At 37.3% G+C, this 104,963-nt stretch overlaps 2 protein-coding genes and 1 long non-coding RNA gene across 8 annotated transcripts; 1 reads left to right on the forward strand and 2 right to left on the reverse strand.

The window, feature by feature from the left end:
- Window positions 1-24,657: 24,657 nt before the first annotated feature.
- On the reverse strand, window positions 24,658-26,609 carry LOC128821381 (uncharacterized). Its single transcript, XR_008441089.1, has 3 exons — window positions 26,431-26,609; window positions 25,730-25,796; window positions 24,658-24,790 (listed from the first exon to the last, which is right to left on the reverse strand). It is a non-coding gene; the product is annotated as an uncharacterized LOC128821381 (long non-coding RNA).
- Window positions 26,610-31,679: 5,070 nt separating this feature from the next.
- ANGPTL5 (angiopoietin like 5) lies at window positions 31,680-46,835 on the reverse strand. 5 transcript variants are annotated; one of them, XM_053970339.1, is made up of 12 exons: window positions 46,726-46,835; window positions 46,574-46,605; window positions 44,733-44,783; window positions 44,548-44,640; window positions 43,922-43,962; window positions 42,065-42,212; window positions 40,977-41,080; window positions 40,541-40,634; window positions 39,658-39,758; window positions 35,246-35,366; window positions 34,041-34,226; window positions 31,697-32,978 (listed from the first exon to the last, which is right to left on the reverse strand). In XM_053970339.1, the coding sequence occupies exons 4-12, from the start codon at window positions 44,591-44,593 to the stop codon at window positions 32,659-32,661; spliced, it is 1,161 nt and encodes a 386-aa protein (XP_053826314.1). In that variant the 5' UTR covers window positions 44,594-44,640; window positions 44,733-44,783; window positions 46,574-46,605; window positions 46,726-46,835; the 3' UTR covers window positions 31,697-32,658. The 5 variants fall into 5 exon arrangements, with proteins under 5 accessions (XP_053826316.1, XP_053826314.1, XP_053826313.1 ...); XM_053970338.1 differs by having other exon boundaries at window positions 46,574-46,835; XM_053970340.1 differs by lacking the exons at window positions 46,574-46,605; window positions 46,726-46,835 and adding an exon at window positions 45,297-45,670.
- Window positions 46,836-47,029: 194 nt separating this feature from the next.
- On the forward strand, window positions 47,030-83,239 carry CEP126 (centrosomal protein 126). Of its 2 annotated transcripts, XM_053971848.1 has the most exons (11): window positions 47,030-47,649; window positions 48,500-48,625; window positions 57,213-57,358; window positions 58,738-58,858; window positions 62,335-62,533; window positions 72,408-72,792; window positions 78,423-78,547; window positions 78,874-78,961; window positions 79,491-79,700; window positions 81,720-81,783; window positions 82,887-83,239. In XM_053971848.1, coding segments are annotated over exons 1-11 (1,911 nt in total). In that variant the 5' UTR covers window positions 47,030-47,203; the 3' UTR covers window positions 82,888-83,239. The 2 variants fall into 2 exon arrangements, with proteins under 2 accessions (XP_053827823.1, XP_053827822.1); XM_053971847.1 differs by lacking the exon at window positions 82,887-83,239 and having other exon boundaries at window positions 72,408-74,538; window positions 81,720-81,784.
- The last annotated feature ends 21,724 nt before the right edge of the window (window positions 83,240-104,963 follow it).

Consider the following 104,963-nt stretch of genomic DNA (forward strand, 5'->3'; position numbering starts at 1 on the left):
AACAGCTTCTCAAATTTCATTTTGACCATTCCCTTTCCTGTTTTTTCTAATAAACAAGAGGAACAGAGGTAAGCAGAGCAAGTCACAGAAAAGTACACAAGAGTTTCTTCAAGACTTAAAAAAGTTTCTGTCTCAGTTTGATGTGAAAGTTCATGAGACTTACCAAAACATTTCAACCCTATTAATAGCCTTGGTTTAATATAGGCACAGAGCAAAACCACTGTGAAAACTTCCTGATATAAATCTATTAATGCACTTCAGGTTTAAGCTACAGAATTGCTTTTCCACTTCTAGAACCTCTTCCGAAGCCAAACCATATTAAGCAAAATTTAAAGTTTTCTATGTATGGTTCAGGGCAGTGCTGGATAAGATAAGCAAGCAATGAGAAGGTCTAAGATAGCAGCTAGTTCTCCATCAGGTTAGTGCCGTGGTGTTCACCAACTCACATGGGTGTAATACTAGTGAGTTTTTCCCCAACTTTGGGGGAAAGTGTCCATAGAGGGGTGTTTTCTCAAGCCCTGCCTTAGCTTTGGGAGCTGCAGATGGTGCTACTGAGCTATGAACTCTTCTGAAAATCAGGTTCTGAATGGAAGAATCAAATTACTTGAAAAAATTATCGGTCATCACCCATTGTACAGCTGTTTCAGGACTGATGTCACTCTTAATCTCAGTTTACCAGACACAGTCTCTTAAAGGTCATTTCACTGTCATACTTTATAGTGAAAGATGCTAGGCTTGGCAGCAGCAAAGAAGATGCTCGGTGTCTTTTAGCACTGGAGTATTCCTGTGAGTTATCTTGAGGTTTTGGCGTCTTCTTCTGAATGGTGATGAAATGTTTTAAAGTCTGCCAGAGATTTTAACTCCTGTATTTCCAAATTAGTAATGCTTTACTCTGGAATTTTGTGTATTCCAAGTGCTTAATTTTGTGAAAAGATAAATACATGCATTAGTTTTCCGATTCTATTAAAATACAGTGAGATTCTCATTTATTTCAATGATAAGTGCAAATTTAGCTCCCCAGTCTTTTGTTTCAGCACCATCCTACCAACTAAAATAGGATGTGAGTTTGCATTCACAAATGCAGACAGAGTGGTTACAGGAGTGATGGGGGGAAGCTCCAATAGCCGGCAGCCTGGAGTGAACCACCACGGAGAGGGGGAAACACAGGGGGTGCACGGGGGTACACAGAACTCAGCTAGCTAACATAGATCAGAACCCCTAATCTGAACCCAAACCCAGGATGCAACAGGGCATGAACTGAATCATAGGATGACCTGGTAATGACTTTTCCAGTGATTAACTTTCTGGCTTAACTTTCTGACTACTGTTGGAAATGATAATGGAATACTTTTTTTGCAGTGGTTACAGAGGAACAAATGATAATTCCCAAAATGAGGGATGCATAATAAACTTAACATCTGTGAGGCTCTCAGTGACAGATGCTCCAAATGTGTCTCCTGGGGAGATATGATTCCAGTGACCTTGACCCACAGTAGTTATCTCTTAGAGATGTGCCTTAAAAAATTGTTGTTATTCACAGAAAAAAGGCATGTGTGAAACAGAATGTCATGACATACAAATAAAACTGTGTTACAAAGAGACTTAGACTGGGGGGAGGAACACAGAGTTTGTTTTTATTCAGGGTAGGATCACATTTCAATTATCTCAATTGGAAAATAACTGAGTATGCAGCTAAGATGAAACAAGCCCCTCATTCCAGCACATGACGGATTCATTAATCCTGAGCTCAATCCTATGGGATAAATCATTCCCAGTTAATATTAAATCATACTGCATTTGAATTTTATGAGAAAGGCTCAGGTATGCTTTATTTTTTATTGTTCTAAGTAATTTTTTTTACAAACAAAAATAAATTCTTTTCATTTCATTTTTCCTAATAACAGGATTGATTTTCTGTAACAACTTATTTATTCCCCATAGAGAACGTCTTTAGGGAAAACATAGAAAGAAAATTCCCAATACTAAAAGTTAGCTCCTTCTTACCTTCACAGCAATTTTTTCCTGCAGGATAGGAGGATGCATTTGAAATGCCAGCTTTTTGAGGATGGGGCTCTTTATCTAAAGGTTGCACTTAAAAGCAATCATATGAGATGCTTGATAGAGGAAGAACCAAGGAGATGGAGCAACCTTCATGTCCACACCTATCTATTGAAATGAGACTTTCAAGAGGCAGTAGTTAGGAGAAGATGAACATATTTCTGAGAAAGTTTTGTGTTTATTTGTCTAGTCCTTTACCTCAGGATTTAGATCCAGATAATAATTGTTATATTCATCAAGAATAGTTTTACTTTCATGGGCCTGTCACACTAAAGCAGGAATAAATGCTACTCACAGTATGTTCTGGGGGGTTGTAATCCTATAATCTTCAAATAGGAAAATATCTTCAAATGAAAATTATATACTTTCCAAAAAATAACCTTTTAAAGAAGATAGCTACTGCAAAAAAAAGATCAAAAATTATTTTGTGAGAAACAGAGTACCAAACTGGGCCCTCTGCCTGACTAATGAGTTCTGTCCATATCCTCTGGCTACCATCAATTTGTAGAATGTAATGCCACACGTCTTTGGAACACAGTCCTGTTTGCTCCAAGTTTTTGATGGTTTCCTTGTCAAGGCCAACAGAAAATAGGTTCACTATGATACACTATTCTCCAGAAAGGAGAAAGAAGAAAACACTGTGTTACACATAAAAGCATTTAAACTACTAGTTTCTCAATTACAGCACTCATCCTCAAGCAATTCCATCTTTGTAAGAGACTGCAGGGAAAATCTGGACCTTTATAAAGTGCTTCTCAAACTCAGCAAGCATGAAAGATGCCACCAGATATGTTAGATCTATGCAAGCAACTCTGCAAACAGAGGCTTTGTTCCCACATGAAACTCATTAGGGCACACACTGAAATCTACTTGCCCAGTACAGATTTTACTGACAAAATGTAACTTGATAAGAGATATTAAATTAATAGGATAGGCAGAAGAGGAAAGAAACACCACAACCTTTATCTCAAAGAATGTTACAGTGCCCAAATTCTGGAATTTCTGTTCTGCATGACTATTTAGTTCTTCAACATTTCCTTTTGACAGAAACTGAAATAAAATGTCCAAACTTCCCATAAAGTGAAACTTCTAGAAAAAATCACTTCAGAATTATTATCTGGATTTTCATTTCAATAAATCAAAAAGACTCTTCTCACTAAAGCTTTCTGTGATAAATTTTACTATAAAAATCAACATGATAAAGGAGAATAAAGCACTTCAGCTTTATCATAACACTCCATTAAGAATTTACTTGCAGCAACTATGAGAACTGACAGTTCCTGGAACCACAGGACTTAATGTAATCTCTCCTTTCCAAAGAGAAAAGCGTTCAGAGTCCTTTAACACAATAATACTCATATATCAATATTCCCAAACATTCTCAGAAATTTCAAGGACTGATAAGACCTCTGAAAGTATTTTTAGAAGTGTATATTATTATCCACAGAAGAATAATTTGTCTTCCTCTGTTTGTGTTTAGCTTTCCTTGATGCACTTTTTTTTTCTTTTTTTTCCTAAAAAACATTGCACAAGAGCAGCTGCTTCCCTCCAGTCCCACAGATCCCCACAGCACAGCACAGCTGGCAGACACCACAGTCCAGGCAGCAGCTCCTGGCTGTGCTTGGAGATCCCGTCTGTCTTCTGGGAACTTCTCCTGAGACTGTCAGAGGACTCCTGGGAACCCCTTGAGGAACACCAGGGTGCCTGCTGCTGCTGGGAAAGAGGATGTGGCCACCCAGGAACTCTCACAGCAGGAGGAGGCCAGGAGCCTGCAGAGCCTCAGGGTGAAGAGGAACAGGGTGGCTGGGTCCTCTCTGAGACCTTCAGCCTCAGCTGCACTGGGGGAGGGATCAGCAGCATCTCTGCTCATGGGGTTGAGAAAAGGAGACTCACACAGTGGGAGCCTCCAGCCAGGGGCCAGCTTGGTGGAAAGCAGCTTTGCACTGCAGGCTTTGTGGGTCCTGGCAGGGAACAAGAGCCCATGAGCTGGAAAAGCATCCCTGAGGTAAAGAGGGGCTCCGGCCCCCTGGGCTGCATCAGGCACAGCATAGCCAGCGGCTGGAGGGAGGTGATCCTTGCCCTCCATTCAGAGCTGGTGAGACACAGCTGGAATGCTGTGTCCGGGGCTGGGCTCCCCCGTACAAGAGAGACCTGAACGTACTGGAGTGAGTGCAGTGAAGGGCCATGAAGGCCATGAAGGGTTTGAAGCATCTGTCATGCAAGGACAGACAGAGATGGGTTTGTTCAGCCTGGATAGGCAAAGATTCTGGGGGAGCTTAGCAAAGGGTATAAATACCTCATGCTGGGAGTAAAGAAAGCAGAGCCAGAGTCTTCCCTGTGGTGATCAGTGACAGGATAAGAAGTAATGGACACAAATTAAAATTAAACACAAAATACCATTAAAGATAGGAAAAAAGAAATTCACTGTGAGGGTGATCAGATACTGATATTGATTACCTAGAGATTCTCTAAAGACTCCTGTCTTGGAGGTATTCAAAACCCAGTTTCAGGCACATGGCCCTGAGCAACCTTCTCTAGCAGACCTTGCTCTGAGAGAGCTCTGATTGAACTAGGCAATCTCCTGATGTGCCTCCCAGCTTCAGCCTTTCTGCTTGACTGATAAAACTACTTTCAGGTTATAATCATGGCTTTGTCACAGCAATGTTATTGCTTTATAAGCAAGAAACCACATATATAGTGTCAAATCCATTCTCAGCAAACTTTGTTTACTTAGTTTTCTATCCCTCATCTCCATATGAGTGCTGTCTCATTCTCTTTGTTATCTTCACCCTATTCACTGACAGACAAAATATGTTTGATTTTTCTGAATTGTTGAATTTTAAATGAGCTCAAAATAGGATGCAATTTGAATAAAATAGATCATGGCTTCATAAGAAGATTTAAAGTGGTTTTGTAAATTTAGGATAACTACATATTTCCTTCCTTTCTTAAAATTCATCTGATATCAACCTCTCTGTTTGGCCTGATTTTTATTCAATTGGTGTGTTCATGATTTTAAAGGGAAGAAATTACTAATATTTGCTTGATTTTGGTATGTTTTTTTCTCATTATTTTTATTTTCTTGTACATTATATACATTATGGGTAATTTATGTAAAAAAATTCTACATTTTAAGTATGGTATTAACACCTGTATTTTTATTCGAGAGACTATTGGACATCCTGCTCTATGCTGGAGGTGAGGAAGTAACACCAAGCTGCAACACAGCTGCCATAGAAGAAAGAAAGTCTTTACAACAAGGTAGGAAATGACAGAAGAGAAAAAGAATCTTCACTGTCAAGGAAGAGGGATGAAGTAGAGCGCTTGTGTGACTTTATTCTTCCCCAGCAGTGTACTCTGACTGCAAATTGCAGCTCATACTTAGATTTTTCAGTTTAGACCTCTCCTGCCACTTTTGCAAATATATATACCTGAAAAGTCATTTTAGGCATAAAAGTTGGGCTTACATCAGAACATGGGAATAGCTTCACTGAGTCAAAAAAATGCCCATCTAGGCAAGGATCCTCATTCTGTTTGCTAGTAGTCTTTCACTGCGAGAAAAAGAACTGGATGCATCACTCTAATACCCTCCTGATTCAGTTCTTATCTAAATTTAGAGATATACAGCAAAGATGTCAACACCTGAGAAAATCACTTTGGGAACCCCATCATATGGAACATGCATTTGGTGAAATTTGCCTGACCCACTTTAAGCATCATTATCAGAATAAGATGAATCTTGCTCTTAGAGTAGTTACTTCTGCTTTAACTGTAGAGAGAATCAAGCAAGTTTAGTTCAGACATAAGTGGCTTTGTAAACAGAGACAGGGATTAGTTTCATACAAAATACCTTTAGTCAAGCTTGGATTTGGGGTTTTAAAGTCATGAGATTTGGGGTAGTGTCCTGTGACCCACAGCTGATACAGCTGTACCTCAAGGGAGAAGAAATCTTGCAGTGCTGAGATGTGTTTGAATAACTGGGAATAGCAACAGCAAAACAGTGACAAGAAACAAAAATAGAAACAGTGTTCAGAAGCAGTAAAAGGAGCAGCCATGGGATAGCAGGCATAACAAGGGGTTTTTAGTACCAGAGAGGGAGCTGAGCAGGAGCCAGGCTCTGAGCGCCAAGTGCAACATCAGCAGGAAAGGAGGGTTGTGACTTTAGTCACATCAGTATATCTCAGCTGGAGAAGTACACATTTGAGGAACATTGCCACAATTTCTTCCAGAATGCCAGTCTGTCCCACTTGTAACTCCATCAGCTGTTTTTCAAAGAGGATATCATAACTCTGCTTTCCTTCCCTCAGATAAAGGAGGACCTTTATCCTCCTTAAGGGAAAATGCAAATATTATCTGTATGTAAGTATTGTTTTTCCTGAGGCATCCAGAAAGGCAGTTTAGTATCTAGAATAGAGCACGAGCTGCAGTTGCTTTAACTATTTAAAGTAAAAATCCTTAGAAATTGAACTTAAATTTTTTTTATTATTTAGACACATTTGACAGATGCATTGGGTCAGACTCAGACAGACTGGTTCTTCCAGCAAGGAAATCATACAGAAGAGCAGCTTCATTCTGTACAGCATCTTTTATACAAATCAAAGCAGTAATACCTTCAAAAGCAAGAGAAAATGATAGAATTATTTTTCTTAGGAAATCTCAACAAAACAAAAATAAAAAGCAAAATGAAACAATGATAAAAAACTAAGAAAATAATTCTAAGGCTCAAATTAAGAACAAGAAGAAACAAGACAACTTTGTTGATTAGTTCAAAACAAGCAGAAAGCAAAAGATTCTTCCAGACACTCATAGCACCAATGTTTCACTTGAATTTACTTAGGAAAATGGGACCATAGCCTCCAGAACTTTTATCTCAGTTAATATTTGAAATTTGAGTGGTTTTATGGCAAAATAGATTGGATAAGAGTAAACTACTAAGGATTAAACACATCTAGGTTATCTCAAGAAAATGTCGTGTTGTCAACCTCCTGTGACACAAAAAGCCCGTTCTTATTTAAGCATCATGAGCATAAACTTCTGAATGAGAACATGTAGAAATATATGCAACTTTAAAGCCTTTCTCACAAGTAAAGTCCTGTCTTTTCAATGTTCAGTATCTGAGACTGGAAATATTGGTAGTCACAAGTCATGAAGAGGCTGTAGATCAAGTTTTCATCTGTTATCTGGGTCTTTGCCAATCACTCTTCCCACTGTTCAACTTTCCAGACCTAGACCTTTCTTCCTGCTGGACTTAGGGGAAAAAGCACTTCTACATGTTAAATGCTTTGCTATTTGCACAAACAATAACTTTATTTTTTCTTCCAGCAATCAGCCCATCTGGTGTCAAACTACTTTACTCTTCAATGACTCTTGAGGTTACTTTTCAGTCCAGAAGGAAGAAAATTCAGAAAATTTGTTTCCCAACTCTTATCGTTCTGCAACCCGTTACTATCTTGTCTCTACTGATTCTCTGAGCAGTGGTCTATCGGTGGTCCTGCCACCACCAGGACCACCTGGTGCTTAGCTATGATATTGCTTCTACTAAGCCTGTCTGTAATGTTTTTGGGGTTTAATTAGGCAGATTCAAGCTCCTGATCTTGTTTGCCTTTTGGAATTTAGTTCCTGTGAAAAGTCACACTGAAAGTGCTAGGAAAGTGCATCCTACTGCAGTACTTCTGGAGCAATGAATCTCAGGTGGGAAAAAAAAAAAAAGGATTTGTACATATTTTTTGTGCCATAAGTGTCCAAGAGTCTTGATTTTGGAAAACAAAATATTGCACATAGGCTCTATTACCATTTTTAGAATCAAAGCAACTTCAAAGACCATCAAGTTCGACTGCAATGATAATATTTATTGTGAGTTTTCCAGAGAGGCCATGAACAAGTGCTCTGAACTTTAAAAGCAACCATGACAAATTATTTAAAGCAGAGATGTCAAGTGCTTTGACATCCAGACCACATGGCGTTTACAAATAAAGACTGTGAGCCAGAGTGGAATTGCTCCCTTGGGTTGTGTGGTCTTTGTTTCCACGACCTCCCGTGATCTGCTTGTTCAAGTGCACTGTACATTTCCTTTCCGTGTGAAACACTACTATTTCCAGTTCATAGAATGATTTAAAAGGTCACTATCAAAGCACGTTCTAAAATTCACAGGCTTAGTCAGCTCCCCTTGGAATTTTCTGTGCCCTGTGGCATAAGGTTAATGATCCTGAAAAGGAGGCATTTGAAGAATATCTTTCAAAGAACATGCTCTCCACCTGTTCGTAAAGCAGGCCAGTTTAAGTTGAACAAGTTCTCCTGACTTTTTTGCCTCTACATGGAGTTTGAAAAATGGCTCCTATCAAAAGTACTCTGTTTTTCAGGGAACAAAATGTAGGAAAACTGTTAACCAGAATCCAACAATTTCTTAACAGATGCCACACTTTAATTTGGAAGAATTGTACCAAACAGGCCAGATACTTGTCTAGTTTCAAACGCAGAATTCCCTCCAGGGGCATACTTGTACATTTTGCAGTCTCTTCACCTCCCATGTATATTTTAACTCATGCACTTAAGAGGCTACTTCACTGAAGAGCACTCTGCTCTAAAGCCATCTATCTACATTATCATTTTAGCATGTTAAATAAAAGTCAGTACTCAAATAAAGCAAATCCCCTACCCCAGGCTGCACATAGATTTCTACCCTTTTACCCTAAATATGCAAGGAGGGGAAGGAGCACTGGCAAAATACCTCATCTTGAAGGACTCTCACCAGCAGCTATCTCTTATCTAAAATCTGGGGCACAGACATGATTTCAGTTTCATAAACTGCTGTTCATCCATTGAGTCAGTCATGGATCATGTTTGTATTCTCAGGTTTTGGAAAACAAAATGGTACATAGTGATGGAGGAGGTTGTAGCTATTCCACCTCATCTCACATTTGCAAGAAGGTTAAGAGCATACATGCAGTCAGACATTGCTACTGCATGATGCACAGTGATGTGTTAAATCACAAAACCCATGCAGCACAGCTAAGGAAAACTTCTCTCCCTATTTTCTACAGCCACCTAGGAAATTTCAATGCAGCCACAGTACACACAGATTACTCCTAATGACCCCACAACTCAAGTGCTTTGGCAAGTATCTGAACTCTCTACTATCAAAACCATAAAGGTGATTAATAAAGGTTCATGGTTTACCTTTTGTCTACTTTCAGATAACTTGTAAATATTTAACTCTCAAAAAATTACCTAAGAGGCTTCTGAAAGGGGAAATCTCTACTTATCCACATTATAAGGATCAGAGGACCAATTTTCTGCCAAAATTTAGTTTTTCTGTGTGACTTTTTATTTCTGTTTTTACTCCAGTTATTTTATGTATGAAACATTAAATGATCGTTCTGTGATCAAATGAGAGGTAGTTCTTCAGCTAAAATGTTACAAAGCAGCAGAACTGAGTTTAATTACAGGGATGTGATAAGGCCTTTCAATAGTGCCTAAATTCCACTCACACTGAAATACCTCCTAAAAAAATTTTAGGAATTCCATGAGGCCAATATTTTACCTTTTGAATTGTCCCTCTCTATTTGCTATTTATGGAGCATTCAAGATTAATAGCTAAGACAGTACACTGCCTAATTGGAAATGGTAGCCTAAAAGTAGAATGTATGTCCCAAATTAATAATGAAATTTTCAAAGACTGCTTTTCGACAAAAAACTACAATTTAATTTTAGTCGTGAGTTAAAAAAAAATACATATATAATTATGTTTTGCTTCTGTCACCTAGTATTTTAAAAATGTTTAGAGCAACCTGTTTTCCATATCATGAATTCTGCTTTTAAGTCACATAATTTTCATTGCAAAAGCTAATATATTCTAAGCTAAAAAAGTAAATGTTTCAGAAGAAGTGTTATATTCAAAGCAAAAGTTTCAACTGTCCAAAAGAGAGTACATTTTCAAACCTCAGTCATGAAAACATTGAGAGTTCTAAGGATCATTTCAGACAGATTACAATTTTTTTCAAAATTTGCTGTGAGAAAAGTGATTTCACCATTTTTAGTATGTAATCTGAATTACATTATTCATGCTGCATTTCTGCAATTACTCTACTAACAGCAGGACCTTGATTTTCTTTTCATACTATTTTGTGTAACAGATAATTTGCAAGTGCACACTTAATGGATCTGATTTGCTTTCATTTCCATTTCTGTAAATGTGACCATCAGTTTCTGGAGAGATATTTAATTCACTACTACAAGCAAGGTCAAACTCTGACCTTCTTCCAAGTCATGTTGCAACAAGTTACGTCAAATGGTTTTATCAAACATTTTCTAAATCACAGTAAATAGTTTAAAGGTGCTTTAACAATATTATGGCATTTGAAATTATAACAGATGGCTGCAGTCAACACCAGCTCAGTGAAAAACTCTGTATTTTAGGTCTGTTAAGGTTCTTATTAACAAGCATCTTGTTTTAGTTTATATTATCTGAAGTTTCACATTTGAATTTAAGTTCAAGTTAATTTAAGGCTTTACCAGTGTTGGACTGACTGGTAGGGAATGAGTTGACACTCAATAGTTTAAAACAAATTTGGTCCAAAACCTTAAAATGAGTCTATTTAAACTTTGTATAAATCACATTGGAATAAATCACATTTTTGGTTTGGACAACCTTTACTTCTGCTTCTACATATGAACTGTAAAAGGCATTGAATTCAGTTGTCATGTCACTGATTTGGGATTTTTTTTTCCATATAATGAAATTGCTGATTAAATTTATATGAGAAACTCAACTCTGTCTTTTGAATTCTGTTATAGAACCTATTGGGAGATGGAGTTTTGCTATTTTTCAGACAAAAAGAGGAGACAATTATGTTCTATCCACTTTCCAGCTAGAGAAATACAAGATATTTGTAAATCTGTTGTCTTCAATTGTCTGATTTACATGTTCAGTGTCTGAGAAGAAAAGTGGATCAGAAAAATATTGAGGAGGTCGTAGCACACAGGCTTGTTGGTGTTTTTAAGATTTTATAACTTGCACAATGGTTTCTTTTTGCCTTGAAAATGTAAACAGCCCATCTAGTCAAATCCTTCAGAAATTTCAAAAAACCCTGTAAATTGGTTACTGTAGAATAATTAGCTCTCAGGAACAATTTATATTGTTATAATGATCACACTTCTATTCAAACTATATTCTTAGGCTTTTACCAAAATAAACATGTCCCTAAGTACATATTCAAGCAAAGACATTGCAAAGTCCTAAGTTAGTAATAAGTGTATAGAATGATTTTGCGTAATAATTGAACATGTAGCAATACTAATTATAATATGTTTAATATTGTCCGATGTTTCTACTGCATGATTCAGCAGAGAAAAAAAAAAAAAAAGAACGTGTGATGCAGGCACACAGGAAAGTGAGTGGTCTGTCCATAGAGTTTGAACAGAAATACACACCACAAGACACCTGACTTTGAAATACAAAGCAGAAAACTTCCCATTCTCACCTTAAAAACATTCTGAAAGACCAGCATATTTTCTAACCTTCTAGCTGCTGAAGAAAAAGAGCATCAGCAAAGTTCACACAGTTTTTGTTTTGCTTTCTCTTATAAAGACTGACCCTTTCTCTAGTTTTTAAAGAAAAATATGTGGGCACTTATTTCCAGAGGAGGTCTTGTTCTGCTGTTCTCAAGCATCAGAGGCTCTCGGGCTGAGCACAGCTGAATGCTGCTCCTGCCCTCCCTGCCCTCCCTGCTGTTCTGCTTGGAGTCCTCTCCCTGGAGGTCATGGGGACTGGGGTTGCTGCAGGCACTGGAACCTGAAAGGCAGTGCAATGGAAGTGGGTTGGATCCAAGGACTCAATGTGCACAGTAGATGCACAGTGGGAGGTTTAACTTTAGACTGGAGCTAGTTTGTCCCTGGGAATTTAACACCCCTTGGAAGGCAGAGGGCATTGGAGGGGATCTTGAAGCATATCTACCAGATTCAGTTTCTTCAGAAAGTATTCAGTCTGTGTGCTGTGAGACAATATGACCCAACACACAGTTAAGTGTGCTAAGACTGGGATTCACTTCTGAAGCATACTCCTAACCTAAATTAAGGTGCTAGCATGGGTGCAGTCAAAGGTCCCTCACTCTCCTGCACTGGAGAGAGCCTTGGTACTGAGTATAAAATTAATGCAAAGACAGAGTCCAGCAGCACAGAATTAGCTGCATGTGGGGATCAGAAGGCAGGTAACAATCAGCTCACAGTTTACCAAAACCAAGTTGCTTTTGTCTTTTAGATTTGTACTTGCCAAAGTGATCCAGTGTATTTTATCAGTTTGCCACACCAGTGAGCCACTAATTGCTTGACTTCATATGCTGAGAAACAGGGATGGAGCCCATATAGGCCAGGTACAGTCCATTTGGCAGAAGCATGATGATATCAACAAAAAAAAAATCAGCTCAGTGGGTCTCAAAATCTTTTAGTGTTCAACATCACCATGCAGTTAATGAGCACTTGAAACAATATGCTGTGTCCTATTTTTTCTCTTTCTTGTTTCACCTTTGCTTTGAAAGCCAGTTTCCAAGCAGTAATCACCAGTAAAGTACATCACCTGTTATTAGCATTTAGAAATTAAATCCTTCTCTGATGACTCAGTCTGCTGGAAAATCAGCTTTTACTTTCCTACTGCACCATCAAATGAACGAAATTAACTTCCAGAAAGGATACAGGACTCACTCTTCTGCATTTTTCAGCTTTTGGCTGTCAACTGGGACTAGCAAGTGCTCAGTTCATTAGATAATTTTGGTTTCTTAGGAACCTTAAAATAAAAATCTTTTTTAAAATTGTACAGTAGCTCCTCTCTAAAAAGAAACACAGATAGCAGAACACTCCAGCTACAAAGTCAAAACATAGAGGGTGAAGAAGAAGGACAGAAGGACTGATCAGCCAAGATCCAGCTACAGGCTTGCTGTTCTCACAGAGCACTTACTATATAGCAGAGGTAAGGTGAAGTTCACTTTTGCTACAGACCCTTTTCAATGAATACTTGACACTGAGCAATAATGGCAGAAGTAGTTTGGTTGATGTCTTGAGAGGACATGACAGCTCTTCAGACTTGTCTAACCTTGAAGCGTTTAAGATTATCATAAGGAATTTTTAGCACTTCCAACAAAAAGTACAGAGACAACATTTTACCAAAATGCATCTTCATTATTTTCCTATTTTTATACTGAGTAAATGTATATACCTACAAATTAGAGATTGCTGGGATGGGAGACTGATAAATCAAACTTTGAAACAAAATACAAATTGAAACTCAAGCCACATAGCCTGTGCTGGTGGCTATGGCCCCAAATTGTCTTTTTTTTACCCAGTGTGGGCAATCAATGAGAGCTCTTTGACAAGAGACGTTGGACCTGACACAGGTCTTTTCTTTCTCCCTTGCCATCATCTGCAAATGTGAGATCTCCATATGTATTTTCAGTCTCTGGATGGTTCTGAGCTCTTTACCTGGGTTCCTGAATTACAGGTGGGTGATGCTTAGGTGGGGTTATTTTCCAGGCTGCAGCAGGTATCTTACTACCTCACGTGTCCATTTTTCCTTTCTTGCCTGACTGCATCTTCTTGTTTCAGAGCAGCACCAGCTCCTGGTGAATAGGTGACCATCAGCAAGTTGGTCACAGTTCTCAGATCTCAATTTTCCACCTGCACCCATACATTCAAAGTTTTCACTGCTATCTCATGCTTCAGCTTCGTGTCCTAACAGGGAATAACTGGTACTAAGCTCCAGCTCACACAGTAAGTTGGTACAAGCCCTGACTGGAGCTTGTGCTGCTTGCATAGGGCACTTTTAGCATAAGGTACATTGTGAGGCACATGTCCTGCTACTGGCAACAACAATGTTATTTGTACTGGAGCACTGTACAAAAATCTTCATAGATTTGTTCCAGTTATGCTATATTAGTGTGTTTACTTCTGAGTTCAAAGTAAGCTAATACTAATTAAATCCTTCTTAGACTGTTGCTACCTTACATGTACCAAAGATCTGTGCTTGGGCTTCTTCACTGTCAAGGTTGAAACATGGATTACCAGCAGGTCCTATCCTGCAGCTTTCTGAGGTCTCAGTGGGTGTTTCTGCAGAGAAAAACCTCGTTATAAGTTCAAAATTAAACACTTGTGCCCATTAGCTGGAAAAGAAAGGGAGATGTTTGTGAAGTACAATCTCTCAGCAGCCTTGCTGACAGTATCCAAAGTAATAAGAAAATGGGCTTCAGGCAGCAGATGACTCCAGCAGACCCATGGTCCAGGAAGGGGGGGTCACGTTAGATACAATGTGAAACAGTCGCTGTTTGTGCCGCCATGATTTTCTTTTTTGCACAAATCCAATTTTGTTTTAAACACACTTACCTCTTGTTGTTATCAAATAACAACAAATTGCCCCAAAGCACTAGGATTTCCTGGAGAAGAAACAATTAAAGCAATTTTATAGTCTTCACAGATCTTTAAATCCCTGATTAGTGATGACAGTGGATGCTACTGTGCTTGCTCATTTGTTTGCTAGCTTAAGGACTGTGCAACCATAAGTTTAAAATTTTTCCACTAGGACTTAATCCCTGCTCCAGGGTAATGGAACTGGTGGTACATATCTCACGGATTAAAGATGGAGTAATAAATTATTCTTACCCTTTCTCACCCCAGTGAGCCAGGCAAGTTACAAGAGCCATTCTGGTGCTTTTTCTTGCTGTAATGTATTGGGGAGAGCAGGCTGAAGGATGCAGGATGAAGCTTTTCCATATACTTCACTTGTAGGAAGGTGCACAATAAATTAAACACTGTGTTTGCACTCTTGGACTGCCTCTTTGGATCTGAAAGGGTATTTAAGGCTTTCTGTGTAATGCTGAAAATGTACAGAACTAATTAAAGTGACAAAAAGCAACACTAAATTAAGTTACTGAATCACTTCTTAGGCAAGCAATCCCACCAGTGATGTGAAGTGTGTAAAGCATCACTTATGTAGTTAGGAGTTACTCTTTTAAAATAAAGATACTGGACTAATGAGGCACAATGTAGCACTTTAATATCTTTTTTGTTCACTTCCATATCTTTGGTCATTCTTTCCCTCAAAGTATGTTCTCAAGTCTGGATTCACAATGTCAGAGTGATAAGATTAGGCAGATACCTAATCAACAAACCAAACAGTCAAACTCTAACTTGAATTTGTATGTTAGGAACAGGAACAAAAAAAAATATTGAAGACTTAAGAATCAAAAAGATAGTAAGTGGAAATGGAAAGTGTATATATATATTTTTAATGGCTGTTTTTGAAAGGAGCTTATGGTTAAAGAAGCTAAGGAGTACAGGGATTAAGACAGAGAGAAAAGGGAAAAAGGGTTTCCTGAAGAATGATAATAAATAATCTCAGCTTGTTCCCACAATAACTGTTTTACCTGAATGTAGAGTTACAAAGTTGAGCTCAGAGACAAAGCCAGGTTACTTAGGGGGAATGAGAAAAACATCAAAATTTCTGCACCTGAGGTTGAAACAAATTTCAGCATTTGCTTGATGGATTTTTAACTGTATAAACAGGGTCATCTTTATCCCAGCATGCTGAAGAAGCATGAAACTACAAGCCTGACAGCAAGAACTGAGCAGAGGTAGTAACACATTTACTTCTTATCCTCGAGAAAAGTAGTGGGAGGATGTTCAAGCAACAGGGCAACTACAGGTCTCATCAGAGATGTGCAACCTGCACCACTGTGCTGAGTGCTGTGGAAAAGGGTTGCAGAGGAGCAGTGCTGGCCACAAAACATGATCTAACACCCATAAGCACCTTTGTACTGGGACTTGGTGTAGTTTGGGTCATCCCAACAGGGTGCATAAAGTTCTGGATCTTTGATCTTGAAGGTGATGCTGAAGTCTTTCTCCCTACCTCTTAACCAGCTGTGTCAGCAGCATAGTGGCTCTCTGCACTTATGTGAATCCTGTTAGCAAGTGCAATATCCTCAGCTTGAGCTGGAACCTGGCAACGACTCCACCACAGATAAAGTAGCCTTTCTGCACCAAAAGGAAGAGTAATGCAGAATTGAATCTACCCAAGGAAAAACGATAAGGAACAGAATCTGTTGGGCTCTGATCACTTGCTCAGAGGGTCTGCTGATTGTGACTCATCTGAAGATATTTGCTTCCCAGATCTTCCCTCCCCCAGCCCCATTAGCTGAGCTGAAACAGCTGTTTGGCAGAGCAGTTCTGCAAAAAGGATCACTGAAACAAGCAGATTCACTGTGCTACTGAGAGCCATGCAAAAATCCTGGACACTGAAAACAGCCACAGAGTAGGCACCAAATGCAGAACTCTATGGGGATGAAAACTCCTTAGGAGCCATCCCTTCTCCTAAATCTATTGAGACATTTCCCTTGGAGTGTCAGCACTAAGAGAAAAGATGAAAACCAGGATCCCACCTGTCTCCGGGGAGTTCCTATCTGCCAGACCTGGGAGCTAAGCTTCCTCTTCTTTTTCATATCAGACTCTGATCCCTTGATTCTTTCCTTCCTCTCTGAACAGCAGTCCAGCCATTTCAGACCCCAGCATTTTGTCAAAGGATTGAAGGGTAAGCAACAAGGCCAGATGCTCCTTGGGGTAACTAAGGACTTCATCAGAATATTGTCTGACACAACGACCTTATGAGAAATGTGAATAAATCATAGCAGGAGTTAGCAGAGATCCTCATGAGCTTCAGTGTGATCTTTGTTATCTTAACAGAACTAGATTTGTATCATTGGTGCACATGTGCACTGAGGGTTTATTTCTAGTTCTAATTGCCTGCACTGGACTTTTACATTATGTCAGTATTGTTCAGACATTTACACAAGAATCTTTTCCCACAACATGCAACATTTCCTGTTTAAATTCCAGTGGCCTTAAATGCTGAGAAACTCCTTAAATAGCTTGTAGTGGGTGACACAAGCTCATAGTTTTATTTCAATGAGAAAAGATGCATATCTAGTGAGGACCATCTACTCATGCACTATGAAATTCTGGGGAAAAAAGTTCCAACTTAGCATTAATACAAAATGTAATGTTAAGAAATTGCAATATTTTTTTTTTTGTTGTGATGCAAAATGTGTAGTTTCATACTGTTATTCCAATATGCCAAAATCTAAGATCAGATTTATATAGCCACGTTCTGTTAGTTATTAGAGATCAAGATCTGTGCGTAGTATACAACAAAGTTTTCTTCCTTTTTCTTTTTTATTCCAACTGAAAAGCTATTTCTATTTTTAAAGATTTCTTTCCTTTATGCATAAAATTAGTAATTGCTTCTGTGTTAGTGTCTGCCTATAGCATTACCAAACAAATGGAAAGCAGGATCCCAACGTGCCAATCAATCGCACCAACCCTACATTAATGTCTTCTTTGAAATCAGTTATGTGACACCACTGTAAAATCAGGGTCAGCTTCTCTCAGTTTATATGCTGAAAGTAATGACAAAACAAGAGAATCACAGAAGTGATCAACCATATTCCTATCTCTAGGTCTGTGCTATGGAGACAAATGGTGCCACCAGCACCTGTCAAAAGGGATTAACTTCTATGAAATTGTCTTCTCAGTAATGAATTCAGCACTGTGGTCTCTGCCCTGATTTGCTATTGCTCAGACTATGTTGAAATCGCAAAAGTAGAGGTTGTTTTAATAAAGATAGTATTGGCCAGGCAAATCAGCCCCCCCCAGGCACCCACTGGTATCAGACACTGGGCAAAAGTTTGAGTAGAGCTGAAGAGTGATGGGAAAATGTGACAGGCGTGGGTTCAGCAATGCTGCAGTTTGCCTGAAGGGGACCATTGTCCCTGCAAGAGCAAGAGGAAGTAGAAAGTGAGTCCTTCAGTCAAACATGAAATGATTAAATGATTGTCCTAAGTTAAGGTACACTGATGTGCCAGCAAGGGACAGGTGCTGTGACCAGAAAAAAAAGGAAAAATGTGTTATGTGTAGTGAAAACATACAAAAACCTGCAAGGCATTCAGATGTTACCTTTGTGAGGAGGGGCATATAAGACAAAATTCATATTCCCAGCGTCAAAACTAACTTATATTCACGGTTTTGTTCTTCTGCATTAAAATGTCCCACCCTTCCCTATGAAAGGAAAAAAACCCAATTCTTTAAAAATAGTGTTAGAAACCAAGTGCTAATATGTTTGTTGTCATAACATCAGTATTTTTCTGGTTTTGATGGAAACCTTGCTATCAGCTTATAGAATCACAGTATCACTAAGGTTGGAAGAGACCTCCAAGATCATCAAGTCTAACCTTCAACTGAATACCACTCTGTTCACTAAACTATATTGCGAAGTTCTATGTCTATCAGTTTTGAAAATTACCAGAGATGGTGACTCCATCACTTCCCTTGTCAGCTGGTAACAATGCTTAATCAGTCTTTCAGTGAAGAAATTTTTTATAATATCCAACCTGAACCTCCCCTAGTAAAACTCGAAGCCATTTTCCCCTTGTTATACCATATCTGTATAGTATAGCTCTCTGTATTTACATATATATACACATATATAAAAATAATATTTCTGTTTTCAAGAGCTGAAAAGTGTTACAGAACAGTTTACTCAGTTTGTACTCACTGGTAATACAGTGTCAGGGAATAAAATATGTGGATATAAATAAAATAAAGACTTCCTTCTGGAGCAATTTTTTCCTAAAAACTGAACAACCATCCAACAACTACTCAGGAGGAATCAAAGACATCTGTTAAGAACAACTATTTTTGTTTTTCTTCCAGCCTTATGTGTGCTAGTGTTCTGAAGAGGAAACAAGAGAAATCATAAATAAACCATAAAGTAATTAATTGCAAATAAGAATAGACATTATTTTACAGAGTTGGAAATTACCCAGTTTACTGATAACCAGTCTTCATAAAATTGCATTACTGCTGCTCTTGTAAGGAAGGGAAAGTAAAGAATAATGCTCTGTAATACTAATTCAGTATATTCAGGAACTACTTAGCAAGAAATAGAGCCTCGTTAAGGCAATGACCAAATTTGTAAGTGCAGCTTTTTTCATCATTATGATGAAATAGGATAGTGGTCAATCCAACATTGTTGATAGGTTAAGCAAAATTTATAGAAGTGTGAGATCACCAGAATTACTTAAGAGAAGTACTTAGCACATGAATCTGGTGAAGATGAGCTTGTAAAAGTAAAAAGCAAGAAAACATTTGAGCAAACACAATGGATATTGATGGAGAAAAAAATCAATTTTATTAGAGCACAAAAAAGTTCTGAAGACATTACTAGTAATCAAACCCTACAACTTCAGGAGGTCCAATAAATCTTTTGTAGATCTTTGGCAACTTAGCCAGTAGCATTAATAGAATACCAGGACTTGTTCCTTCCTCTCAATTTTCTTAAGATTTAAAAGCACCATTTTTTAACCTCCTTTCACAGTAAGATTAAGTAAGCAAAGGCTAGGATCCCATAAATATTATTGATTCTCTCTTATTATTCACAGTATAGGAAAACTGTGACAATAAAACTAATAACTATGGACTTAAATGGCTGTAATGCAGTAAAGTTCAGAATCATGCCCTGTGGATTTTCCCATGCTACATGTTACCAAACCATTACAGTAGGAGATCTACCCAGTGTAGTATGTCCTCAGATGTTACCTCCACATGGTTCACAGTACAATTTTAGGTAGGGAAAAAGCCGGATATGTAACATTTATTTCACTTAAAGCCATCTCATTGAACATCTTATTGGTCTAAGTATGCTACTGCTATATTTCCTGGGGAGCTGGTACTCTGTATAAACACCAGCTTAGATTCTCACATAAGGAATTGGTATTTCATTTTCAGTTGGGCCAATTCAGCTGACCAAGCAGCAAATTCAGGTCCACATGTATGTTTATCAGTCTTCCTATAAGAAAAGTTGCAAGGCTGAGTGAAATAAATCATAAGGGATGCAACCAGGAGTTAAATATTGTTTGTCCTCATGGAGTATCACTTAGATTGCCCTATTCTACTACAATAGAAAAGTAATCAAATCACATAGCAACTTGCTCACAAAACTATCAGAATGTTAAGGTCCCCACAGAGTTAATCATCATGGATCTGATAACTGTCTGTGCTCCTGTTGTAGATAGTAATGATGTGAGGCCCTAAGTAACTTGCAACCATAAGAACCTGAATATCTACTGTCTCTGGATGTGTCCCACAGTGTTCAGAGTGATCTCATAGATGTTTAGTGATGCTTATTAGTGACTACAGAAATTTGAGTTGATCTGATGATAGAATAAAGGGCCTACATTGAGATTAGAAGGGGTAAACTTTTGCATCCCTGCATCAATTTACAACTATGAGCAACCTGCACAGGTGGATCCTTTTGCAGGTTCCAGACACAATGTTCTTGAACATTATTAAAGCCACCAGTCATTAGCATCATTCCTTGACTGAATACATGTGTATTTGCAGTCCATCTGTGTTACATATTGTTATCATGAGGCTGGAGCAGATTACATAATCTATTTAGATTGAGTTAAAGAGCCACCTTCTGCATTCCTTACCTACATCCCTGTTGACAGCTGTATGTTTTGCTGAGATTCTGTCTCTCCTTACAAAGAACAGCTTATATTGGTGAAATATTAAAGGAAGCCTCTTTCTACTACAGCTACCATGAGCTACCAGCTCATTTTATGACTGTACTCATCACTGGTGTTTGCTTGGGAGCTGTAACGCTGCCCAAGCCGCATTGCAAAACCTGGCTTGGAGGACTTTGTGCTCCTCTCATCTTCTGCAGAAAACCCCTTGACATTGAACATTTTTGTGGCAAATACTGTCTTCAATGAAGCAGGGTCCGGTATGAATAAATAAATAATCTGTTAGAAAATTGTTTGGGATATTTACTACAATCTTTCTTATTCTTCTTCATTTTACTTTGTTCATTTCTTCTACTTTGAACTTTGTTTATTTCACCCTACTAATCTCTTCTTACTTGTCTAGTCTAGTCTCTATTGTCTGATGCACCATACTTCTGGATTTTCTGTGTGGGCATAGTGATCACCTGCTTTTCCAGGCACAGAAACCCACAGCAGCCTCATGTGGAAAATCACAATCATTACCATTATACCTGCCACACATAGCAGATATTCAAAACAGGGCAATCTCTTGGGTGACCAAGTTCAAGCTTAAACAGAAACTCTAATGAAATATGAAATGTTGCCTTTGGGTACATCAACACATTTAATCATGCACTTAGTGGAAATTGTGCATTTGGTCTATCTCAGGCTGGAGCAGCCTTTATGGAGCTCTCCAATCGCTTGTTTCACCCCCTAAAAAGCAGTTCTATTCAGAACACAAAGCATGAGCTAGTTATGTACAGTTCAAAGCACAATTAAAGTACCCAAATCAGGGGTGGGTTTCCAAGCTGTGACTGTCAGTCAGTCTCATACAAGAGAATGTGACATACTCAAGCCCTCACTCTTTTCCCCTCGAGGTTCAACAACCCTTCCTCTTGGCTGGTCTAGATATACTCTAGAGAGGAGACTCCCTCTCTAAAAGCACAAGAGGGAGCAGGTCCCAAGACTGGGCCAGGAATGCACAGAAAGAACCCCTCCCATTTCTAAGAGCTTGACTCAGGCAGTGTAGATGCTGAGTGAGGAAAAGATCACAGATCAGCTCAGTGATTGCCCTTGATTTATTCCTGTACTTGCCTCTGAATGACAATCTGATTATGCATAACTAATATTAAGATTTTATTGAGTTGTAACTAAACATCATGTTTTTTTATTTTTGGGATACCTGATAAGCTGCCCCTTTTAGGCTCTTTTTTTTCTGAAGCACCAAGCATTTCCATCTGTGTTATATCAAAAAAACTATTTTGAAAAGGCTTAGTCTTTAGTAGACTTATCTGTGTGTCTCAGTCCCCAAGATGTGAAATGAGGATAAAAACAGTGCTTCTAACAATATTTTTGTGAAACTAAATTAGTATGTTAGAAAGCCTTATATTTCACACAATTATTGCGATGGAAAGCTCAAGGGAGTTTTTAGATTTATTTTCAGAGAGATGTATAGTAAATAAATGACAAAGCCATAGCTTGATCAATTAATATAAGACAAAACAGTGATCAGTGCAACACAGTCAGAACATCTGGTCCACTGTATGAGGCAGTGTATGTCTGCAAAGAGAATATGCTGTCATAAAATATTTACTCATGCCCACATATTTTCAAGTGACTTGCTCTACATCTTTCCCACTCTGATCATTTGATAAAAATATCCATGTAGACACTTATGCAAAACCATATAGAGAATTGTATAGCTATATACATCCATAGTCATATATGCAGATATGGGAAAACTTCACATAATCTTTGCATTTTTATTTTTAGCATTAAAAGTGACCACTGCTTTTCCTGTCCTATAACACTGGCACTAGTATATCAAAGGCTTCCTCTGCTGGAGATCCTGAATATGAAGTTGCATTTCTTTTTTGTCTTTTTCTTTTTTTTTTTTTTATCAAACCTGCTTCTTTTCAGGGCAATTCTACAAGCATTTCTTTTTATTTTCCTGTAACATTATAATACTCAAACTATTGTGAGGTGAAAAATGAACCTCACAATTTTCTTGTTTAATGACACAAACTGTATTGAGATATTTTATTATATATAAACAAAAATTAATTACATGTATTTTTGTATTAATTGTATTTTAAATGCAATAAAAATTAAATTTCATTTTTTAACTTCTTTTCTTCAGGGATCTGCTGTCTTAAGTTTCATTAATTATTCCATTGAGGGTGCTTTATTTGTTTGCATTAGGTATGACTCACAGAAGGAGCAAGTATCTTCAAACTATCACTGGTATTTTGACAAATCAGTGTTAGTTGGGAAGCCTTTCCAATATTAACAGGATTCTCTGTTCACATGGTCCTTCTGTCTGGAGGTTCTGGGGTTTGATGACAGATTTTGTTCAACTAAATGAATGAAAATACAAAACTGCTATTCACGGTAGGTATAAAACTGGTGGACAGGGGAGGATAATCCCTCAGGAGAAAATGACAGCAGTGGGATACTCTCCCATTTATGCAAAGACAAATGAGAGCTCATGAGGAATATTTTCCCAGACTCAATAATTTTCAAAGTGGTAACCTGTTTGTATAAGAAAAGCATACAGGATATCATTTAACTCCGAGTGTCATGCATGTATGTAAGTAACTGACACTACCATATGGCTTAGCCAAACTGATTCTCTCTTTTCTGAAGATCTGTGAAAATTTTGGTTTAGAAGTCAAAACACCCTGCATCTCTCTAACCAGAGCTACAAAAAAAAAAATGACATCCCCTGCCTTTTTCCATGCATCCACTGGCATCCTTTCCATTTATGCAACAGATTCAGACTTCTTTATCTCACCTTTATAATTCTTCAAAAATAGTGCTGCCTGTAGTCTAGTCTTCAGTTCTGCTTCATCCTCCACCTCTCTCCACCCCTATCTTTGGCTCAGTCCTCTCCTTGATACCTCTGCACCTTCTTTTGTCCTTTTTACCTGTCCTCAGTGAACCCATGGAACGGATTCCTAGCCCCTCTCCATTAGGTAATTTTCTGCATCTCCATACCAGCGCCTTAAAATTTCACTGTCTTGCCTCCATGACTCACCTTGGACTCCCAGGTTAATAATAAGCCCCTTATGCTGTTATGGCTTCTATTTGCTCAAATGAGCTCATTATCAGCTCAGAGCAGGGATTTCTCCATGATTATGTTAATCCTAAAGTGGACATTATACAGAATTAGCCAATTCCTGTACTAGTAACTCTGAGAGGATACAGCAGAGTACCTGAGTACTGAGTACAGAGCAGGACAATAACCTTGAAAGGAAAATCTCACTGGCATAAAAGTACATGTTTCATCTGTGACTTGATTCTCCAGACAGCATTTCCATCCTCTCCCTTTCACAGGAACCAGCTTTGATGGACAGGCTGAGACTAGAAACAAACTAGAAAGACTTAACAAAATAGCAAAGGCAAGAAGCAGAGCTAAATAAAAGCAGCAGATTATTTTCTTGATGTGGATCAGAGGGTTTCAACATGTGTCAGAGCACTGAGGAGGCAGAGAGATGAAGAGAGCTCAGCCAGGGACAGGCATGTGCTAGGTGTCTAGTGAACTTGTTAATTTCATGCCAATGTAAACATTTTAAGGGTGTATGAGAAAGCAGGGTCCCCTGACCCTGTCTAAATCAACAAATGGCCATCAGCTTTCCTTCCTTATCCCCCTACAGATATCTCTGTGTCAAGCTCCAGCAAATCTAATTCTGCCCAGTCATCCTTTCCTCCCCAAATCCCTGTCCACAGGAAATGGTGGGTGTGGGAGGCATGTGGAATCAAATTAATTTGGAAAGCAAGTGCAAAGTCATTTGAGACCGTTCTGTTGGGGGAAGCTATGACTGCAGCGGGGGCTGGAAGGCAGGGAGGAGTGCTGGCTCCCTTACCCCCACACCCAGGACTGCCAGGGCACAGGAATACACAGAGAAGCTGTTTGGCACCAAGCAGAGAGGATCTATGAAGAGCAGGGCTTTTATTTGGTCTCAGCTCTCAGCTGATTGCTCCTGGACCACAGCTGATTTCTTGGAGTATAATAGCTGCTGCAGGGCTTGGTCACTACTGCTGTGCTTCTGCCACTTCTCAAACACCTGTGGGGTTCCACTCCTCATGTCTAAGGGGATCTTTAGATCCCATCTGCGGTCCCAGACCTCAGGTTACACTGAGCTTCTGAAGAGCAACTGAAGAACGTAGACGAAAAATCAGCAAGTTATAAGAAAACAATATAGTAAATAAGCTTCCAGAAACTTCTAAGCCCAGTACTTTTCAACAGAAAAACACTTGGCGAGAAAAATTTCTAAAACTTTGTCACCTTCACTAAAGTTATTTATTTATGCTTCACCGGCAATAAAACAATTTTTTTGAAGATTATAAGAACTATGTACAGAGGGACGTTTAAGAAGCAAACACCTTAAAATGCCTTCAGTATTCCTGAAGAAAATCCTTGCACAGGTATGCAAATTCAGAAACAAGGATTCCTTAAGGATTTAATCAACTCACTATACTCACACCTGTAAAGGATTAAAATGATCACTATTTCATAGAGGTGCCATCAAAAACTTCTGTAATATTTTTGGTGTTTACTTTATAGCTAAGGAACTTTCTAAAGATCAGCCTCTTCAAAAAAGCCTTATACAATTTACAAATGGACCAAATGATCAGCTGAGATCTGCCTATCCAGCAACAAGAATAATCACATATTTATGTGACCAGCAAACCTGATTCCATAATAAACATAAACTACAGAAGAACTTACTTTACTCGCATTTAAAATGGGTTTTGAAAGTATGCTCTCAAAAAAAAAACCCACCAGTTTCTTAATCAGATTAAGATTACATGCTTCAGTGCATTGCAAGGCTCTCTACCATGAACCAGGCCTAAAGCAGACTCATATGTCCTTCCTTCATATCCTTGACTTAGAAAATTCCATGCAGGCAGAGTCCCTATTCCAAAGAGTCTTTCCCTTAACTATAATCAGGGAAGGCACATTTGCCTCAATGATGCATACATGTAAGTTTTCCTTTCTCCTGGGTGGCTTCTAAAAATGTTGAATCTGGAGCTTGAACACTTCCTTTCTGATGTAATTTGAGAAAGCAAGTTTTTAAATAATTGGACTATACCTGCTGTTGATGATATTAACTGCATCTGTTAGTGAATCCATACATACGATTACTGTCTTCAGTAACTCTGTAAGTAGCGATGTAGAAAAAGACAAGAGGTTTTTTAATTAACAGTGTCAACTATTCAATGAAATTATGTTTGATTTTGTCCAAACCAACTGTGGAATTTTCCTATAGTTTTAAATCTTGTTTCATTACAGCCCAGAAAATAAATTAAGTCACCCTTCATAAAATTATCAACCAACTCGCCAAACAAAAGTTTGTCATGTACATTTTTCAAAGTGAATAGAAACATACAGCCTTTTAGGTTAAAATTATTTTACAGCTACTTCTGTGAAGCAGATTAATCACAGTTGATTCAATTCAATAGAGCACTTTATAACATAGCTGGAGCACACTCACAAGTCAAAGGAACACCTTGCCCCAGTATGTTCAATACTAAATTGAAATAAATATTTCAGCTAAAAGTTTTTTGCTTTGATTTACTAATTTTGGGTCCTAAACTGAGACTTCAGCTTCCAGAAAAATACCTCCTTTGGGTATCCACCTACTCCAGTGTGGGGTCTCCCACAGACTACATGTCTCATGCACCTCCAAGCACTGCAGGGGCACAGCTGCCTCACAATGGGCTGCACCAAGGGCTGCAGGGGAATTTCTGCTCTTGTGCCTGGAGCACCTCCTGCCCCTCCTTCTGCACTGACCTTGGTGTCTGCAGGGTGGTTCTTCTCACACATTCTCACTTCTCTCTCTGGCTACAGGTTGTCTGACAGAATTTGATGACACTTTGCCTGATGTTAATCCCAAGGAAAAAAAATAAAAGTGCAAGGTCTACAAGGGATCTGATTAATATACAACAAGAATTGCAGGGGCTTTTGCCCATCTCAAATACATTATCCCAGAGATGCTACCACTGCCTTTGATGGGCTGGGCTGTGGCCAGCAGTGGGTCCATCTTGGAGCCAGCTGCCATTGCTTTCATTGGACATGGGGGAAGCTTCCAGCAGCTTCTCACAGAGGCCCCTCCCATAGTGCCCATGCAGACCTCCCACTACTAAAACCTGGACACACAAACAGAACACAGTGTTTCAGAATGATAAGCACTAATCAGTCATTCACTTTCATTAGAATGCAGGAGATACTTCTGCTTATGTCTTGTAATTTTTAATTTAAAAGGACAGGAAGAAAGTGAAGAAAAATAGTTGGAGCATCTAAAAAGGTATTAGGAAAAGAATATAAAGAAAAATCTGAAAAGTTACATAGCTGAATTCCTTCAAATATTTCACTAGAAAACAGAATGTGCTTTTTCTTCTGATTACAATTTCTGGATAAGAAAGATGCTATTAAAATTGTAATAGCTAAAAGGCTTTGTAAAAAATATTCTTTTATATTGTGAGGACCTTCTCAACTTTTGAACTCTGGCCTGCTGAATTCTGTTTATTACTCGGCATTTTAAAGGACTGCCAATGTGATATGATCAGAATTAAATCAGAATGTTAGAAAAGTTTGAAAAATATTTAACCTTGCAACAATACAGGACCTTATTGAATATTATGAGGCAGAAACAGCTGCAAATACAAAAATGAATCTGTTGTCATAGGCAGGAGATACAAAATATGAAACCTTATTTTTTAAATACTCAGTTTTGTACTTGTGTGCCTGTGTTGAGTTTTATTTCATAACTTGTGTACTTAGTTTTGCAATCCAAAAAAAAAAAAAAAGAAGACAAAATAATTTCTATTTTACATCTGTTCATTGTAGAAAATTAATTGGATTTTGACATTTTTTTGTCTGCAGCTAAATACCGCAAAATAGCTGAGACTGGAAGAATTGACTTCATTTTCCTGTATATCTCATAGTTTCCCCAACTCTGTTTCTGCTGAGAGACACAAACCTATGTTTTTGTACATGGTCCAGGAATAGAGGCACAAGGAGAGAGAGGGTGACATCTTCTCCCTCTGCGCTTACTGTGGGTACATGGTGAACTCAGAAGTCCTGATCTGAGGAGTGTTCTGACCAGCATCCGGTCAAAGTGTCCTCTAATGCCCACATTAGGCAGAGGAAATGCCATGCATTACTTCTTCATGAAAAGTCAGGTGCATCAGAGTAATGAGGGTCTGGCAGGCACCCAGGCACAAGAGGAGTTAAGCATAGTGACATTAAACCACAGCCAAAGCTTATCCATCCAACCTTAACTAGGAAGTGCTTCCTACATTCATCTCTATAAATTCAGCTTCTGAGCACTTACAGAAGATTACCCACCCCACATATTCCCATTACACAATCTTCATCCAGAGGTCCATACAAGCAAGCCTCCTGATGGGAGCCTACAGCAGGTGCCTGTGGAAACTATCAAGGTAAAACAAGACTTAATCTCCAGAAACCTTTGGTGCAGGGGCTCCCTGACCTAATGACAATGTCTGTGAACATAATAGCACCAGGTGAGGTTTAGATTGGATATTAGGAAAATTTTCTTCACTGTCACGCATAGTCACGCATTGGAACAGATGGTGGAATCACCATCCCTGAAGGAGTTAAAAAAATATGTAGATGTGGTGCTTAGGGACATGGTTTAGTGGAGGACCTGACAGTATCAGGTTAAGGGGGGAGACTCGATGATCTTAGCGGTTCATCTTCCATGAATCCATTCAAGTCCTTTTTGAAAGCATGCAAGCTTTTGCTATCTTTACCAAACTCTTCTGTGTAAAGATTCATTGCCATGAGCCCCTCTTCCCTAGAGCTAAATATAAAATCCCCCCTAAACCACTGCACAGCACTGTACAGTGAATAATGAAAACCAGAGTACATGGAAACCCTGATGGGCATTGCTCTGAGGGTTTTCTCATGGAAAGGAAACAGCATTGACTGCAATTCTGGGCTGCAAAGAGAGCACAGAACAGGCTGTGCCTCCTGCCACCCTGCTGGAGCAGTTCAGAGAGATAACATTTGACATCACTGCTGGAGGAGACTGTAGACAAAATACACTGAGAAAAAGAGAAAAAAAGAGAGGGAAGGGAAGTTCTGGGAAGGGAGGTTCCAGGAGGGAAAGGGAAAAAGGGAGAGGGAAGGGAAGGGAAGGGAAGGGAAGGGAAGGGAAGGGAAGGGAAGGGAAGGGAAGGGAAGGGAAGGGAAGGGAAGGGAAGGGAAGGGAAGGGAAGGGAAGGGAAGGGAAGGGAAGGGAAGGGAAGGGAAGGGAAGGGAAGGGAAGGGAAGGGAAGGGAAGGGAAGGGAAGGGAAGGGAAGGGAAGGGAAGACCCTAGAGCGCGGCACGCTCGGCGCTTTGGCGCCCTCTAGCGGCTACCCAGAGCAGACGTGTTGCCCCGCGAGCCCCGCCGGGTTTGGAGCCTCGTGGGATTCAGGCCCTTGGCAGTGGACGAGAGACCTGGAAAAACGCTCTCCGTTTTGAATGGTTTTTAGAACAAAGCTTTACTGCACTCAAAGCTGAGCCTGGTTTTTGCTTCTGAAGCCTTGTTTTTGTTAGACAGCTTCGCCTGTGAGCCTCCTGCCAAGGAAAGCCTGCCGCAAGCACAGAACCTAAAACGGTCAGATCAGATGAGGCTGGAGAAAAGCTGAAGCAATGAAGGCTAACACATGGAAAACATATGATTGTGAGCCCCTTTGATACGAGTATTAGCAGCCTTCTGTCTCACTGAGAATTGCACTGGAAATACATACCTGGATTTACCTGCTCATGTGTGATTTCTACACACACAGACACACACACAGCTAAAAATTGAAATGATGGAGCAAAAAAAGATTTCTGGACCATTGACTTCTATATTTGTATTATATCTTTGTACAATCCTGAATAGTACAGTATAATTTGGTCTTTTCTGTATAAGAAATATTCATTAGAGCATGTTGTAAAGTAACAACTTAGCTTCTGGTTGATGAATATAGAACGTGTCAGCAAAATCTGTGTCCACTGAAAGCCATAGATGCCATTCTTTCCTCACTTTTAACTCATTTTACAATGAACTGCTACATGAAGTGCATCCTCTGTTTATAGATCAGAACACCTGGCAGATCAATACCCAGCCTGGAAATGGCTGTGCAGGTCTCCAGTACCCCTTCTGTAAATAACTTAAATTCTCAATACAGCCATACCAACAGAATTCCCACAAAGCACTTCTCCCGTGCTGAGGGATTGTCTCTGCAGGCTTCTGGTTTGACAATGGGACAATACAGGGCATACTTCAGAGGGAGACATGCAAAACAAAATTAAAATCACCAGAAAGGTTTCTCGTGACCAGAATGGTCAAATAACTAAACAATTTGACTTCACCAAACTGAGCTTTACAAATTGAAGACATACTATTGGAAAAAGAAAACAAAAGAAGTGCAGTTTTGTAGCATCAGAGATTACATGTGTTTTAATGGCAACTTCTCATAGTTTGAAGTAGATATTAAGTGTAGTTAAATCAAGGTACTCTTTATTTGAAATGCTCAGTTGGTTTCTCTTAATATGTTACACCTTACATGTTCCCTTATAGTTGAAACAAGACTGTGTGTGAAATAACCAATTACCAGTCCTAAAAATGGCCACACAAATCTTATGCTATCTTATGACAGTTGGGAACCATCAGCTGCAAATATGAAACATGGGCCCCTGGAAACAGTTTAATGTCCTTGTCTGTGTTTAACTAAAAAAATTCTTTGTTTTCCCAGTTTTTTTGTTACTAGGGAGGAAATTGAATGAATCTTCAAAGACAATAGCCATCAATCACATGGAAAATGATATCTTTTCATTGCTGCATTTAAGATATGCAGGAAGCTGCTAACTAATCTCTAGCACTCTGGTTTTCTAGGCATACTCTACATTTTAGAAAAATGTCTATTTGCAAGAATGAGTCTTTAATTATCTATTCAGGTCCATCTCCTTTAAGATTTGTTGCTGCCAGCTAATCTACCCAATGCTGACAACAGGGAGATTAAACCTCATAATTAAATGTGGTCATATCTGCCAGCACAAGTCTGCAATCCTCATTTGCTACCTTAATTTTTAAGCAGGAATTCTAATTAAGCCAAAAGCAGCCTCAGGGTGTCAGTAGAATATAGCTATATACATCCAAAGTACCTACTTAGACTCCTGCTCACAGGCTCAGATCTGGTTGTCAGAACAGAGGCCTCACCATCAAAGTTTGAGGCTTTCATTAAAGCCATTACATTTCCATGAAATTTACCCACTGGCATTCTCCAGTAGGATTCTTGTGCCACAGGCTGAAGACTCTTTCTGACATAAGAGCCCTAATACAGTGACAACATCCAGACTTGCAGCCAGAATTAATACCCTTTTTAAGCTCCAGTGCTTGTTAATCTTAGTGCAGAAGCTCTTTCATTTTAAGCATCTACCTTTGTAAGTCTGCTGGGTCCAGGCTGCTGTTCAAAGCAGTTGCATTCCTAATAAGGCTGGTGTGAGGGCAGGCTGAAGAAGGTGTACTAGACAATCTCTTCACCTTTAATTTCAAAGACTCCAGTGTCTGACAAAAACAAACCCCCACTGTGCTCAGAGAATTCAGTCTCCCCCAAGAGCAGGACCTATACCCTTTCTCACCATGCCTCTACAGGGTCTGTGGCATTTTTCCTCAAGCTACTTCCTACCATGCACCTCCTGTAAGCCTCCCCATAAGGACAATCTTCAATTTCTCTCTAACAGAGAGGAAACCTTCTGCTTTTAGCAACTTTTACCTCCAACTGTTAAAGGCTAGTCAAACAGGCAAGAAAAGAAGAATCTTTTCTCCCTCTTAACCTTTTAACATACCCCACTAAAAGCTTTGTTTCTTCCTATGGCTACATAAATCTTTGGGAAGAAGTCCTAAAATGTGGTGGTTCTGAATTGATGATGGTTTTTGCTCACTGTATTTATGCTTGGTTAAAATGAAAAACAGCAAAGAGGAAATTAATGGAGCTTTTAACTATTTTCATTCCACATGATATTACAAAGCTGGTCTGCTGAAACTGAAGCAAAGATGAGAAATACCATTCTTAGCTGCTACAGATTTGATGCTAGGTTCAAGAAACACTGTACTGACACTATTCACATTTTTATTGATATTTTTCTATTTTTGCTGTCAGAAATTCAAAGAATTCACAATCCTTAGTTTTAAAACTTAGTTTTAAGTTGATTTTATTCATTACCACATCATCATTCACAAAGTGACAGCCACTAAGAATGAAAAACATAAGATCAGGCCCATATATCCAAAAATTAAAACTGCACAGGTTATATGAAAAGCTCTAAGTTTTCTTTGAAAAAAAGTTTTAATTTGTAGTCAATTGTGAAATAGGCAATGGTAGAGTCAAAATTGGATTATGAAATACATTGACTATGAAAATTAAATACAAAATTGGTCATAGTTCTTGAATGTCACTATCAACCTTACTTGTATAAAAATTGGGCCATTATGGTATACAAAACCTTATTTATACATTGAAACAATTGTTATCTTGCCTGATAAGGAATATAGAAAGAAAAGTTGATGCTGGAAATTTAACTTAAGACAAAGTAGTTTTCCAAAATATTACAATGAAAATGGCAGGTACATGTTTTTTTAAAATAAAATTTGCTAAAACTTCTTGTCAATTTAAATATGTGGAGAGCATAGAAAGAGCACATTCAAAAGTCAGCATTACACTTCTTTTTACAATTTTTTCTGCTGGTTATGAGATTTTTTAAGAGGCAGTTGTATAAAAACTGACAAACACTCAGCTTAATCCTTTTCCTGAAAACCCAGTTCTTTTTAGGATCTTCTTTCTCAAGCTGGAACACTATAAATGCTGACATTTCATAGTAAAAATTAGTAACTGTATTATAGACATGTCTAATAAAGTTTTAAGACTGAACTGTTCAAGTGAAGATGAAAGCTACTTATGATTGTAGTGATACATCATTTCACATAACTGCAAAGAGAGATATATTTCTATTTTCATATGTTAATGGAAATATGGATAATTTGTTCTCCGAATTTTCATTGAAACTGATTTAATTTTGACTGGTTTTTTGTTCATTGTCCATGTATCCCAGTGAATGCCAGTTGCAAGGAATCGACCTGTGTAGCGATGAACACCATTAAGATTTGCAAGGCCACACTTGTTGAACCACCATCCAGTGTTATCACTGAAGTTACTACAGCTGTTTACTGGCTTTCCTTTAATAGTGCACATTGGCCTGCATCCATCATTATCAACATCAAAAGTGCTGAAAGGCATGGAATTTTGGTTATCTTCTCTTCTATATCCTCTAAATGCATCACCTAAGTACAAGAGATAAAACAGAACAATAAAAAAGTTATTTATGGAGAAATGTTTCTTACTTGATGCACACTGTGCAAACTTTTCCTCTGAATTAGAAAAGTAGAATTCTTCAGAAGTGGTTCAAGAGCACCAGCTAATGAGCTGTAAAAGTGCTGGAGATGCAGGAAAGAAAAGAATAAAAAACTGAGAAATATGGAAGAAGTTGAAATTCAGTAAAATGTTTGTATTTTCGTTGCTTTTAGTGATGCATTCTGGTTATGAAGGTAAAGGCTTCTGTTCTCAAAGGCAGACGAAGAAAAGATAAAAGTAAACAAAAAGGGTTGAAACTTCAGATTTTCCAGTAACATGTCCAAAGCCCCAGAGTGAGTCATGAAACATGATGGAATTGTTAAAACACAAAGGTCAGTTATTACTGTCTCTGTTGCCTTACTAAAGAACTTACTGAAGAAATAGTATTTTTCACGAATACAGAGTAGAGCACCAACACCTTTAGACAGTAACTATTTCATTGATAATAAGGACTATTCTTGTATAACATGGAAAAAAGCAGTAAGACATGATGCAATGCTTAATGCAAATCTTTGCACGTTTGGTATATTTATTCTATTAAGGGAGGTCTGGAATTAATTTGTATCTATGTATCACCCAGCAACTATTATACACTGCAGGCCAGCTTTGTTCCACACAGTTTCTTCCTCTATCCTTTGTACCTGACTATCTGGGCACTTCTGAATTATCCAAAGCATCATCAGGAAGACTGCCAATAACATCTGTTGTGAGATAATGGGCATCTAAATAATTGTACATTAGGGTAATAAACACTAACACCCAAAAAATCCCTTGTTTATTTTATATATAACCCATTCAATTTTTTTTTATTACAGGCATAACTGATCACCATATAATTAAAAAATTATCTGCATAAATGTTCACTTTATACCAGAGAAAAACACATTAGAAATAAAATTTTTGAAGTTAATTATTATTATTTTGGATGCATTTTTTTCATATTAAGAAAGGGAACAACTACCTTTAAACACTTCAAAGAAGGAAGTTCTTACCAGCATTTCCTGAATAATGCCCCAAATGGATCTTAAAATAACATGCTTCATCCTCTGTCCAAAATCCATCATATGATGCATAGGCATGTTTGTCATTTTCTGATTCCAAATCCACATAAAGACTGAAATGAGTGGCCTTTTGATTTACGATGTCAAAAATCTTCCTCAGTCCAAGCCAAAATTCTCCTTGAAGAGAAATATAATATATAGTCTAGAAATGGAAACTGTAAAAGAAAAAAGTGATTGTTCCTGGTTTTTTACTTTCTTTACTTTGAACCAAATGTAAAGAAGTTGCATGATACGCTTATATTCCTTTGAAAGACTAATGAGGGAACAGAGTAATCTTCCTATTTCCTTAGGAAATCCCTAAGAAAACCCATGTGTGCATCATTTTTTTTATTCAGTGATATTTTTTAGAAAATTGTCCAGATGATAGATTTCAAATATTCGTCTGCAATATATCTTAGAAGACCACAAAAATTGGATTTGCTAAAGATCCACTTGCATGAACAGAACTCAGCAGCATCCTAAGGGCAATACTGAGAAATGATAAATGTTAGCATTCTATGAAATGCAAAAAAAATGCAAACCCTATTCTCAAAATTTAAGCCCTGTTCTCAAGATTTGCTGCCTCCATAAATCACACTTGTAGCCTCACATGAGGTGCACTTCTTTGTACAGAAAAGCTGCGTGCTTTCATTGCAATTCCAGATAAACTTCTGAAAAAGCAAATGTGTTTAGATTTACGGGATTAAAGGTGGCAATAAAAAAATTAGTATCACAGTTGTGTTGGTATAAGCTACTGGAATATTTCCATTGTTTATAACTTTGCATGCCCTATGGTGAAATATTATTGATTTTTCTCTTCTTTAAGGAAATATTTTGCAAAAGTGATTCAAACCAACAAAGGCACTTTTTCTTTTAATCTGAAAAGAGAGGAAATACAACCTATTATTTCAAGCAGAAAATATATTTAAAACACTCTTGTGAGACTGCAATAGTTAAAGACTCTAGTGGGGTAATAGTCATTATTGGGAAGATCATACAACAGATTTGATGAAAAAAATCCTTAAGTAAAAATAAGACTTTTAAGAAACAAGAACTTCATACTGCTAAAACTACCATGCAATTTAGTGGAATGTAGCTCACATAAAAACAGAAGAAATGTGGGACCCAAAGCACTTTAGAGTATTTAAAATTAATACCAGTAAGGTCACCAAATCCATCCAGATATTCAGACCATGTTCTCTGAAACTGAACAATTCCATCAGTTCTTTTCTGAACCACAGTCCATCCACCTCCTCGAAAATCCATGTCACATAAAACCTAAAATAGATATAGACATGATTAAGCATTCTTGATGCAGCTTTTATGAAAAACACATTCTCATTAAATAAAGGTGGACTATTCGGAGTTTTGCTAAGTAACATACTTTTCAAATATCTTTTAAAAAAGCGATAAGAAAAAAAAATGAAGCTGCAGTACTTTCTTATATGTTCTCATTGAACTGTTTGATTTGGATATTTCTTCAACCAGTAGAAACTGCTATAATAGTCTGCTCATAACAGATATAATAAATAAGCTTTGATAAATGTCACTGTAACATTTATAGCATGAAAGGGAAGCAACTTGGAATGTCATGTATTAATCGGGCAACATATCATTGATACAGGTAGCAACACTGAATAAACTTTTATTTCAGCAAAGCAAAATAGACACAACTTCTTATATGTTCTCTGTCACCACCATGCCTTCTTCCAGTGAATACTGTGTTTGTGGTGCCTGGGAAATTTAGAGCCTTTAATAAGGGTGAGGAAATGGAAAACAGTGATAGCAATAACCCAGCATATAACAATAATTTGCAGCAGCAAAAACCTCTACATAAGAAGTGGCCCCAATCCAGGGAAGTCCCAATGTGAACATATAACTGCCTGAAACCACTGAATACATGAGATCAACTCTCAAATTTATGAGTCTTTATGAGTCTTTGCTAAAATTTGTGCCCAGCACTGTGTCAAATGGCAGTGGTCCAGCTGCCATCTGCTCTGCTTTGGAATATCACATTGTGTGGCATGTTTTCTCCTCAGCCCATCTAACCTAAGATTTGTAATTGACTTTCCTAAGTATGTCCACAGTGCCAAATCTTGATCAGTTCTAACTGGGATTATAAAGTCCGGGAATCGAATTTAGAAAGATCATATTGCACAGTTATACGCTGTAGTACCTAAGATAGTCAATGTAGTTCTAAGGGATAGTATCCATAATTAGTGTTTGAAAATGGACTCATTTTTGTCTCCAAAGGTGACTAATATCAGGAGAATTAACCTGGAAAATGCTTATAAGTAGTGAGCCAGTAAGCTTCTTGTGGTATCAAAAGTAAGTTCAGAACATAATGTTGGCTGTGATAACACTAAGCCAATGCACAAGTGATGGAGTAAAGTAAGAAATTGTTTTGACATTACAGGAAATGTACAAAATGAAACATGTTTCAGAAAAGAGAGATTTGCAGTCTTAGCCAGCTGATAAAAGTGGAAACTAGATGTAAGTTTAACCCTCAAAAAAAATTTTGGCAGACTGAGCATTATATGTTGCACCTCCATTGCCTGTAGTAGCCAGATATTTTTCAGGAAACCAGACTTTCTCCTTAGCAGGAAAACATCAACATCATAGTCAGAGCCTCTGTGATTTAACAAGGTCTTCTCAATCAATGACAAGAAAGCAACAGGACAGAGCTGCAATTTGATCTAATACAGCCTGAGGGATCTTGGACCTTCAAGTAAGATACTTCAGGCAATTCTTGCAAAACAAATACGAAATGAATCATACTAAGGTTTTTATGCATGAAAAAAAACCTGTGACCTTTATTCCCTGGAGAATCACATGCTTATTTCAGTCATCCAAGGAGGATAGAAATGGAATAAAAAGAAATACAGAAGATTCCAAAATGAATATTTAGATGAAAATACCTAAACCTCATTCAAAATAATCCCAGTGCCTCATCCACTGTCTTGAGAAGATGTTTGGCTACTCCTCTGACTATGACTCAGAAATACTATGAGGAGCCCACTTGGTCACAACATCAATCTTCAGTCCAATATAAATCAGTGTGAGTGTTGATAATTCACAGAAGGAGCAGATATGGTTCTACATGAGAGGTTATCAGCCAGTTAGATACAGCACCAATACAAACACCAGCTAAATAAAAATATTAGATAGATACAGAAAAATACAGTTATAGCTATGTAGTTTTCTTAATCCATTATGAAAATGTTGCAATTTTAAAGCCTTAAAATAGTTAATCTTCTATCTCATATCATGAAAGGTATGAAGGGCATGATTGTGCCAGGTACAACCTAAATTAAATGAGAAGGAGGACACTTCTACTGAATATTTCTTGCCTTTCCACCTGTAGTGTGTATAAGAGGTATATTCTAAACAACTGTTTAGTTTGTCTGATCCAACTGAGAAATATCATTTATCTAAATTTATTGATTGAAAAATGTATCAGAAATTGGTCATGGTTCATATTTCCAAAAGTAAAATTGGTTTTAATCACCTCATGAATAAATGCTCAGGAGAAAGCCTATTTGAGAGTGTCTTCCTGAGGTGACAGAATCCTGCCACTATCACTAAAGCTAGGTATTATTGCTCCTGGCATCTGGAGTTCAAATAGCCTAAGCATCAAAATCTATACTCACTTTTATAAACATGATGTACTAAACATGACAAATAAGAATGGGATCACATTTTCTAAATAGTTTTCATTTCACTGATATCTTTATGCATATTATTCTGAACATATTTTCATTTAGGTTCCATTGCATAAAAAGGCATCTTATTGCTGCAAAGGTCCTCATTGAAATAAATTGTTTCATGTTGGGTTTGTTTCTACTTTCTTACTATGGTTTTCTGCTTCTGTATTTTTTCTTATTTTGCTGGTCTGCAGAACATCTAGAACTCTTAGCTATTAGCCTCTAAAAGATGCTTGATATAAAATTCTTGTTTATGTCTAATGTCTTGATATTTTTGTCTATCTATCATTTCTCTTGTACTTCTTTTATGCTTCAGCACATGAAAGAATTCACATTAAATAGTTTTCCTTAAAATAACATTCTTTATGGAACACATATTTTAGAAATTTTTTCTCTGAGAGCTTTTTGGCACTGTCTTTCAAGTTTTGTGCAACATTTACCAGACAAGAAATGAGACACTCATGATTGCAAACATTCTTCTCATTATTTATTGTTACCTTGTTCTTTTAATCAAATTGCTATGATTTTTCTTTTGTATTTCTGGAATCACCTTAAATCCAGAAGAAATTCTGAAATAGATGCATTTTTTGCTATGGTAGCATTTTGTTCATACTAAAGATATGGTTGTTCTGTGAACACTGCAACGTCTTTGCCTTTCTTTTACATGGAAGGGACTTACTGATGAGTTACAGATCATTTTCCTGAGCTCACTGCATTGTATGGAGAGAATGACACGTTTTTATATCAAAGGTTGCAGAATTGAGTTTATTTTTTTTCTTTTGAGATGCCAGCATAATTCTGAAACATTTTCTTAAGCAGTTTAAGCTCCTTTTTCTAGCATTTTGAAGGGCTCCACTTGGCTAGAGATAAAGAGATTCCTCCTTGCTTTGTTACACATAAAGGAACACTATAAAATTAGATATTAAACTTTGCTAGTTATTATTTGGCTTAAATTCCTTGTTTTTTCTTCAAAAAATAATGACCTCAACCTCTATGGCAAAGTTGAAGGTTTGAAAATGCCATATCTGCATTTCCACTATGCATAAGGCCTTCTCTAAATAGAACAACATGAAATGGAAATGAACACATTAAAAAAATATTCCTTGTGTTTGTAAGGATCTTAATATTCTGAGTCTGAGGAAATTAACCCAAAATTCCCTTCTTCTATATGAGCATTATTAATCTGAGCAATTACATAAAGGGTAGGCAGTGATAGGAAGCATGATTGCTGCAATTTGTTTTAGGGATATATATCCTTGTCTTAGGAATATAAATCCTGCAAACTGGATAGGAAAACCACAATTTTAGATGCCTCTGTGCCTCAAGACTGGATCATAATGATATTCAGAGAAGGTTTCTAGTCCTCAAACCAAGGCACATCTGCACCTACACTTGGATGACTCTGCATCAGCAGAGTCCTATCACAAGACAAGGCAATGTTATACAGCAGAATCACTCAAAATCTAAAAGTCCCATCTTAAAAGCCAAAGGGATCAGTCAATTGCTCTTCAGTTTTCCATCTCTAAAACAGAAAAGAACAGCTTGTCTCCATCCAAAAAAGGTGCTGGAAAACACCTTGGGTTTTCCTCTTTGGTATTTTTCACTACATATGAAAACAATATTGCACTGCAATATTACACCGCATGTGAAAACAATGACGATGGGCTCTTGTGACAGAGATTAAATTTCTTTGTAGAAAATAAGAAACTTGTCAAAATTACAGTAAAAGCAGACATGTGCATATGATTTAATACATTTTTCATTCATCTGTTGAGGAATTGTCATGGAAAAAACTTTAAGCCCACTAAAAATATTCTAAATGTATATTCTCAAGCAAATTATGGCTATAATAATAAATGAGTTACCTCAAAAGGATAATTTGATCCTTCTGGATGGATAATGTACAGACCACTTGGAGTTTTTGAAACTGAACCAACAGTATCTTTAATATGAGTGCAGTCCAAACCTACAGGAAAAAAGTACTCAAGGAAGTTCATGAGCAAAATATGCTTTAAAAAATACAGATTAATACAGGAAAAATACTTTTATTGATGGCATTAATTATTTAAAATGTAATTTTCTTCTCATGGAAACATTAAAATCATGCTTTGTCATGAATTTATTTGTAAATTAAAATTCTCTAAACACCATTCTACTTCTAAGTACAAATGACATTGTATTGACACAGTTCTTTCTAATCTTAATAGCTATGATACATACCTATATGAAATTAAAGATTATGTATCTGGGTCACTTTACAGATTTTTTTTCATTTTATTTATGACACCTGTACTGTGAAAAAGACATATTATCTGAGAAAATAAGTCTTTTTCCTACAGATATTTATACGTGTAAAGGCCTTTCCATCTTAAACTAAACATGAAAAATATTCCATTTGAAGACAGATACTGCAGATGCAGAGCACACCTTATTTCATTGCAAAAGAATGTACTATTCAGCAGCCTCAGATCACTCACTAGTTAATAATCATACTTGGTGTTTTACATAAAAATCAGCATGCTAAATGGAATGCCCAGAGTTGTCATTTGCAAATGATTTAAAGCAGTATTTATGATAACTTTTAAACAGTTTATTAAGTTTCCAGAATTTATATGTTACTAATACAGGATAAATGTCAATATATAATTGCTTACCTTTGCTTTAATTAGCTCCTTTTCAAGATACAAAGATAAAAAGGGAAGGTGTAAAAGGGATAAAAAGGGAAGACTACATCTGAAAAATACTTACCATGTGATTGAACTGCTTTATAAGGAAGTGGATCCAGATGTTTTCTCAAAATTACTGTGTTCAAAAGAACAAGTTTGTTCATGAGTTCATTTACCTGCAAATTCAAACAAAAGATCCTTAATTAGATCGCAATGAGAAATTTTACATTTTAAAGATTTTTTTCTGACTCCTAGTAAACATAATCTGAAGTTAATTTTTGTGATGTGTAGTAATTTGTACCAATGTGAAGGAATGGTCCTCAACTTTCCCTACTGCAATGTAAGACACTAAGCTGTGAAATGGGCTGCTTACCACTCCTCATAGAAATGGAAGACACTCTAATCCTACTGGTTTAATGACAATTTAATGGTTTAATGAGCCCTATTTTTCCTCAGAAAGATAATACCTGCTGTGAGAAATAACAAATACAAATCTTTGTAATAAAGGTAAAAGGTACCTGATTAGAAAGGTAATCTAGCGAAGACTGTTGATCATCCATCATGTCTCTTACCAGTTTTTTTGTACTTCTGGCATATTCAGCAAGTGAGTTCTGCAAATTTCCTTCAAAAGAAATATGTTCATCCACTTTGTTTTCTTAACTCTAGAAGTATTCTTGACTAAATGACAACATATTTATTTATTATATCTAAATGAATACTTGAAGGTGTTTTACCTTACAGCACCTGAAAGTGAAATGAAAGTAATACAGAGACCACAGATTAAAGCCAGAGGTGCTAAAAACTTCAGACTTTCTGATTGCAGTACAGACATCTTAAGAAGTGATGGTTCTTCTCATGTTTTGAAGAAGAAATTAATTTTCTCCTTGGGTAAACTGGACAACTCGTTAATGGATATCACAGAAATATAAATGCATATGATAAAAGGCAGATATATATAAGGTTTCTTGTCACCTTACATTTGCTCATTCATTGTACTACTCCTGTTTTTTTGCCCTGATGCTAAAAATCATGATCATCATCATAATGGCATAAAATTAATAATGTATATTTTTAAATCATATGTGAAAACCAAGAATTTGCACAATTATTTTCAGAGGCTGATTGTGTAATTTGCTGTATAGTTTATCAAGCTAGTGCATAGAGGATATGCTGTGTAAGCCTCCATAAAAGTAAGGTGAAGTACACACTTACTCCCGTGTAACTGACTAACTAATTAATTAACCTCCCATTTACACCCCCACATCCAGCTATGACATTAAAATGAGGAACAGACATCCTCCTCTTCCTCTCTACTTAAAAGAGATACTGACATTCAGAGGGCAACAGATATAGGTGGGTTGTGTGGCTGCTTGGATTTGCCTGTCTTCACCAATGTTTATATTTTGTCACACCAGCTGCATCCGTAAAACAGGGTACCCCAGATTTTCTGGACAACACACAGTTTGGGCAGCAGGATCACAAGGCTGTCACGTGTGCTCAAGAAGATTAAAAAATAAATTTGCACAGCATAGCATAGCAGAGGAGAGGATTGCATAGCACAGCACTGCACAGCTCATCACTAAAAGTATTCTTTATGAATACATACTGCACATGTAATGTTTGTCCCCTCGTAAAATTTTAGCTTGAGCATCACATGGTACAAGGCATTGTTCTTTTTGTTTTGCAATATCTGCAGATTTATTTTTCTCTTCTGCCTGGAGTGGTTCCTCCACAGCTCCAGCATTCCTTGTGTCCTGTTACACCAAACAATGGAGGGGGAAATAAATTGAACATAAAGCACACATAATATAGCTCAGTCTGTCAAAATGAAGTATATTGCTTCACAGAACTTCCTTCAAAACCTGTTTTTTAAAAGCTTTATCAAGCAATAATTGACAGAGCTGAGACCAAAACCAATTAGATGTTCTCTGCTTAGCCATACCTCATAAGAAAAAAGTAGTGTCAGAGGTAAAGAATAACCTCTATAAATTAAAAAAATACCACCACCATTTCTGGTGAGGTATTCCACTTGTAAGCACTGTAAGTGGGAGGCAAGAACTTGCAAATCCTGCATTACCACACCCAATGGACAACTCGAATGCTAATGAACTTATTTTCACTGGAAGGAAGCAGGCTTTTGGATTTACCACATATTAGCAAAGTACTTTTACTCTTGAAAATCTCTGAATTCATTATTTAGACACTCATCAAGGAAGTACTTGTGTACGTTTTTAACTTACGCACACAAGCAGTCATGTTAAGATTTGTAGACCAATTCAGCAGTAAAAAAATATTTTAAATGTTCTTACAGGGGAAATAATAAAGGGACAGTATACATGGGCACACAATTATCTGAAGCAGTAACAATAATAGCATTAGTAAAAGTAGTTCCACCTATTACTGTTATTTTAAAATTATATTTTCATATTTAATAGTTTTTCTTCCATGGTGCCATATGACATAAAATAAGGGAATGTTCTGAATCATCACTTTAACAAATTACTAAAAGTAATTCCCAAAATATGTGTCATTGTCAAAAGACTAAGAAACATATTTTCGTATGAATCTTTGTTTGATGATTTCATCATCTCAGCAAATAATTTGTAGTATGTTCATATATTGTGTTTTCAAACGTAAATAGGATCCTTTAGAAACGTCAAGATTTTAATGAAAAACAAAAGTTATTTAGACTTGAATACATCATCATAGTTGTTCTTTCCTGCTCCAGTTTTCTCTTTCTGCAATTGGTACTATACCAGCAAGCACTGAACATGTTTTTTTTTTTCCCCTGATTTTTGCTCTTAAAAAGTGAAAGTAAAAAATACAGAAAACTGTTAACAAAGGAATTTTACAAAAAAAGGTTTCTGAATTACTAGTATAATTGCATTTTGTGCCAGGAGAATGACAAAAAAGTAAAAGAATAGGTTTCTTTAATTTTGAAATATGCACAAAATAAAGAAAGAAAAATTATGCAAGAGTTATAAACAGATCTCTAGAAACTTATAAATAGAACACTTGAAAGTATGGCTTGTTCCAGGGCTATCGCAGCTACTCACCAGATGTTCAATTAAACACTGTTAAGCAAATATTTTTAATCAATATTTATCTATAACAAAAGCCAACATGAAACAAGCAATTAAATCTGATCTCAGCAATTCAAGCAAAAACTGACTCTGCCAAAACCAATAGCTACTCTGCATTTAAAGTCATGCAGATGAGATTAAAAATATGACATAACAAGTGAACTGTGATACAGGACATTAACTCAAAAATGTTCTAATATACTGAATTCCTGCAATTTCAATGTAGTTTCTTTTCTCTATCTGAAAATACTTGATTCTTCTGTATTTCCATATCAATCTTGAATAAGGCAATCCATATTTTTAAAACATCTGTCACTTTTCTGAGAAATTATTCAGTTACATTAATTATCTTATCTGAACAAAGTAATAGAAAATCTTACCTTAGGTGAACAAGGTTCGCCATTATTTATAACAGTCTCTCCTAAACCAAACAAAAAAATATTAAGACAAATAAATGAAGTTACCCTAAAGTGGTGGTTCATCTTTTACTTGAAGAAATGCAAATGTTTTGATAGGTTTCAAATTTCTGTGGAAAGAATTGTACACTATGAAGGCCTGATCTAACTATTTGGGAATGTCTACAGCACAAAGGGCAGCCAACACATCACTCCTTTACTGCCTGGATTTAATAAACCACATTTCAACTGCACAGTAGATTTTATATATTACTACTGCTTATCACCTCTACATGACACATCAAACATAAATATTTTCATCATGATAAACTCTAACAGATTTTTTTATATGCTATTCTTGAGCATTTTTGTATATTTGGTGTGAGTGTTCTGGGCTACTTGAAAGAAAAACTAGTATTACTTGATGTTTTCAAATTTTTACCAAGTTTTTTTATCATTAAAATTAAGGAGTCTGTACTGCTGTGGTGGTAGTGCACTAGAACAGGATGTGGAGGCAATTTTGGAATATGTCATCAAAGTAATTTCAAAATAGAGAACTGAATAAACATTATTTTAAATTAGTATTTTGTATTACATAGAAAATCTTTTACCAGGAGTATAATAGCAGTATGTTGGTGTCAACGGTAGCCCACCCATTGTAACACAGGTACTGAGACTGTCATTCAGTACAATGATTTTTATCCCTGAAAAAAGTCAAAGTATAAGAGAATGGCATGAAAAAGAAGAAAATTAAATGTAGTCCACAGAAGCTTAATTAAAACTATGAGGCACTTACAGATTTCACTCAATTCCACTACTTTTGTATCCTAAAACTGGATCTGACAGTCTAAGCAAAAAAAAAAAAAAAAAGTTCAGAAAGGTCAAACATATTTAAATTTAGACACATTAGAGAATTTAAGTTGTTTGTGATCTGGCTAAATAAATGAGACCTCAGCTTCCAATGTACCACTGGGAAATACACTGTCTAAAGGATCTTTAGAATACAGTGTTAACCTGCACGTTACACGAGTACAAGTAGACAACGTTCCAAATTTGGCTTGATAATGTGATTAATCTCTACCTCTATCTAAAGCTGAAATACACTGCAAATAGCTTTTGCTACGAAGATTTGTTGGGAGCAACCAATATTTGTTGGGAGTGGGGATTAATTCACTTTTTAATCCAATGTTTTCTTTAAAAATTAATAGTTTAATGGTACTAAGAACCTGTAACTCAGAGGAGTATATTGAATTGCCTGTGAAATTCTGAACAACTTTGGCTCTTCTGTATTTCTCAAAAACATTTTTTTTTTTTCTAAAGTACCACATGGTACATAATAGTTTTCCAATATGAGACTTACTAGGGTTTAATTAGTGCATCAGTTGATGCTCTCTCAAGAAGATGCAGATCGTGATCATTAGTTCAGTCTCAGGAAAAAGGTGACAAGATTTCCATGGCTCTCTATATATCACATTAAGGGCAAACGAACAGTTTTTCTTCCTCTTTCTATGTACATCAATAGGCAGAGTGACAAATTTCAGACAGGAATGGCTGAAATAGTCAGAACATTATCTTCTCCCATGCAGTTACCTACACAGCTTGGAGAAAAACTATAGGGCATCAGCAGATTAATCCTCTACTGGAACATGAAGGAAAGAAAAATGTGTTTCTGCAGCAGCACAGCTATGCTTCAAACTTCAAATAAGACTTATAATAAATTCAGAATCCATCCCACAAAGTTTTAAAAGCTGATCTTTATCCTTCACTGGAATATCATCAGTGTCCAGCCCAAAGTAAAATTTATGAAACTTCTTTCAAAGCAGCTGCCAGAGCAGGACCTTCCATTCTGTAACTACTTAAGATCAGGTTTCTTGCTGCCCCAGAATAATCATACACTTCTGAATTACATGGCCCTCAGCTTGTCACCTTCTTGTCCTACAGTCTGAAAGATGTGAGGTTATTTATGAGGAGAAATTATACAATAACCATAAAGGAGGACTATGAAGACTTAACAAAAAAGTAAACAAGAGAAAGATAGAAATATATAAACACTGAATAAGTTCTGAATCTCAGTAGGTATCTTAAGGTGAAGCTGCAAGTTGTGCTGTATTAGATGAAAATTTTCCATAAATCCAAGGAAGCTCAAAATCTGTCAGTGGCATGAGTTGACCATGACCTTCAATCTTCCTAGATGTGACATGGGCCGAAATTCTGCCATTTCCCAGCTCTGACTCAGTTTTCCATCCTGATAAAGCCTTCTACTGCATCCTAAATGAAACAGTGCATTTTATCAGGCAAACTGGGATTTTAAATGTGTGTGTGGGTTGAAAAGCCCACAGTGGTAAATTGACAACCACTTTTCCCCCTTCTGCAACACAACAGAGCAGATGGGGCAAATACATGGTGAATTTGGGGTTCATTTTCTGAACTAGAGTTGAAAGACTTCCATTTTAGGGTAATCTTCTCAGTGGCAGTAACTGGGATACTATATATATTAAACACATTTGGCAACCTGACCACCACTGGTCTTGCTGGTAAAATGCTAACAGCAACACCCACTTCCCAAACTGTGCTACAAATATGAGGGAGGGGTCTGTGGAGAAAAGTGTTTTACAAATGCAGAGTACTATTTTTTACCTTCCTAGTCAAAGCCATAGAACAGCTGCACACTGAAAAAAAGGGAAAAAAAAAAAAAAAAAAGGAAGAATTGGTTTAAGTTCAAATATATCAGCCAAGAAATGTCTCGCCAGGAAATCACCAAGGCATTTAGCTTGTTGCTGACAGCTCACCGAAGGCAGGGCAATATCCCAAGACAACACACCCTGCTTTGCTTAAAAAAAATAATAATAAAAGGAGAAAAAAAGAAAAAGATTTGTAGTCTTAAGAACAAACGGGGGGGGGGGGGTTAGTTTCTTTTTTTTTTCTTTGTGTAACTCTTTTAAATATTTTTCTGTAATAGTCATAATTTTGTGCATCAACTGACGCATAAAACATCTTTCAGTGGTTGTTGTTGTTACTGTTGTTATTTCTGCATCCTGCGGTTTAAAAAAAAAAAAAAAAAAAAAAAAAAAAAAAAAAAAAAAAAAAAAAAAAAAAAAAAGTTTATGGTGTTAACTCCGGCCTAAGAGGCACCCGCAGAGCTCTGCAAACCCGAACGCAGGGCCGGGCCTGGCCGGGCCGGGTGTTTGCCCACGAGGACGCGTTCGCTCGGATCCCGTGTGTTTGGGGCTTTTAAAGGTCATCCCGCGGTTTACAGCGCTGCAGAGAATGGAAAGCCCAGCGAGAGCCAAGCACCGTCCCTGGCAGGGTGTTCGGCACCGCTCTCCCGGACGGGACGGGACAGGCCCGCGGGGAGAGTGCGGAACGATTTCCACGCGTGGCTCCCACCCTGGCACGGGCACAGATAAGGGCCTGCCAGCCCGCCCTGCCCGCTGTGCCCGCCTCGAAGACAGCAAATGCTGCGGCAGCCGAGCCCTCTCCCGCAGCGCCGCGCCCTCCGCGCCGCGGCCCCGCCCCGTTGCGAAGGAAGCGGCGTCGCCGGTTGCTACGAGGCCCGGCAGGACGCGCAGAGCAGCGCGGCGGGGCCCGGCGCTGGCGGCGGTGTGGGCCCGGCGCTGGATGGAGCTCGGCGAGAAGGCCGGCGGGGCGGCGCGGGGGCAGCTCCTCGCCGGGGCCCCGCAGGACCGCGCGGGAGAGCGGCAGAGCGTCCCTGTGTATCCTTCCTGAGGCGGTCCCCGACCGCCGGGCGGGCGTTTCTCGGGGCCGGCCGAGCCCTGCGAAGGGGGGCCGGGGCTGCGCGGCTGCGTGGGGCCCGTGTGGGGCGGTGGCGGGGCCGGGGCGGCGATGTCCCAGCCTCCGCCCTGCTCCGCGGTCAGGGAGGGACTGCCTCAGGGGTGTCTTCAAACTAGAACTTGCACATTGCAGGTTTTAAACTGCCATGGGAAAGTTGACTTCTCAAGCAACTTCGGAGTTTTCTTGTTTTCCCTTTTCTAGGAGATTATACCATTAGGAATAGTGTTTTCCATCCTAATTTGTGGGTTCTTGTTTTTTGAATTTTAGTAGTAAGAACTACTGACACAAACTCTTAAGATCCGCCTGCACAGTGCTACTTAAATAATTACTGGCATGATGCAGGACTGATCTGGCTCTGTGGAGAGCTTTTATTTAGTGATGTTAATCAATTTCAGTGTAAACAACTAATCCTTTAGGGTGTGGGAGTGAGTGTGTGTGTGTGAGGGGGTGTTCACTATTTAACATTTTCCCTCTCAGATCTGCATCCTTTTGTTACAGGTTTAGATAACTACACAAAATGTCCCTTCAAATGAACATAATAAAGGTGGGATTTTTCAGCTGGTGGTATCATGAAAGATGAGTGCAAAGCCTCTCCTAAAATGCTTTTTAAAAGTAAAGTGCAATTACATTTTTTTCTAGATGAGCATAAAGTTAGTTATGACTGTAACATACAGTTATGGGACCTACTCTATATAAGGTCAATCACACAGGCTATTGTATCATTTAATGAGCTGTTCCATCCAGTTTCCATTGTCCTTAACACAGTCTTAGGGGTAGAGATTTAATATTTCATTTTGAACAGGATTTACAAGAAGAACGTCGGGCATTGAAAGAGGATCAAAAAATGCATCGGAACAAGGCAATGAAATATTTGATGGAGACAAACAGAAGAAGAAGGCAAGTAGGGTTCCTTTAATGGAGGATTGTAAAAAAAAAAAGAGAAAACCAAAGCAAAAAGAGTCATAACCTTGAGACAGATCAATATATCTCTACTATTTTCATGTTCAGTTTGATAAATAGCTCACTGCTTTCGCCTAGAGGAATCTAAGCTGAAAAGTTTCACCAATCCAGTTTCTTGCTATAAGACAAATATAATAAAAAAGAGCAATATTCTGATTTACTCACTAATTTTTGGAAACTCACTGTAGTCACATTTTATATAAACCAAATGTAAGTAGTACTTTCATCTTGTGGCTCTGATCTACATTTCTAGTGTTCTGGGTTTTATTAGCTTCAACGGATGTATCAAAAATGCACTCAGCTGTACAGCGTGGGCCAGCAGAAGGCAGTTGTTGCCTTCTGAAGTGTGTGCTTTTCTGTCTGCATGGCGTAACAGCTGCTCAGCCTTCCCTTCATGCCGAGGCTTTGTGCTCCAACTTCCCAATAAACACAAAGCAACATTTTTCTTGTACAGGTTTATACTTATAATAAACTTATTTTGTACTTACATTTTAAACAGAGCTTTGCATAATCTGTCTTCTGCATACATGAGAATGCAAAGCCATGAAATATTCTGTGGCAAATGGATTGAGTAAATTATGCCCTGAAATGTCTCAGTGAAGTGCTGTGAGTAGTTTAATGGGCATAGAGGTTTTTTCCATAGGAGTGAGATGGTGTTCACACATACAGGGGGCTCAGCTGTGTGTACTGGAGGGGCAGGTGGGTTCCTCCTTGCAAGCCCCCAGCCTCAGACCATCTTCCTCTGCCTCTTGTTAAATCATTAATGCTCGTGCCCCACAGTTCCCTTATCTGATGACTTCTATTATAAAATGTTCACTCATTGCATATGTTCATAGCTTGCAAGAGAGGTGGTATTTATTGTTTCTATTGCCATTTTAGCCTGACAGTATGTGCTATCAACGTATCCTTTGAAATAAAAAGAAAAATGGAAGAGGAGATATAATCACCTGTGAGTAATTAAAGACAGAGTGCGACCCACAACCTTTGCAGATAATAAACTGAGTCTCAGTTGAAAAATGAAATACCTAATTTCTTTCTCTGGAATAGAACCACTGCAATGCTACACATCTCAGATGAACACTGTTTATTGTATTACTGGTCTTGAAATATTATACTCTAATGTAAAAGCAAGTACCAGACAGCCTGCATATTTTTGACAGACTGGTGTAGTTAAAGTAATACTCGAGGATACATAAATACATTTCCATATGTATTTCATTGCAGCCTTAAGAAACACAGTATAAATCCAAGTTACTCAGGCGAGCCACTTAGAAATTTGGGTATGGTGTTCATAAAACAAAGTAGTTTCAATTTGTGATAATTGAGAATGACATAATTATTAGCACAATAAGCAGTTCAAATGGAAGTCTGTGGTAACAAGTTTTATCCTAATAACTGAAAAGGAGTGAATTAGTTAATGTTAGAAAGGTAGTAAATGCATACAATGTTATAAGCTGTGTCATATGTAATTGAAAATTAAGGGTCACTGCATATGTGCAGGAAAGTAGTTTGAAAATAAAGTTTTTTGAATCTAAATATTTTTTCTTGGCAGTTATACAGGTAGGAATTGATTGATCAACCCTCAGGTTGTGTCTCAAGTCTATATGATCCAAGTTCCATTAGCTTTCTTACTTACACATGTAAAGTGTTAGACATGATGATGGTTTCTCAAGAGTAGCATGACATTCTTAAGCTCCACATTCTCACCCAGCAGCACTCAAAATTCTCCCTGCCAGGGCTTACAGATGTGTATCAGGAGTTGTTCTTGGCACTGCTAGTGTATGATTTCAAAAATTTGTATCTTTTGCATTTTTTATATGGCGAGTAGAAATGAGTGCACTGTGAGGTGTGACAGTCCATTTTCTACCTCTAACCTTCATGTAGAATGGTTGAGGTTGGAAAGGATCTCTTGATCTAGTTGAACACCTCCACTCAGGAAGGGCAATCTGTGTCAGTGCTGTCATCCTTACCAAAAAAAAGTGTTTCCTGATATTTTAAAGGAAACTTCTGTGTTTCAGTTTGATCCTGTCAGCAGGCATCACTGAAGACAGCCTGGCTGTCTCCTCTTTGCACCTTCCTTCCAGGTATTTGTAGACATTAAGAAGATTCCTTTGAGCCTTCTCTTTTCCAGGCTGAACAGTCCCAGATCTTTCAGCCTGTCCTCCTGGAGCCCTTCACTGACAGCCCTTCATTGACAGCCCTTCATTGAGCTGTCTCTAGTCTGTCCAGGTCTGTCTTGTACTGAGGAGCCCAGAGCTGGACACAGTCCTTCAGCTGTGGCCTGCCTAGTGCTGAGCAGAGGGGAAGGATCACTTTCCTCTACGTGCTCGCTAGGCTTTGCCTAGTGCAGTTCAGGATACCACTGACCTTCTTTGCAGCAAGGTTGGTCCTTTCTCTCAAGTAACAAGTCCTACAGTATGAGAGGAAATGGCCTCAAATTGCATGAGGGGAGGTTTAGATTGGATACTATGACAATTTTCTTCATGAAGATGGTTGTCAAGCATTGGAAAAAGCTGCCCATTGGAGTGGTTGCATGTGGTATACTTCAAGATGTGGTTTGGTGGTGGACTTGGCCATGCTGGGCTTGTTGTTGGAGTTGATGATCCCAGAGGTCTTTTCTAACCCAAATGATTCTGTATTTCTATGTTTAACGAAGATGTTAAAGAGGATTTGGCCCAGTACTGACTTCTAGGGTTCACCACTATCTACTGGCCTCCATTAGGACTTTCTGTCACTAATCACCACCCTCTGGGCCTGACCATTCAGAACATTTAGATTCCACCTCGCTCGCTGCTCATTCAGCCTGTACAGCAGCATCTCGTTTATTAGGATCATAGGGGACACTGTACCAGCAGCCTTAGTAAAGTCCAAATAGAAAATATCTACTGCTCTCCTCTCATCTACAGGACTGTCATTTCTTTGTAGAATTTTATGAAGTTGATCAAGCTTAACCAAATTTAGTGTCAACCTTAAGTTTATAAATTTTCTACTAAAAAAGTAAAAGCAGTTAATTCCCTTTAGGATGAAGCACTAGTGAAGATACAGAAGAGTTTCTGCTCTCTCTGTAATCTTGTGTCATTTAGGTTCATTCTCTTAATGTTGCTTTGTGGAGGAAAACTTTTCTGTGGGTTTTTCTTTTTGATTTTTTTCAGGAACCACTAGCAGGCCTCCTTTAAACAAGGCTGTACCAAAGCACTTTTTAAGCTAATGAGACCCACATATGCAAGATTCTTGCAGATTGAGGTCTTCTGTTTTCAACCTTTTCTATATGTACTCATAATGAAATTTTCCCTGACAATCTACTGTTGATTTGTTGTCAATACTTCTAAAATGCAGCACCTTCAGCATTAAAAATAGTCAACTTCTACCAGCTGTACACAGTTAATTGGTTTAGTACTAAAAAACAAAATCATCATTTGCTCAGAAAGAGCAAGGATAGGTTTGGAAATAAAAGTCTCAGTAACTTAAATTTCAGATCTTTTTCAGTCCCCCTGATGTTATGTGTTTCTTTGCATCTCTTGTACTGACCAAGCTCCTTAGTTTTGTGTTAACAACAGTACTTCGACACAGCAAAAAACCCTAGCCTGCAGTTTTTACAAGTTGCCTGAGTATCAAGAAAGTAATTTCTTTATTGTCTCACTGATACATGAAGTTGCAATTTCAAGATCAGATTAAGAATCAAATATTCTCTGGGGCAGTAGCTGGCAGATATTTTGTTTAAATAACAGTATTCTGGAAATAAGAGCTACTGACTAAGCACATACTTAATGCAAATGAATAGGATATCATATTTTATGTTTCTATAACACATTGCTTTCTAAATACCAGCTGTCACTTTTGCTGCGGACTATAGACTTTGTGCTGTTACTGCTCAGTGCAAAATGTGTTTCCCATTTTACTGTGATGTTACTGTCTGCAGGTAGCTGGTTCATTCTAGAAATGCAATTGTCTATGTGCATTTTAAAATAAACCTTACGGTTGGTTGTCTTGGTTCAGCATTTTGAATTACCTTGAAATAGCTAATCTGTCTATTGAAACTGGGCTAGGAAGTCTATATCTGTTTCCAATTTGTTTCAAATCTATTCCCAAACTATTGTTCTTTCTGTAATACTTTATTTTCAACATATGCACAAGCTGTGTGCTCCACCTACTGGCTGATTAGCATTGATTATTTAATAAATGCTCTTTAAATTATTCATCACTTTTGTTGATAGAGAATGAAAAGCAGTCTGTGGCCAGAAATACGAGAACAATGTCAGCACTTGCTAAACAGAGAGAGCAGAGTGTTAAGAATTTTGTATTTCTTTCTACATCAGAATGGAACTGGGAAAAGTAGGTGATCACTGTAACCACTATGATGTGGACTTGAAATGCAGTATTGCCATTTCTGATAATGGGCCACAGGATTGTGCTGAATTAGAAAGGCCTTGGAACAGATGCTTGCCAAACTTGCTCTCTTTGAACTTTTCTTGACCTACCAGCAGCTTTGTTTTGCTTGGTTTGGCTGTAACAGCAATTTCTCTAAAAGACCAGGTGTCTGTGGCTAATTTTGCCTTTATCTTTTTATTGTATGACCACAGTTTTACATAGGTAGCAGTAAGAAGCAGTTATTCTATGCAGAGAATGAGATATTTATGACTCTAAAATCATGAAGTAGTATAGAGAAATGCAGGCCTGGTACAGTAGCAGAGGCTTTGAAAACTGGAGGTGTAGGATGTGGCATGGAGGAATACAGGCAGGGAATGGTAAGAGATGGCACTGGAGACCCCATGGCTATACTCACCAATAGTCAGCTAAAGAAGCACAGAAATAGATCTGACAAACCTGGCTTTTAGAGGTAACGAAGAGAAGAAAATAATAGTATATAACATACATAGAAGGCACCATGTATGGAATATTTGGAGGTACTGTGAAGCTACAGATTGATTATGATAGAGGAGAGGTGTAAAAGTGTATTAGCAAATACAGAAATTACTCCAAATTGATCCTAAAGTGAGGGAGAAGAAAGCATCTAGATGAAGATCCCGTTGGTCCTGCTGAAGGGACTCCTGATGCTGCCAGTTCACCCTAACGCTCCAGCACAAGCAGAATGAAACTACAAGCCTTGGGATGCAAAAGAGCAATGCAAGAATGAGCATCAGGAAAGGGGATAGAAACTCAATATGTGAATAACTGTTCAAACTGGTATATCACTATTATTGAGCCTTTTTCTGTATAGAAGTATTCTAACAATATTATTATTTTTCAGTAACAATTCTAGAGTCATAATAATTGGACTCTTTAAGATTTGAATTGTGCTAACAAAAAAAATGCTTGACTTAATAAGGTGTGCTTGGGTTTTGCCTATGAACAAGACTTGGAATGTGACAACTGGTATATAGTGCAGGCAGCCCACCTGTGGACCTTTGGGTCATATTTGCAGGACAGCTCTCTGTGACCCCATACAGTATTGTAAGGGTTGGTCCTTCTGAAGCTCTTGCAGCAATTTCAGGCTGTCTTTTTATGTCCAGTATACAATTATCAAAGAAGATGAAGGAATAGATTTGATATGTGTTCCTGATCTTGGGAAGTGTCTCAGATAAAAAAGTTGATTTTTGGGCAATGTCCACAGATCTTTTTAAGGATATAAAATTGCTTCCTGTTTGCCCATGAAGGAAATTTTGAGTGTGACACTGCATTTTAGCCTTTTCTTCATCCTACTGCAGTCATTGACCATACAAATATCTCCCTGCCTCAATTTTAAAATTATTGGGCACTGGTTTGCAACATAATGTGGCAATGGAAGAATAATATCAACTCAGCATCAAAATATTCATTTCATAGCATTCCATACACACTGTATATATTCCTTTTTTAATTATTATTTTCATCCAATGCAATAGTATGCATTTAGTCCACCTGGGAATGTAGCATCTATCACTTCACTGTGAAGAGAATTTAATAAAATTAACCAGGAAATAGCTCTACCATCTAGTCATACTGTTTTTAACATAAAAATGCCTTCCACATAATGTCTGTATATGTGAGACAGCTAAATATTTTAAGTTTTGTATTCCAAATTCTCCATAAATATTTTGGCAGCCATTTCAAAAATTGCCGCACCACTGGGTTGTTTATAGTAGACAGAAAAATTGGGTTAAAAAAACACCAGTCAGGAAATTCTTCTGCTAACTATCCATCTTAAAGCCATACTCTTTTGCCAATGGTACATCTGTGATATGAACCTAAGCTGGTGTCTTAAGGAGAGTGCATGAACAAACATTTGCTTTAACTGTTTTTCTGTAAGATGTAAATGTGCATTTTTAAAATTATTTTTTTACATAATGAACCTGAGTGTTACAATTTACATACTTCGAGGTCAAGAAATTAATAAGCTTCACTGAATAACTTTAATCCATTTCCTTACATTAAAATAAGATCCTTTCTTCTCCTTCTTGTCTTAATCCAAACCAAATATTGATCATGATGAGCTGTGCTGAAAAAGACCTCTTGCATCAGCATTTGGACTTGCTCATTCCCAGCTATATGAACAACAGTCATTTTTTAATAATCATTATTAGGAATGTGGAAGAGTGCAGCTAAGCCATATTCAAAATAATCTGAAAAAAAATACTCTGTCAGAATTGACTTTTTTCCATTTTGGAGTTACACGCTGGAATTACTCCAGGTGTAAAGTTGTAGAATTTCCCACATGTCTGAATTTAACAACTATAGTTCAACAAAAGGCCTTCTTGATCAGCTTCTAGAGATATCAAAGGACATCAAGAAGAATGTGTTTAAAGTACTTAGGAGGATAAGCAAGTCTGTTTCCTCTCCTGTGAATTTCATTTAGTCAAGATAAAATTGCACATTTCTGTATTAGGTTTTACAGTGAGTAAAATTCAGGAATACTGAAAGTGGACAATCAACTCTAGTTCTACTTTTTAGTTCTAACATGTTTTGACAGCTATGTATAGATGAGTTTTCAAATAGTGAAAGTTTTTGTCTCTCTCTCATGCTATGCTTTCACTTCCAAGTGCATTAAAGTGGATATTCCTGTATAAGTGTGTACTTAGGAATTAGTTGGCAGTTTTTCTGTTTTTTTTACTATTGTGCCTTCAAGCCTTTCAGCTTTCTAAAATAAAAAGTACCTATTTCAAATTATTTTTGTCTTTGTTTTTACAGGAGATCAGTCACCACTTTGAAGGGATACTAGAGAGGGTGACGTTGATTATTTCAGTTTGAACTTTTTCCCTGAAAAGCAAAGGGAAGAATATTAAAATAGCTTGAATTAAAGAGGAGCTCTGTGAAGTAGCAGCTTTGCTACATCAAGCAAGAAGAGCTATGAAGCCACTGCTAGTGATTAGAGTTATAGGAAGGTATCTTACTGTGATGAGAGAAACAAAGAACATTTGGCTAAACTTTCCACTAATGCTGGCTAGAGGGTGACCCTGCTTAGTGTACTAGTGACCTGTTAAATCACATTTCTAATACACAGGTGGGAAGCTCCCAGCTGTAGTGATCTTTGCATGGCAGGCTTTGGAAGTTTCACATGAAGACCGTTACTTTTATAGTATTACTGCTTTTAGAATAGAATGTTGCCAGGGATGGGGCATCTACAACCTCTCTGGGCAACCTGCTCCAGTGTTTCACCACCCTCACTGTAAAAAATTTCTGCCTTATGTTGAGTCTGAATCTACCCTCTTTTAGTTTAAAACCATTAAGTATTACTTGCCTACATAGGCACTGTGCCAATAAATATTCTGGGTATATTTCACTCTGGGAGGTAGTTTGTCAGTAAAAGTTGATGATTCTGTCAGCAGGAGAAAAGATTCCACATAGCTTCATGAAGCTCACACCTACTGAAGGACATTTTTGTGATGATGGTTGTTTTTGACTAGAGCCTGCTTTGCTTTACAACCAGTGAGAGGACTCATTTAATGCATTTTTTAATATTAACAGATTCTGTCAATTATAGTTTTGTGTTGCTGTTTTATCCCATTTTGTGCTGCTAAACTGATTGTCTTTTGGGAAGCTTCTTAATAACTACGACTTGATACTTTTGCATATTTATAAATAATAGCTGTAGTTCCTTTGTGTTATTTCTAAATAACAACTTTTAAACTGTTATTACTTCCCCAACAGCTTGTGAAAAGTACACACAGAGCATTTGCAATTAACTTTCCTACTGAACTGCTCACTGTGACACACATATGTGGTACTGTAAAGGCTATTGTAAAAGTCACATTAGTGACTTTTAGACAAGAACTGGTCGAGTTTGCATGTTAATTCACATATGAAAAAGAATCAAATCCCTGGTTGAGGCTAAGAAATTAAAATATGTTGTGACTCTTCTTCATTACCCACTGTCCCATTTATGTTCCGACTAACTCTAAAAATCCAGCTGTGCTGAAGTTAATAGCATTTAATTTATGGACAGGCAAGCTTTTGTACTAAAATGGCAAGTTGGTAAGCAAGTTACTAATATTTCAGTAAATGTAACTCATAAACATACGAATGATCTGCTTTGGCTTCTTAAATACAGAGCCTTTGAAGAAAGACAGAAGGAAGAAGAAGCAAAAGAAAAAAGATTTAGAGAACAAGTTCTGCAGCAGAGGAAAATTAAATTTCAGGAGGCAACTGCTAAGTTCCAACATGCTCATCAGTCCTTTTCTCGGCAGAAACAAACAGGTTTGTGAATTAACTGTTATTCACAATACAAGTATTTTTATATTCACAGAATCAAAGAATAGTTAAGGTTGAAAGGGACCGCTGGAGGCGGTTAATCTTTTTGTTAGTAAACAGAACAATTGACTTCACTCAAAGTAATTGAATTCACAAAAGCAAAACAGCTGACAAGTAGCTCAGATCTACATCACCATAGTAGATATGACAATTAGGTAGGGGAAATAAAAACAGATTTGGTTTTTTTTCCTAAAAACTGTATTGTGAGATATTTCACTATATTCCAGTCACAGTAAGTACATGACCTCCTTGAGGTATTGTGGCTTCCTGGGTTTTCCCCACTTTTTTGACTGCAGTGTGCTTATTGGTTGCAGTACTGTGCTTTCACAGCTGGGTGAGGGGTGTTACGAGGCCACTGACAGTTACTAGGATAGCATAATGATCCCCTCTTTGAACTTTTGAATATAAAATATTCCAAAATGTGCATTTTGTTTGTCATTAAGTAAATTCAGTCCTAGGATATATTAACATGGTACATAATTTTTTTTTTTCCTGAATTAGTCCACTTTCTAAGCTTTTCTCTTGCTGGGAAGCAATGATCACTTCAGCTCAGTTCCTGCTTTCTTGGAATCAGTGCAGATTGGCAGGAGTTTGTAACAGCATTGGCCAAGTCTGATTTCCCGTCAACTTTCCAGTGTTCAAATGCTTAAGATATGGTCTATTACTTAGGTATTCTTTAACAGATTTACTCTCCCAACTGCAGTTGTGCCAGCTGTGAGGTAATGTCTCTGACTTCAAGATCAAATGTCAGATTAAAATAACAAAATAGAACAGTACTGGTTTAGGGCTTCTTCATAGTTCTACTGATGCCCAGAAAGTGTAGCAATAGAAGGAATCACAGTTTTTTCTCTTGGTTTTCCTTTATATAAATTTGCCTCTGCTACTCTTTGTCCTACTTCTACTCACTTGAAAGTGGCAGTACATTGTGCCTGTCTGGACTTCTTCTTCCCCACTGGTTCAATTATTAAGTTACAATTTGGCCTCTGTAAAATATCTGCAAGCCATAATTTTGGCTCAGTGCATGAGTGGAATAGTCATAATGTAAAAACGAAGTTAGATATTTTAACCTCGTATTTTTTCAACAGTGCAGTTTAAAAGCAAATAGCAAAACTGTTGAATACATGTGTGACTGTAAACACTTAAATAGACTGTTGTTTTTTTTTTCCAGAGGAACTCAAGGTGCTCTTCCATGTCTAATAATGCTAAACTACTGTGTTTATTGTAACTGTCGGGATTTAGGCTTCCAAACTTCAGCAACTTAACCAAACCATTTATGGTAAAATATTCCAATTTTTAAAAACTCTTTCCCCATTGTGTGTTTTTAGCTCTGATCCCTCCAGTTCAGACAAAAGCAGCTTTTCAGTTAGAAGAAGCTCTTGAACAAATTAAAGGATCAGTTTTAACGCCAGGACTGTGCTTGCAAAACATAAACAAAATCAATTTCAGGTAAGCATTCCTGTTCATTCTGATGATCAAAGGAAGTAAATTTCTTACGGTATTCAATAAACAGCAGACAATTACTTTTAAGAAATTGTAGGGCATTTCTCATTGTGACAAAGAAAGCACTTCTGTGAACTTTTCCAATGAAATGTTGTGCAATTTTGTTGAGTTGTTTGTGTCCAGTTGGTAAGACAGCAGAGGAGATGACACAAACCTTTTCCCCTCTGTGGAATTCTGGGAACAGTCAAGACTAACCCAATCTCCAGTCAGTTATAGCCCAACTCAGATTGCCATGGTTATCAAACCATTTGCTGTTCTCAGAATTATTCTGTCTAAGTGATTTTTTTTATCCAGATTTTTTTCCTTTTTGCATTCAAGGATACACTAGTTTATATGTTCACCCAAGGGCCTTCTTTCCAACTGTAATTCCTTTATATTTCTCATTCTCCGTATGAATCGAGAGCATCCTGGTAACAATTTGACTGGAAATTTCATTTTATATCACATAAAATTTTATTTGCATATTTTTCATTCTCCCCAAGCACTGTTTCTAAGATACCTTGACTTATAACAGAATGTTCCTTCATACATAGTTTATTTATCTGCTGTATTTCCTACTAGTTCCTGATTATCTCTTTCCTAACCTCTAATTTCTTTAACATTTCACCTCAGGAGGTTATTTTTGTTGTTGCTTCTTTTGTTATTCCTTTCTGCATTTCAGTTATTTTCTGCATGATAGAAATTGTGCAGATGTTCAGAACAGAGATAAATTCTGAAAGGGGTCTCCCTCCTTTTGGGCTTCAGTATGTTCTTCTGGGTGACATTGATACTCAACTTGTTTACATATCTCTGCTCTGATTAACACATTTTCAGGTGATAAACTGGTCAGTTGAGAAAATATTTTATAACTTATAGAGCTTAATACTCATGCTATTTTCTAGTCAACATTCATAGAAAGATTGCTGCAACAAAAACAAAGAAACAAACAAGAAATCTACTTGATAAATCTAAGTTTAATTTATGGCAAAAAATGTAGATGTTTCTGAACCCTGTCTAAGGTTTCTAATCATTTGTCTCATTTCACTCATAGGCTTCATTAAGGACAGCATCTCACTGCCTTAATAATTTATTTCCTTATTTTTCAACTTTTCAAACTGTTTCTTGTGCGACACATTGGTATCTCAGGAATTGTACAAACCACTTACCATTTCTTGCAGTGCTGTCACTCCATTTTTATTTGTATAATGTAAAAAATTCACTATCCTTTAATAATGATAGTGTGTTCTTTTTCTGGTTTTCATCTTCTTAACTTGTTTTCCTAAGGAAATTATATTTACATGTTCATACTATTTACAGTTTGTTTTCCCCTCATAACCAAATTTGAGAGAAAGCTTAAGAATCTTTAAGTTAATTATGTTTCTGTAAGTTTGAACTTAGAAATTGCTCAAGGAAAAAAAAAGGAAAATAAGTGACCCCAGCATCAGAAAGGCTTAAAAGTTGAGTCCACTATGACCTATTGGGAGGTCACAAGACAGCTAGTACAGATAAAACAGAAGGGCATTTTGAGAAGGTTCTGGACAGTGAAGGTTCTTAAAAAGTCACCAGTTTTGAGATGTAAAGCTTTAAACAGATCTTGTAATCGCGTTAATTGGAAATTTTGGGAAGGGTATTAACTAACACATAAGAAGTAGCAGATACCTATTCTGTTTCTTAAAATTTTATAAATGCTGAAGCCAAAAATCTTGTGTCGTCTTTAGAATTTACCCTTCCTCAGAAAGAGAATGCCTAGAATTAATTGACAGCCCCCTCTTAAAGGAAGAAATGAATACTGTATTAAGTATGCAATATAAACATAGCTTCAGACCCAAGTGAATATCTGTGAATTTTAAAATATTCTAGGATTCATGTCTGTCTTTTAAAAGGTGTAAAAAAATAAGCAATGGTGACATATTAACTCCTCTTGGAGAAAGCAAAAGTCCTGAAACACCTAATAAGTGTATTCTATGCTGCAGTAGACCCATTTTGCTTCTAGTAGGGTTTAGTTATTGAATGCTAAAGCAAAGATTTTGGAGAACTCATTAGCCAACAGACACAGAGATGTTTGTACATTAGGTGTGTAAATGGCATGCTGCTCTTTTTACAAGATATATTTCCCTATTGGTGTTTAAAATAACTATGTTTGATGAAGTTGAGTCTTGGGATATATACTTTAATACAACAAATCAAAAATTGTCTATGGAAAAGTTGGAATGTTGAAACTTCTAAAAACATAAATGGTCCAAGCATGTAGAAATGTTTATAGATATGAATGATTTAAAGACTCAAATAAATATAAAGAAAGTTGTTTGTGTCCAAAAACCCAACCAACTTGGTTTTTGTGTCCAAAAAAACAAGATTAACTTGGTTTAATTTGGTTAAACTTGGTGTTTGTATCCAACAAAACATGTTTTTTGGGGGCCAGGTGTCAGTCAGTCTAGTCCACAATAACAAAAAAGTTTTGGGATAGGGAGGATATCTGCCATTCAAAAGAAAACAGCATGCAGTTTTCTATGTTTGATAAATAAATATGTGAATTTGTTCTCCCTTTTTGCTGTCAGCCATCTCATCAGAAATAATAAATTCCATTTTACACTCTCCTTAGGTCACTGCAATTAAGCCAATGTTTTTTGTAGCCTTGTATAAAATCTCCTGAAAAATAACAATAATCTTAAGGGTTTGAAAGTTTCCATTTTCCATTGCCCTAAAATTATAAAGGCCCAAAAAAAAAAAAAAAAAAAAAAAAAAAAAGAAGTCTTACTAGATTATTTGCCTACTTGAAACAGATCCACTGAAATAAAAGGGATAATTTAAAAACATTAAGCTGAAGAAATGGATAGAAATTAAGGAAAGAGGTTCTTGAATTTCTGTACATATGTGAAACATATATCTCCAGCTAAGAGCTGGTCACAGGGCCCAACTACACTAGCTACTATAAAGATTTTTTTTGTTGGGCAGCAAATTCTTTAACATACCGCAATACTGACATTACATATCATTGGTAGATTTGGACTCTCTGGATACTAGAAAGCCTTCTTGCTCTTTGAAGTAAGGGAATACCTGACAGCATCAATATAGTTACACTCTGCATAAGCCAACTTTATGGAAAAATAAAGCCCATTTTCCTTTTCATTTTTTTTTCTTTTTCTTTTAAAAAAACCCTCAGTACGATTCTGTAAATTACCAAACTGCTGGCTGACATTTGCCCTATCAATGCAAGCCTGAGGCAGTCACCCAATAACTCAATCAGAAAATTCTATTTATAAATAAACAGAAGAGAAGTTTTAAAATGGAAAGTGTTGGACACCTTCACATAGTACTAACAGCATTTGTCGGGCTTTTCATCATTTATTGATGTTGTATGCATTTGGTAAGAAATATATTTAAAAATGTACTGTTGATGCATAAAAATAACACAAAGTAATAATTCTCTTGTTTGTATCAAGAACCACAGATGACACTTCATCCTCATCAGTATGTAGAAGTGATTCTTTCTGTCAGAAGCAGAATTCAGCAGTGTTTGGCTGTGATGAAACAATACAGGAGAGCAGTAGAACAGACATGGATAGTCACCAACTTCTCTTCCAGAAAAATCTGGAAGAAATGCAACAGCTCCTTGAAAAACAGCATCTCAACAACTTAGAGGTATGATATTTTCATTTTCATGTGATTTATTGCAAGATGCTTTTAAGTGTGACAGAAAGTTTCTTGAATGTAATAAAACTGAAAGTCCTGTTCAGCTAACTTTGTCAATTAGACAAGATGGGAGGGCACACTGTTCTGTGCCTTATCAATGGATTATTTTTAGTAAAATTATACATATTTTCCAGTAAGAAGTCAGAGATCTTTAAAAATATTTATAAGAATGTTTTCACAAATTCATCCAAGATACCTGTTAGGTTGTCCTTTTTCCTCTGTTAATGTAAGATTTGTATGTCAGATTTCTTGTCTCTGACATTGGTAGCCATTAGTTGATCACAGGAGTCTTGTGCTACCTCTGAACTTGAATTTGTTTTCAGTGCACACCCAAGTTTCTGCTGTGCTGATTGTGACAGCATGAAATGCTATAGAAGTATTATGATGGCATGTGAAAAGTTGGAGGATTTTTTTGTTTTATTTTGTTTTTTTTTTCCCAGTATGTGGTGATATGTTAGAGATTGACTTCAAGTCTCTTGAGATCCTTTTTTATCATCTTTGGAATAGCTGCGGGTGTTCCAGTAATGAGCTTTTTCTGCCTAAACTAATTTTTAGATTGAAAATCAGTTTAAAAAGTCACCTTAGAAACACTGAAAATCAAGAACTGAGCTCTAAGGTGATTTTTAGTTGTGCACCTTTAAGTGTGATTTTATGTCTCAGTGTTGTCTTTGATTTTGGAAATACTGTCTTCAACATTGTAGTTTGTAGTTTCTGGGAAAAAAAAAAAAAAAGCCCATACTTTGGGGCTTATTCTTTTATTTCTAGACTATCTATTGGTATCCAGAATCATGATATCTGAAATGACCTGGACTCCATGAAGCCCCTCCCTCTATTTTGGTTGTGGCTGGAGGCATGGAATGGTGGCTATAGAGCAAGGGCTTTTCCTTTTATTACAAGTATATGGATAACTCATGAAAGACTTTAGAGAGTTCAGATATGGTTTGTCATTTATGTTTCTTGGAGCATTTATCTCTGCCTTTGTATCTACTTTGTTCTGATGGTTATGCATGAAAATCTTGAGCTGATGGCTAAGACAGAAAATCTCACTCAACTGGAGTGAGGTTCAAAAAAGTTGAATGGAGAGAAAGTATAGTTTGTACTGGAAGTGTTCTTTCTTACTTCTAAGCATAAAAGAATGAAGAGAAAGTGACAATTTATAGAAGAGAGCTGATAAAACTGAATTCTAGATAACCACTTTACAAAAATACAAAAAAAGTGTAAGCTTTTTTTTAATAATACCACATTTTCATTTCACTGGTTTGCAATCCCTCCCTAAATGATTATGCTGAATTTGGCAGTAGCTGCATTAGAACATCTTGAAATTAGAAAACAAAACACATTCTCTTTGAGAAAAATAAGACTTCTGTATTGGAGTGTTTTATCAAACAGAATTATCACTTCCTAATTGAATTCTAGGGGAAAACAGCTATGAGTCATGCATAATTTTTTACTTTTAGTTTTTTCTAAATATTATCATCAGCATTGGGTACTGCATATAATATAGGAATTTGTGTTTACAAATTAATGTATTTTTGAAAATACTTGTAAAAAATTTTGCTTTTTTTCCAGAAGGTATTTTTCTGCTACCACTAGGGGTTGCTCAGCTTCTTTCCTCTGATGAATAGTTTCAAAATGTAAATATTTATACTTCGGACATTTGGACTTACTTTCTTGAAATTGCACACTTTGGACTCTGATTTAAAAAATAGTCAAGAAAGCTATTGACCTTGTTCTAAGGCCTGAGTTCTGGAAGTTTAATACTTGGATTGTGCTGATGGCTGGTGTGCATGTGCATTGTGATTTCCTATACTGTGAAATACTCTTACTAATAAAATTTATAACTTATAATGATTTAGATTGATTTCTTACTGAAATCAATATACTTCAGTGGTCTTGATACTACCTGTTGTCCGAAGTAATTTCTGAGATTAAAGTATTTCACTGTGCGCATGCTTTGCAACCTAGCCATCCATTGAGATCCTTTGACCTCTCTTTGTTTCTGTTTTTACAGGCCCAACAGGATTATAAAGATTCCTAAAATTCTTTACTTTCCTACAGGGCAATAAAGTTCTATGTGAACCTTTACCAGTAGATTTGTTGTGTTGCCTGCTTTACGTGTCTAAATATTTGTACAGATTCATCAGTAAGCTAGGGTTTTAGCGGCTTTTGCTGTTTTCCAAAATTATTTTGTGTAAAGTATTGAGAGCAGTAGATTTTATTTTGTGCAATAGTTGCATCGAAGCCACTACATCAAGTTACTGTTTTATGTTCAGGAATATGTTCCATTTTGAAGAATTTAATATTGCTAACTTCATTCACAAATAAAGGTTTTATCTCTCCATCCTTTCCTGGTTTTATTGCATGCATAAATAAAATCTTTAAGGTGGAGCTAGTAGCATGGTCTTTAGCTAAAGCTGCATGCAGCTTTTAACCAAATGACATTAGTCCCAAGGTGCTTAACATTTTTTTGAATGGTTAACTCCTTATGTTGAAATTTTCCATTTCTGGTACCTGCCTTGGACCGAACAATTTAGAAAAATTACACTAAATGGCTCAAATGTGACAAGGAAGAGTATTTTTCAGGTATTTTTTTGTCTTTTTCTTCTTTTCACCTCTTCAATTTCATGGCCATGCAACATTATTTTGGTCAGTACCATATTTCTAGGCTCTACTAGAATAAATTTTGCATTATGTCTGAATTAAACTGATAGCATAACATTTTATGTCTATAGTTTCATTTTTTAAACAAAATACTTAGAAGTGAGAGTTAATTCAAGACAAAATAGGTGTAGATTATCACATGGAGATTGTATTTTCCTCTTCCCTCCTTTATATGACCATAATTATGTGGTATCAAGTGGTATCTGTGAAATCCAAATTTAAATCCTTTTCTGACTGATTTGAAGCAGGATTTTTACCTTGGTTCACTGTTTTTGGTTTTTTTTCTGAGAATATTGTGCAGCCATTGAAGTACTCAGTAGCATTCTTTCTGTGAATACCATTCCCCTTGGAAGAAAATACTTCAATATTTATTGAAATAGGAAGGGAACACTGAAACAATTTTTCAGAAATTGCAACCCAAATTATATTACGTATAATACAGGAAAAATTTTTATCTTCCTGTACTGTGTGTGCTTATACATGTTACATGTAAAATCCCAGAAGTCTCTGAGAAACAATGAAGAATATTTTCTAAGTGATATTCCACTGAATGGTCTGGACATCACCTGCCTTTCAGGAGTTCACTTCTAAGACTGTTAGCTGTTGGTGTTACTTTGCTTTTGAGTTTCACAGTGTCTATGAAATGGAGATGTTTCAGGTAACTGATGGAAAAACTGTAGTATGACTGAAATGACTTAACCAAAACTTCCCTCTGCAAGAGGTGTTGCCAGTCTAATTCTTCAGAGCCATAGGCAAAACCAGCATGGAAAAAAAGGAGTGCTGTGTACAGAGTCTCTCCCAAGCATCAGAAACTTTTAGAGTGCTCAAGGCTAGTTAGTGGGAAAACAGACTCTGACAAGGAGGCTTAGCATAAAATGGCATACAAACTCGATTTTGTAGAGACCATTCAACAACTTGAAATAGGTTTCTACGGTCACCTTAAATCTAGAAAAATTGATGATTTTTTTACTTGTAAATGTGAGTGTTAACATTTTTATTTTGATCATTTAAATTATATGACAGGCCTGAGTGATTTCCTTACTTATTTTCCTCTTGGCAAGAGGAGGGGTGTTCAGTTTTCATTGGCTTTCAACCAATATTGTGACTAACAGCTATCTTCCACATTATTTCAGTAATCCAAAATTCACGTGTGCTATAAAGACAAATTGAAATGTATTATTTTACCCAAATACTACAACTTGTTTTGATTGTGTATTTCTCAAGAGTAGGTTTTGAGGTTTTGGAGGCAGTTTTTCATAAAATAACTTATTCTAAGTTTTTCTGTATAAAATCACATGACAGTCTTCATACCTGACCATCTGGAGTTCATTCAACACTGTCTTTCCTCAATTCAAAGCCCTTCTTGAACGGGTAATAATGTAGGATTGAAGCTGAAACAGATTTTCAGTACAAAAGACATCACAGTTAGACTTATACATGGATAAGGTTTTGCTTGTGGATAAGTTATGATTGTTATACATACAGCATAGCTCACAAACCACAGGAACAAGGAAATTGATACTATCCTTTAAATATACCTGTTCCTTTTTTACAAACACATAGTTTTTTCATAAGAATTGTGATACATATTAGCATGAGTCCATTTTTGGGTTTACATTCATATATATAATATTTATGTACAGCTATGCACTAAAGTATTTTTACCATACTTCATGGCTGGTTTTGGAGAGATTTGTTTTACTGCAACAGGGTAAGATGTTCATAAATGTAGCTGAAAGAAAGGAATGGAGTAAAAAATAGCAGTATCAAATCTTTAATGTACTGCAGTTACAGTAAGATGTTTACTAGTAGGAAAGGACTGGAAGATATAAACTTCATGTGCATGTGGGCCTACGAGGATACTGCATTATACTAATGTGGTATTATCAGTGATAGTATATTCTGGTGTCTCAAGAGGATATTGGAAGATCTATTGATTTCTCATGAAGATTAAAATATCAGTCTCCAAAGTATTTTTGCCCCTTTGAAGACAGCAGAGCTGTGTTTTAAAAAGATAAGACTTTTGTGAATTTTAAAGCAACACAGAATTCAGATACTTTTTTGTATCCTAGTACTCTGTTTATATCCTAGTATTCTAATGGTTGTCTGGGTACCCAGGAGCATAATCAATTATTTCATTATTTCTAATGAAAATTAGTCTAATTATTATAATTATTAATTATTATAAATCTGCAGCAGCACTTCTGTGGTATTTAGTAGCTTGAGCTTTGCTGGGCAGTTCATGCCCAGTACTTGCATATCTCCATAAGGAAGTATGGTTCACCATAAATAAAGTACAAAATAAAGCATCAAATCAAACACCCAAAATTCAGAAGACAAGTGTAAGCAGAGGGTAACTGGGACCTCTTTCAGAAGACTGAAAGTTCTTGTAATAAACAGAATTGCACTATTTCAAACAGTGCCAAGATTTTAAAAAATTAACCTTTAAATTTGGCAGGCTGTTTAGGGGAAGGTAGATGCTGAAAGCTTGTACAAGTTCTTAAAAATCAAATCTGTGAAGTTCTTAGGAAGAATGTATATCTTGAAACATATCTGATTGAAAAAAGTTGAACTTGTAAAAGAGGTAACATTTAAGTCACAAAATTTTTTTCAAGATAAGTGATTATATTAATGAAGCATGCAGTGAATGTTGGAAATTACATGAAAGTGCCTTATTATGAAATGTAAGTATTAGAAAATGCTCTTAGATATATTGTTTAGCCTTCAGGTTGCCCTGTATGGAGTCAGCTTTGTATTCAGTGATCCTTGTTGGGTCCCTTTCAACTCAGGATGTTCCATGATTCTAAAAGTATTTCTGTATCTGACCTTTAGGATTTCCTTACATAAATCCACCGTCTGCCCTAGCTGCTGCTGTGCAGTGCACAACAGTGAGATCATGTTAAAAACTCTTCCATCTTTACAAAGTATACTGCTAAAAGAAAAAGCAATCCTTTTTCATTGACTAAAAATATGTATACTATTTTTTTAGAAAATAAAGAGCTTAGGTAGGGTTCATCTGCTGAATGAGAGATTATTTTTAAAATTATATTCACACACTGATTCATTCAGGAACTGAATACTACTGTCAAATAGTATTAATCTATTCTTTTTTACTGATGTTGTGGCTCCAGATCATTCAAATCTGTTAACTGTAATCATTAAAATGTTTATTAGTTAAACACTAAAGAACTTCCAGAATTCATAGTTCATATCCATGCCCAACATTTCTGTATGACTGTCTGCCTTATCATGGTTTTTAATTATGCAATCCCATGCTATTGTTGTATGACAAATTTGTGGGGTAGATGATGTCTGCTCAAACTGAATTTATTAATGGGTTAGAAACAAAAAAAGGGAGCAATTCATTATGGTGCACACTGCCTCACCATTTAATCATTTAACACTTTTAATAGTATTTTTACCTAACATTATAAATTACACTCCTGGAACTGAATGACCAGATTAGTGTGTGATAGATACCTGGGACAGAGTACCTGAGAAGCAGCACTCTGAGATGTTAAAGCAACAGAGAGACAAGTTCAGCTGAAAATCGGTTTCCTACACAATTATATATTAGGGCTTATTAAGACTGAAAATCAGTATGGAACATTGGTATTCAGTGTTCAGATCACTTTTCTTTTAAAATCTTCTGGTAGTATGGCTTACTGATATTGCCTGCATGCCTATAAAATTAGAAACAAGTTCTTTTTATACTGAGAAGTTGGAACCTGCATTTCTAGCATCCTGTGATGATATTTCAAATAGATCCTTTCAAAAACTCACAGATTCATAGATAGCTAGTTTCCGTATTGTTAGCCTGGGAGGCGATCAGGCACCTAGGCATCAGATTGGGAAAGACAGCGGTGTTGATAGTAAGCTTTTCTCTGGTCATCCTATACCTTCATAGCTTCTTTGGTGGGTTTGGCACAATAGAATAGAACTCTTGTGTAAGGAAAGCACCAAAATCCTTTCACAGTGTCACTTGCTCTCTTGAGTCTGCCCAAATCTTCTGAGAAATAAGTATTGTGTACTGCTATACGTGATGTTTTTCAAACTCATATAAAAATGAGATTATTAATTTGGAATGGACTTTCACATTCCATAATTGGTAAATTTGAAACGAGTTGTTTAGGTACCTCACTGGCTTTGAAAGTTAGTTTTGCTTCTAAATAAGTTCAGTGTCTTTTACTTCACAGTCAGTGTCCAGTGTAACATGATAAATATACACATATGAAAAACAAAGAATTTCTGTAAAGAAACCAGTTGAAATTATCAAAAATAGCAAGTAGTGTGAGAGGTGTGAGGGGCCTTGGTTTTTAGAATGGGTAGCATTTTTTCAGGATTTTATCTTCAGAAGTGTTTCTATTCACATCTTGGAATTATGAACAGTCAGCACTTCTGCAGAAAATGTCAAATATGCATGTAGCAGCTCTTTAGTGTAGTAGAGCTCTGACAAAGTTCTTTGGCAGAAAATTCACTTGTCAGGTTCACTTAAAATCTTACTTGTTGCTATGTTGTTCTTTCACTGGCCTTATGAAAGATCTCATAGGCTCATGTTTTCCTTTTGTTTTAGTGCTTTACTAAAATGAAATTGCTTGACACAGCTGTTCTAAGTCCTAAGACATACAAGTGACCTCTTTAACTCCTCGGAAATATTCCTTTCCCAGGAATGTGGATATGTGCGGGTGTTAGATTTCATGCATTATAACATAAGATAATGCAGGCTACACAATAATACTTATATACTTATATAACAGGAAAAATGTAAATCCAGTAAATAACAATATAATACTCTATGAACATTTTGTTTTCTTATAATCCTGTAACATTCTCAAAGATTAAATAAAATTAAGTCATTGGGATTTCTAGGTTTATTTCCCTGCACTTATTGATCACTAAAAAAGGATAATTGTTGAATGCTTTTTTATTTCTGCAGAAGTACTTCTAATTACACATTTTTACAAGGAAAAAAATTACACATTTTTGCAAAGAAAAGGGACATTCATTTGCATTACATAGTACTATAAAATGGGAAATATTTTAATGAGAATGTTAAGCGTCTTTAATGTGTGAAAGGATGAAATTGTATGATGCAACAAAATAAATGTAAATGAACTAAATTTGCATGAAATAAGTAGGAGTGAGTGTGTGTTTAAATGAGAACTCCTTCTTTGTTCTTAGTTCCTAACATTTCTGGATGTTACCTCAACTGAGATTTTGTTTTCCATAGGGTTTTGCTTTATAAGGAGCATACTTATTTATATAATGTAGGAACAAGTCTACTTTCAACCTCTGAACCACAATTGCATATAATTTTTTTCTTTTAATTTTTGAAAGTTGGAAGTTTTCCTGAGCCCTCCAGATTTATCTGCTTAAGGTAACCTACTCTCAAGAGAAGATTTTTTTAAAACTATCTTTACAAAATTTTTCTTCTGTCTAACTGCCAGTTGAGAAACACATTTTGCTATGCAGGTGCAGTTTCCAAATTAGACAAGAAGTAAGCCTGACAGCTGTAATTTCTTTTCACTGTTTTTTCCCCTTCTGAAAATTTCAAAATTAGTTCTTAAATTTGGCCTGATACAGAAAACTCTGAGTATATGGCTTTTGCTTGTTTGAAGAAGTTCAAGCAGAGGTTAACAATATAATTTAGGCAAAAATAAAGGTTAGTAAATAACTAACAAAGTGCTACTTATTATTTTTTTATTAGAATGACACCGGTTTGTATAGGTTTAGTTTGAAAATGCTCCCTAAAGGGAACATTTTGTCTTTCCCTACACTTCCTTCTTTGATCTTCTATTTAGTATCTTTATCTCAGATCATAACTATAACAGAAGACTGCACCAATCTCTAAACATTTAGTGCAAGATAAGATTTAATTCAATAGTAAAAAGTCTTTCAGGACTTGCTAAGCCTTTTCTTCTGCAGTTTAATATATTTGTACAGCTATAAAATATGCAATATTTAGATAAAACAATTTTATTGGAATAAAAAATATTTACTACAAAAATGTGTTATTATTCACTAAAGAATTCTGTGTTTGGTGAGTTTGAAAAATGTTAATTCAATGTCATTGCTAGGGGACATATAGTCACTCACCCTAGGTTAACAGATTTTGCTAGTTGAAACATTTTCCATTTGAAGTCACTAATGGAAAAAAAAAATCTTTTTTGCATGAGATTGCATATCTAATTCAGCTTGTCTTAATTTTTTGCACCAATTTTGTCCAACATAAGTTTAAAAATACTTTGCTGCTGAGCTGTGTGAGAGGGAACTTCCAGGCAAGAGTGTATGAGACTGAAAATAGTCAACATGCTTGTTTTCCTTTATGTTCATGTGTATTTTGAAGTCTTGTACTTATGAAAGTATGTACTTTCAACCATGTCAGCATCTCAGTGCTTGGATAGAAGAGTAATAGTGAAGAAAACATTTGTATAGTACTGGTGTTTCATATGGTGCCAGTTGCTGTTATTCCTCACTCCATTAAAATTTAATGAAAAGGTTGGGGAAGTGGATGAGAGTCCCTTATGCCCTGGGACTTGATCTGTCCTCATAGAACAGGAGATATTTTCTTCTTTCTGAAAGACTTGAAGAAAGAGTTTCACTGGGGGGAGTTGTTAATCATGGTGGGTATGATAACCAAGAGACTTTTCTGTGTTTGCCATGACAAGGCTTAACTCCTCATTGCTTGTGGCACTTCGTATGAAAAGAAACATAGTCTAGTATTGTGGAAAAGTTGCAGTTTGGGGTAGATCCCCTATCAAACCTTCATTTTCATGGATTCTCTTTCAATTTATAACTCAAGTACCCTTACAGAGGATGAAAACTATCCAGTGTCATAGGCAAATTCAGAAACAGTATTGTTTTTCAGACAAATTTAGTTCCTTTTTTAATTCTGCAGAATTTATATATATAATTTAAGATTAAATTTGTTGAACTATGCTGCTCTCACCACTGGATTTCTTCCTAAACTATGTCATTGTCTTTTGCAATTTAACAAAGGTATATTTTGACTTGATGGAAACACTCATGGAGGTATGACCCCAAGTCAAAAAACACTAGGCTCATTATTTTTTTGGTCTAATCTCTCATTAATGAAAAAATATTATCAGCAAAACCACATTTCTGAAAAATCTGAGAGTTTGGTTTAATGCCTGTATTTCAGAATTTTCATCAAGAAATCAAAGAAAGAGATGATTCAGAAAGCCTGATGAGCCTTGACAGTCTTGAGGCTGGAGAACAAAATGGAAATTGCACAACACAGAGTGAATCATCTTTTACCACACAGTGTGACTGTGCCCTGTATGATCCAGAAAAATGCCAGACTAGGAAAAATGGTTTACTTCACACAGATCAAAGTACTTCTAAAAATGCACATCTAAATAATTGTCTGAGAAACGTAGATTTGCTACACTACCACAACATACCTACTCATGATCTTTTAGCTAAACATAATGTTCTAACTCCTGCTGAACATGTAAACACTTCAGAAGAGGAATCATCTGCTTCTCACAGATCTGGAAAACAACCTGCAGAATTCTCTGTCTCTGGTAAGCAAAAGAGCTCTGTAAGTAATGCATTTAGTTTCCTGCAAAACATAAAAGACAGAAGCAAGCCATCTTCTGGAGCAGCTAGCACATTTGCCACTGGTCATCCTGTTTTCAGTCCTAGCAGAGCCTGGGACAGCCCTGATTCTATTCCAGGAGAAAGAATTCAGGATCTGATGCAAGATCAGACTTTTAAAATGACCCCACAGGAGAGAACTAAATCTATGCAAGATGCGTCCAGTCAACCTATTGCAACATCTGTAATCTTATTTCCTAATCAGGGATGTTCCACTGGCATTCCCAGCACAGCTGATGTGTTACCAAAGAACAAAAACATCAGTACAGGGTTTTTAAAAAATACCTTAGGAAAAATGACTGAAATAAAAGAAGGAAATATTAAATGTATGAATTACATTATTTCAGAAACATCTTTATTTCAGGACACACCAAATGTCTCACTTCTGTTGGAAGTTAAGCAACAGAATAATAAAGAAGGAAAAGGAAATATAATTGAAAATATGTCACTGTTACCTGATACAGAGTTCAATTCTGACACTCCTAGACAGGACAAAATCCTGAAAAATAATATTCTTGCAAGAAAAAGAGCAAAGCTTTTCACAAGTATCTTAAAGAAGAGTTCTAAATATGAATCCAGTCATTTCAAAGCTGTGGTTACAGACCATGGGATCAGTTTTGGAACTCAAGTCATGTCATCTATCAGAGACAGTTTAGAACTGGCAAAAATAAAAAAGAAAAGTGCAGAAAATGAAAAATACAATAGGAAGCTAAAATGGTGTGATGAAATTGACCAGATAATAATAGAAAATAATGAAAAATGCTATGAAAAAATCATCAGTGAAATATCGTCTTCAAAACTGCAGTGTGTTCAAACTGCAAATAACTCTCCTAAGAACAATTTAAGTATTGTTGCTCAGCCTTCAAACCCCATGTTCATAAAAAATCATCAGGAAAGTTCTCATATGTCAAAACCAAACATTAATACTGAGAAATCAAATAAAGAATACCCATCTCAGAATATATTTATGTTTACAGGATCCTTTTCTGGTAAGAAAGCTTGGATGGTATCAAAAGATGAAGTAAGTAAACCCCCAGTATGTAGCAATAATGCTAAAATTAATGAAGGTGGTCAACTCAAAAATAAGGCAAAAATAACAAGAAGAGCAACATCTGTAAGAGTCCAGTCACATTCTATGCTGAAGAAGAGAAGAGGCACTATGATCAAAGTGCAGTCAGCCACTGAAGCCAGCAAAACTCAAAAAGCTCCAGGGAAATGCCTTGCACCTCACCCACCTTCCACACCTCTGCCAGGAAACAGAAGTGTTGAAAACCCAGCCAGCCCTGGGTGTCAGTCACTGCTGCCTGCCAGCCTGCAAGCTACCAGTGCTAGCAGCAGTGATTTCAATGACAGGCATGTTGTGCTAGCAAGTCGGGTTTTAAATAGGAACAGTGCAGAAAAGAGTGAGAATACTGCTGGTTGTGCTGGTGTGGCCACTGCCATCTCTACACCTGACTGCAGCAGGGCCAAATACAAACCTTGGGCAAAAAATATTTGTTCTGTAAATAATGTTAAGGCAAGCGCCTGTCACGATCATTCAGTAACTTGCTCTGAGAAAAGACCTGTTAACACAGAAAATAGATTACATCTCCATCATATCCCAGCAGCTGGAAAAACAAGCACCTTCTGGCACGGAGCACATTCTACCCAAGCTCCGAAAGACTCTGCTACTGGTAAGAGTCATATTTCTGGGTCTGGGGTGGGGGAATGTCCAGACAAAAGTCTCTTCAAGTACATCACAGATTTGTTTTCAATTAGAACACCCAACCTTTTAATCCTTTCGCACAACACAACCAGTTTTAACAAGCTTTTACCATTTGTCATTCTCATTTCTATTCTAGTGGTGCCCAGAGGCCTCTCAAACGTCAATCCTCATTTCTAATAGTTCTCTGCAATATTAAATGAAAAGGAAGTATTTTCCCTGAGATTATATCCATGACTAATGAGCAGATGTGACAGGTGGTCTAAATAATGATATAGGAGGAAATGACTAAGTTTGTACAAGTGAGTTTTACAAGGTAACTAAGAGTGGTAGCTTGTTGTCCAACAGTCACTGCCACATGAGAGTGAAAGAAGTTTAGTTCTACTGTGTTTTTAAAATGCTAACACTCTAAATGCCTACAATTACTGAGACTTAGTCCCAATTATGCTATTAAAAGCTGAGCAAAAATTAAAGATTAGTTAAAATCAAAGAGCTTCTGCCAGGCAAACCTTGCTCTGCTGCAAGGTATATCTGATTTATAAAGAATTTTAAGAAATTTGAGGAACAATCCTGTATTTTATTAAAAATTAACCTTGGAAACAATATGAGGCACAGATTGGTTGGTAAGATACCGGAAAGATGGATAAGAAATTTTTGGGAGAATAAACTTTAATCTGCTGGGGTTTAATCCCTACATTCCAATTTACATTTTATGTTTTTTTGATTTGCCTTGTTTGTCCTGTGCAGCCTAGCTGTATTCTGTGCCTTGGGCACTGATGACATCCTTGTATTTGTAATTTCTATGTTGTATGCTGGTTTGCTTCCTACTGAGAGCTGCAGCTGAAGCTCCTGAAGCTGTACAGCTGTACGTCAGGTACAAGCAGTACTCCAAACTGCTTCACATATTGGGATCACCCCAAGGATTGGCCATGGAACTCAAAAATACTTTCTAACAAAATGATGAATACCCTTAACTTTAAACCCCCCACATCTTAATTTTATCTACAGTAATACAGTTTTAACAGTTTTCACAACTTTAATGGAGTGATTCAGAACAGCTCTGTTGTGTAAGAGCAGATGCAGGCAGGTGAATATTCTTGGCCTAAAGCAGGAGCGGGAACAGAAAATATTATCTGCTTGTCTGTTCCAGTTCAAAGTCAAACAGATGAGTTTACGATCTGTGTGACTTAACCTATTTGATTTCACATTGGAAATTAATGAAGACTTGCATTACCACACCTTGCTTCCAGCAGAGATTTTTGTCTCTTGATGTCCTTATCTACACATCAGATCAATGAATCAGGAAATGTCCTGGGTCCAAGCTGTGCACTACTGACAGTGTCTTCACTGCAACTTTAAATGCTACATCCCCAGCGTCACATACCTCCAGCTCTTTTAGAGAAGGGCTGAGTAACTGCCTTTTAAAATTCATGTGGGTTGCCCTCTCTCAGTATCTGTTTATATTTCGCATTTTGAAAGTCTTCTTTATTTTAAATATTCTAGTAACTATTACTGACTTGCTGTTATTTGTTCAATTGCCTGCAAATGCCCATAGACACCGTAGTCTTGTCCTAAAGTGCTTGCAGTGAGACTGAATACTGCACTGCTCGCTAGTAAAATGTCTGCAGAGTTCCATGAGGTCTGTGAAGACACTGTAGAAAATGTGACCTGTTGCGATGCTTTGCCAAATGTACAGAAAGTGAGAACCAGATGAATACAACTGTTGTCCATGAGGATCTTAATTTAGTTTGGCTTCCAGGCTTCAAGTTGTATATCTTCTGCCTGACACATATTACAGAATTTTTAACATCTTTCTTGTTTAGTCAGTAACGGCTTTGAAATGTGTTTAACCTTTAGCCTGTGACAAATATGGGGCTAATTAACATGCTTAAAGTTAAATAGCAGTAGACTGCTCAGTATCACATTCCCTAAAGATACTATTGATTATTATTATTTTGAATTATATGTTTCAAAGGAATGTTCTCTTTGGCATTGATCTAGTCTTGTAAATTAATTAAATTAAGTATTGATGCATAGACATAGAGCAACTTTTGAATTCTATTTTTTCAGAAAAGCATTATGTGATTACTAATATAACAAGGGGGTTCTTTTTTCTTTCTTTTTTTTAATTTTCTCTCATATTCAATATAACATGATCACATTTCTCTTCCTTTTCAGATTTTATTCAGCACCATGTATTGTGATACAATAATTTACAAATAACTAAATGGCAGCATTTCAAAGCTAATGTGACCCATGTTACTATTGGTGGCAGCAGCCAGATGACTACTTTCAAATATGTTTCTAGGATCAGTTCTTTTCTTTTTCTATGCGTGATAAGAATTCTGCTTTAGTGTCACTGAAATAACCAGAAAATAAATAAAATTTTGTTAGAATCATTAATGCAACTCTTGGTCAAATTATGAACTGCACATTAAACTGCACATGTAAATATTTATTGTGTAAATAAATAGGTAATTTGTCTTCCCAAGTTTAAATCAAGTAACTCCATTTACAAATGTAGTAACTGTGTTTAAAAATAAGAATATAGGATCTCCTTGGTATATAGATTCCTGAATTGTACATGAAAATACTAATTTGCATCTCCAATTTGTATGCATGAAAGTTTAATTAAGAACATAATTTTAATTTTGAAACTTAAATTGCTACACCAGACAAAAATCAGATAAATTTGAGGTACAGTGTCTAGATTAGACCTCTCTGGCTGAGAGAAGATGCTGCACAGCAGTACTGCCTTTTAAAAATTAGCACAAAAATGTATGAATTAATAAGATTAACTACAAAATACCAAGCTATAGAAATAATGTTTAAATCCACGACTTTTAAACCTCACAACATGTATGAGGCCACACCTGGAATATTGTGTTCAGTTCTGGGCTCCTCAGTACAAGAGAGACATGGACATGCTGGAGAGAGTCTAGTGAAGAGCCACAAAGATGGTAAAGGGATGAGAGCACCTCTCCTATGAGGAAACGCTGAGAGCTTGCAGTATTCAGACTGGAGAAGAGAGGGCTTTGAGGAGTCTTACCAATGTATGTAAATACCTGTGAGGAAGCTGCAAAGAGGACTTTTAGAGAGACACTTATCAAACTTATGGTGTCCACTGAAAGTACCTGAGCAGTGGGTACAAACTGAAACACAGGAATTTCCCTCTGAACATCAGGAAACCATTTTATTATTGTGAGAGTGACTGAGCACTGACATAAATTGCCCAGAGACTTTCTTGAGTCTCCATCCTTGGAGTCACTCAAAAGCCATTTGGGCATGGTCCTGGACAATGAGCTCTATTTGGCCCTGCTAGAGTGGGTGCACTGGACCAGAAGGCCTCAGAAGGTCCCTTCCCATGTCTACCATTCTGTGATTTTGTGAATCAAACAAACTTTATGAACTACTACATGTTCTCTGCACACTACTATGGAATCCTAGTGAAAGTTGAATCAATTAACATATAAATACAACAATTTATCAACAGTGATTTATTATGTTGGACAATTAGACTTTAAGATTATTCTTTAAATTCAATTTATTTTCTAAAACATTACTTATTTGATATTTTTTATATCACAGCTCACCTTTCATTCTCCTTTTTACTTGGTAAGACCACCTTATATTGGTGCTTTTGGACCTCTGTACAGACCATCTTTATTATCTGGGACTCAACATGGGGCTTCACTTAAGCTGCTTACGTCCACATCTAAGACAATTTAAGGAGATCAGATGTAAATATCTAAATGTGGACAGAGACATTTACTCACCATTGTTAGTTCTGCTACTACTATATTTATCATGTTGTTTACACATTTTTGGCTCACTTTTTTCTCCATGTCATTTAAGGTGGTGTTCCTGTTACAAGACAAAATCAGGTTTTGGGCAACTATGAAAATATACACCGAGGTTTTTCAGAATGCAGAAGACAAAGTGTCGTCTCTAAAATATGGAAGCCTGCTCATCATGCACAGGTTAATATAAAATACTATAAAAAAATAAAAATGTTATTTATCTTCAAAATGGAAAGAGTTTCAGGAATAACAAAGATGTGTTCATTGTCACATGATTTTGAATCAATGTGCATAGTCAGCTTGCTGTGACTGCTAATGAAAAGAATAAAACCAACTAGAATACATCTCTGTATTTGTGTACTGTAATACTTTTTTTTCACTTGAAAACATTTAGTAATACAATATTAAATATTAATATTAAAAAATTAAAACATGTTCAGAGGATAGTATAGTTACTTTAAATTATACTTAAAATACTCTTACAATATTCATTATTCATTATTCAGAATTCATTATGTGCTGTCCAGCTGAGTCCCATTCAATCTGCATTTGATCCAGTACAAAAGATGAAAAACATCTCTAAATCTGAGGAAGGTATAGTAACACAATTCACTTCAGTTCTTTGTTATACATAAAGTAGAATGACAGAATATACCCACTGTGTAACATGGCTTGTGTCTTTTGGCATCAGTGATTCTAAGTAAGAAAGGGTAATTCTATACAGCATTTTTTTCCTGTAATAAAAAGATATAGCATCATATAGCATGATATTAATGATTTTATAAATGCATTACAACATATATTCCATTTTCATTCAATTCCTGGGGTTTTTTTTAATTTTATATGTCACATATAACTGTATGATGTGGACAGGTATTGCTTGCTATCATTACATATTTCCAAACTCATTAGTACCTACTCTGATGCCATTTGTAAGATGCATTAGTGTCCTTAATTATTTCATTTTCTAAGATATCATGTTTCTTGATTTTCCCACCTTTTTCTTCTTTTAAAGTCAATTTTGTGTGTTTCACAGACCTATGGTTATGAAAATGAGTAGTTAATTTAAATGTTTATTCAAATGCGCCCTTCTCATTTGAAGATCTCCCTGTAATCTCTTCAGTTTCAGAAAGCACTGCTCAGTTTCTAGTGGCAGAAAAACTAGCAAGTACACCAGTTGCAGAGGGTGAAATCCTAGCAGCCATGGACCGTGTGAAGCCAGCCAGACAGCTCTCATTGCTTAAAAGGGCTCTGTGTCCAAGCAGGAGTACCCTTTCCATAGAAGAACAGAAGATTTTCCAGTCTCTGGATTGTCTGAATCAAAAGCTACAAAGTAAGTTGGATAATAAATATAATCCTACATCAATTGATTAAATAACTTTATATTTTGTTACCATAGATTTTTGGGATTAAAAACAGGAATCTTGTAACAGAAATATTTTCTGTTGTTGTTGTTGTTGTTGTTTACTAAATGTAACAAACAGTGTATCAAAATCAGGAAACCCTTTTTTGAGTCAATTAAATTAATTTTAAATAATGATGACTTTGTCTTGGTAAAAAATAATTCTAAATGTGATGGGAGGACATCTTCAGAAACTGGCTCAACCTAACTGTAGATGTTGTTTGTAAGAGATGTTTGTCAAAATTGTTCCTTCAAGGTGCATCACGTGCATCAGCCTCATTTGGAAATCTGTTCCAAAGCTTATCCATCTTAATTGTTTTGCAATTATTTTTGCAAATTATTGCCCTCTATGTCATATACTTTTGCAAATGCATCCCTTTATAATGAATGGCTTTTCATTTTCTTACTTCCAGTATTTTAGAATGTTCCTCTTCTCTGTGAATTCTGGAAGGCTAGAAATAATGAGATCTGACATTGCTGCAGATAAATCTAAATGTTTAAGTGAATATTTCTTGTGCAATAATTTTAAAAATGTCAGACTTACCTAAGTGTTCTCTAACTTGTTCTTCCTTTATGCCATGTGGATTTCTTACCTGCTTTATACTGGTGCTCTTTATATGAACTCCCCAATCACAGCTTCCATTTTCCTGAAGAATGTGGAGGAAAAGTCTGTACTTTTTCTTAATAATTTTTTCCCCAGTGATTAATTAGCTAACACTTTCATTAGTCATCCTATGATATTACAGTTGAAGAACAAACTTACTTCTTGAGTCTCTTGCTACTTTGGGATTTGCTTTGACTGATGTGATTATACAGGTCTTCTATTAAAAATTCACATTAGTTTGGCATAGTTTCGGTATTTTGTGTGCTCCATCCTGTACTTGAAATCAGTGGGGACCTTATGACTTAGTCTCTTCTGCTTGGCTGCTTGGCTTTTTATATGATTGGAACAACTGCTTGCCATTTGTGCTCTACATGGAATTGCCAGCTCTCCTGAATTTTACATTTTCCTTGCACTTTTTTCATATAAAATTTTACACGCCAATTATTTGAGTTTATTAGAATGTGCTTGCTTAAAGTCCATTAATTTCACTTTACTATTCTACTACTATTCCTTCTGGACTGCACCATTTATGGTCAGGTTACTCAAGTTTACCTCCTTATTGACTGGAATCAAACTAAACCAGGGCTTATTAAACTTCTGCACACTATCCATATATTTCTACATTACGTGGTAATTAATGAGGAAAAAGGCTTCAGTTTCCAATAGGAAAAGGAAAACTGTAAGAAAAGTACATAGCAATATGGAAGAAACAGTGTAAGAATCATAGGAATTAACAGATTGCAAATGAAGTAACTGTGAAAGTTAGTGTAATACATATGTATCTCAGAAATTTAATTAGCTTGCCTAATTATTTGGGGATTAAAATTGTTAATAGGAAGCTGGGAAATTTTACAGGTAGACTTACATGTAAGTACTTGTAAGTAAGTAAGGTAAGTAAGGTAGGTATTTACACATCATACAAGTACATTGCTTTTCTAAACTCTTATCTTTTTGCATCCCTTCTTTTGGCTTTGTTTTCACATGTTACCAAATTAAAAAAACATGTAGCTTTGTATTGGTCTTTTTAATGATTAGCAGTCAATCACTAGCCAATCTACATTTGGAATATTTGTTGCTGGAGAGTAGATGGGATTCTTTTCTCTAACTTTAGATGTCTTTATTGGTACTAAATTTTTTGTTCATATACTATTTAGATGCAAATTTTTAAACTAGAGGTATGGCCTATACTTCAGCAGCTGTTGGTAGGGGAAATAAAACCAGTGCTATTAAATTACATTCCCACAATCTTCAGAAAGTTTTGAGTTAAATATTTGACTGTGAATCTTATTTTTATTGAAGTATTTTGTTTATTTAATACTCATTGTATACTTTCATGCTTTTTTCAGATGTTCAAAAAGCCATTACCAGAAACCCATTTGCTTCACATGTTTTGCAGATAAGCAACCCTTAGTAAGTATTTAATTTAAATGTGTTCAGCTTTAATTTCTACAAACTAACCTTATGGCTTATTTTATTGTAAAAATATAATTGAAAATACTGATATGAATCTGTTCAGCTGGCTTGCCCTATTTTCTGTTTATGTAAAACAAGCCCAAACAAACATGAGCTTTATATTACTGTAAACAGGCTTTAACAATTTATGAGACTCTGAAAAGACCATGGTGCGTGCATCTGCACCTTTCTTCTTGTGAATCTCAGTAATAGGTGTGACTTGGAATCTCAGCTTCCTTTCTTCTGCCTCCTGTCTTACAAATTTAGTTGTTTATGGCTAAACAACTTGTAAATTTTGGGTTTTTTCTGTGCAATTACCTTTATTGGATCTAAGTGTGTTTTAATAATGCATTTTTTCTCTGGTCTTTCATGGTCTGTCCCACATTAAAAAAGAAAAAAAGGAAACAAAGTTGCTCTCCTCACCAATACATTCCCCTGGCTTTCAGTAGACAGAATTCTTTCTTGGCTGACTGGTCTGTGACAAAGCTTTCTCCCACTAATACATCTATGGGATTCTTGTTTCTTGAATAAGAAACAAACAGTAGATATTGCTCAAGCTGTCCAGTCTCTGGAACTTTAAGTTCTCTGATGGACATTTAAGACCCTTCTTTCACTACAAGTATATACTTACACATTGAAACAGGTGTCCAGCTATAGATATACATTCAAATCTCAGCCACTGGTTTGGAATTCTTCTTGATGATAAGAATGAACTGTCATACAAGTACCCAGCTGCAGAAAAAGTACAGATGAATGAGATTTCATCAAATCTGCTGGGAGAAACAATGGGATTTTAAATTTTTACTTCACCCAGAGAAAACCTGTTTCAGCTCTCCTTGTTTCAGAACACCCAGATAAAACATGGATATTTACTTAGTAATTTCTGTGAAGGACCTTGTACTCTGTAATACCAACCTCTAAATCCAGATGAAGGTATGTAGTTGTTTATAGAATGGAAAACAGATCACATGATACCATCAAATGATGTTTCTTGAATGTTCTACATAATCACATTTCTGTTTATATACATGCATATCTCATTGTATTCTGTTTTATTATAGAGTATTCAGCAATGCATGTCCTCCCCTTGGGTGAGCCCTGCAATAGCCTCACAGCAGTACCAGAGTACCTCCAGCTGGCAACCCACTGCAATTGTACAGCAGACATTGACATCATCTGCTACAGGATCTTGTGGCTTTATGTACTTTATATTCAGTATGTACAATATTTGACAATACAAAATTACCAACAAAATTAAGAAGAAGGCAGAAACTCAAATAATTAATGTCAATTGACTGGTAAGCATTTTTAGGATAACTAAGTCTATTTTATTCTGCACTTTATTGTAAAATCAATTTTAAAAACCCAACTGAATTGTTATGCCAGATCTAGATTAAAGGCCTTTTGTTAACCAGCACGATACCTAAATCTGTGAAGTTAGTTAATTGCTAAGAAATGGTGAATATTTAACTTCTTCTTTTTCACTTCCTCTGCTGTTTTGATAAAAAGTAGACAAGCATTCATAGAATCGTAACATCACAGAATCATTTCAGTTGGAAGATCATTGAGTTCAACCTGACACCGCCATGTTTGCCACTAAACCAAGTACCCAGGTGCCACATCCACATCTCTTTTTTTTTTAAATGAGCAGAATCCATCAACAAATTTAGGCTTTAATGAACTGCAGGAAACAATAAAAAGAATTTACAAAATCTCTCAATTTATAACTCCGTATTAGATGCCTGATTTTCTGTTCATACCTACACAATAACAATTGTAGGGTTTCTCTTGGGGATTAAGCACTCCTCCTGTTCTTCCACCACCGCACAGAGTGCTACTGCTAGTCTTTGAAACAAAGTGTGTGGAATCTTAGAAGAGCCTTATTTCAGGAATGGACTCAGTGCCATAAGAGTGCAACCACAGGAACATCTCCCCCCATTTAGAGACTGGTATTCTATAAATGGAATGCATCTTCCCAAAAGAAGCTCTTAAATGATAATTTGGAAAAAGTATTTTAAAAACTTGGTTGTTCCCCATCATACCAAGATCATCATATCATTGTCTTTAAAAAGAGCTGCCATTGCTTAGGAAGGACTCAACTGTAGGAAAAAGAGAAGAGGAAAAGAAGCCCATTGTAGCAATGGACAGTTTCTCAGGGTTTAGAGCTACCTGCTGGTGCCTTGTGTCATCCAAAACTAAGGTGAACTACATATAGCAAATAGCAGCTCATATTTTACAAAGAAGGTTTAGGGAAAGATTGATTTTTTTCAAGAAAATATTTTGAAGAATGGAATAATAAATAATAAATAACCTTTCTCCCTACCTAGGCATTACAACATCTTTGAAGGAAAAATCTGGCTTAAAAGGGCTGAGTTCAGTCTGGAGACTGTTAAGATAAACTGTATTTAAACATCAAAATTGTAGAAACTTGTTTTCTTATGACCACTATTCCCATCTGTTCTGACAGTTCTACCAGAAAAGGGAAACTATAGCTGAAGTCAACATGCCTAAAGGATTTTGGTGTTTGTCAGTACTTACTTGGTCTTTGGTGCTCAAATAAATGTAGAATTCCCAGCAAAAGGCATGAAACAAACTAACAAGGAGCATTTTGACTTGGAACTCAAAATTGGTTTGCCCTGAAATACTGAGCCCTTACATCTCTGTTTGTCAGCAGTCCCCTGTGACATTCCAGTATGGTTAGGATTTCATATTTAAATAGGGGGGGAAGTTTTCCCTACAGAGATTAACAGAGAGGAAAGCAAATAATCCAAATACCAGAGGCCATGGTAGTGGCTAGTCAGCAAGCCAGAGCAGCAGCTTAACCAGGTTTCTACTCCTGGGTGGCAGTTTAGGTGGCAAAAGTAAAGCCCATGAGTCAACTTCTTCAATTACCTAAAGGCATTCTTTCAAAAGCAGGTGTCTGCATTTACATTTCCAGGAAAATAATTTCAAATTAGTTTTTTTATTTAGCATTACAAGCTTCAACTCAAAGGTAATAACCTTGTTTCTGAGGTCGCTTTGGCTCTTATGACAATAGTGAAATATAATTTTTGTTTAGGTGTCTAAACAGGGTGACTCTTGGGCATCAGGAATGTGCAAACTCAGGGGCAGCAGTTGGATTCTGAGCACTTGTGAAAAGCCAGAGCAGAGCCTCATGAGGGTGTCATTGACAAACAGCCTCTCGAGCCCAGACATGGCCAGGAGAAGGCCAGGGTTAGAAGAAATGGGCTGAAGTTAACACAACCTTTATGCCCCATCAGGGCTTAACAGGGCGTGAAAGCACCCCTACCCTGCCAAGGTCTGCCTTTTTCTCCATTACCTGTGTAGCAACCTGCGATGCTGTCAGGAAGAAAATTATCTACCTCTGTATCTGGGAGGGCACCACAGCAAATAGCCACCATCTACTGCAGCACCTGCTGGAGTCCAGTGAGACAGGGACTGGCTGGGCTGCAGCTGGAGCTGCCACAGCGGCCTGGGAGTTCTGAACAAGGCTCTGGTTCTCCTTTCTCTTCTGGAACTTTCTTCCAGCCAGGGTCATTAGACAGCAGGTCTTCGCCTATGCTCATTGATAAGGTCTTGGTGGTGGCAAGAGCTGCAGTGATAATGGGTGGGAAGAGGGGACTGGGAGAAGTCAGAGACCCTCCTCCTCCAGCCACTGCTCCCGGTCAATTTGCTTTCATGGGAAAAAAGTATTTTCTTTAGCTACCATATTCACAGGTTAAAAGAACTGCAGCCCTGTGAAGGGCCTTTGCAGAACTACTACTGACACCTGTAAATGATGTTTCAAGAATTTTGAGCACGCTGTTTTGCAGCCAAAATAGGCACAAGTGTTTGGGGACAGCTAATGTGTGTGTAAAATTGCAGCAGTGAACACTACTGTGCCATACAACAACAGGCTGCTAGGAGGGTACATCAAAGCATTTGAGACCAAAAGGCTACCTCAAAATATGCATTTGCCTGTGTTAGGCCAGTATAGAGTACACAAGTCTTGAGTTGTGTGGCAGCATCTTTGCTAAAGCCCCTGCAGGGAGGAGAGCCTGACTAATAGTGTCAAATTCTGCAGACACAACAGGAATGACAATGCACAGCACAAAAGAAACCAGAAACACGTGGGCAGAGTGCCATCTAAAACATGGCCGGTGGTGTGTGGGAATGACCAGACTTACTTATCACCAAATACACTAAAACACATCTGCTCCATCCAGTAGACAGAAGGTGTCATATCCTTTTTTCATCCTCATCATAATATTCATAATCATTTGGCTCATAATGATTCCTTCTCTAATACCATTGCTTTTATAAGAGAGAATTCACCCAAACTGAATTTGACCCCCTATAACTAGAGATGACTCCACAGTATTTTTTGAATTGTATTTCAAATCATAGCTACACAATTCCTTCAATACTGAATATAAATCCCAAACCAGCAACAATGGTGGCAGTGATCCAGGGTGACCGAAGTGTCTGTGGGTGACTCAAATCTACATATAAAGTTTCTATTATTGTATATATAAATTTTATTCTTTTTTTTGTGAAGGAAGCAATTGTTTAACATTTTTATTTAGTCTGTATCCAGTAGTTTGTGCTCTTTCAGAGAAACAAAAACAAAAAAGAAAAAAAGAAGGAAATAAAAATGGAAAGGAGAAAGGAAAATAAACAAAAAAAGAGGAAAGGAAAGGAGAAAGGAAAGGAGAAAAGAAAGGAGAAAGGGACTCTAAAAGATGCTGAATCTCTTGAAGATTGTGCCATCCTGCAGTTAGGTAAAAATGCCAGTAGAATGGACAACTGTTATTGAATGATCATTGAAGTGTTGTGCTATTAAGCAAACTGAAAAGGTGAAAACATATATTTCTAAAAAAGGAAATGCTGCTGAAATAATTAATATTCAGAGTTTTCATCAAAGGAAAAAAAACACTAAAGTTCAGATATTTCTGTTTATATTTAAAAGTTTGACTTTTCACTTCAAAATAAGGTTTTGAGACTAGCTTAATAAGATTAGTCAAAAGCTATATGAAGTGTTTCATTTCAGGCCCACTTAAATATTTGGTAATTTCTTGCCTGTGGCAATTATTTCCCTTTCTGATTTCTCAGTTTGGCCATCTAATAAAAAGCAAAACTTACACAATCTATTCAAGTGGTCTGAACCCTGTTCTCAGCTGTAGGCAAAGGGTTTGGCACCGGGAAACATGGCCTTCAGAGGTCATTAGGTCAGAGTGCTGGTGTTATTCTCTCGTGGTTATTCACATTGCAGCATTGATTTCTGTGTTGTCCAGTCAGCCCATGCCCACAGTCTCCCTTTGGAGAACAGAGCTATGTAGGGATATGGGGGGCAGGATGATATTTACACTGACCTTTCATGATATTGTTCTTAACAGCAGGCAGAACTAAGGAGACAAAACACAGGGTGCTAAGGTGAACCTCTTTCCCTTCCTGTAGAGTGAGTCCTACCAAAAAGAACAGGTGACTTGGCTGGCAGGTTGTGCATTTAGGTTAATTGTTTAACAACCTACATTTGATGTAGCTAATGAGTGAGCTTGGGATTTCCTAGACAGCTTCTAAGCCACTAAAAAATTAGTAAGTCTTTCCCCATTTTCTTGGATTGTTAGAAAGCTGAATGAAAATGTGAAAGCAATTATGTCCTTCAGATCTCTTCAAATGACTGTACCATCCACACCCTCTAAGTCTTCTCTCTGACTCTCTGACGAAGTCCTTCTGTCTGTCTGAGATTGTCAGAGGGGATTGTTCCTTCTTTCTGAAGCAGAATGTGCTGTAAGGTCTCCTGGGATGGCAGAGGCTTCGTGCGCACAATGCACCTTTGCTGACAGAACTAAACCTTCCAACTCAAGGATCTTATTACACATATGTGTTTGTTTTATAGAGGGAGACAGATATATAGGGTATGCATAAACAAATTTGTTTTCTTAGTAATGAGCACTGCTTCTGACAGTGCTTTTTTCTTTTGTTTTTAGACTACAGGATGTGGCACACTATAATGCATGCCTCTGTGCTGTTGGTGCAAAAATACCCTGCTGCAGGCAGGGGTATTTGTCTTCTTTCAAGAGGGGGTTGTAGACCAAATATGGCCCAGGCCTGTTTGATAGTTCTCTCGTAAATGAAATGATGACAATCCTCTTATGACTAGGAAACATTCCAGAGCCAGAGTGTAGGGTTACACAATGGTACAGTGTCTTGCCCCTGATTTATAATTTGAGAAGCAGATTGTGTTCAGACAGAATGTGAGTTGAACAATGAGGTTTCTAGTCCTGATCTCATTAACAGAGATTTATACCAAGAGGCTATTGTATCTTGTTCTTTTGCTTTGCCATGCCAGCAAACATTCATAAGGTTATTTAAAAAAGAAAGCTTCTGTCACACACTTAGGTCAGAAAGTTCTCAGGAAAATAGCCAGTCACATACAGAGTGGTATAAATCTGCATTTAGCTAAGGCTTATGTTTCTGGCCTTAATAAGTCTCAGAATGATTACTTGAAACATCATACTCAAGCTTATTACATGTAAAGATTTCTGGAGACATGCCTTAAAATGCCTTTTCACATATTTATGTTTGTTCATGGTTGAGTCACTCTAAAATAGCTTAATATTTGCAAATAATCCATAATCAACAAAAGAACATTCTTCCAGTGCAGAAGAACCAACAGAAGGTGAAATAACAATAACATCTTGAGAGCTACTTTCCTTCCTGCTCCCCCAGAGCCTCTATGCTGGGAACCTGCTCTTTGTCAACAGCTGAGCAGTCATTGTGCATCCAGAAGAAGATGTACAGCACATTAATTAATACTTCAGTAACGCTGCCAGGCAATTTGGCCTGATCACCAGTAGAAAGAAAATGGAGGTTCTTTTCCACACTCACCATGCTAGAAAATAGACTGACCTGTCTCTATGTGTTCACAACGCAGCTCTGAAGCCTGCAGACCAATTCTGCTCAGAGAACCTCAGCAGGAGGCTGTCTCGGAGTGTCACAGCAAGACATGAAGTCATGCAGAGCACAGCAAAATCCAGCATGGCTCTTAGGAGATTAAAGGGCACTGTATCTGGAATACAGGAGGCATCTGGCTTCAAAGTGCCATACAGCTGTCATCACCACTTTCTCATACTCATGTGAAACATGGACAGCTTATCATTATCACGGTATGTGACTTCCCAATTTCACCTGCACTGACTACTGTGCTGTTGCTGGTATAAATAAACACACAGCACTATTAGCCTGTTATTCAAGGTCCTGTCAAATATCAAGTGCTGTAGCAATACTCTCGTGAGCTATGTTCTCCCAGACAGCTGATGCACATGTCAGATAAGAGGCCCCTCAACCCCAAATTTGATGACCAGTTTCCACATATTAAGCACCCAAGTGTAGGTGAGGAGACAGGGCAGCAGAAACATGTCAGGCAAACCTTCAGATGGTAGCCAGCTCCATGTCACAGAAAACTGCTGCTAAATAGTATCTCCTGTTTTAAAGAACATGGATTGGCCAGACTGAATGTAGAGAAACACTCTGCAGTACAGGGGCACAGAGGATAGTGGATGTTGTACAGATTGACAGCACACCTTTGGTGTGTTCAGTTTGTGCTGTGACAATAGGACCCATTAAAGGCACAAGAGCTGAGTCTTTGCATGTTGAATGAACAGCAACAGTCGTCCTTAAATCCTGTGATGGAACTGTAGCTAGATCTTCCATTTGATCTCTTCTGCCTGAACTGCCAGTAGAGTTTAAAATAAATTATACAGTGTCCTGTCATCAACTCCTCACCTCAGTGTTACAGAAGAGTTGCACAGAATTTTTCACCTTAATTTTTCCAACATATTTGAAATGGATTCAGGTGATCTTTGCTTCCTATCCTGTACCTTTTCTCTTTGGTAAGTCTGGGGAAATAGGAACATGTTGCTCACTTTTTTCTGTGCCTTTCAATGTTTTGCATGTTTTTCCAGAAGAGTTCAGACTGTACTGCAATAGCAGCTTGTCTGTCTTGCTAATGACTTGCCACTGAATGCCAGACGGGCCAAATTTGAAATAATTAGGATAGGAATAAATGACATTTTCTAAGCAATATATGAATGATAAGCTTTAACTAACTTTGGCAGTCTTCTGCTTAATCCATACCTTTTTTCCTTTGGCTGAATGCTTGGTATTAAGTGATAGAAAAAGGTGAACTTTTCCTTCTTTTTTTTTTCCTCCAAATGTTTTAACTATTCTTTATCTCCCACAAAAGCCACACTTCTCATCAATCATACTTTCTAGAAAAAAAGTTTTCCTTTCCAATTTTCCTATCCAAGTGTAATTGATTTCTAGCACTTATGCATACTTTATTATGAAGAGCTTTATTACGAAGAGACAATCCTGACAGTTTGTTTTATTCCAGTTATTAAAGCCCTGTCAAAGGGCAATGATCTGACAAGGCAGTGCTTAAAGCAATGAATCCTATGTTAAATCTTCACAACAAAAAAAAAAGTTTTCAGTTGCCTTCTATGTTTACTTTCTTAGTCTCATTGCCATTCACACCCAATGCAGTGCTTACAGCAGGATCATCCAGCCTCCCCTCTGAAAACTGCCCTTTCCATGTTTCTGGGGACCTAGCACCAGAGTAAGAAAAGCAAGGCTGAGGTCAAGCAGGAGAACTCCAGGAGAAGGCTTCTTTCCTCAGCTTTGGAAACAAGCTCCACAGTGAGTCTTCTTAAATCATATTTTGTATTCACACATTCAGTCAATATGAAAAGACACATGTTATTAGATCCCCATACTTTGATTTTGAAAAAAGGTAAACTTGACAGTAAGGGTCCTACTGGTAAGAGCAAACCATTATGGCAAACTCATTGTCTGAGGATTAGATCCCTACACAATAGGCTACTAGCTCCTCCACCCCTTACCTTGCTCTGAAATGTGTGTTCCACATTAGCTGCATTCGTTACATGTACTCTGTGGGTACCTCATTTTTCAGAGCACTCAGGGACAAGTAGATTTGGAGTCTCAAATGCCTTGAACCAATGACTGATGCCCAGGTAGTCTGTTAACTCAAGTTAGTAGCATTTCTGTTCATGGATGAGAACCAAACTTTGCATATGGATTAGGTACTGGACCTGTGTCCTTACCTTATGTATCCTCTTAAGGTACATGCATATCATTCTGAATTTTCCAGAGGCTAATACCCTTTGGAGAACTAAATCATTAGCCCTGGCTTCTAGTCACTCTAAGATAGATAGATATACCAATAGTATAGCAGTTGTGCTGCCTCATTATCTCAATGAATTAGGACAGAGAAGAGGAATATAAAATACTTCTTCAACCCTGTTGAGGTTACATTCTACTATAAATGAATATCTGTGTCCTGAGTCTGTCTCCTGCTTTTGCAATGGTCCAACCACATGGTCCAATCTCGGTGCCATTGAACCTTATTAGGTCCCTTGCTCACAAGCTCTGATAGCTCATGTTAAAATCACAGAGTCATTTAGGTTAAAAAAAAAACCCCTTAAGATTCCTGAATCAAACCATTGAGTCACTTAAGGGGTCACAGACCCAATCTGTCCATCCTCACATTCTCTGGAGATTTGCATCCTCATGGCTCAGCTGTACTTCATAGCCCCAAAACATGTTAACAAACACCCAGGGCTGGGACCTGAGATACCTCAGGGCTATGACTCATGAGCCTTGTCATGGACAGCACTGGAAGTAAAACAAGTGTTTTCCAGGCTATCCTCAAAGGCTGTTACATAGGGGACATTCAAAGAAGAAATAATTGGTTAGAAAATATGTACTTGCAAAAGAGAGACCCCCTGTATGCTCTCAGTACTCACTCACCTTTCCTGTTTTCAGGGATCTGGTAGATGTTTTATGCTCTTCTGGCCATGAGTGCATGACAGGAAAGGAGAGGAATGGCACTATAACAATAAACACTACACAGGGACCATTTCCAACACGGAAACTGCTCCTGGCACTGCACAGTTGCTACACAGATACATAAATGCTGGCTACATAGATTAATACCTCTGGGGATTTATGATTGCATCTAAAATACTAAAATGTTCCTGTTTTCTTCTCAGTTTAGGCCTATTTTTTTTTCTCTGTTTGTGTCATTAAATCCACTGCCGTATCAATACCTAAGGAAAATGGTTGCAAGGCCAGAAGTTTCTGGATCCAAGCTTTGGCAGGCTGCAAAGGAGAAGAAGAAAGGGAAAGGAGTTTCAAACTCAGCTAACTATGGCATTACCACTCCCAGGAGACCCTGCAGCAAGGTACAAAGCTTGCCAAAAGCCATTTGGGTACACATGGTAATTTGAACAGCAAGGTCTCCTGAACTGTCTCCAGCACAGCTGTGGTCTAAACGTATTACTTTATTGACCATATAGGTCCAATGCAACTGTCCTTTGTGCATATGAGTTGGAGAGAGCATATTGCCCCTAGTTTTGTTTTACTTTTTATCAGAACTTGTAGCAGACTCAGTCTCATCTCTTCTTTCACCTAAGAATGCTGTGGGGTGCATGTAATTTGAGAGATTCTGTAAAAATATCAGAGAATCAAAGAATCATGGAATAGTTTGGATTGGAAGGAGCCTTAAAGACCACCTAGCTCCAAACCTCCTGCCATGGGCAGGAAACCTTCCACTAGACCAGGTTACTCAGAGCCCTATTCCAAGTGGCATTTGACACTTCCAGGAATGGGGAGTCCACAACAGCTCTGGACAACCTGTGCAAATGCCTCACGACCATCACAGTAGAGAATATTTTTCTTAATGTTTAATCTAAACATTGCGCTCCTTCAGCTTAAGGCCATTTATTTTTTTCTTATGGCTGCCTATGGCTGCATAGCCTTGTGATAAGTTCCTCTCCAGACAGCTTCTAAGTCTCCATAGTTTTGCATTATAACAACCCAAATGAAAAGAACATCATCAGGATAAGCTTTGCCTGAATATCATACAGAAAATTGTGCTGAAATTGTTTTGGGAGTGGCTCATTTCCATTCCTCATCCAATATAAAAAAATGTTGAGACCAGTTCTAAGTTGTTCTGAATCTGCCATTAATGAAGGAACAGAGACCCCACACAAAAGAAAAACATCCTTTCAACCCAACACCAGCACAGCATGAAGAAAGTCAGTACCATCTTCCCGCAGAACACCTAATGGCTCTATTTTCTGAGATCCTGTAATCTGCGCTCAGTTTTTCCAAGAGAGCTAACTATTAAAATTCTTTCATCTATCTTTTCAAGTGACCTTTGTTGGCTAGTAGGATTTGCACAAACAGGCAGCTCCACCAAAACGTATTGCAAGTTTCCTATTGGTCATACCAAAGGTTGGTAAATTAAACTATATGCAAGACAAAATCTCTTGATTTAAAGTTTCGATGAAGGAGATTATCATGAGACACTATATCCAATTTGTGTAAGTATGATTATATTCTAAAACAGTCAGATAAAATAGATCAGACCCCATTTGGGGAGTCAGATGTTCCTACTAATTCAGCACGCTAATAGCTCAGAATCTATTACTCATGGGTTTTTTAAACATTGAGGATGTATACCACATGGAGGGGAGCATTATGAAAGCTACTTTTCAATATTTTTATATTATTATATCAAGATATGTAATAAGTATTATAGTGTATATATACTGAATTGTATATATCTATTATTATATGTTGCTAAAAATATTGCACGTTTATATGGGGTCTTCTGCAAAATGGGAAGCCAAGGAAAAGCTTGAGTTGTGTTACTTACTGCATGGAGCTAGGAATATAGAAAACATGGGAGGAGATTACTTTTCTTTTGAATGTAGAAGCAAGATGATTCTGAAAAGTGGGACTATTCTCTGCAAAATACTTTAATTTGGATTTTGTGCTATTGATAAAAATACAAATTCAAAACAAATATGTTGCAATTAAATCCTTATCAGAAGTGCTTATTTTATTCTATTTTTCTTCTTAATTTTGAAATGAGAGAAGGTGAAATAAAGTATTCAATATATTGAGATGAATAATTATTCATACAACATTATAATAGTCCAAGTTAGGGACAGAGTCCAAAGTTCCTACTCATTTTAATGGAAATTATGTGCCCACATTTTTTGGAAAGATTTTAAAATCTCAGGTATGATTTATTAACCAAGCACAAAAGCATTTAAATGACACTCAAAAAGAGCAATAAATGCACAGAGTACATCGCAGTAAATTGAGGTGAATCCAATAATCCAATGACAATGCTTTTGTTCAGTTTCTGAATACCAAAGTATAAATCCTTTCTAGAAATTTTGCAGAAAACACTTTAAAAGACAATATAATTCTCAAAATCATACAGATTTTCTCAGTCAAAATTCTTGTTCAGTGATACATAGCTGTCAGCTACATTACCCTTCTCCTGAGAGCTGACAACAAACACACAGATTTGTGGCAGCCCTGAACAGTCCTATCAATTTAGCCTGCATACAACATCTGGCCCATAATTAATACAGCATTTTAAAATCCTTCTGGTACTATAAAATGCAAGATATATTAAATCAAATGAGTCTAAAAGTTACTGGGGTTTTTTTGTTTGTTTCTTCTGGAGAAGAAAAAATATGAAAGGTTAGAGAAGACAGAGTTATTGACATATTTTAAAAAGCCAGAGTACTAAATTTGACATATCTGCCAATTCCTCAGATCTCTTTTGTCCTTAATAAGACAGTGCTCACACATTGGCCTGTGGGGTATCAGATGGCCCTTTTGTGCTTATTCATTTCCTATAAAGAACGCGACTCCTGTGGCTGCTCGTGTTTCCTTTGGCAGCTGAGAAGCCGGAGATTTACCACACTGTAAATCTGCAGCTGTAGCAGAGCCCAGGTCCCACCAGGTCCATGGTCACTGTGTTTGCTGTGTGCTGAGGAGGGCCCCCAAGCAGCCCCCCTTCCCCAGGCCATCACGTGTCACCTACACCCCACTGAGGTCTGCGCTCCAACCCTTCACTGCCTGACCACCATGGTGGGACTGCACATGAGCAAAAGCTATGCCTTGATATATCTAGATGCCTACTTCTGCTGTGTATGGATTTATTCAGAAAGGGTGAATAAAATGTAACAAATAATTGTATGGCACTATTGTAGACTGAGGAATTAGAAGCTATGTATATCTCCTGTAAATGTGAGGAAATTATGTATGAGAATATTGCCAAGTGCTTCCTTTATAACAAGGAGAGAAACAAGCAATTTTAAGGTATGATCCACCTGTTCCTATATATCTGAAATAAGTCAGATGAATCATTCCCTAAAAATATTTATTTGTTTCTAATGACTTGAAAGAGAGGTTACAGATGAGCTCAGCCATAAGCACTGGGTAGAAGTTAGGTGACATGCATGCCATTGGAGGCAGACTCGGAAGTGGTCTACTGACTTCTATCACTTTCTCTCTTGGCATATTGTGCTGTTTTTAAAAAAACTAGATATCAAGCTGAGATGACCAAATTTGGCTATAAAAGGACATATAACATGCAAACATGATGATCACCAGTACATATGCACCTGTGGCATATCTTGGGCCAAACTGAACACCTTCCTATAGACAAAACTTTGTTCACTCGTAGCCAATTCTCCTTCATTCAAGTAATTTAAGTGTTGGAATTCCAAAAGTAAATGAGAAATTGTGTTGTCAAACCTAAAACGAGAAAATTTGAGATATCTGCATCCTAATTCCTGATATGTCCAATGCAACTGGGACACTGGGTGCTCAGAAGATAAACTGGCTCTGCATGGATCAGTTTGGATGTCTTTGTCAGTAAATAAAATATATCAGAGACAATTCTCTGGCCCCAAAAACAAGTGACACACTACAGCTTGCAACCACGCAGCTAAACTCTCCTTTCACCTAGAGCAGGTGGCTTTACTAATGTTGGATTGGGGAAGAGTCCCAGGACTGTGCCATCAGTTAAAGGGTACCTACATCAGTAGGTCACTGATGTAATGTTTAAACACATTCCCTCTAATCCCACATGTTTCCAGTGAAGCTATAAGAGGTAGTTTAAGAGTCTAATAAAATACACAGGCTCAGACATTCTGCCCAGTGAATGTGGATGACAGTTTCCGTCAGTCAGCCAGATGATAAATCTGTGTGCCTAGGACATGGTTTAACCTCCACAAAGATAATCTGGCAGTAAGCAGATAATCTGGTGCAGTAAGGGACAATTGGCTGTATTTTCAATATCATATCACCTTGTGAGCATATCAAGGGAAATCAATATATTGCAGTAGCATGTTCAATATTTACTATTGGTGGAGTTTTAACATTACACCTTCCTAGTCTCTAGACTCAAGCTTTCAAGGCAGAGTTTTCAATATTACCTAAATAATTTTTCCAATTCAACCCAACCAACTCCACTACAAAAGTTTGAGTTACTCTAGATGGAAGATTAAACACAAAGGAAAAATGTTATTTCGAATTTAGTAAACGCAAAGTACATCTATACTATCTTGTTGGTATCTGCTGGATTTTTGTGCCTGTTATCTCCTGATTGTTCATGCTACTTGAGTGTTAGTTCACCCCCAAGCTTAAATCTGGAGAAAGGTTAGTTGTTTATGGTCTGGGAAGAACTAGGCAGAGAGGAGGAGATAGTGTGTGCCAGTGTCCCACCCCCACACTGCACGAAGATACAGTGTGAGTGTGACTCATGTTGGGTTTGGCTTCTCCCAGACTAACCAGTATTTCAGATGGCCTCACATCCTAAGCCACCCCTGGTGTTACACAACAAAAAGACATATCTGGCAGCCTGCAAAGCAGCTTCCCAATAGCAGCCCAGGGCAACATCTTAAAAGGACCACAGCAAATCAATGTCTCCATTGTTGAGAAGATTTCTAAGCAGCATTTTAATATTACACTGAGTGTCATAGCACAATCTGGTTTTATACAAACACTACTAGTGCTACTTTTATTTCACAGATCTATCTGTATGTCCATGTATATGCATATGAATTTTGTGTCCCAGCTGTATGTGTGTGTACATACATGCAGGAGGGGTAACCAACCCTTGGGTGCAGGCAGGCACAGCTGCCTAGGCTACACCACCGTACATGGGATCCTTGTAAGCCCAGCTTTCAACAGAATTCTTTGTGATTGCTGATTGCTGTGACAATGGTCTTGAGAAGCAGGTCTCTACTTTGCTTCTCCAGACATGAATATCCCTGAAATTCTCCAGGAGAAGCCTTCTTTCTAGGCTGTGACATGTACTCCTATACACTCACTGGAAGAGGCTTCCCAGGAAAGTGGTCACAGCACCAAGCCTGACAGAGCTCGAGAAGCATTTGGACATTGCTCTCAGGTACATGGTGTGATTCGTGGGAATGGTCCTGTGCAGGATAAGGAGTTGGTCAGATGGATGCATTATCACTGGTGCTCCAGTCTCTTGCTTATATGTTTTCACAACAACTGGATATTTTTTCTGTAGGGAATATCTATACTGCCAAACCAAAGGGGACCAGGTAATGAGCTCAGGCATTGACACTTAGTGTTACATGGCTTAATTCTTACTTCTTGACTCTGTTTTGGAGCCCTTCAGCTGTCACTCAGAGAAGCCAGTTTACAGGGAGCTGACCCTGTGGAGTGTGGACACAAGCCAGTCCAGTGCTATTCAGCTTCAAGGCTTGAATCAACTCAGCAGTATAAACACAGCCAAACAGTCTGTATGTTCAATGAGATGAAAAGGAGCAAACAATTCTGATTCCATTTAATGCCAATTTACGGCTCTTAACATTGCCTTTCCCACAAATCAAGCAGTTGTATTGTCTAGCTGAGGGCTTTTGTCCAATGACAGGATGAGAGTCTGAGAAATCTGTCTGTTCTGATAATGTTGCAGAGGGTGTTCACATTTACTATCAAGGCTTCACTAGGACATAGTCAACATGTTGATTTTGCTAAAATAAATGTCTGGAATAAAGGAAGACACTAAAAATAAACATGATCTTAGGAAGGGCATTCGCTTTATTTTTGCCCAGAGAGGAAGAGGTGTAGCTTGCCAGCCTTTTAGTTGGTTGCTAACCAAATAATGAACAGGAATTAGCTAATTCTGACTATGTTTTCGATTACCTTAGGGAACTTGATGCCAATGAGTTTAAAGTTTTTCTGTTAATATCTGAATACTTCTATGCAGGGACTACCTTACATATATATGATGACCTTCACTGCTCCAATGTAATCAAAATTCTTTTACAGATTCATACAATAGTTTGGGTTGCACATGACCTCTAAAGGTCATTGTGCTGGTTTTGGCTGAGATAGAGTGATTTTTTTTTCATAGTGGCTTGAATGGGGCTGTGCTTTGGATTTATGCTGAAAAGTCTGTTGATAATATAGAGATGTTTTCATCATAGCTGAGAAGGGATAATGGAGTCAAGGCCTTTTCTGCTCCTCACCCCATTCCACCAATGAGGATGCTCGGGGTACACAAGAGGTTGAGAGGACACAATCAGAACAGCTGACTCCAACTGCCCCGAGGGATATTCCAGACCACATGGCATCATGCTCAGTATGTAAAGTGGGGAGAAGAAAGAAAGAAGGGGTGGAATGTCAGAGTGAGGTTTGTCTTCACAAGTAACTGTTACACACAATGGGGCACTGCTTTTCTGGAGATGAATGAACACCTGCCTGTCCATGGCAAACAGTGAATTCCTTGTTTTGCTTTGCTTGTATGTGTGGCTTTTGCTTTTCATATTAAACTGCAATATTAAACTTTGTCTCAACCCATGAGTTTTCTCATTTGCATTCTTCTGATTCTCTCCCAATCCCACCAGGATGGGATGAGCAAGTGGCTGTGTGTTTCTCTGATTGGTTTTGTGACCATTTTTTTTGTTACCCACTCCAACCGGTCTACACCTTTCCTCTGCTGAGGACCACTAAGCTGGATGCAGCATTGCAGGAGGAGTTTCACAAGAACAGAGTAGAGGGGCAGAATCACCTCCCTCACCTTGCTGGCCACACTGCTTTGGATGCAGCCCAGAATATGACTGGCTTTTTTGGCTGCAAATGCACATTGCTGGGTCATTGCATGTGGCCTCGTTGACCTTTGTGAGGTTCATATGGACCCACTTCTTGAGCGTGTCAGTCTCTCTGGACAGAATCCCATTCCTTAGGCATGTCAACAATGCCACTCAATTTGGTATTATCTGCAAACTTGCTGGGGGTGTACTTGATCCTGCTATCTATATTACTGTCCCCCAGCAAGACAAGAGCCTGTGTGATACCTCCTGTAGCTGGAACAAAAAGGCTTCACCAATGGGCTTCCCTTGATGAGGCAAGCTGTAGGAGAGACCAGCCATGAGGTTTCCCTCTGTTGTCTCAGTATCTTGATTCTTACTGATAAGCTTTCAATCTGTTCATGGCTATTCTTCAGAGAGATGTCTTCCTGCTCGATCATACACACCCCTCTTGGTGTAGAGGGCAACCTCTTTGATCCTCTTTCCTTGCCTGTCTGTCCTAGACAGCCTGCAGCCATCAACAGCCACACTCCAGTCATGGGATTTGACCCACCAACTTTCAGTAATGGCAACAGCAATAGCATCTTAGAGCCTGATGATTTGCTAGAATTACAGTTCTCAGGATATTTGACATCAGAGATCTAATTGTCTGATGACAAATAAAAAGATACATCAGTATGAAAAATTGCTTCCTGAAATCCCTTGTTTATTCCTTGAACACTTGGATATTCTCTTAATAACTCTCAATGTGTTCTACATCTAACTTTAAAAAGTATGTTCTGTAAAATTTTGTATTAAGACTGTAAACCTAAGTATCCACAAAAAGTGATCATTTTGCATTTCAAGATATTAATGGATGAAGTTCTCTCACAAGCCTTTTGGAAAAATCATTGTATTTCTTTGTGCTTATGAAATAAGGAAATGCTTACAAGCTCTCTAGAAAATTAAGTAGCGCTTTCTGAAATGTATGGAGATCTCTAAATAGAATTGTGAAGTGTCAGATTGTGTACTATTCTGAGAGCATTTAATAGATTAAGCTCTGAAGGAAGTTATGGGTTTATTAAGAGCATGTTAACCTTTCCCTACTTACTGTGTCTTGGATACAGCTTGAAAACCCTTTACACCTCTCCTCCAGATTACAAACTCTTTTATTGTATGCACATGTCTGGCACGATTAGTCTATATTTTGGCAAGAACCTCTTGGTCTATTGTTATATAAATAATTTCTTTAAATGTTAGTTCTCTAAATGTTCTCTAAATGTCCCTTATGCATTTTTTTTTCCTAAGAGGGTCTTAATACCCAAACATTTACCACTCTAGTCTAAATATTCCTCAGCTGAACTACAACATGAATAGGAAGAGAATTGCAGCTTTAGAGAAAATGGCAATGATCCCATTGTTCCTGCTGTGAAGCCAGATTGTTCACTATAAATCATGCATCCCTCAGAAGAAAAACCTCACATCCGTCTGCCAGGACTTCTGATTATAAAGTTTGTAAGTTGAAAACTTTAGAATTGCTTCTTAGCTTGAGCTCTAGCAAGGGGAATTTTAATTTAGACATTGAAATACAGAAAGTATTAAAATCAAAAGCAAAATGTTGCCATTTCTCTTTCAAACTCATTGCTAAGGAATTAAAGCAGACTATTCATTCTTCATCATGTCATTTGAACAGAAAGGACAATTCAGTGTCTTTTGCAGGGGATGGAATGGATAGTTTGTGGCTCAATTTGGTTTCTTGCTATTCCAAGTAAAAGGTATATCTTCTTGGAAACATTTTAAGAAAGCATTTACATATTATTTTATTCAAAGGAAACAGTGCGGCATAAAACACAAGTGAGACTCTTCATTGGCTCATATCTTAGAGTGAGTTTGTCATTTCCCCATCGGGACAGTATTGTTTTAGTAACTGCGGAGACATGCACACTCGGTTTTAGTGACTGAGATGTACACACTCATTTGGAGAGCTAAGAGGATGCTCTTCTCATTCATAATGATCCTTTCAAAATGGAGTCAAAGAGAAGCCAAGATTGATGCTGATGTTGCAACTACACAGCATGATTTGTAAGACTCAAGGACTGAAAAGAGATGCAAACACCTTATGGGGAAGACAATATAAGGACAGATTCTAGAAGAATGTTCTGCACTTGCAAGAATACTATCCTGCTCTAGTTGCTGTGGATCAGCAGCAGCGTTTTTGTTCAATTTGCAGGTGCAAATTCATTCTCACCAGATAAATTACAGAAGCAAACTAGTCTACATATCCTTTTATCTTCTGGCATCTGTAGACAAAGTGATGAGCTCTCTGATTTGGTTTCCTGCTGGAGGACATACACAAGATTTAGGCCACACACTTCATGCCCATAAACAAGAGCTCCGCCTCTCCTTTCAGTCTTGAACCTGCATCTGGGGAGAGGAATTGCCTCCTTCAATGTGCATTCTAAAGCTCAGTGCTGTCAGAAGATTACTATTTAACACTATAAAGCAACCACACAGAAGCTTAGAATAGAAAGTAGGGAAGAAATACACCAGCTGATCCAGGAGAAGGAGTCTGCAAAGATAACATAGCAATCATATTCACTGATATGTTATTTTACTCTGTTGTGTAACTGTAAGTTCTGGAGAAGTAGGCTTGCATTATATAATCTCAATTTATGTGAATCAAAACCAAAACTCTGAATTCTCAATAAAAACCCTCCTAGTTTCCTGTGATCAAATAAACACTGCTTGGTAGAATAATAAGGACCTGGGTCTTCCCTGTTCTGTGAATTCAAGATAACTCTATTGTGCAAATAGATATGGATTCCTAAAATCTATATTGTTGTTCTCAGAGCCTAAAATTTCTAGCACTAATGTGAACTTCGGCCTTGCACTGAGGGAGAAGCCTGGACAAAAGGCTTTTTTTTAATGCATCTATCATAAGCTATGGTACCCAAGTTTTAGAATTTCAACTCTGCCCTGGGAGACTACACTGGGTTTTCCTGTCTCCTGGAAACCCTGTAGTCTTTTGCACACTGAAGAAAATTCCCAGAACCACCAACAGATTTTAATTAACCACAGAATTCCTGGAACTTAAACAAAAAGTTTACCTGTTTCCTGTTTCTTCCGTAGAAAATACAGAAATGTCAAGTTAAGTGACATTTTTGTTTTGACAACACCCATTTTCCTAAATTGACCCTCTGTTTGACTTCAGGCTGTGCTGCCTCAGTACTTTCAAAATAGATATCCTTGAAAGGCTACCCTCACTCTTCAATTATCCTGATTGCTACAGCCTGGCTCTTAGGTTAAGTAGAATAACAAGAACCTTTTGCTTCAGACATTTACATGGGTGCATTCTGTTCCCCTGTACTTATTATGCTTAGGTCCCTAGACATGTTTGTCTGTCCTAGAGTTGAATTTGTAGCGGTGAACTAGGACAGTCATAGCACCTGATGCTTAGCAAGGAACCCATTATTGCCAGGTGTCTGGAAGAATCTTTATCTCATAATGATCAAAATTGAGTCAAATTGCATGAAACATCTCTGCCTTTTCCATGGCAAGAGGTACTGGCATCACCTTGAGAAAAAAATGTCTTGGCTGATAATCTATTGGCTGCTGTAGAAATCATAATTGTGGAGGGAAACAGCAAGATAATTGGCTGGAAATTTTAAAAGGGAGAAAAATTTCCCCCAAAAAAACTTTTCCTGGTATTTTCTTTATTTTTATGGACAAGTCTAAAACAATCTTAAACTTGACTTCACAGAATATCTGTCCTAGACTTATCAGGATTCAAAGTGTAGACTTTCCTCTTTGATGTGACTTCCCAAGCTCAATTCAGTAAGCATTCCCTGAGGTGTCCTGGTAGAGAGAATCCTGCATAAAATAAGAGAGACAGTGTCACCCTTCTCCTTTCATCTGTGTGGATTTTACCCATAGGGGAAATGTGCATTCATGTATTGCCTTTTATAACCTCCAGATCAGAGGGCAGTATAGGACAGGTGTCCATCAGCCTCACTGTTGAAAGTGTCTGTTTGGATAGAAGTGCCATATTTGTTGAGCTGAAGAGTATGAAAAGGATCACAGAATTAGCAGCCAGAGTTTTTAATTGAAATCAGGGACACTTCAATTCAAGGGCATGCCTCAGTTCTCATTGTTCATATGGAAGTTGTCCTTTTGTAAGATACTGTTTCCTGCTGGATAGTTTAGGTATCTTTCTGCTTAGAGTGAGACTTTCCAAAGTGGCAACTCAGACATATAACTAAGAATCTGGTCACCTCAGCCCAACAGCATTACCTTCTCTGCCCTTTGTGGTCTAGTGTTAAATCACCTGCTTAGATTGCAGTAGAAGCTTGTGGTCACATTGGGAACTGACTTCAGTTCTGCAAAACCCAGAAGAAGCAAATTCACAGTGGAGCTCACCTTTTCCTCCCCTGTCTAGGAAGAATAGGATAGACTGGATTTCTCTATATGATTGAAAATAGCAAGAAAAAAATCTGCATAGGAATTTAGACCAGTTTAATGGTTTAAAATAAGTTCACAAGCAAATAAGGCATTTTATAAAGGTCAAAGAACAAATACTGCCGTTCAGCAAAAACCTCATAAATTCAGTAGGCAAATCCAAAACCAGAGTAGTTTCTCCACCCTTCCAGACTGGATCAGGGTTTAGATTGCCAGTCTCTCAGACAGCCTAGGTTAAGGTCCATGATTATGCAATGAAGGATGCTTGTCAGACAGAATGGAAGATGACATTTGGGTACCTTATTTTATAACACTTCATAAGCTTTGTTTAAACAGTATAAACAGCAGGCAAAGGAAAAAATTGCTTTTGCAATAAAAGCTATTTTTACGAAAGCAAAAGTCACATGATCTCTTACCCAGCTTTTAAGAGAGCAACAGAACTTGCTTTGCCTGTCAGCCCTGAAGAAAAGACTGAATTTAATGCCAAAACCAGAGGTCTTGATAGGGAACAGTGCTAAATTCTAAATCTCACATATTAATAGCTTCCCTCCCTGCCTTAGCCTCAGTGTCTGGAAGAGAAAAAACCCCACACAGTGAGGCTTAACCCTTCATAACTCCTGACTTTTACAGCAGCTGTGGACACCCTGATTTTTCACTAGGCAAAATTTTCAAAGTGAAATGTATTGATGGGTAGCTCACATACACAACACGTTCATATACATGTAGCAGGCAAATCAAGGTCTCTGTGGGTCCTAAATATCCTAACTTCAAACTATTTATGTCAAACTACATTTAGATTTGTCATGATCATCTCTCTCAGTGTAAAATCAATATTGCAGGCAAACCTTTGCTTGTTCATTGCTAACACATGCACCTCCAAAGTCACCTCAACAATATTATTGGTAAATATATCCTGTTGGATAACCACACACAGTTTCATTCTGTAATGGAGCTTTCCTTTTCCCTCTTTGAAACCTTTAATAAACTCCTCAAATGCAGCATTACACCCTGTAAAACCCTCAGTTACTGACTGAATTTTTTATTTGATACCTCAAAAATGGAAACCCTGTAAAGTCCCATTCAGTAAGAAGAAAATCAAGAAATATCAAGGTGAATAATTAATAGAATAAGCACTCAGGGAGTATACATTAGTCAACTGCTTAGAACCCATCTGTACTTCAGCAGTCTAACATAAAATATGCAAAAAATAAGGTGTTTAAATATAGGACTAACATTGTGTCCCCTTTTCAGAGAAGAAAAAGTGGTGAAGAGATAGTGGTGATATTTCTGCCCTCTCTTTGTAAGGACAATCAACAACTCCCTGGCTTTGGTGCACGAAGTGAGGGTCGTATGAGTGAGACCTGAAAGCCATGGCATAGAGAGCTGCAGAGGATGCAAAGAACCCTGAGGGTCAGTGTGGGTAAAAGGAACAAAGTAACCCAAGGCTGGGTACAATGTGAGAGAGTTGGGAGCAAGGGAGGGAGGGAGAAAGATGGGATCCTGTAGATTGCTGTAATTTGCTCATGGGGGAGAGGGGCTAAACTGAGATGTACAAAATACTGGTGGGAAGGTAATAGTCTTAGATGCTTTATTGAGAATATAGGTGGAGAGTAAGGTGTACAGAGCCAAGAGGGATAGTAAGTAATTTTACAATAGAAGAGACAGTTGTGCTTTCAATTTTGTTGTTCAGTTATGGAGCTTAGGATGTTTTGAGCTCACCTTATGGAGATTTATTCATCTCATCAACTGAATAAATGTTCACTCTAAGCA

The sequence above is a fragment of the Vidua macroura genome, chromosome 2 (genome assembly GCF_024509145.1).
Source record: "Vidua macroura isolate BioBank_ID:100142 chromosome 2, ASM2450914v1, whole genome shotgun sequence".
Lineage (NCBI taxonomy): Eukaryota > Metazoa > Chordata > Aves > Passeriformes > Viduidae > Vidua > Vidua macroura.

Coding starts and splice junctions, on each gene's coding strand:
- ANGPTL5 (XM_053970335.1), bottom strand. CDS start 44,023: ATGAACCACCACTTTAGGGTAACTTCATTTATTTGTCTTAATATTTTT. Junction 41,081..42,064: donor GGACAAACATTACATGTGCA/GTATGTATTCAT, acceptor TTTCTTTTGAAG/GAAATTTGCAGAACTCACTT. Junction 32,979..34,040: donor GCATTATTCAGGAAATGCTG/GTAAGAACTTCC, acceptor TCTTGTACTTAG/GTGATGCATTTAGAGGATAT.
- CEP126 (XM_053971847.1), top strand. CDS start 47,204: ATGGAAAGCCCAGCGAGAGCCAAGCACCGTCCCTGGCAGGGTGTTCGG. Junction 47,650..48,499: donor GAGCGGCAGAGCGTCCCTGT/GTATCCTTCCTG, acceptor ACACAGTCTTAG/GGGTAGAGATTTAATATTTC. Junction 78,962..79,490: donor CATCTCTAAATCTGAGGAAG/GTATAGTAACAC, acceptor TAATCTCTTCAG/TTTCAGAAAGCACTGCTCAG.